Below are 144179 nucleotides of genomic sequence, written 5' to 3'. Positions count from 1 at the left end.
GCAGCCTATGTTGAGATGACATCATGTGTTTTTCCTCCTTTGATCTATTAATATGGAGAATTATATGAACAGATTATTTCCTGTTACTGAATCATCCTTGTATTTCTAGAATAAACCCAACTTGGCTATGGTATATTATGTGTTTAGTATGTTGCTGGATTCAATTTGCTCAGTTTATTTATTATTTTTATATCAGTATTCATAAGAAAAATAAGATTATGGCTTTCTTTTCTGGTGCTCTCTTGTCCTGGTTTTTGTACTAGGGCCTTTGTAAGGGCACTTTGTAAGGGGAGAAACAGCCGCAGTATCGTGCGATGTTGCAGCCACTGCAGTTTCACTGGCTTTGCGGCCACAGTTCCAGCAGTTCTCCGTTGACTCTTCTGCTCGTTTATGACGAGAAAGGCATCCTCTGCAGCCTGCCGTTTGACGTCCGCTATTGTCTGCTCCATTCTAGCTCTCTCGGTTGCAGTCACTTCAAAGGCTTTTTGCTCTGCCTCAGCAACAGCTTTCTGTACTTCTGACATGGCCTGAATTTTCACCTTATTCACAGCTTCAGTCTTTTTCCAAAACTCCACAGGTACATATCCTATTCCCTGCCTACTGTTGAATTCCCGGCGAGAATCATTGCTGAGAGAATCTGCGCTCCCAGGACTGTGCTGCCTGGAGACCAACTCACTCCCTGTTTTCCTCATTTCTGTGTTTTTGTTGAATTGTCTTTTCCAGTAGTTGAGTTCTTCATGGTCTGCTTCTTGACAGTGCCGCAGGACTGCCATGGAGCGCCTTGTTTTCTCTGCCATTTCCATAATGCAGTTGAGGGCACGGTCAAGATGTTTCCATTCATTAGCCCATTCCCTTTCTGTCAAACGGTGGTCTACCAACTCATCTTGATAGCCTCCATTTAGACTAAGAATGTGGTGTCTATCACGAACTTCTCGGTGTTCTATCATCTTGCTAGGCTCACGATATAGGTGGGAAGTTGCGATATCATCTAAGGTGTAGTGCTGAAGAGGCGGAGTAGGATGGAACTGGCCCCCAGCATTCATGAAGGGTACAGTGAGGGCAAGACTGTGCCGGGGAGCAGGGCTAATGGTACACGCTCTCTTGGCAGGAGGTTCAGGAGCAATTGCATCTCTTTCAAAACTGGTCTCTTCCCGCCTCTCTGGACTGGGCCTTTTTCCATTTCCATGCACTTCCATGAGCAGCTCAGAAGAGTCAGCAGGGGACGCAATACTTGTGTTGAGCAGACGGTGTTCGCATTGAGCCAGGTACTGGGATGGGGTCTGCTTGGCAGCCCGAGCGCAGTGTAGCAGTTCTTGCTGCAGCAGAGAAAGGTTGGCCTTGAGGAATGGAATAAAAAAAGGATGAAGAGGAAAGTTTGTAGCCTCCTGGAGCTTGCAATGGAATTCTTCAATTGTTACTGTTGAGTTGACCAGTGTTAGAACACGAGTCTGCACCTTCTCCCCAGTCTCAGGTGAGATGACATTGCCAAACTGCTGCAGAGTGGCGAGGAAGCGTTTCAACTTGCTGAGCTGCCGAGCACCACGAGTGGCTGGCAACTGTTGGTTAGTTAGTGCAGATGATGTGGAAGAGGCAGGACCATTGCTGAATCTTTGTGGTGGTGATGGGGCACTGCTAAGGGTAGGAGGAGAATTGTTGATGCCATTGCTCAATGCTGTAGGAGTGAATGACACGGGCCTGGGTCCTCCAGGATTTATTGGTGGAAGGGGTGGCATGGTGGGAGTTGAGGAGCTTGACTGTATCTTCACTTTCACAGGAGATCCAGGCATCGCTGGCACCCTTTTGTCAGCACCAAGCTGGAAGGCGGCCGCTCCAGGGACACCCACCATTGCCCAGGGCTGCTGCCGTGCACTTCCGCCTCCACTCATGGCCTGGGTTCCCTGCAGGCACTTTGTAAGTGCTTTCCCACATGCTACAGTCTTTATAATAATTTTAATTGATAAATACTTTTCATTGTGTGGCTGGACCATGGTCTAACACTTTCTTATCCTTGCACGGTTAGGATATTTCCTGTTGCTATAATAGTTTGTAAAATAATGCTACAATAAGTGCACTTTGCAAAGTTATATCCTAATTTTAGTTTTTTTTTTTTCCCACTAGGATAAATTTCCAGGAATGAGAGGGTAGAAAACTTTCTATGACTTTTAAGATCTATGAGCAAATTATTTTCCCAAAGATTTGTATCGATTTACAGCATCTCCATAATTTTGATGTATTATCTGTACAACATTCTTGTCAGCACTGGATGTCATTTAAATATATATTTTTTCTGTTGTCAGGTATGGAATAGCAACACAGACATCTAATCTCCAGGCTCAGGGGGAGAACTGTGAGGAGAGCACTTTTCCATTAAATGCTGACCCTCCCACTGAGGTTCCAGGGTTGATACAATCGCTGTTGTTTCTTGGGTGTAGAAAGTTAGTCTGAGACTGGGACCCCAGCTCTTGCCTGCATTGTATTGACTGGAGCCAAAGCCCAGTACTCAGATTTGGTCACCTTTTTGTTTTTATTTTGTTTTTAGGTAACATTGATCGGGCTCTTATGCCAAATACAAACTCTTAGCTGCATTTGTTTATTACCAAGAGGGCCCATGGCTGGGGATATGAGGACTTCTATGGGCAGATAGGGCAGGAGCCTGCCTCTGATGGCCTCTTTTCAAAGACAGATGCCTTCCAACTTGACTTTCTCTTCAGTTCAATTTAGTGACTATAAACACGTATCACTATCTTCTGAGCAGGCTGGCTCAGGGAGGGGAGAGAAATCTTGGCTCTTTAACACTGAACTTGTGGTTCTTCCCCAGTTAATCTGTATTAAACAAAACAGCACTTGCTACCTCAGCAGAGAAGACCTCTTATTTTTGTGAAATCAAAGTGCTCTGTAACCATGACGAACTTCCAGTGTCAGTAAACTATCCCCAGAGAGAGGTTCTGATTACAAAAGCCTCATAGAATAACCATGCTGCTGGAATTGTCACACAGGTGCCCGCCCCAGGAGGGGGTCTGATCTCCCTCTCCAAGCTGGGGCCTCAGACAAGGATTAACTGAAGAGCAGAAACCAATCAGGACCCTTTCTATGGTATTTAAATTTACTTGTAAAAGTGAGCACAACGAGAAGCTGCTGCATAGTTCAGGGAACCCTACTCAGTGCTCTTTAGTGACTGAAATGGGAATGAAATCCACAAAAGAAGGGTTATATGTATATGTTTATATGGGCTTCCCTGGTGGCTCAGCTATGTGTATAGCTATATGTATAGTTGATTCACTTTGCTATACAGTAGAAACAATACAATATTGTAAAGCAATTATGTGTGTGTGTGTGTGTGTGTGTGTGTGTGCGCTCAGTCATGTCTGACTCTTTGCAACCTCATGTACTGTAGCCCACCAGGCTCTTCGAGCCATGGAATTTTCGAGGCAAGAATACTGGAGCGGATTGCCATTTCCTACTCTAGGGGATCTTCCCCACCCAGGGATTGAACCCACATCTCTTAAACCTCGTGTACTGGCAGGTAGATTCTTTACCACTGTGTCACTTCGGAAGCCTACTATACTCCAAGAAAAATTAAAAAAAAATTTTTTTTAAAGTAACCACATGCAGTTCAAAGAAAGAATACCCTTGTTTTCATGATGATGGAGAAAAACAAGCGGCAGAATCTAGAAACCAAATTTCTGTTCTTAAGTGACTAAAGAGAAAGAGGGGGCACAGGGAAGAGGTGTGTTCCTAGATTAAAATTTATCTTGAGTGACATGCTAAAGCCTTATACCTCCCTGAATTTGAAACACATCAGACTTGCTGTTTTTGTCTCTTCCATGAACTATAAGTTTACAATCAATATTTAATAAACATGTGTTGAACATGTAGAATATTATAGAATATTCTGAATTGTGTATTTAATCCTACAGACGTGAATAAACTAAGATTTTGTCCTCACCTTCAAGCTCACTGTGTCTCAGGCAGGAAAAAACTGTATACAGACATAACGATGGATGTTAGGTCAATGTGCTGTGGGAACCCTAAGGAGATAAATACCTTGGTTCAATGAACTAAGTACTAAGCTCTGAGGCTCTTCATATGACTTCTTGCCTCTTCAGTTCAGTTCAGTTCAGTCACTCAGTTGTGTGACTCAGTTGTGTGACTCTTTGCGACCCCATGGACTGCATCATGGCAGACTTCCCTGTCCATCACCAACTCCCAGAGCTTACTCAAATTCACGTCCATTGAGTCGGCGATGCCGTCCAACTATCTCATCCTCTGTAATCCCCTTCTCTTCTCTCTTCCCACCTTCAGTCTTTCCCAACATCAGGGTCTTTTCCAATGAGTCAGTTCTTCACATCAGGTGGCCAAAGTATTGGAGTTTCAGTTTCAGCATCAGTCCTTCCAATGAATATTCTGGACTGACTTCCTTTAGGATTGACTAGTCTGATCTTGCAGTCCAAGGGACTCTCGAGAGTCTTCTCCAACACCACAGTTCAAAGGCATCAATTCTTTGGTGCTCAGCTTTCTTTATAGGCCACTATCACATCCATACATGACTACTGGAAAACCATAGCTTTGACTAGATGGACCTTTGTTGGCAAAGTAATGTCTCTGCTTTTTTTTTTAATTTAAATTTATTTATTTTAATTAGAGGCTAATTACTTTATAATATTGTATTGGTTTTGCCATACATCAACATGAATCCACCACGGGAGTACACGTGTCCCTAATCCTGAACCCCCCTCTCCCACCTCCCTCCCCATACTATCCCTCTGGGTCATCCCAGTGCACCAGCTCCAAGCATCCTGTATCCTGCATCAAACCTGGACTGGCGATTCATTTCTTATATGATATTATACATGTCTCTGCTTTTTAATATGCTGTCTAGGTTGTCAAGTATTTAGGACCAAGTAAATGACATTCTAATAGATCTTACAGAACTGACAGCAGAACTATTGCTGGTAAACTTTTACAAGTATGAAGGGTAGCAAGAGAGCCAAGAAATGGACAAACGTTGCCTACAAAAACTAAAGGTGAATTATTGAAATTAGACAGGTAAGACTGATAGCTGTACCAGCAATTTGGGAGGCAATACTTATGGGTGATCACCAAAACAGTCATGTCAAACTAGATAAAGAGCACATAGAGCACACTGATTTCAGAAAAATGCCTAAAATGTCTTATTTTTAATTTTTTGGGGGGCAAGATGAAGGAGAGGCAGACATGGGTGGTGGTCACTGGTGAAATTTCAGGGCCTGTGTTCATGGCCCCATCTGTTTTCCCCTCTTCCCTTGAACCTACTCAGGAAGATGGGACCATTCAGTTCAGTTCAGTTCAATCGCTCAGTCATGTCCGACTCTTTGCGACCCCATGAATCGCAGTACGCCAGGCCTCCATGTCCATCACCAACTCCGGGAGTTCACCCAGACACATGTCCATCGAGTCAGTGATGCCATCCAGCCATCTCATCCTCTGTCGTCCCCTTCTCCTCCTGCCCCCAATCCCTCCCAGCATCAGAGTTTTTTCCAATGAGTCAACTCTTCTCATGAGGTGGCCAACGTACTGGAGTATCAGTTTTAGCATCAGTCCTCCAATGAACACCCAGGGCTGATCTCCTTTAGAATAGACTGGTTGGATCTCCTTGCAGTCCAAGGGACTCTCAAGAGTCTTCTCCAACACCACAGCTCAAAAGCATCAATTCTTCGGCGCTCAGCTTTCTTCACAGTCCAACTCTCACATCCATACATGACCACAGGAAAAACCATAGTCTTGACTAGACAGACCTTTGTTGGCAAAGTAATATCTCTGCTTTTTCAATATGCTATCTAGGTTGATCATAAATTTCCTTCCAAAGAGTAAGCATCTTTTACTTTCATGGCTGCAGTCACCATCTGCAGTGATTTTGAAGCCCCCAAAAATGAAATCTGACACTGTTTCCACTGTTGCCCCATCTATTTGCCATGAAGTGATGGGACCGGATGCCATGATCTTCGTTTTCTGAACATTGAGCTTTAAGCCAACTTTTTCACTCTCCACTTTCACTTTCATCAAGAGGCTTTTGAGTTCCTCTTCACTTTCTGCCATAAGGGTGGTGTCATCTGCATATCTGAGGTTATTGATATTTCTCCCAGCAATCTTGATTCCAGCTTGTGCTTCTTCCAGACCAGTGTTTCTCATGATGTACTATGCATATAAGTTAAATAAGCAGGGTGACAATATACAGCCTTGATGTACTCCTTTTCCTATTTGGAACCAGTCTGTTGTTCCATGACCCATTCTGACTCTTGCTTCCTGACCTGCATATAGGTTTCTCAAGAGGCAGGTGAGGTGGTCTGGTATTCCCATCTCTTTCAGAATTTTCCACAGTTGATTGTGATCCACACAGTCAAAGGCTTTGGCATAGTCAATAAAGCAGAAATAGATATTTTTCTGAAACTCTCTTGCTTTCTCCATGATCCAGCGGATGTTAGCAATTTGATGGGACCATTGGCCAGTGTTTTTTTTTTTAAGAATTGAAAGAACTGGACGAAAGTGAAAATACTCTGTTTGGAGTTCAAACAAGATGTCATATTAATAAACATTTACCCTGTCTCATTCTTCCCTCTTTGACATTTGAGGCCATAATAAGGTCCGTGGGGGGGAGCTTTAGGTAGGATGAAGGAAAAAATTATGAAAACCTCTTTATCTCTTTTTCCTGTTTATTTAAAAAATATGTAAAATTTTAGCCAAGAATTACATTACGTGGTTAAATACTCAAATACTCTACCAAGAGCTAGAATGACAAATGGCATCCTCTGGCTGTATCCCACCCTATTTCCAAGTTCAGCTCACCCTACTTCCAAGTTCAACTATCCTAGAGCAACACTTTTCAACTCTTTTTAACTGTTCCATTTGTCATTTACTTCTCTGTTTCTAAGTAATACGCCTATATTGAAATTTCTAGATTTATAAATTTGTGATGTTGTTTATTGACTTTCTGTAATGAAGATGAGGGAGCAGGGTGGTATGTCATCCATTTATATACCAGCCCCCTTCCCTTTTCCCCATCTTCAAATGTGGCCCCCTTATACCCTTCTGGTCAAGTTTGGGTTTGTCGTTCTCTGGGCCATTTTTTGACTCTTCTGGATTCTCTTCAACTCTCTCCTGCCTTGGATTGCTCATTCCTGAATTTGATATTTTCTTCTTCCTTTATTGACTTCCTTGTTTATATTTCTTGGTTGCTTCCTGAGAACAGGCACATCTGAGATATTGCATGCCTGAACATTTCTTTATCCTACTTTTATGCTTGACTGAAAGTGTGTCTAGGTGTAGAATTTGCTAAGATGAAGATACTATTCAATAGAATTTTGAAGGTATTTTTCCATATTACTGTGAAGGAGCTCTGGTGAAAAGAATATTATGTGTTCATAAAATTTATTTCATCTTCTTTGTGGGCAAGACTGCCTCATTTCTCAGCCTTGTTTGCAGTTAGGTCAGAGCCATGAGATTGAGTTATGGTGGAGTGTGGTGGGGAATGATGTGCCTACTTCAGGCTCGCCCTGTCTTCCAGGCTGTCTCTTTCCCATCCATGGTGGTCTGGGCCACACCTCAAGATGATGTTGTCACAAGATGGACCCTCTGTCCCTTAATGATAGCAGAGCCCTGCCCTCAGCTTCTGCTGATGGTAAGTGATTTTATTATGTTCAGCCACTGAGACCTGGGGACTTTTGTTAGCTAATCTGATTAATATGCAAATCCTGTGTCATTCTGATTCTAGTTCCTTCTTATGTGACTTGTTTTCCATGTGACCTATTTTTCTCTTTGGAAGATGGATGGAAAGAACACAGCATGGATACAACATTTGAGCACATGCCTAAAGGATTAGTAGGAGTCTGCTGGGCAGAGGGAGCTGTATAAGGTGGGGCACAGCAGCGGGGTGGTGTAATAGAGTCTGTTTGAAGAACATTGAAAAGTCTGCACAGGAAGTCATTTGTTCATTCATTCATCCATTCTTCAAGTATTTATTGAGTGTCTATTTGCTGTCAGATATAATACTGCATGTGTGTGTGCTCAGTTGCTTCAGTCCAACTCTTTGTGACCCCATGGACTGTAGCCTGCCAGGTTCCTCTGTCTATGGGATTTTCTGGGCAAGAATGTTGGAGTGGGTTGCCATGCCCTCCTCCAGGATATTGTCCCAATGCAGGGATTGAACCCGTGTCATCGCAGGCAGATTCTTTACCACTAGCACCACCAGGGAAGCCCCAGATACAATACTGCTGCTGCTGCTGCTGCTGCTGCTAAGTCGCTTCAGTGGGTAGAAAAACAATGACCCCTATGGATTAGTGGTAGAAGTAGAAATGTAAAGAAAAGTTTAAAAAATATTTAGATACTGTCAGAGAAATATAACATAGTGGTTATGGGCATGGGCTCTGGACACAGACTGCCTAAATTCAAATCCTAACTCCATTACATTTCTCTGTGTGACCTTGGGCAAGTTACTTAACTCCAGTTTTTTCACATGTAAAATGGAGATATTAACATTATAGCAATATTCTTGTTGTGAGGGTTAAAGGAGACAATGACAAGAAAGTGTTTAATATGTATTGAACAGGGAGTAAGACTAAAAACATTAGCTGTTATTATTATGTGTGAATAGAGGCTGATGCTAGGAACTTCTATAAGCTAGGTCAAGCCTGTCAGGACCCAGGCTGTATCCTGTAGACTTAGAGATTATTTCAAAGCAGAGATGAACGAGAGACTCATTTTTAGTGCCTTGTCATTCTTCTTGTCTTACAAAACTCAGTTTCAAGCGAATAACAATGTTCCTAAACTCTTGTCAGCCCATTACGTGGCTACACTGAACAACAGGCTTGGGGCATATTCACAAGTTCCTATTTTTATTAAACTGACACTGGCATCAACGTTCATCCTTATTTACTAGTTTTGATTCCTCAAGGCCAGAGTAAGTCAACGTGAGTCAAATTGTTTCCTTTCATAATGTTTCTTAGGCTACTTGTGATTTGATTCACTGCATGGAGACATTTGAATGCATAGTCATAGAACCACAGAACATCAGGGCTGGAAGGGGCTTCAGAGACACTCATGCAAACCCCTCACTTTGCAGATAAAGACTGAGGGTACTGGTTTATTTTCCTACTGTCAACAGTGTTCCTGGCAGTAACTTTTAGTGTTTGAGGGTGATAATCGTGACTTTCTCCTTGCTCAGAGCTTTGGACTAACAGATAAGACACAGGAATCTGACAGGAGGAGGTACAGATGCTGACTTTCCTACTGAAAGGGGTTAAATTAGAGAGCAGGCCTTGACCTGGCCTTTGCTCTGACTCCAACCAACACATGGGACAGGCACTGATGGTTGTCTACTCGACACCAGTAGGTGCTCTGTCTCGTCAGCAGAGCTGGTCTTCCACTGTAGAGGCTGGAAATGCCAGGCACTCCCATTCCCAGCCTTCCTTACAGTAAGGACATGATCGTGTGGCCTGATTCTGGCCAATGCGATTAAAGAGGAAACTGGCAGGAAGTGCTGGTAAGACCTTTCCTCTCTTAAAAGAGAAATGCTGTGACAAGGTACTTTCTTCTTCTTATTCCTCCCCAGCCTGATGTTTTGTTTTTGGACACTGTTGCCTAAGGACACTAAGTTTGGAGTTGGGGCAGGTCATGAGGGCAGGCAGGTCAGCATGCTGGGGATGGCAGACCAGGCAGATGGGCAGCACCCAGGTCCTTGATGACAATGTTAAGCAGCAACACCAATGCTGGATCACCCTGACTCTGGGCTTCTTGTTACTTAAGCTCAAGTATGCTTATGACACCTTCAGTGTCTTGTTATTTGCAGCCAAAACCATCCCAATTGATAAATCTACCTGAACTCTAAACCTCCAAGATTTTGAGTCACCATATTTATTTTCCAATCTCATCAGTCGATCAGAAAAGAAACACAGGTGGGGTGTAGAGTAGAGAGACAGAGGCATGAAGCGTTCTACCCATCCTTTTCTGCCCACTGCAGACAAGTGAGAATGGGAGATAAGCATCTCTCCCCACCCTGATCTTACCATTGGAAATTAGAGTCTAAAAGACAAGGGTCTTCTAATTTTTGAAGAGTTAGATCCATGATTTTACATGATGAGCAGGGCTGAATTGAGAGTGAGTGTATTCTGATAGCAGTTCTGAGGCTTCACACTTTGGGCTCAGTCTTCTACAGGCCTCACCGGTCTTCAAGGCAGTGCAAAAAACAGCACCAACAGCAGTGTTAGACATGCCTGAAATACACATCTTGTTTCCAGAGCCTTGGACATGAATAATGCAGAAAGGATGAACCTAACGACCACATCTTTGAGGCACAGTAATTTCATTATGAAGTTTCCTTTTTTACTTTTGCCCCTGAGGGGAGAGGATTATTAAAATTATGTCATTACCCATCAGGCTGTCAGAAAAGCCCAAACTCCTTTGTCCAAAGAGAGCTGCTGAACAGCAGAAGTGATCGAAGCAAAGAGCTGGCTGCCAATCAAATCTGGTTTCCATAGTCTCCACATTTCTTTGATGAGACATTTCAAGCTGCAAAGAAGGAAAATGTTTTTTCCTTTCCAAGTAATTGAAGTTAGTTATAAAACTCAGTCAAACAGACCACAGTGCCAAGGAGTTCCAAGAAGCAGATATGTGTGCCCTGCCTGACCACTCACATGGAGGACTCTGTTCCGATTGTTGGGGGGTGGAAGCCATCAGGTTACTGTCCTGTTATGGGAAAGAAGATAATGGGAAGGGCCCTGCTCCCAGGGCCTAATCCTTCTAGAACTTCTTGTTGCCTGTGTAAGTTCACAGCCTCTCATGTGGGCCCCACTCTGCACTAACTCAAAGCATTTCATGGTGACACCTGCACTCGTCCACTGAGCTTTCATTTAGAAATTGAAAGGCAGATCTTATTGGATTGACTGTTTGCTTTTCCAGAGATACTTGCCAAACTTTAATGGAAGCTAAGTTTTGAGTTGGGAAAAAGTAGGAATAACTGATATTTGGTGTTCTCCACAAACATTCAGTTCTCATTCAGTTCAGCATTTATTGCTTACTCTGTAAGGCACTGGGGTTGGAAGATTGAACAGGAGAGTGATGGGGAACTATTAGTAGGGGTTGAAGACAAGTGAACTGTTCATGAAAGGAGCTGCAATAGGGGAGGCATGAGGAATGATGAAATCACATGTCTTGGGTGCCCATCTCAGACTTTGAGGCTCAGGGAAGGCTTCCTGAAAGAAGCTAGCAGTGAAGCCAAGTCCTAAAGGATGAACAGGGGGTGAGGCAGAGGTAGGGGTTGGGGAGAGGAAAGGGCAAATGTGATGACCAGATGGGAAAGAAGGTGGTCCTTGGCTCATGCAGAGAGACCTGAACTTGAAATGAGAATGGGGAGGGGCTAAGGAGAGAGCTTTGTTAAAGAGCTTGTATTTTGTCTTGGGTGGCATGAGAAGCAGTGATGAGTTTAAACCAGAATGAACAAGTCGTATTTAGACTGACATTTAGAAAAGATCTTCCCAGGTACAGTGAACAGAAAGTCAGAGGCATTAGTAAGAAGGGTCTTCAGGGGTTTTGAATTAGGAAACTGAGTCACAGGGTATTTAGGAGATAAAACTGATAGAACTGCACATGTTGGGGGGTAGGGGTGCAGGGGGTGGGATTGGGAGGTACTTAGAATGAATCTCAAAGGTTTCATTTCAGAGATGGGAAATGACAGACGAAGTGGGTGGGAAAGACCCTACGGAGAAAGATAAAGAACTTTGTTTGAAACATAATGAAGTTAGGATGTTTCTGTGACATCAAATGGGCTTCCCAAGTGGCGCCAGTGGTAAAGAATCCACCTGCCAATGCAGGAGACGTAAGAGATATGGGTTCCATCCCTGGGTTGTGAAGATCCCTTGGAGGAGGTCATGGCAACCCACTCCAGTATTCTTGCCTGGAGAATCCCATGGACAGAGGAACCTGGGGGGCTCTGGTTCACAGGGTCACAAAGAGTTGGACATAGCTAAAGTGACTTAGAACGCACTCATGCATGTGACATCAAATAGAGAGATCATGTAGATAGTAAGGAAATCAACAAATGGTATTAGATGTTAATGTACTTAATAATTTGAGCTTCCCTGATGGCTCAGACAGTAAAGAATCCACCTGCAGTGCAGGAGACCCAAGTGCGATGCCTGGGTTGGGAAGATTCCCTGGAGAAGGGAATACGCTTAATATTCAGGCTGCTTCAGCTTCATATTTGGGGCGTTAGTTTGCTTTATATCCATGGCTTGTTAACTCAGAATCATGGGTTTGAGACTCTTTATTCAGCTCTTAAAAATCTCAAACTGCTTCTCTAATCCTTGGTCAGCATTTTGCAAAGGTGGGTCCCTGGTTCCAAGAGACATCTAGGACCCAGGCCCACGGCTACAGAGCGAATTGGGTCTCAGGTGTGCCTTTGATATACTGCTGTTCACTCTACCATAGCCACCATGGCCTCAAGATCTTATATTGTACTTTCCTTCTCCTCAGGCTTTGCCTGTCCAGCTTATCTTTTAGACTGGTGATTTTGCTTTTTCAAAGCCCATTATTTATTATTAAATTCTTCTATTCCCTTGATAATTTTAGCTTCCCATCTCTGGACTTGATTGTTCACTAAATGTCAGGGCCATCTCTACTTAGAAAAAATTTCTCCCCATAATTTATTTTGATGTGAGCTCTTCAGCAAGGTTAAGGTAAGAAGCAGTGATTCAGTCAGGCAGATTAGTGCATTTCTAAAGACTGAGACTCTCAAATCAAGTAATTAGGCTCAGCAGATCAGAAATCGGGTTCTAGATAAATAAGTGTTTTGATAAATTCTGAAAAAAAAAAATCATCTCTTTAATGGACTCCTTGCTGCTTTAAGCTTTGAAATTTCACATGCATCAGCTGCACGGGCTCAGCTGGCAAGGCCTCGGATGTTGCCATAAAATTGATGTAATGATCCCTCACTGTAGGCCCAGGTTTCTCACTGGAACAGCCTAAAAAGGTGGCTAAAGCAGGCGGATATAGGAAAAGGTGGTCAGAGCTGAATTTGAATCCCAGCTCCATCACTGACTAGCTGGAAGGCCACGGTCAATTTAACTTCTTTGGGCCTCAGTTTCCTCATCATAAAGGTAGATAATAATACTTCACAGGATTGTTGTTGCTGTTGTGAGAATTAATAGTCATGCCATATGAAAAGGGTTTGGAAGGAGTTCAGATAATTTTTTCTTGCCACTGGGTATCACCATCTATGCTTTAGACCTGTGCCGTTCATTATGGTGTAAGTAATTCATCAGCACTTGAAACGTGGCTGCTTTGAATTGAATGTTCTGTCAGTTATGCATATCGATACAGATTAGACCAAAGACTTAGCATAAGAAAAGGATGTAAAAAGAGTATGGAGTATTTCATGAATAATGTTTTATAGTGTTTGACGTGAAGTGAAAGTTGCTCAGTCAGACTCTTTGCGACTCCATGGACTATACAATCCATGGAATTCTTCAGGCCAGAATTCTGGAGTCGATAGCCTTTCCCTTCTCCAGAGGATCTTCTCAACCTAGGGGCTGAACCCAGGTCTCCCACATTGCAGGCAGATTCTTTATAAGCTGAGCCACCAGAGAAGCTCTTCATGTTAATTATATGACAATATCTGGTTCAATTTTATTTCTAGCACTTAACACACTGGAATTAATTATTATAATTAATTTTACCTTTTCCTTTTGTTTTCTTAATATGGCTACTAGAAATTTAAAATTGCATATGTGGCTTGAATTCTCCTGCTATTGGACACCTCTGTTTTGGACATAGGACTTATCCTTAAAGGACTTCTAACATAGCAAAGCACTCACCAGCTGGTGTCTCTCTTCCAGTCTATCTCCTCACTATGCCCACAGGATCTTTCTGAAGCACAGAATGTTTCTTTCTGAAACTCCTCTTTTATGTTGGAAAAAAGATTGAGCCTTTCAGAATGCCTGATCTGCTACCATCCTCATTCCTGTCTATCCTCCTGAGCACTCTGCTCAACCATGATGACTCCTTGTAGCTTCTTGAACTCACCACATCCTCTTCCACATCTTTGTGATTCATTCAATGAATAGTTTTCAATAATTAGCTGTGAGCCAGGTAGTGTTTTAGGCCTTGGATAAATTGCAGTGAACAAGACAGATGAAAAGTCTGCTCTTTTAAAAAGTTTTTATTGAAATATAGTTGATTTACAATATGTTAATTTCTGATGTACAGCAAAGTGATTCAGTTATACATATACATGAATTCCTTTTGATATCCTTTTCTATTATGATTTTTCACAGGATATTGAATATGGTTCCCTGTGCTATACAGTGGGACCTTGTTGTTCATCATTTCTATGTTCACTACTTTGCATCTTCTGACCCCAAATTCCCACTCCATCTCTTCCCCCACCCCCTCGGGAGTCATACATCTGTTCTCTATATCTGTGAGTCTGTTCTGTTTCACAGATAATTTCATTTGTGTCATATTTTAGGTTCTACATGTAAGTGATACATGGTATTTGTCTTTCTCTTTCTTTGTATGATAATCTCTAGTTGAATCCATGTTGCTGCAAATGGCAATATTTCATTCTTTTTTATGGCTGAGTAACATTCCACTGAATATACGTACTATATTTTCTATTCATTTATCTGTTAATGGACACTTTGGTTGTTTCTGTTTCTTGGCTTTTATGAATACTGCCATCTATGAACATAGGGGTCCATGTATCTTTGTGAATTATAGTTTTGTTCCAATATCTGCCCAGGAGTGGGATGCTGGATCATATGGCAACTCTAGTTTTTTGAGGAAGCTCTATGTTGTTTTCCATAGTGGCTGTACCAGCTTACACACCTACCAACGGTGTAGAGGTTTCCTTTTCTCTATGCCCTCTCTGGTAGTTGTTATTTGTAGACTTAAATGATGGCCATTCTGATCAGTGTAAGGTGATATCTCATGGTAATTTTGATTTGCATTTCTTTAATTATTAGTGACGTTGAGAATCTCTTCATGTGCCCTTGGCTATCTGTATGTGTTCTTTGGAGAAATGTCTATTTAGGTCTTTTGTCCATTTTTTTGATTGGGTTGTTGTTGAGTTGTATGAGCTGTTTTTATATTTTAGAAATTATTATTTTTGAAATTGTTGGTCACATTGTTTGCAAATATTTTTTCCCATTCTGTAGGTTTTTTCATTTTGTCTATAGTTTCTTTTGCTGTGGAAAAGGTTATAAGTTTGATTAGGTCCCTTTTGTTTATTTTTGCTTTTATTTTGATTGCCTTGGGAGACTGACCTAAGAAAACATTGATACGATTTATGTTAGAGAATGTTTTGCCTATGTTCTCTTCTAGGAGTTTTATGGTGTTATGGCTTATATATATATGTCTTTAAGCCATTTTGAGTTTATTTTTGTGTATGGTGTGAGGGAGTATTCTAACTTCATTGATTTATATGTGGCTGTCCAACTTTCTCAACATCACTTGCTGAAGAGACGTTTTCCTATTGCATATTCTTGCCTCCTTTGTCAGATTAATTGGCTGAAAGTGTGTGGGTTTATTTCTGGATTCTATTCTGTTCCATTGATCCGTATGTCAGTTTTTATGCCAATACCATGCTGTTTTGATTACTGTAGCTTTGTAGTATTTGAAGTCTGGGAGAGTTATGTCTCCTGCTTTGTTCTGTTTCCTCAGGATTGCTTTGGCAGTTCTGGGTCTTTTTGGTTCTATAAACTATTAGAATTATGTTTTCTATTTCTGTGAAAAATGCTGTGAGTAATTTGATAGGGATTTCATTAAATCTTTAGATTGCTTTGGGTCATATGATCACTTGAACAAAATTAATTATTTCAATCCAAGAGCATGGGATATCTTTCTGTTTCTTTGACTCATCTTCAGTTTCCCTTATTAATCTTACATAGTTCTCAGCAAACTCTTCAGAATATTTCTGATATGTTTTTAAAAGGTACTTTAAAAAAACATTCTCTTTTTGATATTTCATTGTTAGTGTAAAGAAAATGCAATAGATTTCTGTATGTTCATCTTGTATCCTGCCTGCTACCTTTCTGAATTTGATTATCAGTTCTAGAAGTTTTTGTGTGAAATCTCTAGGTTTTTCTCTATATAATTTCATGTCAAAAGAGACTGCTGTTAACTCCAGTGGTTAACAGTCAGTGTGTGATTTCCTCTGCTGAAATGAATTCTCTCCCAACTCACTGGAGTCACCTCAACAGGAAGTCTAAGGTCACACAGGATCCTTTCTCCATTTTTATCACTGCACTTACCCCATTTAAATCGTATTTTGTAAGCTTCTGGTTCTTTTGATTTCCTAGCAATAATACTTAAAATTAACTTCTTTATTTTTTCTTGACGCAGAGTACTTTTTCATTAAAAAGTGGACATATAATTGACATATGCCTTGTATTTGTTTTAGTGGTATGTAATGATGGCCTGATATATATGTGTTTTGTGAAATGATTACCACATTAGGTTAGCATCCATCATTACACATAGTTACAAAATTTTTTTCTTGTGATTAGAACTTCAAACTTCTACTCTCACACCAACTTTCAAATATACAATAGTGTTGTTAACTATAGGTCATCATTATGAGCATTATAGCCACAGGATTCATTTATTCATCTTATAACTTGAAGTTTGTAACTTTTGACTACCTGCATCCATTTGCCCATCCCGTAAATAAAATGTTGATTTATTTTTTAATCAAACTTTTAATTTTTACATATTTGTAGATTCATTTGCAATTGTAAGAAATGATACAGAGATATTCTGTGTCCCATTCATCCAGTTTCCCTCAGTGTTTTTTATACTTAAAACTGTAGTACAATAGTATATTGTCAGGGTATTCAGTTCAGTTCAGTTCAGTTGCTTATTAACATTGATATAATTACCCATCTTGCTTACATTTACCCAGTTTTACTTAGATTTCCCAGGTGGTGGCAGTGGTAAAGAACCCTCCTGCCAATGCAGGAGGTGCAAGAGACAAGGGTTTGATCTCTGGATTGGCAAGATCCTCTGGAGTAGGAAATGATAACCCACTCCAGTATTATTGCCTGGAAAATTCCACAGGCAGAGGAGCCTAGTGGGATACAGTCCATGGAGTTGCAAAGAATTGGACATGACTGAGCACATGCCTCAACTTATATTTGTGTATATGGGTATATTGATATTTAGTTCTGTGCAATTTTATTACATGTTTTGTTCATTTATTTACCACCACAGTGAAGAGAGGAGAAGGCAATGGCACCCGACTCCAGTACTCTTGCCTGGAAAATCCCATGGACGGAGGAGCCTGGTGGGCTGCAGACCATGGGGTCATGAAGAGTCGGACACGACTTCACTTTCACTTTTCATTTTCTTTTTTTTTTTGCTGCATGCTTTCCCCACACATTAACATTTATTAGACATTTTGAGTTGATACATAAGTTGCTTCTTAGCAGTTTTTGGCATTTTTCAGTCATCCTTTTTTTTACTGCTGCAGATGTTACATTTTATAGACATATTAAATAGTTGTTATTAATCAACATTTGGGTTCTTTCCAGGTTTAAAACAAAATTTTGCAACAGATATTCTTGGACCCATCTCTTTGTTCAGGAATAATTTTTAGAAGTGGAAGCTCTGGGTCCAAACCCAGAATATTTTGAACTTTAATTGATATTGCTAACTTACACACTAAAAAGGTTGTACCAATTTATAATTCGGAAAATGCTATTTTTTTATATTAGTAATCTAAATCTTTGCTAATAAGATGGGTAAAACATGGTTTTGTTTCTAACTTACTAATTTTGGTTTCTAGCAATATTCATTCTCAATTTATTACCTTTTAAATTTTTAGCCATTATGCTTGATTTTAGATTATCCTTTTTTGTAAAGAGCAGCCAATTCTTGTTCTATCATTTTAACATCCTGTGAAATCTCACTGAAGGTCAGAAACAAAGTTTTTAAAGGTCTCAGATGTTCTCTTAACCATCAAAAGGTAGCCTTGTACCTGTTTATCACTATCCTTGTAGAATGGTCTGAGTGAACAGAATTTTTTTCCATAGTGCGATCTATATGGAGTAATTCTTAGTCCCTCTTTTGATCTAATTTAATAACTGATTGCTAGTTTTTCTGTTTATTGTCCATTTCTGACCTTTGAACTTACCCCCTAGCTCTACAGGCTCTGGTTTCAATTCTTGCCACCAGGGGACTCTCCCACTTTGGGCTGTCTTGATAGATATATTCTACCCTAGGTGGTGCTGGTAACCTATTCCTGGCCCTTAATGGGAATTCAGACAGTTATAGCAAGAAATGTTTAACAAATGTTATCTGATATAGTCTAGTTAAGATTAATGGGGAATACACAACTATGTGAAAAACAGATAAATCATGAGAACCTACTATATAACACAGAGAACTCTACTCAATGGTCTGTGGTGATCTAAGGTAAGGAAATCCAAAAAACAGGGGATATATGTATATGTATAGCTTATTCACTTTGTTCTACAGCAGAAACTAACACAACATTGTAAAGCAAGTATACTCCAATAATAATTAATAAAAAAGGTTAATAGGGAATAAAAGTACATTGCTTAGAGATAATCTAAAGTGAACAGAAGTCTCTACAACAAAAAATATATAGTTTTTTTGTGGGGGGAGAAAGGCTTGAAAAAGATCAGAAAACATTTTCACATTAATTGTTCTTTTCATATACTTCAAATTTGTACTTAATGCCTTTTTCCTCCTGGACATCCAAAGGAACACCTGGATATTCTGGAAGAAGTTTATATTTTTCAAAATCAATTTCTGGGAAAAACGCATCACTTTCAAAATTCTTGCTTGATCCTTGTCACAAATAGTCTAACATGGCCTGGCTTGTTCATGGCTTCCTTATAAACAGAACTGCCTCCCAGTATCCAAACCATGTCTACTTTATTTTTTAATTCTGGATCTTCAATAAGTTCAAAGGCATCATCCAGACTTCTGGCAAGAAAATGAGCTCCCTTTGGAGGTTCCTTGAGTTCTCTACTGAGAACTATATTAATTCTGTCCTTTAAAGGTCAATTCTTCTCTGGAATGGAGAACCAGGTCTTCCTACGCATAATCACCACATTCTGTTTACCTTCTACTGAAGAGACTGTAGTCATTCTTTGGAAATACTGGAATTCATTCCTGAGCAGTGGCCAGGTTCCCGTTCTTGCCGATGCCCATGTTCTGGGACACAGCGACGATGCAGTTTAGCAGACGAACTATGACAGCGGGCAGGAAATACTTTCTGACCCCGACCCCGGCACGGTCAGCAAGCTTGGCCTCACTTTTCACTTTCATGCATTGGAGAAGGAAATGGCAATCCACTCCAGTGTTCTTGCCTGGAGAATCCCAGGGACGGGGGAGCCTGGTGGGCTGCCATCTATGGGGTCGCACAGAGTTGGACACGACTGAAGGGACTTAGCAGCAACTTAGCAGCAACAGTGAAGAGAACATTTCCACCATCACAAAAAATCCTACATTTGCCCTTCGTAATCACATCCATCTCCTTCCTATCTCTGAGTCTCCTTAGTGAAAAGTGAAATTGTCAGTTGCTCAGTAATGTATGACTCTTTGCAACCTCATAGACCGTAGCCTGCCAAACTCCTCTGTCCATGGGATTCTCCAGGCAAGAATACTAGAGAGGGTTTTCATTCCCTTCTCCAGGGGATCTTCCCAATCCAGGAATTGAACCTCAGTCTCCCACATTGCCAGCAGATTCTCTACCATCTGAGCCACCAGGGAAGCCTTGACCACTGGCAACTCAGTCTGTTCTCTGTCTCTAGAATCTTATCATTTCAGGAATGGTATATAGATGGAACCATATGATAAATATCTCTTTAGGACTGGCTTTTTTCACTCAGCATGATTCTCCAGAGATTCATGAATTGTGGTGTGTTTGTTCCCTTTTATTGAGATATGATTCCATGACATGGATAGACCATAATTTGTTTAACTATTCACCTAGTGAAGGAAACCTGAGCTGTTTCCAATTTGGGGCTATTATAGATTAAGCTGCCATGAACATGTATGAAAGGTTTTTTTTGTGTGAATATAAATGTCCATGACTCTGGGATAAATGCCCTAAAGTACAACTTCTGGATCATATATCTGTTGGTTTATTTATTGCCCTTGCTAGATTTTGACTCTTTGGGGCAGGTTCTTAGCTCTGTTCATATTTGCATCACATTTACTTAGCATGTGTTTGACACATGGTAACAGTCAATAAAATATGGAAGGACAGAAAGAAGGAAAGAAGGGATAAAGTAAAGAAAGGGAAGGAAGAAGGAAATCTACCACTCTTAGCTGTTAGCTATTCCACTTTCCCAACATCATCTTTTTATTTTTAAATGAACCCAGTGACTCCAGTGCTGGACAGTGCCTGGCACATAGTAGTTGCTTGATAAATATGTGTAAAGTTATGTAACGAGAACTCTGGAGAGTAGACCAGCTCTCCACGTCTTCACTCTCCCATCACCCTGCTCCATCACTCAGGCACGAGCATGGGTGCACACAGACATATGCCCGTACTCTGGGGCTGTGATCCTAGGAACCTTTTTCTGGAACAAAGCCAAATAGCTAACAAATGAGGTGCTGTTGCTTCGAAACTTAACTAACAACAACCTTGGCCCTGTGCGACGGCCTAGGGAATCACAAATGAAGGATTTGGGGACCCAGCCGCTTTGTGGACTCATTCCAATGAGAATACAGGATACACTTGAAATAAAGAATGCTTCTTTGTGACTCATTAAGCTCCTCTCTGTTCCTTTCTATTAGGCATGTGTCTGCCATGCCCTGCAAAGCTATGACATTCAAAAGTGGAAGAGTCAGGCGGAAATAAAAACATTCCGCTTCAGCGCCTAAACCATGTGCCCCTTAATCTGAAATAAATCTGTGACAACTGACAGATACTTCTTTCAGACAGTTGTGGAGAAAGGCTTGACTTGTCCTAGTAAATCACACACAGGCTTCATTATTTTTAGTCTCGTTAAAAAAAATAGTTGCCATAGCAACTGCGCCATCATCTAGGGCAAATGTTATCTCTCTAAATCAATGAAACGAAGAGTCCCACAAATACCCAGTGCTTTGAAAGGAAGAAATGCCTTTTCAATAAGACTCATTTCTTCAAGACTTTGCCATTCATCTACATTTGTAATCCAAGATCTTCTTCTCCATCTAAACAAGGGATATTAAAAGCAGCATCAAACTTTGAAAAGTCCAAGATCTTCTTCTCCATCTAAATAAGGGATATTAAAAGCAGCATCAAACTTTGAAAAGTCCAAGGCTGGCCTTGCTCGTATCTGTTTTTAGAAAATTGTGAATTCTATCACTTCCTTGAAACACAGAGCTTCATTTGTGGCCTTTTTTTTACCCATCCTCAGGAGGCATCATGCTAATTAATTTGGCCCTTGGACACAGCACTGTGTATTCTGAGAGGACAATGAGGAGAAACGTATCAGAGCTTGCATGTCTTTTCTCAACTCTTAACAGATCATTGTAATCGATGAAGCAGACAGCTGAGTTCCTGGGGGCTCTCACTGAGTTACCTGTGGGGATGCCGTATGCACTGCTTGGCTTAGTTACTTTGGCTCTATTCTTGGTCAGAACTGAAATTGTTTCAGAGTATTCATGAAGATTTCTTAATACATTAAAACTTGTTACTGTGGTACACATGAAGTATGAGATTTGAATCTTATAAATTAAATCTAATATGTCAGACTTTTTTCCCGCTTGCTCAGTCACTCAGTCGTGTCCAATTCTTTGTGACCCCCATGGACTATGGCCCGCCAGGCTCCTCTGCCCATAGAATTTTCCTGGCAAGAATACTGGAGTGGGGTGCCATTTCCTACTCCAGGGGATCTTCCCGACCCATGGGTTGAACCCACATCTCTTGCGTCTCCTACATTGGCAGGTGGATACTTTACCAGTAGTGCCAACTGGGAAGCCCTTTTCCTACTTAAAAAGTGTTAACTTTAACGTCAGATCACAGCACTATAGGCTGTGGGAAATCACAGTTGGTACCCACCTAAGTCTCCTGGTTTCAGGATGCTGAGAAGGTCTTCTAGCCCCCAAAGACTTTGCTTCCTCTATTTTCAGACTTGCATTTTTTCCACATTTGATACCTTTGAAATCAGGATATGCCTAATAATGAACAGAAATAATTTTTTACTGGCAGCTTCTTTTTTCTTAGGGGTACACACAATGACAATGTGAAAAAAAGAGTAAAACATTTATTTCCCGCTTATGAGGTGTCAAGCCCTGAGATAAACAATTTCTAGACATTATTTTGTAGAATGCTTACATAAACCCTTTGAAAAAGGCATTTTCAGTTTTGTGGAAAACTGAGATTCAGTGGGCTATGAGATTTTTCCAAGATCACAAGCTGGCAAGTATCAGAGTCCGATGAACACACACCTAGATGTCTTTATTATAATATGAACCTTCAGATTCTCTACCTGACTTGCCCTCAGCTTGTTATATTCATAAATAATTTGCAAATCTTTAAGTTCTGGTGCTAGAAAGTGCCTCATAAGTCATCAGGTCTGACCTATTCATGTTGAAGATGAGGAAGCTGAGGCTGAGAGAAGTGACCTGCCCAAGGCAGTCACAAAAGAAGTTGTGCCACTGAGAATCAGCTTGGCTGAACCAGGGAAGAGAGTTACCAGGCTCTTGCAGTGTTTCCATCTCCTGCACAGACTGTACACTGCTGGTCCTCCCTTGTCCGGGACTGCCCACTCTGGACCAGGCCTCAACCCTTCAAGATGCTGACACTCAGCTCCTCCCTCCTCTGTTGTCATGCTCCCCTAGACCTCAAGATGACTGCTCTCCAACCCCCCTGTTCCCTGCTCCTTACCCCCAGGAAACCTACATCTTGTGACTCATCCTCCAAGGTAACAATGAATGAAGTGAAGATAATGTGACAAGATGAGAGAAGATTCTCTTGGATCTGTGCTTGGAGACATTGCCCACATCTTTGCTGTATCAAAAGAATGACTTTAAAGGTGGGAACGTCAATGAAAATGGAAGGGAAGCCTGCAGATACAGATTCTGAGATGTTTTGTGGGTATCAGGGCCTTAAGTAACCCTTGAAATCACACAGCAACCCTCTCACTGCCTCTAGAGAGGCAGGTGGCATGGCACAGTGCATGGACGGCAAAAAAGTGGCAGCCATATGCCATCCCCTTTTCCTACACTCATGATTAAGTTGGTGGGCCACAGCTTTCTGTACTAGGAATGGATTCAGAGGCCTTTCTTTTCTTATTTATTTATTTAGTTTATTTTTTGGTGGTGGTGGGTCTTCGTTGCTGCAGGTGGGCTTTCTCTGGTTGCAGTGGGTAGGCTTCTCATTGCTGCGGCTTCTCTTGTTGTGGAGCACAGCAAGCCTCAGTAATTGCAGCGTGTGGGCTCAGAAGTTGCAGCTCGTGGGCTCTGGAGTGCAAGCTCGGTAGTTGTGGCACACGGGCTTAGTGGCCCAGTGGCATGTGGGATCCTCCCAGGGCAAGGATCAAACTGGTGTCCCTTGCATTGCAAGGCAAATTCTTATCCACTGGACCACCAGGGAAGCCTGAGGCCTTTCTTAACAGAGTGTTCCAGGTGGTACCTTCGATTGACTGCAGTTGATTACAGGGATGAAACAAACTGATTTGCCATCTCAGTGTTTCCGAAGGCTTTGGAGACCGGGAGATTACAAAATGACGGAGCCTCCATTTATCCCAATGGAAAAAGAAGACAATATAGTTTGATTTACATAACTGATATAAGATTTAGAGGTAACATATGCAAGAGCACTCAGTGACTATAAGTGGTCATTCTTATAAGGTCACTGCTGATGGGGTGCAAGCAGAACGCCACAGCCCAGCTGGAGAAGAAAGGCACTTCGTGGCCTCTCTTTGTTGTCTTTCCTCATCTTGTGACATCGCAGACCCAGGTATGTATGTTTCAGGTCTCCTCCAAAAGGACTGAACAGTCTCAGGTCAGGATGGCAGCTCACCACCCATTGGCTCAGCGAGTTAGGACAGTCACGTCAGGTCAGCAGTCTGTCCCTATAGTACCCCAGGTCTGCTTATGCTTCTCAGTCTGAAGGGCTGAAGAAAGTCCTTTGTTCCAAGCCTAGTTCGATTTCTATAAAATACATATGATAATCTGACTCTAGAGATAGGTATATTGATGATATAGTGATGGATTCACTAAGAGTTGTTATATATTTTGAAAAAAAATCAAACCCTTAATGAGTAGCAAGTCTATTTAAAGAACACCTTTCTTTGTTGAAAATAGAAATGTTTCAACTTTATTTGGAATCATATTTATTTAATGTGCACCTTAAATGTCTTGAAATATGTCATTATTAGCTATGATATATAAACTCCTAAAGGCTAGAAAGATGTCTGCTTCATTAATTTTTTTAGCGCACCCACAATAATGCCATGAACAATGAGATTTTTAATCCATTTACACACTACAATTGCAGATTGGAGTATAAACTGTGTCTCATACTCATAAAGAATGCTATTTCATTCTTAGTTTAAACTTTAAGAACCAGAAATCAAATGAAGCAGTTCTATTACAACAGCATTGAATATCCTTACATGCAGCACAAATGGATAATTATTGGTTTATTTTAATTTTTAAAGTATCAGTACTAACCAACTTTCTATGAGAGAAGCCTGCCCAAGTAGGAAATGTGAAAGATGCTGAAAACTACATGGAAAAAATAAAAAGTCATTTTAAGTCCCTTGCTGGAAGATAATCGTGTTGAATACCTTAATATTTGTTTCCTGTGTGATTCATTTTAAGGTGTTATTAATATGCTCTAATACTTAATGCATCTTAAGACATTCAAATGTTTCTTACCATGATTTCCATCCTTTCAGTTAGTGATCCCATGTTCTTCCCAGGAAGAATTATTGTTTTTTTATCTTTCAATGCATTGAAATGTGTTATGAGTTAAAGGAAAGAGTGCTGTGAGCAGCTGGTGACTGCCTCCTATTGAGAAGGAAAGTTGTGATTACTGCAAAGGAAAATCTAATCCATCTTGCCCCAGTGCACTTGGTCTTCCAGAGCCAGGTGAACTACCTTTGACTGTTTCCCCAGGATTATGTCACCCACCAAGGTAACTTTCTTTTTCAATAGGCGATGTTAAGAAACAAAACAACACCCTTTAAGTTAATCACTTTTGGAAAATAGAGAACGGCTTTATATTCCAAGGCTTTGATGTGTTTAGTGGTTCCTGTAAGGCTCTGCCTCCCTTTTCATTTTGATTGACAAGACCTTTCCTATATATTTGAGCAATCAAGCAGCCCAGTCACAGAGGGTAGAGGCATTTACCCAGAGCAAACTTGTACCACTCACTGCGACTTTCCAAAATCTTGAGTACAAGTTTCAGCTTTACAGGCGAGTCAGCTCCAGTAAGATCAGGTAAGTGCTTCTCCATACAGGAACTTCATTCTGCCTGAGGGTAAGTCCAGAGAGCCTTGCTAAGGTGACAGGTCAGAAGTAGGAACTGGGAGATAAGTTTGGGAATAAATAACTCTGCAGTCTAAATCATAATGAATTGAGGGTGTTCTGCAAGTGGAGAGTCCACCCTCATTTCAGCATTCAGGTATGTCTGTCTGGTGGGCCAACCATGAAAGAAGTGATTCTGGCTCCTGAAAAAGCACAGGAAATGATCAAGACCCAGGAAAGACCCCGATGCTGGGAAAGGTTGAGGGCAGGAGGAGAAGGGGGCAACAGAGGATGAGATGGTTGGATGGCATCATCAACTCAGTGGACATGAGTTTGAGCAAACTCAGGTGGATAGTGAAGGACAGGGAAGCCTGGCATACTGCAGTCAACGGGGTCCCCGATTGAGTCACTGAACAACAATAACAGACAGGATAGATAGTGGATTGGTATTTGAGTGGGGTTGTGTTTTAAATACCCCTGATGCTTGCCATCATTCAGATTTAAATTTAGTCACAAGATGCCTATTACAGTGGAGGCTTAGATCAAAGGGAATTTGTAGCAACTAGGACACATTTTTATCAATGGCCACCAAGTCGGATGTGAGGGCTGTTCTGCATATCCAAGTTTTATGGTTTTGTGCTGGGTTGGGTTAGTAACAATACATATGGGGCATGCCATTATTATTTGTCTACCTCTCTCCATTTCTCATCCATGACACTGGAAATATAATTTCGAGTGAAGCATGTAGCATGATACCGAATACCTTGGATCTGAATAAAAATAATTCGTGTGTGTTCATGTATCATGTTAGGATATGCATTACTTTCGGTGTTAGTCATATTCTGTATTCATTCTGAAGAGGTTATTGGAACAAACTTCTTTAATGCACAAATCCAGCAGTTGGGATACCATAAGGAAAAGCCTTAGGATACCCTTGGAGGGTTGGGTGTTTAGTGACCTGAAATTCTAAGGGCAATGTCCCTTTGATAGTGACCAACACATTATCCATGGAGGTTGTTGTTATTGTTCAGTTGCCTGGTCGTGTCCGACTATTCGAGACCCATGGACTGCAGCACACCAGGGCTCCCTGTTCCTCACCATCTCCTGAAGTTTGCCCAAGTTCATGTCCATTGCATTGATAGAGGTAGCTAGATCTATTAATAAATTCTCCTTCCTTTCCCTCTCGGAGGAACAGCATGAGGCTGGTGTACCTTTTTCTTGGCCCCATGACCCTCCTGCTCCTGGCTGGCTGTGGCTGTGTCATCAGCACCTCCAGTGAGAACCTGCGCACATTTGTGGGCTGTGCAGTGAGGGAGTTTACTTTTCTGGCCAAGAAGCCGGGCTGCAGGGGCCTTCGGATCACCACGGATGCCTGCTGGGGCCGCTGTGAAACCTGGGAGGTGAGTCCCAAAAGAGGCTTTGGTGGCAATGCCTTCATGTCGCTTGGACTGATTCTAAAGTACTCACTTAAAAAAAAAATTATTTCTTTATTTTTATTTTTGGTTGTGCTGAGTCTTCATTGCTGTATGCGGGCTCTCCCTGCTTGTGGAGAGAGGGGACCACTCTAGTTGTGGTGCGGGGGCTTCTCTTGTTGAGGATGAGGGGCCCTACGGTGTATGCTGAGTAGCTGTGGCACTTCAGGGCTCAGTTGCCTTGAAGCATGTGGGATCTTTCCAGACCTGAGATAAAACCTGTGTCCCATGCATTGCAAGGCAGATTCTTAACCACTGCACCATGAGGGAAGCCAAAGTATTAAAGTTCTTAATGAAATGAGATAGAGCTGGGATATCTATACTTTGTTATGGGTTAAACAAACAAAAAACAACTACTTGGAATCTTCCAAAAATAATCTGAAAGAAATATGATATCGCCCTTCTAACGAAGCATTGATAAAATTAATAATTTGATTGACATGCGTCTGTCTATTTGGGAATCATCTCTGGGAGGCCAAGATGTGCTGTTTTTCTGCCCATTTTACAGATGACATGCAAGAATTCAATTGGTAGCTGACTGCAGAGTCATGCAAGGAGTCACTGGAAAGTTCAGAATAAACTCTTGGTTCACGCTTATAACCCAAACTCTTCCCTGTGTTCCTCCCCCTTTAAAATGCCAGCCAGTTACCAAGTAAGGCCCTAAGCTAAGCAGCAGGTGAGGACGTGTCCTCAGCCCCTCCTTCAGTGCCTTACCTTCAGCCCTGCTCTCTTCTGTTCCCCTAGAGTCATTCCTGGGTCCCTCAGGGATCATCATTGACAGATCTATTAAGGTTCTTCATATACAATTATATGCAGCTTTTTAAGAGACTGTACATTTAAAATGGGATAAAAATCTCAATCAAAGTTAGAATGCTTTAAGGTTGAGAGGAGATGTTTGAGGGGTGAGGAGATAGAGCGCCTTTCAGTACCCCGTAGGATCACACCATACAGTGACTGCTGCCTCTGCCCACTAGGGCCTGAATTGGTTCCTAATGAAGTACTAGCTCTGATTTTGTCACCCTGGCTCCAAAAACCTTTAATGATCACCCACTGCTGCAAATTCAGTAACTACCTTTTAAGGTCCTCAGCAATATGCCATCTGCCTATTTTCCCAGGCACTGTGCATATTATTAGCTCTGCCTGAGAGACTAGATTTTAAAGGTTTTAGTCAGTATTCCTCATGAAATTTTACTTTTGGTCCTTTTCTTATATTCCTGCTCACATTTATTCCTTGGTGCCTGTCTCCAGAACCAACTCCTCTAAGCCTTTTCTGACTCTTTGGTCAGCCCATGACCATCATCTACCTTTTTTGTCTTATTTCCTTCTCCACCACACATTAGGTTTTAAGTTTTTTGAGTGGAGAGGTTCATTCTTATGCTTTTCATGGCTCTTGTCAAAAGACGTGTATAAGCAAGGCATTCAATAAATGTTGAATTAAAAGGGATGAATCCCTTCCTGGAGTTATACATCTTCTCATCAAATTGAGCCCATTTAGAAGCCTGGTGGCTCAGATGGAAGAGTCTACCTGTAATGCAGGAGACCTGGGTTCCAGCCCTGTGTTGGGAAGATCCCCTGGAGAACAGAATGGCTACTGACTCCAATATTCTTGCCTGGAGAATTCCATGGACAAAGGAGTCTGGTGGGCTACAGTCCATGGGGTCATAAAGAATTGGACACAATTGAGTGATGAACACTAAACTAGAAGCCCATGAGCACTATGAAAGGACACTGCTATTAGGAAAAATATCCTTCTATTCAGGGACTCAGAGAGCAACCTGTTATCATTGGGATAAAATTATGGCCCTATGATTGGAATTGGATTATGGTAATGAAACCTGTAACTTAAATGAAACAACTCCACCAAGTTAGCTTCATTTCCCCATCATTTGGGGGCTTGAGACATAATAACAAATGAAAATTCAGTTGTTGCAGATACTGTGGCTGTCACATGACATAAAAGTTATGTGAGAAACTTCCTTGTGTTCAGGGCGTGGCCTGGCAGTGCCTTCCCCTGCTCACAGCCTTATCGAGGCTATTTGGAGCTCTTTCTGGGCTAAAATCTCAAACTACAATTTCCCTTTAATTGAACGCATCTTCTTTTCCCTTTATAAATCAACAAATGGCTTTAACTGGGTAGCGGTCACCCACAGAAGGTCAGGGACTATGCTCTCACTGGAGAAATGAGACTATTAAAGAGCAGGACTCTCCTTAATGTCAGTCAGCTTTTATGTATGCCTTTATTGTGGTATGAAAATGGAGGCTATGTCTAGAAAGTAGATAAAAGAATGAGGTTTATTTTCCCCACAATCTGAAAGTTTCTGATTGATAAAGCACTTATTTTTGGTAACTTAACTGGGGAGCATGTCTGAAAATAAGGATATTCATGATGACACAGTGGCTGGATTTACTTTGAAGGTGGAACTATTGATGAAATTAGCCTTTGTTCTGGCCTAGGTTTAGGGTAGCTAGAGTTAGCAAATAACCAAACCAATCAAGCCAGGATGCCAGTTACATTTGAATGTCACATAAACAACCTTTTTTTTTTTCCCCCATTTTGGTATAAGTCTATCCCATGCAATATTTGGGACATACTTATACTAAAAATTGCTGTTTATTTGAAATTCAGATTTTACTGGGTATCCTGTATTTTATTTGGCAATGTTGCCTGGGATTCCAGATTACTGAAGATAAGAGGACATGAAGCAAACTGAGAAAGGATAAAACATTATCTGAGAAATAGTAGGAAGAAGTTGATATTGAATTTAACTCTTCTACATGGTCCTCAATGAAGGCAAAGCCATATTCCCATGACATGCATGTAAGATCTGCATCCTGGACCTCCATTAAACATATTTCACTTGCCTGGGACAAATGAAAGTGCTGTCCTCTGAAGGCTTGCTAGTTATTATTTTTATATTACTTTCTTACTCTTGTAACTGCTCTGATAAGTACGATAGACTACACTTACTGAACGCTGACTTGGTGCTGGTCATCTACCGTCTTACCTTATTTCCACAACTATGCTGGGAAGTAGGTATTTTGTTTTACAGATGAGGAAACTGATTTTCCAAGGTCTCCAACAAGTGGCAGATCAGGGATTCAAGCCTACTAGGTCTGACTGCAGGGTTTGAGATGCACGTAGGGCACTAAGGAATCTGCCTTGCTCTGTTTTCTTTTATTGATTCAACAGGTGGTTGTTGAATTTGCTTTCTACTGGAAGGGAAACAAGTAAAGAAATTAACAAGTAAAGAAATGAATAACAAGCTAATCTCTTATAGTGATGAGTGGTACCGAGAAAAGGAAACAGGACGGTATGTTCTAACGGGTTTTCTGTTTTCTGCCTGTGGGGACAGAAGCCCATTTTGGAACCCCCCTACATCGAAGCCCATCATCGGGTCTGTACCTACAATGAGACCAAACAGGTGACGGTCAAGCTGCCCAACTGTGCCCCTGGAGTCGACCCCTTCTACAGCTACCCTGTGGCGGTCCGCTGTGACTGCGGGGCCTGCTCTACCGCCACCACGGAGTGTGAGACCATCTGAAGCTGGTGTGACCTGCAGACACAGCCGGAGGGCGCCAGGCTCACGGACACACCTGCATGGGCAGCATGAGCAGCTACACCCCCTGAATTCAAGGACTGTTTAATTTTGACCCCACCTATGCAGGAGGCTATACATCTTCCTTCTGCCCAGCTCAGGCACAAGGCTGAGGCAGCATACTTACGCTAAAAATGCAAAACAGCATTTGTGCCTTCCCTGACAAAATTTCTCTGGTTCACCCACTACAAATTAAATTTTCTTCACCTTGAGTCTCAGAACATAACTTGTATATCATAACCTGCCTCCAACATGGATTTATAGTAAGCCAATATTTTAAATGCTTTGGGCATAATTAGGAAATGGGGCTAGAAAAGCCTTTAAATTCTCATGTCTTATTTAATGACTGGTCTCCAACTAGATTTATGATCAAAGTGCCAAGAATTAATAAAAACCAACGCTTTAGTCCTCATGCCCTCCAAGAAAATCCAATTGCAGGCTCCCTTAGAACTTACTTTTCCTTTTAACTGAGGGATTACCAACACAAGATATAGAGACTGCTCAGATTAAAAAAGGGAGGGCAACAGTAGCTCAAATTGAAAGGTGTCTGGATTTAGGGAATTCTTTTCCCAAGAAAAATTCCTGAAGTCCCTTTTAGATCCTTGATAAAGAGACTACTTTGTGGTTAAAAACAAACAAACAACTCAGAAAAAATATGTAATCAGAGCTATCACTTGATCTTAAAAATTTATGAAATTAAACTTATGCATTTAGACTCAAATGATACTCCCCCAAAGATATGTCCCAGATTATCCAAGTCACAAATATTCTTTACCACTGAGCATATTTTAAATTGTAGTTTTTTAAACTCAAAAGTGTTCTGTGTTTGTAGGGGTAAAACTGCACTGCTGACTCAGAGGAAAAAGTCTGTGATTGTCTAGCTCTTTCCCTCTCTAAAATCTTACAGCAGCTGATTCTCTGTGACTTTTTTTTTTTTAAAACACTCTAATGTTATGCAGGTGTCTTTAGTTCTGACATTTTGGGGGTTGAAATTAACCTCGTTCTTTTTTCACATTGCACCAGGAAAATCTATGTTAATGACAATAAAGCATTTCCTCTGTCTTTTGAATTCACGAAAACTTTCAAAAGTCTCTTTTGTCTTTCATACACTTGGAATTATAACAACAATCACACTTAAAATGAATTGCAAGGTTATTTTTATTTGCACATTTAGGATGTCATATTCAGTAAGGAATACAGACAGATGACAGGGTACCATGAGTCCCAAAGGTGGCTCAATCTGTATTCTCATCCCTGGCATTTCATCACTAGAACCAGGGGCCCTCCTTGAATGAGGAATCAATGAGTCTCCATGAAAACAGGAAAGCAAATGTTAGGATTGATGATCTAGGATTGGGATGCTGAGGTGGACATCCCAGAACAAAGGGCATGAGCAAAATCCACCCAGCCTTCAGATCTGTTGGTAGATAAGAGGGTCACTCTAAGGTGAAAAGTATGTGAGTGCCTGCCGTTGCCACTGGGGTGGAGGAAGAGGATTAGGGATAAGACTGGATGGCTCCACTCAGGTGTTTTCAACCAATCCCTCAGAACTTCCATCAGGAGTTTCTGGGAGAAAGAGTTGCTTCTAAAACAAACTTAGGGGAAAAAAGCGGAAGCAGTAAGGGCTTGCCAGAATTTGAGAAAAAGTGACTGTAGCAGGTGGCATAGTGGTAAAGAATCCATCTGCCAGTGCAGGAGATGCAAGATACTTGGGTTCAATCCCTGGGTCGGGAAGATCCCCTGGAGAAGGAAATGGCAACCCTTTCTTGCCTGGAAAATCCCATGGACAGAGGAGCCTGGTGGACTACACTCCATGGGGTGGCAGAGAGTTGGACATGACTGAACATGCAGCATCTGTAAGGGTCCTGGTGGGAAACAAATAATATACTGCAGTGGGATGTTGAGTATAATTAAACGAAGAGGCTGTTTACAAACATGAAGACAGAATTAAGGAAACCAACTAGGGGGTGGTGAGACACTCTCAAACACTTGTGTGAAGCTGTGGGCAGCGTAGGCTGAAGGACCAGGAGAAAGTGATTTTCAGATCTCAAAGAGAACTGTAGGAGAGGAATTCTTTGACAGGGGTTGTGGTTTTTCATAGGAGGATGTGGCCGCTACCAGTATGAGGCCTGGGAGGGAGGAAGGTGGTTAGCAAATACTCCAACCTCACTCTGCTCCTGTGCCCTGATCTGCAAATGGGAAGGCAGAGAATTGGGGAGCCCATTGGTTCAGCTCATAAATGTTGGCCACCCAATAAGCAGGTTGGAGAAAGGTGGGGAGTGAACCTAAGGGGGCCAATGGATAAAATCCCCAGAGGTATCTTTGGGAAACTTAGCCAGAATGCCATAGGTAGTAATACTGGCCTCGAGAGCCATAGGAGGTGCTATAGCAACATGATTACTAAGACTCTGCTGTGATGAATTGGGATGGGGTGCGTGTGGAAAGGTATGTATGGGTTAATACAACATCGACAACATCTGAGAGATGTGGGAAGCATGGTAATCATCAGGACTGTAGGGACTGATTGGTTGTTAAGTGCAATCAAAGTACTTGGGGCTTGGCATGAAAGACACATTTGAGGAGATTCTCTTCTCCTGAAGGTGGAGGGCAGAAGGTGCTGAAAACCAGGCCTCAGGCCTAATCGGATAAGTTGAACTGAGGAGTTGAATCATCAGAAAGGCTGAGTCTCTCACCCTGGCAATCTCCTGTCCTTAAGTTCCTCACAGGGAAGTAGTGGGTCACAGAGACTGCAGTGGGGACCACCCCTGGGTGAGCTTGAGGTTCCCTCACCAAAAAGGCTGTTCCTTCTTCCTAGAGGAGGCCAACCTCCTGGTGCTCGGAGACCAGGCTGAGGCCCCGTCCAAGGAGGCTGCTTTACACACCACCCACAACCCCTCATTTATTCTACGTGGCTGATTAGGGTCAAGACTCAGGGTGATCCGGCTGGGGAAGGACATTCCTTCTGGTGGGAGGAATGAGATTTTCCATTGAAGGAACCTCGGGACTTGACTAAAGCAGACAGGGATCAGGGAAATGTGCTTGGGAATGGATCTTGAGAATGTGAGATGGGATGAAGGAGAGGGTGGCAGAATATAAACCTGTATATATCCCTGGTGACTCAGTGGTAAATAGTCCACCTGCAATGCAGGAGACCTGGGTTCAATCCTTGGGTCAGGAAGATCCCCTGGAGAAGGGAATGACTGCCCACTCCAGTGCTCCTGCTGGGGGAATTCCATGGACAGAAGAGCCTGGTGGGCTAAAGTCCATGGGGTCACAAAGATTTGGACACAACTGAGTGACTAACATTTTCTCACTTCAAGAAGAGCTTCTTGGGCATTCTCCCATGACTCAGGACTAGCATCCTCACAAGGGCATCTGGATTTCATTCCAGTGTGTGTTTGGGCTGGCTCCCTAAATCTTGTGGGAAATGGTGGCATACATGAATGAAGAGAAGATGCCAGACTGTCCTGGCAGAGTATTTGAGGACTAAAGCCTCAGAGAGGGGCCCTGATATGTTCACCTGGAGAGTTCAGAGGAACGTCCCTTCATTAAGGCGATGAGGAAGGCACTAGTGAGGGGCTTCTGAGACACAGAAAAGCTCAATAGTGGCTGTCTTTGTAGATCAGGGTTGATGGGCAGGAGAAACTGGGCTTCCTGGTCTCAGCAGAGGTGAGAGGGGTCTGGAACAGCAGAGACCTGGTGGTGACATGTAGCTGCCAGAGGCGAGGTGGACGTGGTTGCCATAACAGGAGGAGGGTTCTGATCTGCAGGATCTGCGGTGCTGGAGAGGAGTCCACCGTGTTCCTAGTCCGTGGTGTTCCAATAGCTTCTGCGGTAAATATTTATTATAATCAGAAATGTTATTAATGAAAAGGAGGAAAATGTCTGTCTGTGGTAAACTTAATTTTTTTTTCAAATCTCCTCTTCCCTTTTCCTGTGTGCCTCTTTGTCATTCTCTTTTTCTCCCTCCTTTGCTTCCACAGTATTTATGAATTCTAATTTTGTGCAAAACATTATGTTTGGAAGTGCAGATATAAATATTGCTACCATTTATGGATTTCTTATTATAAACAGGACCCTTTATATATATATTTGAACTTTTAATTTTTATTGGGATATAGCTGATAAGGAAACAATGTAATAGTTTCAGATGAACAGTGAAGGAACTTCGCCATGCATACACATGTATCTATTCTCCTCCAAACTCCTCTTCCATTTAGCCTTCCACATAACATTGAGCAGAGTTCCACACGCTATACAGTGGGACAGGACCCTTTATATTAATTCTTTGTAATCTTGTGTCAACTGTGCTCATAGGCATTGTTACTGCCGAAGCATTGTTAATGCCATCACCATTTTACAGATGATGAAACCAAAGCTCAGAGAGGTCAAGTAACCTCCCCAAGCTCAGACAGCTGATTGGCAGCACATGCCAGGTTTCTCTGACCCAGAACCAAATTCTTTCCATTGGAGCACGATGGGCTTTTTGGAATGTTCCTTCTGAGTTGTTCTTGCCTGGAGAAGTCTTTGAATTTATCGATGTCAGACTCTCTCTCACCATTGATTAGCATGTCTGCTGCCTGTCCTGGAGGTAGCTCAGTGCAAGCTTGGGTTGTTTTATGGAGACTGTAGTTTTTCTCTAGTTTCCTTTATTAACCTCTAGCAAGATAGTGCTTTGCTATAACTCAAACCAAAGTTTATAACAGGAGGGATTGAAAGAGAAAAGGAGCAGAGCCTCAAAGGGAAATTCAAACAGACTGCTGTAGAGGTGAAGGTGGTATGCCCTCGGCTGATCTCCCGGGCAGCGTGAATGGTGCAGAGATGGTGGTCCATGCCTATTGGTGGGGGAGGGGCTCTAGACAAAACTGACTCCCAGCAACTCCTTACTCTTGGAGACATGCTTATTTTGCAACTAACAAAAGGTAAGGAGAAGGGGAATTTCCTAGATTTTCCCCCCCCATAAGAGTGTTTTTCAATGGAGAATGTAAATACACACATTCTACTTCTGGGCTTATTAGTTGTGCTGATTGAATTCACGTTTTCCTTCTTCCCCTGATCAGGAAATGAATGAGCCACCACAAAAGCACCAAATTCTGCTGTAGTGACTCAACTCTTCAAATTAATTAGGTTTTTAATATAATAAAAACATTTCTGAGATAGTAAATAAACTGTACATCTAATCAAAAATAATGTGGCATTGATAAAAAATAAATTGCATTTCATCAACTTTTCCAAGAGGACTGATTATCTTTTTCATTCAGGAGACATTTTCTTAAAAATAATATGTACCTTTTTGGTTTTCTCCAACGTGTTAAAGCAACTTATGAAGAAGTAACTTTAAAAGGATTCTTTGGAAAAATCTAAAAATTGTATTTGCTGCTGAAAATTTCTACTAGAGAAACAGTTTGCTTCTTATTGGTGAAATGAATCTTCTGGCATTTTCTTTTATAATGATCTCCCTTTGTTTTAACGAACAGGGTTGTTTGGAATTGTGTACAGGGAGATCTAAAAGGCTCAGTGGCTGGTTGTTGTGGTTCTGGAGTATCTGAAGGGGATGTTAAAGACCTCTGAGGAGGTAGGTGATGTCTAACAACAGAGGAAAGAAATAGAAAAAGGATGAGAGAAAGCAGAGCAGGTGTGCAGCATTATAACCGGTGTTGTAAGTAGAGACTTGTTCCAATGTTAAGGGGTTTAGAGGGATTATTCCAGTCTCTGTTCCAGGTCCTCATTAGCAGGAGAAAAGTAAACATTTCCTAAGCTCTTTGGCTTTATTTTTGACTCTAAGTTCCTCTGACTGTAGTTCTTTAGCATACTGAATAATCGAGTTAAAAAAAAAAAAGGCTTCCTGATACACAAGATTAATTATATGCTTTGACCTTGACTGTGGGCCATCAGGGTTTCTGGAAAGTCATTCAAACCCCCAAAGACACACACACCCTTCTTCAAAAGAGAAAAAAACATTTTGCTTTAACAAAGAATATCAATGAGGGCTTGATCTCTGGGTCGGAAGATCCCCTGGAGGAGGGCATGGCAACCCACTTCAGTATTCTTGCCTGGAGAATCCCAGGGACAGAGGAGCCTTGTGGGCTACAGTTCATAGGGTCACAAAGAGTCGGACACCACTGAAGGCGACTTAGCATGCACTCACACATCAATATATTACCAAGACGATAATTGTAATTTTTTTTGGTGATGCTCAAGGTATGATTACCAGCAAGGAATAAATATAATATCCCTAAGTCATAAATAATGAATGACTTAACTTGAAAGAACATTTATTCACAAACTCTTGTTGTTTAGTTACTAAGTTGTGTCCAACTCTTTTCTAATTCCAAGGACTGTAGCTTGCCAGGCTCCTCTGTCCAAGGGATTTTCCAGGCAAGAATACTGGCATTGGTTGTTATTTCCTCCTTCAGGAGATCTTCCTGACCCAGGGATCAAGTTTGCATCCCCTGCTTGGGAGGTGGATTCTTCACCCCAGGGCTTACCTGGGAAGCCTACAATAAACTCCCTATATATACAATAAAGGATACTGATGAATTATTAATAGTCATTATCTCTGTGAAGTACACATACAGAATTATACAATTGAAGTGGAAATTTAATCCTGTGAGGTTCCCAGTTCTTTGCATAGGAAATGCATGAACAGATCCCACTTCCTTGACCTCACTTTGTTGCTCATGCAGAGGTTATCAATACATGGAGAGGTGCACCCTTGAAGGAAGGTGCTCTAAGCTTCTAGGCTGTTCTGAACCCCCATCTTCCATTACCCTCTTGGCATCTGCATATCAAAACTAACATATTTGGAGGGACCGATTTTACTGAGTGGAATGATGACATACAGCATTTTCAACTATGTTGGAAATGGTTTTAAAAGGAAGATTTTGCTCAGCTTTTAGCTCCTGTTTGAGCAAGCTGAGGATGCTAATGCTAAAATATCTCCCCACTGAAACATAAACATTAGTTAATGAGAAAGTCCAGCTGAAATCAGTGGCAAATTTCAGCATGAACAAAATCTGAGCCACCTTCGAGACGAACCAAAAGGAACTAATGTACCGTAATTTCACTCAGGCCTCTACGCTGCAGGCTGCTGGCCAGCGGAGTAGAAGCAAGTAGGTTGTGACCAGAGGCTTCTCTCCTTCAGCACTTGATTATTTCAATGTGCTTAATTCAGTAGAGGACTTTCCAATTTCTTGGACTGGGATTTTGTTTTGCAGTTGCAATAAAGGGAGTGAGAATCAGACATTTAAAAATTATGATAAGTAAATGGATTCTTAAAGAGAGATTGATTGTTGTTGCCAGTGTCCTTGCCCTATTAGTTTCTTATGAGGAAGAGAAAACAGGCTCTATTTTGTGGCCTGGGGAAGGGAGTGAATGGGTGGGGGTGCGGGGCCTTAGGAGGATACACAGCCCGTTTTGTAAGAAGTGCTTTTTGGCAGCTTGCACCAGTGGTTATGAGTAAGAGGCTGCAATAATGAAAATCATCTTTAGTAAGATTCTGTTTTTGGATTTGGCTAAACTCTTCCAAGAATGCTAGCTGCTTTGGGTAGCCAAGCTGCTTCCAGATGTAAAAACTGTCCCAATTTAAAAGCTGTGCCCAATTTAAGGATATCTTGGGACACAGGTGGTTCTTGCAGCCTTGAACGTGAAGGAATAGATGACTGACAGGACCAGAATCAGAGCCGCAGGGGGCAGAAGATGGTCCTTTCCAGAGGAGATGGTCCCTTAGCGATGGGATCTGCATAATAGCATCAGTTGCTTATTCTGGGATAGAATCACTGATATTATAGCTGGGAAATTAGTAGGCCATTTGTAGGTACAAAAGACGTGATCCTTGTGCACTTTCTTTGTTTGAAAGTAGGTATGACTTGCCTTCAGGTCTTCTGGAGCAACAATGGAATGTGAATAAGATAAGAGGCTTAAGCATGTGTGTGTACAATTTTGAATTTTTAAAGGGCTCTTGTACACGAGGTGGGATATGGGCGGAGTTACAAAGCATGGTCCCCTGTGACGTTTAGTAAAAATGTGTTGAATAAGTGATGACAATTCTGGTCTGTGCTTAGAGCAATAAACATCTAAATCAGGGGGATGCCCTTCATAGAGGTCAAGTTGTAGTCAATCCTTATTCTGGCCTCTAGAGAACTGTCTAAAATATTATCTTAAACAGTGAAGAATGAAATTTTATGCCTCAGAAACTTGTTTTATCTTCATTTTATAAGTTTATAATGTTACATGATATAAATCTTTCTTATTTCTTGATGGAAAATCATTTTGGAGGTTTTTTCCTCTCCCTTATAAATGCCAGAAAGACTTTCGGAAAAGAAGTTCTTGAGATTTATCAGATCTTTCAAACCAGATGCTGCTTTTCTGCTCTGGATTCCAAAACATGCTGTTTCTTTTACTGCAGCTGGGAAGCACATGAAAAGCAAAAGAAAGGACTTCTGAAAGTCTTTTTTTTTTCCATCAAGTAAATGTGGACAACTCAAATATTAGCCTAAGATAGCATCAGAGAGACAGGTGAAGCCGATGGTTTCATCATCTGGCAGCTATATGTTTGAGTGTAAAGACTAATGATAAACTTGGTTGTCTCATAGGCCAGTCTTCTCAAATTTCAAAGTGCACATAAGTCACCTGGGGTCTTATTAAAATACAGCTTCCGATTCAGTAGGTCTGGCCCAGGACTGCGCTTCTTTAGTCCTAACTAGCTCACAGGTTGTGCCCATTCTGTTAGTCCCTGGACCACACTTTGAGTACCAAATTTCCCATTCTAACAGAGGCTAGAGAAGGCAGTTTTCTTGAGTGGCTGGCGAGGTCACCCTCAGATAACCCAGAAATGAGAGTAGGAAAAAAGACTGTATAATGAATTAAAGTCAAAATACAGCACAAGATAAACTTCAAGGTTATAGTACAGGAAATGGCATTTTGTTAATTACCAAAAGTGTACACAGGATAGCCATTACAAAGAAGCAGATGGTAAGAAAGCCAGTCTGCAAGCAGCTCAGCCATGCTTCCCGTGTCTATCATTTTCTCTGTTGAGATTACCTGAGGAGGAATGTGGACTGTTTCCATCGGGATAAAATGCTCCTGAGATGTACTTACACAGCAATTACTGTGTACTCAGAGCAAACAAAACATTTAAACCAGGTAATGAGAAGAATGCAGAATTCATTAACCGTCTGCCCATAGCCCCTCTGTGAGAAAAAAATCCGATTGCTTACAAAAATTGATTTAAAAAAATAGCAGGTGGTGGCACTTTCGGGTGTGTCCCAAACATACCACCTGCTATGAAAGAGTTTCTGTTTTTTCTTTAAAGAATTAACATGTTGATGTAGGGCAAAACCAATACAATATTGTAAAGTAATTAACCTCCAATTAAAATAAATAGATTTATATTAAAAAAATAAAGAGGCTTCTGGAAAAAAAACATAAAATATTCAGCAGGATATTACTTTTAAATAAACAAATCTTTTAAAAGGTTTTTTAAAAAAAGAATTAACATAAAATAAAAAAGACTGATTTGTTCAGGGTCTCTGGGAGGCGAAACATGCTTCCAGGTGAGACTTGGCTCTGGGTCTTAGGGACCCTCTCCTCAAATTACTCCAGACATCATATCCCTAAAACACTGATCAGCCCCTGTTCATCCATGATAACTGCATATACCGAGAGTCTTGGAGGACATGGCTGAAAATACAACAAAATTATACCAGCTACATATCATAAAGTTTTTGAGTCATTGCAGAACTCAGAACAAAATGAAATTTCCATGGTAGAACATGTTTAAAACATGCACAAAATGACTCTAGATTTTACCAGAATATTCCCTAAGGAGGGAAAAAAAAAACATAGATTGTGACTGAGATTAATCATGCAGCTTTTCCTCTAATTTCTTGTAGTGGAAGTTAAAAGCCAAGAACTTTTACTGAACTTGCATCCCACAAATTCACAGATGAACCAATCCCAAGGAGGAAAAAAAAAAAGCATAGATTGTGACCAAGATTAATCATGCAGCTTTTCCTCTAATTTCTTGTAGTGGAAGTTAAAAGCCAAGAACTGTTACTGAACTTGCATCCCACAGATTCACAGATGAACACATCCCTCCTTGACTCATTCCTGTCCTAACCCCAAGAGATCTCCCAAGAGCAGCGCTGAGCCTCTAATGCTCAATGAGCTTGTGTGTAGAGCTTGATGCTTTAATTTCCTTTTTGCTCTTTGTTGACTATGGAAGCACCATGAATTGTTGCCTTGCCTCATATTTTTGTACTCTGTCATTGCTGTTGTGCATTTTATTTTTTAATTTTGGAGTTTAGAAATGTTTTATTTTAGAAAGGTAACACCATTGTCCATTTTAAATGCATTCTTTCTATTTAGAGTTATTCCTGCCAAGATAAATAAATATTCTTCATACAAGTAACTGTCTTTCCAGATATCCCACAGTCATCCTTTTCAGGTTTTAAGTCGTGTTCATTTTCAACGAAACTTTCAAACTGATTTATTCACTCATATTTCTTGGTAAGTTTCCTTTGCCTGCCCGCTCCATGTTAGAAGGTTTGAGGAGGATGAATAAGAAGGTTTGAAGGGAAATGACCTCAGAGGAGGTTTGAGAGAGATGACCTGCTTGGCTAGTAAAGACCCAGAGAGCGCTGTCCAGCACTTCATCCATTTTTAATGAATCACGAGGTGGTATTATCTAGGATTATTACACAATTAATTCTGTTGGCTGATTCTGCTTTGAGACCCAGAAACATAGAATGCTCTTGATGAGAATGGCCCTGCTTTCTTCCCCATGGCTCTGGAGACCAGGCAGAAGTTGGTGATTCTCCAGGAGGATTGTCAGATATGTGTTTTTGCCTCGTGTTTGGTTTTAGGTTTTCCTCCCTTCTCTAAATGTTTCCTTTTTAAGAGTACCTAACTTTCTTCGCAAGAAGTTTGGTTTCCCTGACCTCTCTCACTCTCTCTTTTTCTGTTTCTAATGGTCCTTGAAATGAAATGTTTTCTTGAGTTTTCCTTTGTACTTGGGCAGCCTACGCAATGACTCTTAAGAGAATAGCTAGTGACCTGTGGTTTTCTCTGCAGAAGAGAATGCACATTTTGTATTCTGGCCTCTAAACATAGGGGTAGATTTAAAAATGAAGACATAAGATCATCTCCAGCACGGTGTCAAACATTCCTTTAAAGCTAAACCTTGATTTTTAATCTTCCATCACTTTGGTCTTATGGATGAATCTGCGTTTATGAAAGCAATCAGTTCAGTCAGTTCAGTTGCTCGGTCGTGTCCGACTCTTTGCGACCCCATGAATCACAGCACGCCAGGCCTCCCTGTCCATCACCAACTCCCGGAACACTGCCTCTTTAAAGGCTGACCTCAAGTTATATTGGAGAAGGAAATGGCAATCCACTCCAGTATTCTTGCCTGGAAAACCCCATGGATGGAAGAGCCTGGCAGGCTACAGTCCATAGGGTCACAAAGAGTTGGACACAACTGAGCGACTTCACTCAGGTTATATATTTCTTCTTGAAGACCCTCTACTTCGTGAGGTTATAGGAACCAGCACTCTTAATGATGATATTTATGTTATTTTCACATTCTGGGTTTTATGAAAGCTGTGTGTATGGCTACATGCACTTCATCTGGTACTTCTCTTCTCTTACAGACCAGAAATCTTCCAAAAGGTTCTTTGTATGTCATGATCAGACATATTGAAATCTCAGTACCAAATCTCTCTTCCTGTCATATGTGTGTGACAATTTTTGATTTCCCAGTTTAGTGCTTTCTTGTTGAAAGTGCTGCAGTTACTGCATTCAGCAATTGCTCTTTGGGTATAAATTTTCTTGGCAGAAAGCAGCCCAGAGTTCTACTGTTAACATGGTTCTGACTTGGGTCTTCCAAATAAGTCCATTAATTCTACCAAACAACCAACCATCTGATTGAAAAAAAAAATCTGTCAAACTAGCTACCTGATCAAGCCATGAAATTGAGATTATATTACACTGTACATATATATCTTATTATAGTGGCCCACGTTATATATTTGAAATATGGTTAGGATCTATAGGATAAACAGATGCAACTCAGGTAATATACCTACAAAACTCCAACTTAATATGTTGATAATGAGTAGATTCTAGTATGAAAGTGAAGTGTTAGTCACTTAGTGGTATCCAACTCTGCAACCCCAGGGACTGTAGCCCGCCAGACTCGTCTGTCCATGGAATTCTCCAGGCAAGAATACTGAAATGGGGGACTTCCCTGCTGGTCCAGTGGTTAAGACTCTCAGCTCCCAATGCAGGGGGCCCAGGTTTGTTTCCTGGTCCAGGAACTAGATCCCACATCTGCAACTAAGGCTTGGTGCAGCCAAATAAGTGAATAAATATTAAAAAAAAAAAAAAAAAAAGAATACTGAAATAGGTTGCCATTCCTTTTTCTAGGGGATCTTCCTGACCCAGGGATTGAATCCAGATCTCCCGCATTGCAGGCAGATTCTTTACCATCTGAGCCACCAGTATAGATTACAGTATGGAGATGAAAGGCACTGGATGGGAAGCAGAACAGCTGACATCTGTCCAGCTTTGTCACAACATATCTCTTTTAACTCATCTGGGCTTGTATTTTCTCATCTGTACAATGAGGAAATTGGATTATAGCTTCTTCTATCTCAGAAAAGTCAAGACTACACCTTCAATAGCGATCTGTTGCCCCTTCTTGACTTTGAAGATGGTGTAGACCTTTAAAGGGTCCTTGTTGAGATTTCTATGTCTTTCAATCTTTGGTTTCAGAATATAGTTTTATTCAATTTTATGGCAGAAAACTTTTTTTTTTTTTAGAGACATAAACTACCTATTGCCATGAAACAGGGAATACGTGATTAATTTGGTGGAATGACATGAACTCTTTTAGATTGCTTTGTTCTTCATTATTTTATTCAACAAGTAGCTCCTAAAACCTCTAAGCGCCTGGGCTCCACACAGACACTGTCTCTCCAGGTTCTGGTTCTAGGCAAGAGAGAGATCTCCCACTATGAAAAAGTTAATCTCTGTGGCCCATTAGGGAGGTGATGACCTGGGGAACCATTTGCCTGTTGAGTGCACACATCTGGAAAATTCTCCTTGGCAGAGCAAACACACTGTTCTCAATTTTTCATCCACATCAGTGAGGAGTGGCTCTTTAGCAAGACATAAGGAGAAGGCAATGGCACCCCACTCCAGTACTCTTGCCTGGAAAATCCCATGGACGGAGGAGCCTGGTAGGCTGCAGTCCATGGGGTCGCTAAGAGTCAGACACGACTGAGCGACTTCACTTTCACTTTTCACTTTCATACATTGGAGAAGGAAATGGCAACTCGCTCCAGTGTTCTTGCCTGGAGAATCCCAGGGACAGGGGAGCCTGATGGGCTGCTGTCTATGGGGTCGCACAGAGTTGGACATGACTGAAGCGACTTAGCAGCAGCAGCAACCACACAATAATGTAACAAAACCAGGTAACGGCACTTCATTTATTATAGGGCTAAATGCTCATTATTGTTTGTAAAGGATGAACTCAAAGTCTGCAGAGTTACAGTTTATACATGGTTGATTTCCATTTACAAAGAGAGAATGTCCTTGTTTTCTCTAAATGTCAAGCTTTGACTTACAAAACTCCCGTTTTCTTTTAGGTGGGGTGTGTGTGTATTCAAGAAAATGTTCAGCAACTAGACGGGGGAGAAGAGAAATAAAACTTGAAATATAGAAGAGAGGAAAGCACATTTCAAAAATTTCAAACAAACAAAACCCAAAAAACTAGGGGGGGTGTCACGGAAGGTCTTCACAGAAAAGACCAATACTGTATGCTCCTTTTTAAATGTGCTTCCTCCAGGAGCATAAAGAACTAGAAAGACTGGATTTTTCCAACAGGAGTGTGAATCTAGAAATTCTTAAACTAAAATTCGTGTAATTTCATGCTGCAAAGAGGCACTTTGCTTATGCAGTTGAAATAAAGTGCCTACCTGGGTGTTTCCAGGGTAACTGTAAGCAAATAAGACTAATTAGAAGCCTTCACAGTCTCTAATTAAAAGCTAGGAAATAAATCACTCTGAGATACAAGAATCCCTGGATGTTTGGAAGAGTCTCTTCCCCAGGGCCAAAGTCCCTGTTCCATAGAGCACATCATTTTGGAAGCAGGGCATAGATGGATCCAGAGCTTGGTATTCATGGATATAGACCAAAATACACATTTGGGACAATGAATACAGGAAATAGGGAGGGGCAATATTTTAGTACCAGTTATACTTGGAAAATATCCTTTAAAGAGAATGAATGAGAACTCCCATGGGACAAGCTGAGAAGTACTTTCAGTTGAAGTGAGAGGGAAAATTGAGGCACTTTGGCTTAACCTTTGCAACTTTTTTACATCCTATGATCAGATCCTTCTTTGGAATCAAGTTATTATTGGGCATGGGAAAGAGTGTGAAATCAAGAGAGGAAAGAGGCATACAGTGGGGAAGGGAGGGAGCAGGAAATTTCACTTTATCGAATAATAATTTTTTAAAAAGATAGGTCTGCCATATTCTCTTCCTAATCAGTTTGATTGAAAAGCAGAAATTCTACCTTCTTAAAAGCACAGTTCATTTGTAATTTTAAAGAGCCAACTCATTGGAAAAGACCCTGATGCTGGGAAAGATTGAAGGCAAGAGGAGAAGGGGGAGACAGAGGATGCAACGGTTGAATGACATCACTGACTCAATGGACATGAGTTTGAGGAAACTCTGGGAGATAATGAAGGACAGGGAAGTCTGGTGTGCTGCAGTCCAAAGAATTGCAAAGAGTCAGACCTGACTTATCAACTAAACAACAACAATGACAATATAACGTGGAAAAAATAAAGTGACCAGAAATGTAAGCATTTCTGGGGGTGAATTTTAGGCAACAAACGTGGACCTGCAACAGTTCAGGTGGTGTCTCTTTCAATCAGGTTCAGAAATTATGGCTTCACATATTTCCAAAAGTTTCAACATTTCCTTGTATCTTCTTACAGTCAGGCATTCAGAGGTACATGTTGGTTTTAATAGCTTTGGTAGAAACATGCTGAAAATAGGAATGAACATCAAAACCTTTTTCTTTAAGATAGTTTGGCATGGTTTTATAAGGCCTGAGTAAACTGGTAAATTAGTAATTTTTTAAAATAATACAAATTAACATAAGACACATAGGAGAACAGCAGATTCAAGAAAAAAAGGTTAGTATCATATTCCCATGTTTTGTAAAAGACATCACGTAAGGCCACCAATACAAGAACCAAGTTCTTTTTTTTTTGGTTTTCCTATGATGATTTCCTATCAGCTTCATGCCCTTGGAGGGGATGATGGAAAACTCAAGATGGCCTTGACTTTGTTTCCCACGTGGTCAGGGTGGCACTGGCTGGGATCTGGGCTCAGCATTCTCGTGGAGTGTGCAACGTGGATGCTGCTGGCTGGTATGGAGGATGTGGCAGTTGGCTGATAGTGTGCTGTGCTTGGGAGGGCTCACAGGGCGGAGGGGCAAGCCTCTGGGTCAGGGACTTCCTCTCTGGTCATGCCCTCCTTTTGGCTTGAGCTGGGTCACAGAGATTGGCTGCCATTCTTACCCTTTGTGGGGTGGAGGTGGGTCTCAAGCCACCTCAGATAATTGAACAGCAGCTGTGACACTGGGAGCAGTGTTTCTTCTTTTTCTTGGGATGGAAAATGGTGAGGATTGCTTCATCAAAAACTGCTTTGAGACCTTTCTGGGTCAGGGCCGAGCATTCCAGGTAGCACTGTGCTCCGATCTAAAACACAAAGAGAGGCGTGAGAGGAGGAGAGAGAGAAAAGCACAGTGGTGTCTGCCCTCTGCCCAGCCAAGAGCTACTGCTGCTTATCTCACAAACAGCCCAGGGATAGTTTGGATCACGTCTTTTCCTTCTGTGTTTCAACTCGCATCTGCTTTTCTTTTTGGTATTTTTACATATTTTGCTTTCTGACATTAACATTAAATGACTGTGGATTGCTTCTGATGAACAACAAATTTATTATAAGTATAAGAATATAAAACATAAAAATTAAGAGAGGATTCAAAACCAGTGATATGGTTTAAGTATTTTTTGTGAACACCAGGGTATGTGATGTTGTTTTTAGTGCCTTCTCATTTGTATGCAGAACATGTGAATGTGGTACAAGTGAAATGAATTCCCTTCTGTGCATAGTAGGGCAGGGTGTCAACTTTCTTAATAAAGCTCATAGAAAGAGAGTGGTTTTATAGAGAGTGATATGGTTTTATAGGTCATTTTTGATTAAAATGCACTTCTGACAAGGTATCTCTCAGCAAAGTAATATCTGATTGGTTATATTATTCAGTTTTAAGATACATTAAAAGGCATATTTTAAGCAGTTAAAAAACTCCCAAAACACAGAAAAATAAAGGTCATAAACCCTCTTTGTCAATATACAGTCTACGTGTATTTAAATGACAAAATATCTTGTGCTTGCCTAGGGCTTTATTTCAAAGCTTTTGATGATTTCATATTATGACATATTTGATAATCACAGATCCCTATGAGAAATATAAAAATTCAGGCCAGAGCTACAGATTCTCATTTTTAAAAAATTGCAGGTAGAGCAGACCATGTTTGGCAGTCAAGTTCATGAGAGAATTCATGTGAGCAAGACCTGGGGTTTTAATTGCTCCCAAGCTCAGTTCAGTTCAGTTCAGTTCAGTCGATCAGTCGTGTCTGACTCTTTGAGACCCCATGAATCGCAGCATGCCAGGCCTCCCTTTCCATCACCAACTCCCGGAGGTCACTCAGACTCATGTCCAGTATGAGCTAACAATTTAATGTGGACGTTTTAATATTAAGGACATCTGGAGAAATGCTTCTATTATATGCTTCACATTATAAGAATAACTGAAAAATTAAAGTGTATCCAGGAGAGGGTGGATGGATGGAGGGCTCCCAGAAACCAACAGATAAATGACTAAAACAGGGTAGCAAAATCACATGCTGATTAGAGCCAGTAGCTTAGGTAATTAAGTAAAGCAGAGCTGGTGCCAGACAACAGGGAGAGGTGGAGACTGTGGCGTCCTGGGGGTGCACACCTCTCTAAGGCTGTCGGTCTACTTGGCTTTGGACAACCGTTGTCATGCAGGAATGTTGGTTCGTTGTTGCCATCTTTGTGTTTTTGAAGAGGACGTGGGCATTTTGATTTTAATTAATATTTACCAATTAAAAAACATTCTATTGGCCAAGCAAGACACGAATGTGGGGTGTCTTGGGCAGCAACCAGCCAATTTGTATTGCTTAAGGACATCCAGCTAGAAAGTGAACGAGCTAGACCTAGAATCTGGGTCACTTGATGACTGTTCTTTCCCTGGTTTCATGATGGAAATTCTGACCCTCATCACTCAACTCTGGTCAAGTTGACAATGAAATGAAGCTGCCCACTTGTTTGAAAGTCCACAGATAAGAAAACTAAGCATGAGGTAAAATTGTTCTGGTGGGGTCCAGATATGCACTTTTTTCCTATATGGTTATTGGTTACTGTATGAGCCAAAAAAATTCTCAAAGGAAGGATGTTACATATTGAAAATTTATTTTATGGTTTCACTTTGACCATGGTCTGGATTAGAAAATAGCTTTTTGTATAATTAAAAACAATTGAATTTAAGAGAGGGATAGTGAAGTGAAGAAAGCTGAGCGTGGAAGAATTGATGCTTTTGAACTGTGGTGTTGCAGAAGACTCTTGAGAGTCCCTTGGACTGCAAGGAGATCCAATCAGTCCATTCTAAAGGAGATCTGCCCTGGGTGTTCTTTGGAAGGAATGATGCTAAAGCTGAAACTCCAGTACTTTGGCTACCTCATGCGAAGAGTTGACTCCTTGGAAAAGACTCTGATGCTGGGAGGAATTAGGGGCAGGAGGAGAAGAGGATGACAGAGGATGAGATGGCTGGATGGCATTACCGACTCGATGGACGTGAGTTTGAGTGAACTCTGGGAGTTGATGATGGACAGGGAGGCCTGTCATGGGGTTGCAAAGAGTCAGACACGACTGAGCGACTGAACTGAACTGAGTGAAGTGAAAGTCACTCAGTTGTGTCCGACTCGTTGCGAACCCATGGACTATACAGTCCATGGAATTCTCCAGGCCAGAATACTGGAGTGGGTAGCCTTTCCCTTCTCCAGGGGATCTTTCCAACCCAGGGATTGAACCCAGGTCTCCCACATTGCAGGTGGATTCTTTACCAGCTGAGCCACAAGGGAAGTGAGGGATAAGGATTATAAGGATAAGGATCAGAAAAATTTTTCCTAATAATATCCTGAAATGTCATCTCTTACAGTTTGGGATTGTATTCAGGACTCAATATTAACACATGTGAAAGGCACACTGATTTTTAATGAATGTGTCTACTGAATGGTTCTTGTCAGTCATCCTGAAAAAAAGACCCAGAACATGCCATGGGCTGTTGTATCTAGAATACCTCCCCACTAAGATCACAAGCCTCGACTGACTCTGGAAATTACAGGACAGCTGGACAGATCTGGGTTCACACGTGGAATTCTGGACCATCTGGTCCTGCAAGATGGGAGACTGCACATTTCATCCTTCTCTTGTCTCTACCCACCCCCGCCACAGTGCTGCTGACAACTTATTAGAGTTTGCCTTTTGATGGTGCAAGAGGAGTCCAAACTTGTCGTTCCCAATTCAGACATTTCTGAAGATAATCAAACAGTAGATCAAGGCATTATTGTGTAACTGGGTTAATATAGCATTATTTTGTACTGATAGTTACAGGAAAAGTAGCAAACAGATTTTGGGTGTGATCTGGGAGATATGTGTGAGAACCAGAACCTAGTTGTGAGGTCAGTATTACTAACCAAGGATCAGGTGCTCTAATGATCAGAGGAAAGAATTCATCCTGATGCAGCCAAGACTTATTCCCTAAAACACAGCCATGTTATAGGGACTGCTGGAAAAAAAAAGTGTGCCCTCCAAGATGCAAAATGCAAAACCATCCCAGGGAAATATAGCCTCTTTTACAGCAGCAACTTCATCTGCCTCTTGGAGCAAAGGGACCTACACTGTCAAATATTTAGAATCCATCTGCAAGTGCTCAGGATTCACAGATCTTTATTTAGATACACATGTTAGCAATCTGGGACATGCTTTACCAAAATGATGTGTTTTCAGGAACAAAACAGAGACTGAGGAATGTAAACTGAGAGAACATTTTCCTGATAACTTGATAATGGCTGTAACATTGTTTCAGAAGCTGGGAAATTTATCAGAGGTATACAGAACATAAAAGAGTCTGACAAGAAGGAAAAACCAGGCAAACAAACTCAGTGACCGATCAAGTGAAAGAAAACCTAGTGTTTCTTCCAGGTGGTCCTTGTGGAGGTGGGACATGTTCTAGAATAAGATAAGGCATAACTGGAAGGAATGAAACGGAAGGTCTGCCCAGCTGCAGACGTATCTGAGAGGACACAGTGTCTACAACAATGCTAGCTAGGTGAGCTAGACCCTGCGGTAGGTACACTGGCTCACTTAGTTGAGAGGTATGTCTCTCACCATTCTCCATCAGCTTAGAAAACTGATGTCCAGAGAGGTAAGGTAACCTCCCCAAAGCCATACAACTAAGAAAATGGCAGAGATTTGAATGTGTCTGTCTCCTGAGCCTGAGTCTTAATCATTCTGTTGAGGTCTCTCTAGCAAATGTAAAGAAATGTGATGAAAGAGCAAAACAAAGAGATGGAGATTTTGTTATGACTGAGTGACGATGAGAGAAGAAGGGAAGGAAAAGGAAGCTTGGTACTGTATGTAAATAGGAAGAAGAGATTTAGTGCAATAAACAGAGTAAGCTGGTAGCTAAAGAAATGGCTAGTAGCGGAAAAGCTCCTTATTCCTTATTTAAAATTTAGGAAAGTTATGCAGAGAGAAAGTTCAACTTGAGAGCCATATGACAGAAAGAGAACCAAAGGACTTATGAGAGAGATTCCATCTCAGTAAATTAGCATGATGACCAAACTGCTGAAAGAGGAAGTGTTTCTAGGCTGGATGCATTGGCTGCTGATTTTTTTTTCAAGAATTGGTAGAAACTGCCAACTCAAGGATGGATAATGTGAGTGCACTGCTTGAGTGTAGGTTATTATGAGGTGGTGGGGATTGTGGCTTACTGAACAGTATATATTGGTTCAGGTTTTTCTGTACCATCTTATGGGAAAACCTGAATGAACTTTCAGGCCAACCCAATACCTTATTTAAAAAACTGTTTAAAAGTTTCAACTGATGAGGAAATGCTGGATTGTGCTGCCAGATGTACTGATTTTTTTTTTAAAGAAGTTAGAAATGTGTATATTTACATGAAGTTTCCAAATTGATCAATGTTGGCCACTAAATCACATCAAAAATACCCATGTTGGTTGATCAAAACATTTGTGGGTGAAATTTGGGCCATTACTTGCACGTATTAGTCTCCCTATTTGGAATTTGATCTCCCCAGTCTTCTAATTTTGTCCACCTGACAAACTTATTATCCTGGCTCAGTTGTTGGCTGCTCCAAGAACTGGCTCTGAGCCCTTCTCCCCACACGTGTCCATCACTGTCTCCTCTCTGCTACTCCAGTCTGTGCACGTATCTGTTCTATTTGTTCAGCTGGTATGCTTTAGCTTGCCTGTCTCTCTCGTCTTCTGGGCTGTGGGTCTCCTGAGGGCAGGGCTGTCTCACTCTGATCTCTGTAGCCCAGCTCCCAGCAGTGAAGTGACTGATTTCCCATGACCACAGGACTAAGTGGAAATGGCCGGCACACAAAACAAGGAGGGTAACCGTGACCCTCACAGTCAGCGGGAGGGTATTAAGGACTCCATGAACATTGATGACAGGGTTTTTGCTGCAGTCTTGCTGCTTTAAACCCCACTGGTGCAAGTTAAAAACCCAAGAAACGGGTGCTAAGATAAAGAGTGAGAGTAGCAATAAAAAATGCACAGGGTGAAGAAGATGACAGGCGAGGCCAAAGATTGAAAAAAGGAAAATGGTCCAGTGTTTTATTCAGAAATACCTTAGGAAGACTGAGCTTAGAAAACCATGTTTAGATTGTATTCAGTGGACTTGGGAAAGAGAATGCACAAAGCATCATCATCTTAGAGCTAACGTGGCACAGATTAGGTATTCGTTATTGCCAAATAAGTCCAGTTGCAGTACAGACATACACAAATGAGGAAGGGTAAAGCAAGGGATAACAATAACTATTTATTATAAATTGATATAAAACATTTACACAAATGTAGTTGACTCTAGAGTGTAAATAATAGGAAATACGTACGACATGAAAATGTCTCATAAATAAAATGTCCTCTCAGATGAAAAACATTTTGGAAATTGACAAGTACTGAACAAAAGAATATAAAAAATCTGAACTTGCAAAGCATCTAAGTCATGGGGACAGTATACACATTACAATAGGGGCCTTCAGGGGCTTCCCTGGTGGTCCAGCGGCTGAGACTTCACCCTGCAGGGGGTGCAGGTTCGATCCCTCACTGGGGAGCTGACATCCAACATGTCTCACGGCCAAAAAACCAAAACATTAAACAGAAACAATATTGTAACATATTCAATCAAGACTTTAAAAATGATCCACATCAAAAAAAGTCTTTAAAAAAGATACGGGGCTTCAGTCTATAAACAAAGAAGCCCCAAACCTAAGGGTTTCTTTTCAGATTAGAGGGGGGAAGTAGAAGAGCATGGTGGTTAAGCGCAGTTTTCATATCCTGGCCCTGCCACTTTCTAGGGGGGCGATCTTAGCTTCTCTGAGCCTCAGTTTCCACTAGGAGAGTGGAGGTAATGATATGGACACCTTGGGGGGTAGCTGGGAGGATTAATTAAGACAAGGTGTGTAAAGCGCTTGGCATGAAGCCCAGTGCATTGCAAACACTCCATAAATGTTAGCTGTTATTATAAACTACTTGACAGGAAAGTCAGGGTGCAGAGAAACCTAAAGCATCTCTATAATTACATGAATTGTGATGAAACAAGTTAAACTCTTGCTTGGTTTTCTTCTAAATTGGATTTTGTAAGCTAAACATGATTTTCGATGTATCTGAGAGCAGTTGCTAGGAGAAACTGGCAAAAGGCAATGAAGTGGTGAACTCAGCCATTGTTCCTAAAATAAGTATGAAATGAGATGGGAGGCTTTGGAACGACTTCGTCTCAGAGGGAAAAAACAACTTCCCAAATGAGAAGTCAGCCTAGGACGTTGACAGGATGGTGGTGGGAGAGACTCCAGAAGCAAGAGACACAGGAAACAAGTTTCTGTGCAGAGCTGGTGCTGAGCCTTTGGAGCCTCCTCACTGTGAAAGGTATCTAGCTGGGAATTGCATACAATCATCTGTGGAACTGTACGTTTAAGTACCGGAGAAGGCAATGGCACCCCACTCCAGTTCTCTTGCCTGGAAAATCCCATGGATGGAGGAGCCTGGTAGGCTGCAGTCCATGGGGTCACGAAGAGTCGGACACGACTGAGCAACTTCACTTTCACTTTTCACTTTCATGCATTGGAGAAGGAAATGGCAACCCACTCCAGTGTTCTTGCCTGGAGAATCCCAGGGACGGGGGAGCCTGGTGGGCTGCCTTCTATGGGGTCGCACAGAGTCAGACATGACTGAAGTGACTTAGCATAGCATAGCATGTTTAAGTACTTTAGGGAGAGAATGGAAGCTGGATGTTTGAGGAAAAGGAAGAAGAACCTGTAGAAATGTGCCCATTTCTTAAAAAAATTTTGGCTGTGTCACATGGCATATGAAATCGTAGTTCCCAAACGAGAAATTGAACCTGTGTCCTCTGTGTGGAAGTGCAGAGTCTTAATCGTTGGACCACCAGGGAAGTCTGACATGTGCCCATTTTATAGGTGGGAAAAGAAATGGTTTGAGGAGATGGTTTACAAAAGGTCAGGTGCATGGGGGTGGGGAGGTCAGAAAGATCCTCTGGAGTAGGAAATGGCAGCCCACTCCAGTATTCTTGCCTGGAAAATTTCATGGACAGAGGAGCCTGGCAGGTTACAGTCCAAAGGGTTGCAAAGAGTCAGACATAACTGAGCGATTGAACACACACACACCCCTATTATCAGCTGTGTGACTCAAACCTGTTCATCTCCCTAAGACTCTGGGTCCTCAACTGTAAGAGAAGACCACTGCTCTCTACCTAAGAGGGGAGCAAGAGGCTGAAATGAGATGGAGCTTATAAAGTGCTTAGTGAGAACAGGATGGGTGGCTCCCACCGCTGGTTCTAACATTACCATCCCTAGAAGCATAGTGCTAAGTTGCTTCAGTCGTGTCCGACTCTTTGTGACCCCCCTGGACTGTAGCCTGCCAGGCTCCTCGTCCATGGGATTTTCAGGGCAAGAATACTGGAGTGTGTTGCCATTTCCTTCTCCAGAGTATGTTCCCAACCTAGGGATTGAACCTGCGTCTTCTACATTGGCGGGCAGGTTCTTTACCACTAACGCCACCTGGGAAGCCCCCTAGAAGCATTCAGTTTCTCAAATATTTGTGAGATGTTCTCATGTATTAATCCATAGAAACAGAATTTTATTTAATTCATTTCTATTCAAATGCATCACTTAATTTTGTTGCCTATAAGAAAGGTTTAATAAGAGAAATGCATGCATTTTTATTTACCAAAAATTGGTAATTAATGTGACTCTTGACCTATTTAAAAGCAGGGGACCCTAACTCTGCCCTAGGGCATGCGTTTGCACAGTTAGTTAAATAAAGTAAAAGAGAAATTTCTGAGACCTTTGGCTTGGCTTGATGGGTTTGGGACTAAACCAACGAGGAGGTTATGGAATATGATTTATAAACCTCCTTTTGTATCTGGTACCTCATTCTCTCATGGACATGTTAGTGTCTGCTTTTGTGCACATCTTGGCAGTAAATGGGAGACAGATTTGGTCTAAATTGTTTCCCCAACAAAATCATTCTTTAGCTCTTAAGAATGAAGAAAGGACCATGGAAAGGATCATGGAAACTGTTCCAGCTGTGAGCAAGTAGTTATTATCTGTGAATAGCCTCTTGGATTCTTCAGCTAGTTACCTTTCAGTCCATGTTACTCTTTTAAGATGCTGTTGGTGACATAATCCAGCTCCTCTAAGTGGCTACTCATTATAGGGTGAGAAAGACTAAACAAATACAACCCTGCCAGATGCAAATCTAAGTTTCTCTCAGGAAAATCACAAAATGCCTTTTATGGAGTCATTTAAACGAGTTACATGGATAATAAGCAGTGAGGTTTACAAATATCTATCTAATGATTCCCTTTATTCATACTCAATATGGCAAATGGATATTCTAAAGGTTGCTAAATCAAATGATAAGTGCTTCAGCTGTTTAAATTCATCAAGTTTCTTTCTTAATGAAAACCAGACAGTGCTGGCTGACAAGAATGCCAACCACATGGTCCCTTCCAGCCTGACTTGAACAGAGGAAATGAATAAAGCAGAGAGATGATTTTGAACACTTTGCATTTTAAAGCAAAAGCCTATGTAGCTCTTCCATTCTAAAGCATACAGCAAACTTGTCTCTCAGAAACCATTGAAAATGAAATTCAAAATCGGTACCGCTTTTGCAAGCTTCACACCATGCTCGTAAGTGAGAGGTTTCTCCTTCATATACAGCAAACGGGCCAAGGTTTTGGGGTCATCTCGGAGATCAATCTGGCAAAAAACACATATGTGATACATTTATTCATTTTTTCAGGCCTTACCAGATATTTCAAACTGTGACATAATAGAGATGTTTTCCCACTTGACACCCGTGAAATTGCTGAATTTTCTTTAAGGAAGTACATACACATGGCCATATTATGTCTAGAATTAAAGTGAGTTCTTTGTATATGTATACCCCAGGCTTTCCTTATAGTTTAGCCTTCAAAACTATTATCCTGGGAAAGTGAAAGTGAAAGTTGTTCAGTCTTGTCCAACTCTTTGCAACCCCATGGACTATCAGTCCATGGAATTCTCTAGGCCAGAATACTGGAGTGGGTAGCCTTTCCTTCTCCAGTGGATCTTCCCAACCCAGAGATGGAACCCAGGTCCTCCACATTGCAGGTGGATTCTTTACCAGCTGAGCCACAAAGGAAGCCCAAGAATACTGGAGTGGGTAGCCTATCCCTTCTCCAGCAGATCTTCCTGACCCAGGAATCGAACTGGGGTCTCCTGCATTGCAGGAGGATTTTTTACCAACTGAGCTATCAGGGAAATTTCACTACTACCCTGGGAGCTGAGGACTTATTCAAATGATTCTGTGGCTGTTTCAAATGCTTTAGAAGTTTCCTACACTACTTATAGGATATGCAAAATAATCAGTCTTATTACTGTGCAGTGACACCTCATTTGGTCTCTAGTTATATTACCAATTCTCTAATAGTTTATTTCCTGGCTCTGATTATATGTATATTATATACATAGACTTTTCCAAACCAAATCTTCATACTCAAAGGGATGAAGATTTGTCACTTGTGAGGATATTCTAAAGAATGTGCTGTAGGCTCTGAAGGCAAGTTCTAAAGAGGAATTTCCAAGGGGCTTGCTCAAGGAATAAACATTAATCTTTTCAAACATAGAACTACTTCAAAAATAGCGTCCATGTGTGGATGAGGGTTGAAAATTTAAATATTTAAGTTGCTTTAATCTCTCTGTGTGTGAACCCATGCATACATGCATGCGTGTCAATATGGGCACATCAAAGCTTGTGTTTTAAAGAAAAAATGACTTTAGGGCTCCCTTTGAAAGCCCATTTCTCAGCTTTACTACTTTGTGGGTGGGTTTTATTTTTTTGCCTTAATTGTTTAACTTAGTGCCCACGGGTTATAAAAAGGATTTGGATCATACAAAGATGTTGGCATGTCCCATCATATGTTTCCTTACCAAATCGTCAAACGTTATCATCTAGAGTTGAGGCAAAAGATTTTATTTAAACAAACAAATAATTATCTTTCAGAACAGAAGTGTTAATTATATTTATGGATCTGTTAGTCCACATATTCTCTTGGAAATATTTTCCTTTCTCTTACTTGAAAATTTCTCTTGGTCAAGCAGAATGTAAAATGAGAAGTAGAAAGCAGCTGCATATGAAACAGACAACAATAAAGCTCTTCAGTATCATTACATTTCTGTGTCTTTGGGATAGTAATTTGGGTTTTAACATAGCAAAGAACAATCTATTTAAAACTATAAAGAGCTAGAACAATCTCTAATGTGTTTGGGAACTGGCTTACTGTTGGAAATTCAAACTATGGAATTTTATTAGCTTTCAAAACACTTTAAAGTCTTTTACAATTGCAGCTTTGTGTTATATATATCTGTTTTAATATCATTTCTAAGATCTGAAAGACCGAGGGCCTTCAAGGGAATAGGGAACAGTGACTTTCTGTCCTCCTTTTCAAGGACTGTTATTGAGGAGTTTCTGTCATAATGAGCCTATTCTGATTGCTGCGGTCATTTTGACATTCACACCTATTTTGTGACTTTCAAACAATTGTGGATTTTAGATATTAAAAAAATTAGGTAATAAGTGTAATTGACATCTACACCTCATTCCTCTGACTCAGAACTGGAGAAGAGTGTTTAAAAAATGACTTTGTTTTTTAAAGACAAAAAGTGGAGAGAAGAATTTTTAAAGGCCCCACGGAAACTTCCTGTTACATATGCAACAGTTCTATTGTCTTTTCAACCCTGGGCTGAATAACCACGTGGTTCATGATAAAGGCTGTTCATAGGACTGTTGTACCTGAGACCCTCTATTCACCAGTGTTTGGTAGAACAGGATGTCCAGGAGACGCCCACAGGGTCTTTCCATTTTGATAAGCCCCCACTGCCGCCCTCCCCGGCCACGCCGCCTTCTAACCTGGGTCCCTATGAGGACGTAAGGCACGTGAGGCATGCAGCCCTTCAGCTCCGGGACCCACTCCTCCTGGACGTTGTGATACGAGGCAGGGTTTACGACAGAGAAGCAGATCAAAAACACATCCGTGTTGGGGTAGGAGAGCGGCCTCAGCTGGTTGTAATCCTCCTGTGGGAAGAGCGAAGAGTCTGTGTGTTTGTATTGATGCAACAGGGTGAGGTGTGGCCCGGGTGGTTCCAGGAGTGACGCAGACTTCAGGTTCCCCCGCAGCGCCCTCTGACGCCGTTCCTTCCCCGACCCTGGAATCTGGTGATTCCCTGTATGACCAGAAGGAAAGGAGCCATTGGCCAGGAAAACACTTTGTTGTGTACAGAGCAATTATGAATTGCCCTCTTTTAAGATGAACTAAAAAAACAAGACAAAATGAAACAAAACCCTTAAAAACATTTAAAAATAGCTTTAGTGGGATAATTTACATACTATAAGGTTCATCCTTTTAATGACTATAACTCAAGAAGAATTATTGCGATTCTTGTGTCTATGGGAATTGTGTTGTATTGAATATGGATTTAAAGTAGTAGGCCAATGGCCAAAGCACAGAAATTCTCTCCTTATGTAATTTAAAAAAATTTGCATTGAAATTCAATTTAGAATAAGCTAACTAAAATGCAAAGCAACGAGTTGTTGCCAAAGCATACACCACAATATTTGAAGAAATATATTGTGTGAGGGGTTAGAGCTAAGAATTTGGGATTTATTTCTAAATCTACCTAAAAGCCATATTGTGACCTAATAAATAAGATACCAGATTAATGATTTTTCCCCAAAGACTTTTCAGACCAGAATATGCTTTGGTTGAAGAGCTTGTGGTTGCATAAGATGTTTATGTATATGCTATTTTAGTGGGAGATGATAGAGACAAAGGAAAACGTTGAATCATCTCAACTGAATCATCTCAAAAGTCAGCAAGTACCTTTTAGTGTATATAAAATATTTTGGGAGGTTCCAAGGTAAAATCTGCTATTTTATTAGGTTTTATCTTTTTTCATAGAATTTGGTAACAAGTGCACAGTAACTTTATGTGTGTGTGTATATTTTATTTGTATATACTATATACACATATTAATAATACATGTTCTCACATACCCCAGTATGACACCAGTGTTCATACACACTACAGTATACTTCATATACATATACATACTACATACAAGCACACATTATATATACATAGGTGCAACCAAATCTGTATGTTCACACTTACACATATATACATAGAAATGGACAATGTATCAGTTCATTTATTAGGGTCTGTCCTTACCACTCTTTATAACATTAAAAAAATTATAAAACATATATGCTCACTGTAAATATTCAAACATTATGTAAGGACATAGAATTAGAAGTAAAAGTTTGTTTCTATCCAGCGCTTTATCTCTAATAGTTTTTCCTTTCTTCCCAGATGGAGCCATTTTGTAACAGTATCCTTCTAAACTTTTAACATTTATTTACATGTATAACATATACATGTTTATTTAAAAATTATTTGATTATATAGCTTAAATTGTATGATTCTTGCTTTTTTAAAAAAAATTATTTATTTGGCTGTATCAGGTCTTAGGGAGGCATGCAGGATCTTTATTGCATCATGTGAAAACTTTCATTGCAGTGTGTGGACTCTCTAGTTGTGGCCTAGTTACTTGCTCCACAGCATGTGGGATCTTAGTTCCCCGACCAGGGACTGAACCCACATCCCCTGCATTGCAGAATAGATTCTTAACCACTGGATTACCAGGAAAGTCCTGATACTTGCTATTTTAAACTTAATATGTACGGATATTTAAAAATATCGACCTCACTTTCTATTGACTCTAATTACATCTTTATTAAAAGGGGGCGCACATGGCCATGTACACATATGCCTGGGAGGAAACCCTTTGGAATGTCAGGCATGGTCATCTCTGGTTGGTCAGTATGCGTGTATCTGTCATTTAGTGCCCAGCACGTGGGCTCAGTACACTATTACTGCTTCTAATTCTATCACAGCCTAAGCAAAATGCAATGCAGGCTGGCAAGGATGCTGAATAATCCTAAAATCCTAAAAAAAGTGAACTAGAAACACAAGAAGTCAGTTATTGTGGCTCATTTACCACATTTCTATTAAAGCAGTTAATTGGGAGTTGAATATGTTGCTTAAAAACTGATTGGGGCCAGGCCTACGACTGCATCTCAGTCAAGTTGTGCCCATGTCTGTGTGTGTATCTGCATGCTGAGGCTGGTAGTGGTGGGAGGGCACAACATCTTTTATAAGTACCGCCTCCTCTGTACACAACTAGCCCTAAAAGCCAAACCTCTCCCAGGGTCTCTCTTCCCTCTCCCTTCTCTCTCACAGTAGCTGTGAAGTCCACAAGCTAAGAACTCTCCTTCCCAGCCCATAATCTATAGCTGTTCCTGACACCACCTGCTTCTTGTCACTTCATCCTCTCATCTGCATTGTCATAAATGGAGTAGGGGCTGTGTTGTTTTTTTCTCGTGCCCCACTTATATTCCATCCATAGCAAATATTCCATAAGTGCTATTGACTGACTGGATGACACGGGGTCTGCTATGACCTGCAAATGAATACGTGGCTTTTCTATGGATCATTTATTGTAGTTTTCATAAGAATCACCTGGGGAGATTTAAAAACCTCCCGATGCCCTGCTAGCCAACTACCTACCTCTTCCTTCCCTACCCTGGGATCAGTGAAATCAGAATCTCTTGAGAGTGGGTTTGGGTATCTGGGTATTCTAATTTCACTGGCCTAAGGTTGGCATGGAGTCGAGAACAACTGAGTTACATCTCCTTGACTACCAACTGAAGACATATCAAGGGCTTATTACTAAGGGCCAGGCACTGTTTCAAGCTTTCATGCATGATCTAGTGGAATCCTCTCACTAGCCCTGAAAACATGGTACATCAACGTCTGAATTTCATAGAAGAGGAAATTAAGGGGTAGAGAAATTCAGCACTGGACCAAAATTGCAGAGCTTAAACACCAGGATAGTGTATTTGGCCTGAATCCAGCTCTAGCTCTTAATTGTGAACATGTAATTTGTTTCAGCCCAGAATTTTAAGTGACAGATTAAGCATTTTCTTTAAAATTCACTTCTCTAGGAATCTTAATATGGATTGATGCTTTACCCAAGGATCTAGGAAAAGAAATGTTAGACCATGGTGTGGGTGTAGTATCTATAGATCTAAAGAAAGGCCTGTCTCTAGGTCTGCATCTACCAGAAAGTACCACCAGATGGCAGCAGACACTGTATATTTAAAACCTCAAAGCCTAAAAAAACAACAGAATTGGGAGAAATGTCACAACTGGACAAATCGGGTCACAACTAGATAAGCAAATAACTGGTAGTCTGAAAGGATCATGTTTACTTGATTCTTTACCCAGAAACTCTCAAAGGAATTCTATTTACATTATGGGAAAGTTAGGAAGACCCTGGGTTGCTGATAGGTGGGAAGGTGACAGGAGTTTGGTTTTTTGATAATTTTCTCTCCTAGTAGGTCCAACTGGGTGACTTCTGACTGTGTCCTTCATTGGGCTTTATCCTGCTCTGTATTCTGGATCTCTCTTCTGTGGAAATTTTAGTGCTGCTGTATGTCCTGTGCTGTGCTTAGTTGCTTGGTGGTGCCCGACTCTTTGCGACCCCATGTACTATAGCCCACCAGGCTCCTCTGTCCATGAGGATTCTCAGGCAAGGATACTGGCGTGGGTTGCCGTGCCCTCCTCCAGGGGATCTTCCCCACCCAGGCATTGAACACAGGTGTCCTGCATTGCAGGCGAACTCTTTACCACCTGAGCCACCAGGGAAGCTCAGTCCTGCTGTATAATTCCAATTAAAAAGATTAATTAATTTCCTACTGAATGCCTAGCATATAGCATTAAGGATGCTATAAAAACTATATAAGGTAAATAAGAACTGGAAATCTGGTGGGGGAAAAAATGAAAATATGGGAAACAATTCGATTTATGTGAAAGTGAGAGGTGAAATTTCTCTTGTCTTGTGTTAGTTTCTCAGTCATGTCCAACTCTTGTGACCCCATGGACTGTAGCCCACCAGGCTCCTCTGTCCATGGGATCCTCCAGGCAAGAATGCTGGAGTGGGGAGCTATTCCCTTCTCCAGGGGATCTTCCCAACCCAGGGATCAAACCCAGGTCTCCTGCATGGCAGGCAGATTCTTTACCACTGAGCCACCAGGGAAGCCTTGCTTTTAGTTAACTCTCCGATAATAGAATACTATAGAATAGTTTTTGACGGAATTGGGAAAATACAATTCCAAGGCTGGAAGAGGGCTTAGAGATCATTAGTGCAGTGGCTCCCAAAGGAGCATGGGCATCACCTGGGAGCTCGTGAGGGATGCACATTTCCAGGTGCTGGCCAGCCTTCTGACGCTGAGGTTCTGGGAGCAGGGCTGCCTGCTCTGTGACCTAACGGGTCTTCTAGGTGACTCCATTGTAGACACTGAATGATTGAATCGGGGCCATAGAACAAGCGCACCATTAAAGAAGGCTCACACCTGGGCTGGCCTGACCCATTTCAGCTCCTCTTCCCCACGGACTGCAGCTATAAAACACAGCAGGGGATTCAGGCTTAATATAAGTAAGTGTTCCCTCAGACTGAGGGCTGGGGACTGGGAGGTTGGGGGACTTAAATTTGTACAGCTGATAATTTGATTCCTTTTTTTTTTTTTTGCAATGGAGCACGTTTTGAGTGGGAATCCTTGGTGGCTCAGCAGTAAAGAATCTGCCTACTGGTGCAGGAGATGCAGGTTCAATCCCTGAGTCAGGAAGATTCCCTGGAGAAGAAAATGGCAGCCCACTCCAGTATTCTTGCCTGGAGAATCCCATGGACATAGGAACCTGGTGGGCTATAGTCCCTGGGGTCACAGAGTCAGACACGATTGAGCGACTAAACCACCACGACCACGTTTTGAGTCTTGGTTGGATGCACACATGTTGAGATGATATAAAGGGTCAGTGGTCTATCTGGTATTTGAGTCCCCTTCCAATGTTGAAACTGAGAATGGAAGACTGCAACAGTGACTTGAATGGGGCTTCAAGGGCTAAAGTAGACAAAGAGGCTGGGGTTGGGGTAGAGAGAAGGGTGGGATGTTGTAAAGGTAGGCTTTTGAGTGCTTTTTACCCAACTTCATTCTGAGGGCAGGAGAGTGTTTGCTTTGAAGGCAAATCTCGTGTTCTGGGGGTAACTATGGGTGATTATCAAACAAGAAAAGCTCAGGAACAGCCTCAGCCTCAGCCTTTAGACAGCCTTTAGACAGCCTTTAGACAGACGGACTAAACACTTGTGTTTGAAATGTGTCTGCATCAGCCACACTGTGATGGCACAGATGGTGAGTAAGTGAAACCATTAGGCCAGCTCTCTTCAGACTTCGCATGTGTTTAAATTACCTGGGGATCTTGTCAGGATGCAGATTCTTATTCAGCAGCAGGTCTGGGATGAAGTCTGAAAAGTTGCATTTCTAATGGGTTTCCTGGTGGTGCTGGTCCTGGGACCACACTTTGGGGAGGAGAGGAGAGTTGCACTGAGCAGTCCCTTCACCCCTCCTCACCCCCATACCCACGTCAAATTGGAAATAGAAATTTGCTTCCAAGTCCTCTTGGTTTAATGACATTTACCCCAGATTTTCAGCATGGTCTCTCTTTTATATTCTCCCATAAGTACATTTGGATCTGTCAGGCTTGGTTTGGAAAATGTGGGCAGCACACATTGGGCAGGAGTGCAGTTCAGTGCTTAAGAACGCGGGCTAGACAGACCTATTCACAGGGTTCAAATTCCAGCCCTGCCTGTGGCTACTGTGGGACCTTGGGTAAGTTCTCTCTGCCTCAGTTTTCGTATCTGTAAAATAGGTTGATAATAGTATTGGCCTTAGAGGGTTGCTCTGAGAATAGAATGTGTCAGTGTTTGTAGACTGCAGACCTGTGTCTTAAACACAGCAGATTCTTTAGTGGTTGGGAGGTCATCCTCCCTGCTGCTGCTGCTGCTAAGTCGCTTCAGTCGTGTCCGACTCTGTGCGACCCCAGAGACGGCAGCCCACCAGGCTTCCCCGTCCCGGGGATTCTCCAGGCAAGAACACTGGAGTGGGTTGCCATTTCCTTCTCCAATGCATGAAAGTGAAAAGTGAAAGTGAAGTCGCTCAGTCGTGTCCGACTCTAGCGACCCCATGGACTGCAGCCTACCAGGCTCCTCTGTCCATGGGATTTTCTAGGCAAAAGTACTGGAGTGGGGTGCCATTGCCTTCTCCATCATCCTCCCTACAGCTCCATTTTTCATGATGAGAAAAATATGATTGTGTCCTAGGATTATTCTTAAGCAATAACTTGTCACATGGGTCAACTTCCTCACCCCCTGCCCCCGAGTTTGAACACTTCTAAAACCATATTAAGAGGCACATGAGCAAGAAAGTTTGAGTCGCTCATTGAGGAAGAACATTTGTTCTGAGGTTTTAGGCAGACAACATAGAGAGTTGAAGTTGGATTCTGGGCTCCAGAGGGCCCTTGGGTCAGCTAATAACAAACGGGAAGGCTCCTGTCCTTTCAAGTGGGCCCTGGGTTGCTGCCATTAATGAACCCCTGGTGTACTTGCCTCCCTACCTGGTCATATGTCTCCCTTTCCAGCCCCTGTGGAGGTATGGGCGGTATGGGGATTCAGGGAGAGGGTAGGAGAAGGGTTTCAGGATTTAGGGCATTGAAGATGTGCCCTGACTGAGTGAGTGGTATGACTGATGGCTTTCCTACTCTCATATAGTAATGGTCACTGGGGACAGCTGAGCTGCTGTGGTTTCTCCGTGACAGACACCAATCTGTACTTGCCCACAAGAGGACAGCCCTAATCCAGTGGTACTCATGTGCTGAGAACTCAGGGGTTTATCCTGCTGAGAAGCCAGGCTCCTGACACCAGGAGAGTCTCATTTCTCCCTGCAGCACAGCTAACTGCCACTTTTGCAAATGCTGTCTTTGAGATACGTCTGTCCTGGAGTTTGCCCTAAGAGGCTGCAATTGCAGCAGGGTTTTACTCACGTTGTTCCTGCAGGCCAGGGCCCATGAGAGGCAGAGATGAGGTGACTTAGTACCAGGACTGGTCCCACTCTAGGGGGCCGGGTTGGGGTGGGGCGGGGGTTGCCTGGTTCTGGGCCGTGACCTGGGAGAGACCCCTCTCCCATTTCGGCCTTTCTCAGCTAGCAAATGCCCAGGCTTGCGGCAGCATCCCCCACCCTGCTTCCTCTCTCCCCTAGTCTCTCATGCAGTTGTTTAGTCACCAAATTGTGTTGGACTTTTTTGCGACCCTCTGGACTGTAGCCTGCCAGGCTCATCCATCCATGGGATTTCCCAGGCAAGAATACTGGAGAGGGTTGCCATTCCCTTCTCCAGGGGATCTCCCTGATCCAGGGGTTGAACCCTCATCTCCTGCATTGCAGGTGGATTCTTTACCACTGAGCCACTGGGGAAGCCCAAGTCTCTCATGAACATGCTTTAAAATTGGCCTGTAAGCATGTTGTGAAAAAGTCAGCTCCAGACTCTGTAGTCAAGCGAAAGACCTGGGCTCTAGAAATCCCTCTCAGAAAGCCTCTCAGCCACACGCTACTGGGACATGTGTTGTGCAGGCTGGGTGAAAGTGAAAGTGAAGTTGCTCAGTCGTGTCCGACTCTTTGCGACCCTGTAGACTGTAGCCTACCAGGCTTCTCTGTCCATGGGATTCTCCAGGCAAGAATACTGTAGTGGGTTACGATTTCCTTCTCCAGGGGACTTTCCCGACCCAGGGATGGAACCCAGGTCTCCCTCATTGGAGGCAGACGCTTTAACCTCTGGGCTACCAGGGAAGCCCTGGTGGGTAGGCAGGACCTAAATAGATTCGGCTTATATACCTGGGCCTTATCAGCCTCCCTGGTGTGAGCTGGGGCGTAACATGTAGAGTGACCCTGTGAAAAAGCCCCTCACTTCATTTCCTAACTGAATGTTTGGAATTCTGTGGAACAGATGAACCAGAGTTCTGAAGACTCTTTGTCTACAAAGAGCTCCACTCACAGCTCAAGTATCCATTTGTTTCAGGGGTTTGGGAAGAGAGCTAATGTTTGCCAGTAGCTGCCTCATGCTGGCAGTGTATGCATGCAGTTTGTTACAAACTGTCTTGAGCAGATGCTGGGCTGGCTGTGCAGTGCCGGAAGGTGTCTCAGGCAAGTCTAGTGGGACTGCGGTGGTGCCCGAGGTGACGAGGTGTGGCAAAGTGGAGGGAACCAGGTCAGATGGTTTTGTCCAGGGCTGACTTTGAGGGTAGAGGTAATATTTTCTTGCACTTTATCTTTCTGAACACGTGTGCTTCTTGAGGTTGTTTTTAACTGTTAGCCCTGGTTAACTCAAGACAAAGATGAGGGGGCCCTGTTCCTAAGTTTGTTCGTGTATGAAAATCTAATTATTCACAGCCAGATGGAACCCTATAGCCAGGTTCGGAGGCTTGTTTCTTTTTTTGCAGCTCAGGGAACAATCAATTGGTTCTGAGATTACCTTTCTTTCTTGTTAGTAACTCTGATCAAATGAGTAATTTTGAATTAGTTCTAGATCTTCCTTAGTCATGTGACCTCAGCAACATTTGTGAGAATATAACTGAGGAGGTTATCTTCCCTGAAGCTGGGAATGGAAATTTTGGGACAATGCTTCTAAATTAAATTTGTCACAAAGCCTTACTGGCAGAGTTGTGAAGCCATGGGAATCAACTTGGGTAATGGTTATTTTCCACTGCATCCTCCTAACATTAGGAACAATGTTTCAACCAACAAAGACTCCAGTTTTAATGTGTGTATGAATCACCAGGAGATCTTCTTAAAATGCATTTTCAGATTCAGTAGGTGGGGGATGGGGCCTGAGATTCTGCCTTTCTAATAAGGTCCCTGGTGATGCTGCTGGTTGGCTGTCCAGACTCTGAGTCCCAAGGTTCTAGAACAGTGGTTCTCAAAGTTATCTGTCAGAAATTTATTCACAATCTTTTCTTTTTACTAAATGCCACTGAATTGTATACTTTTAACATGGTTAATTGTATGTTATGTGAATTTCACCTCAATTTTTAAAGTATCAGTAAAAAAAAAAAAAAAAAAAAGAAATTTAAGTGTGTGGGCACCATCCCAGAACCGTAGAGTCAGCAGCTCTGAGAGGGGGCGCCCAGGGACTGGGTTTTAACCAGCCCTATATGTGATTCTCATTTCTCTGCTCAAGTTGGAGAACCACTGTTCCACGTAATGAATTAAGTGAATCCTTCAGTGGAATGCATTCCGACACTTCACAGCCCTTTACTGCTCAAAGGTCTCCCTTAGGTCTAGCCTGCAATTGTTTTGCTTAATTACTCTGGTTCTTTACGGCACTATTTAAATCATTTTCAAAGGTCCTAATCTTGGAATTTCAGTTCTATAACCGACTTTAAGATATGTTCTGATTTCTTTTCCCCACATTTTATGTTCCCCCACCTTGTCTACCTCTAGGCTTTCAAAGCAGCTGGTGGAAAGCATTAAAGTGAAAGTTAAGTTGAAGAATTATCTGTAACCCATTTGTTGTTATATTCTATCAGCAATTATCACTTTCTCCTGTGTCAGAATTTTGGGTCAGTTTGGAGTCTAAACATGTCTTTTCCACTGCTTTAGAGTCTCTACTCCGATATTAGTATTATTTTAAAATTTTTCTAAAAAGATGGAGCAGTGGGAAAGAATACCTAAACTGCTTTTATGCAGTTTTGTTGGATTTGAAATTAAATAGAAGCCAGGGAGAGGCTGTTCTGAGGACAGTTAATGCACAGAAGCTGACAATTGTAGTGGATTGCTATAGAATTAGGGAGAACTGGCTGGGCACAGGGCAGGGGGCATAGGGAGCTTTTTTAGAAGGCAAGGGAAACAGGTTTCAGAGTCAGGCAATAATCCTTGCTGTGTTGAACTCTTCAAACTGGATTATATTCATAAGATATGATTATGTATGAGAAGGGTGTACACTTTCTTTTTCAGGCTGTGAGTCCTGATGAATGGGGGTACCCCAGTGACTGTGTGATTGAATGAGAATAGGCAACTCCAGCCCAAAGAGCAGCCTCCTTCCATTGCTGGAATGCTTTCTGGTGGAGGGGAGTCAAGCAGGAGCTGCACTGAAGTCTGGTACCTTAGCACAGAGGAGCCACTCACTATTCCAATCTGCGTGTCTGTGGGCATCCTTTCCTAGTTGTGTGTCTTGGTATTGATGTGAGAGGTCTCTTCCACTTTCTGGTTCCTGAGGGTGGCTAAAGCACCCATCTGCCAGTGAGGGGAAACTAGATGCTTTTAGAAGCTTTGAGTCTGCTGCTAGATTTTTCAAGTTCTCCACTGCCTGGTTCTGCCTGTCTGTGGAACACCTGCTTTTGATGTTCCATAGACATTTATATTGTCTGAGCCACCATCATCTGATGTGAACAGCCAACTCATTGGAAAAGTCCCTGATGCTGGGAAAGATTGAGGGCAGAAGGAGAAGAGGGCATCAGAGGATGAGATGGCTAGATGGCATCACTGATGCAATGGACATGAACTTGGGCAAACTTTGGGAGATGGTGAGGGACAGAGAGGCCTGGCGTGCTGCAGTCCATGGGGTCACAAAGAGTCAGACATGACTGGGCGACTGAACAACAACAGCAAGACATTTATACAGTGGTTCTTGCCAATGCATACAGAAATCCCAAGGAGAATTTTATTTATTATGACTTTTTTTTTGTTTTTGTTTCCAAGTTGAGCAAAAAGACGTATCTCTGGATAATTGTGAAAAAAATCTAGATAAATGCATAACTACATATAACAATTACCAGGAGACTCACAGTGGGAATAAGCAGGGTCAAATGTTTACTCCAAAGGACTTAAGATGTATGAATTTGGACAGACTGAACAACCCACTGTTTTTGACTTAAATAAATGAAACAGGATGTATGGTAACAAAAGCTCTGTCAAAGAAATTGGGTCATAGCCATCAATTACTTAACCACTGCCCCTCTGGCCCATGAACTTATAACTAGAAACTTTTTGTAATGACATGTGAGATACAAGGGAAAAAAAGATAAGGTGACATTTTCACCCTAGCAGAGAATGTGTTAACTGGTTTAAGAATTGAGGGTTCTATTGCTTTACATATTGGTTGGCCAAGATCTCTGACTTGAAGAAATATTTCTGACAGAATGAGCATATTTCAAGAATAGAGAATTTAGATTCAACTCCAGTTGTTCAGGGGTTGACCCTCACTTTGGGAAACCATCCAGGATCCTGATTTTTTCTCCTTCTGATACTAAATCCATCTTTTTTCTATTCCCTGACCCCCATTCCCTATCTCTTTTTGTACCTTTCCACAGCTCATTAGGCTTTTTAAATAAAGAGTGGGTAAAGAATACAACATGGAAAAAAGATAGTGGATGAAACTAAAATTTATGAAATTGACTCAGTAACCCTCAATCTGGAATTGGCATGGGTTAGAAGAAATTGGAACTCTTCACGAAATATGTGATTTTGATTAGGGATAGTCATCAATCAATAAATGAATGGGTATTTGCTTATTAATACCTTGAATCTCATAATGATTTAGTTTCCTGTTATTACAGATATTTTTAAGATATTAAAAATATTTTGGTTGTCATTTGGGTATATGATAAATTCGCCCCAGGTCATCAGAGGAGGTAATGTCTACACCATCAGTCCCCATAAACTTAGTCAAATGGATCATTCTCTGCCCTCCCAAACCCTTCATGAATCAAGATAAGAAAAACGTACCTGTCCTGCGGTGTCATACAGTCCGAGCAAGTGTTGCTTGCCTCCCACTGTCACAGTAACTAGGGGAGAAGAGAAAAGGAGAGTCTGTAAATGTGAGCTTCAATCAGGATCCTTCACATTTCTCTATGCCAGCATCTCCCTGGGCAGCAAGGCCAAGCATATGCCTCACCCATGTATATTCTAAACCAAGTTGACAGCATGATCAGCAAATGAAAGCCAACCTTGGGCTGCAGTGAGAGCAGATGGGCTGAGTCAAGTCCAAATTTCTCAACCGAGGCAAATACTGTTGGTGCCACTAGGGCACTTTGCAGGCTGTTCATTAATCCTGATTAGGCCCTATAATATCAAGCCCCTAAAGGAAAAGGATGCTGGACTCGTTCTCAGGTTATTTTCTTCTTTCGTTTGGTTTGAGCCACCTTTCAGGATATAGACTCATGTAACCAAAAATCTCGGCTTTTATTTGTTGTCAAAATGCTAAGAAGCCCTGAAAACAAAGGATGTTAACCCACCTGCCTATTTCATAATTTATAGCAAAGCTGGGGCTTCCCAGGTGGCGCAGTGGTAAAGAATCCACCTGCCAGTGCAGGAGATATAAGAGTCACAGTTTCGATCCAGGGGTTGGGAAGAGCCCCTGCAATAGGAAATGGCAACCCACTTCAGTGTTCTTGCCTGAAAAATTCCATGGAAAGAGGAGCCTGGTGGGCTACCATCCATGGGAATCGCAGAGTCGGACATGACTAATCACAGCAGGATCAGCAGGAAACCAAAGCTAATAGTGAAATGAGAAGGGCTTAACATTAATTGCAAAAAGTGTTTTCGTTCAATATCTCTCTGCTTTCGCTCAACTGATTCGTGACAGTTTGAAACTTAGTTGCAGAAGGAAGTGTTGTATATGGGTTTCTTCTAACATAACTGAAGCATATGTATAGAGTGAAAAGTAGAGAGTTTGATTTACCCAGTAGGCTTATTGCCTCACCAAGCAATTATGTCCAAAAGTAAGAGGTAATAGAGGAATACCAGCCACTCTTTACATGGCTGGAAATGAAATAAAGTCTCAACTTGAAACTAAACTGAGATAGAACAGATTGAAAACAAGAGTAATACCATTTTCTTGGTAAATGGAAGGAACAAATTTAAATTTCCACAAAAACTTAATTCCTTTTTGGAAAAGGAAAGTAAAATATGAAGGAGAATGTGATTTTTTCCCTAGTTGATTAGGAAGAATGTACAAATGCTACAAATGCAGGATTTATATTCAATATACTGTAATAATCTATAGTGGAATATAATCAGAAAAAAATAAATGAATTGCTATATGGTACACCTAAAACTAACACAATACTGTAAATCAACTATATTTTAATAAAAAATGTGCAGGTCCAACATAAAAATGATTTTTGATTCCCCCGTCATTAAGTGTTCAGGAAATGAAAAATAAATGGAATAGCAACCTTTTATAATTGCATCTCTAAAATAAGCCAGCCAGATTCTCTAGTCTACTGCTCAGAGTTACTGATTGGGTACTGATGTGAGTTTTATTTGTTTTCAGGTTCAGGGGCTACATGTGTGCAAAGTGCTTCTTAATGGCTTATTCTTTGAAAAGCACTTGTTTAAAAGCACTGCCTCCCCAGACACTGGGAACAATTTTTCTAATCTTCTCAGATCAACATGTGTTCAGCTTGATAACATGGTGGCAGCCACTCAGATGAGCTTTTAAATGTGTGTTTTTAAGTGGTGAACTCAGCTCCATCCAGTGCTAGTGACAACACAGAAGACAGGCGTTTAAACATTTTCCCTTCAAAAGCCAGGCTAGCGATGGAAATGAAGGCGAGATGGCGCAGCCCCCAGCTCTTTGTCCTGTTATATTTTCCTCTTCCTGCAGACTTGGAGCCTAGTCAGATGTTCCTAAAATCTGGCTAAATGATTTCTTTAATGGCTCATCCGCCACCTAGTCATGGATCAGGAATGAAAGGAAGAAAGCCAGCCATTACAACATGGAATTTCCTGCCTCTAGTGAGCCCAGTACACACAGGTTAGGGCAGCTGCTCGGAGACCCCCTGGGATAGCCCCCCGACCTACAGACCCAGGGCCATCTGTGGAGTGAGCACTGGAAGTTGCCTCATCCTCCTGGCCCCCCTGGGCACTGCAGATGTTCCAAAGTGATGGCTCTGACCTTCCTCACTGGAGCCCTGAGGATCATGCTTGAGTTTTCTCAGGGAACAAACGTTCCTTCCAGCCTGCTTTTCCTCAGACCTCACCCTCTTCTCCCTTGGCAGCTCTGACCGCAGGGAACTGTACCAGGCCCGAGGCAAGGGCCAGCCTGGGAAGGAAGCCTTTGGGCTGAGAGTCTGAGCCCAGTCTTTCCTTTCCTCTGTCCTTCCCTTCCTCTAGGGTTTATTGGGCTCCAGGACTGTGCTCAAGAGTTGGGAGTGTTTATGCTCCTGGGAGATACATCGTCTGCTGTCACAGAGCGTGGAGAGGAGGGTCCAAGGCAGTGTGGTGGACACTCTGCGGGGGCAGTAGAGATGAGTGTGGGAGCAGGCAGAATGAGCATTACCACATGTGCACACACACACAGCTGAAGTGTGGTTCAAGAAAGCTTTCTGGTCTGAGCTGGGTCTCAAGATTGTCGAGAGTTACCCATGGTGCCCTGGGAGTGCTTCAGGAGCTACCCAGCATGCACTGGAGGAGATGGGGCTGAGGAGGTGAGCATGTGGGCTCAGGCCCTCCTAAGTCACTAATACAGGCTTTATGCTGAAGGCATTGTTAAGCTGTGAAAGTCCTGACTTCTTCTCTTCCCCAAAGGCAGTGAAAGAGAAGGAATTAAAATAGTTTTCTTGGGTTTAGGCAAAATGGCAAGAGGAGGGAAGATGAGGTTTTTGGGATGGAAGCCAGGTTGGTTCTGAGCTTGCTATGCAGTGGCTGGCTGCTCTGTTGGGTCAGCTCTGCTGGAGGAATCCTGAGGGGACAGGGCGGTGCTTGTGCCCCCATCTCTGGAAACCACGTTTATCTCTCTTCTCTGCCCTTTGATTCTTCCATTTTATCAGAAGGGAGATGAGGGGATCACAGGGTTGATGATGGCAGACATCACGGGACAGACAGCCAGAGACAGAGCCAAGCAGTACTCAGACATTGTGGGATATGCAGATGGCTTTGTGAGTCCTTATCTTGGATTAGCAATGGATGCCTTATCGCTTGTCAACCTGGCTCTGTGATGCTCCTCAACTTGGAAATGAATTAGATCAGCACAGAAGGAAGGTGTGCTCTAAAATGATCAGAGGAAATGCAGAGAGGTTGAGACAGCAGGATCTTGTAAGTCAGATGGTTCTGCTTTTGAATCCTATCTTTCTATTCACCATCTACGTGACTCTGGGAAAGTGACCTAACATCTCTGAGCCCCTCTTTCCCTATTTGTTAAGAGAGAGCATCACCCATCGAAGAGAATACTTGTGAGGAGGAAGTTAAAGGAGAAGATGCCTGGCACATAGCCTGGCCCATAGTACGTGCTGAACAACTGTTGCTTTCTCTCCTTGAACAATGGAGAAGGGAGTGACAACCCACTCCAGTATTCTTGCCTGGGAAATCCCATGGACAGAGGACACTGGTGAGTTATAGTTCATGGGTTACAAAGAGTCAGACATGACTGAATGACTAACATTCCTTCAAAAATGCTTATTGAATCTCTTCTAAGTCCAGGGCCAGTCTGACTTTCCCCTCCCTGTGTATGTGTACTCAATGCACATATATACGCAATGTACATGACATGGCACAACAACTTTATAATATGTATGAACTGCCAGTCACTTTCTACCCTAAATGGTTGCTATTTAGATCAATGTCTTGTGTTTCTGATCGGACAGGAAGACCCTTGAGGAGACAGTCTCCATAACCCATGCCCTACACAGTACAGAGCACAGTTTCTGACATTTGTAGTAGATGCTGAGTCCACAGAATGGAAGTGAAGCCTCAGGGGCAACACAGGCAGAAGGAGGCCCTTCAAAACCAGCAGAGCTGCAGCTTTGCAGCCTCAAGCTCCCTGGCAAGACACTAACTGCTGGGAATTGCCTGTAGCCGGTAAACCTGCCTGGCAGACAGTGGTCAGGCTAAAATCCCAGACCACCTTCTATTCTCAGAGCTTTTAGAATTGCCTTTTTTTTTTTTTTTTTTAGAGCTTAGAGAGGTTTTAAAGAGAGTGGGTCATGTGACCTGCTAATGGCTCAGATGATTGTCTCAATGAAGTGTGAAAAACTGTCAGTGACCTGTTAAGTATGTAAAATGAAGGCCTTCCTCTCCAAATCCATTAAGTTCTTTGATTCCTTGTGTTTGCTCTTGGTGCAGCTTGGATGGTTAAATTTCTGAGTTGGAGTGAGTGAGGTGCTGATGAAGTTGAAGTCACGTTTGCTCTCCTGAGGGTTAGTTGGTTTCCCCCAGAGAGTAAATGTCCTGGCAGGATGTAAGCCCACCCCTGCCCCTCAGCCATTTCTGTCTCCTCATGAAACCGCATGTCATTTGCAAACCTAGATGAGGAAGGGTTGGTCATTCCCTGCAAGCCAGCTCTGACCATCAGTCCAGCTCATCAGCAGTGCTAGGAACCTGGTTCATAGCCCCTGCCCTGTTGGGTGGTGGACTAGTCATCTCATCTGCCAGAGAAATCTTTCGGGGTCAATGTGATGAATATATGATGAATCTGAGAACTGGCACAATGGAAATGCCAGATCAGTCATGAGAAAATCTCCCAGTGCCCTTCCATTCCTATCACAAGGCCAGCTGTCTGCATCAATCAGTTCGAATGTACTCTATTTGGTGGGTAAGATAAGGCAGACCTGACTAGGTGTGTGGACATAATTCCATAGAGGTCCTAGGACTTCCTTGGTAGTTCAGATGGTAAATAATCCACTTGCAATTCAGGAGATCCAGGTTTGATCTCTGGGTCAGGAAGATCCCCTGGAGGAGGGCATGGCAACCCACCCCATTATTCCTACCTGGAGAATCCTATGGACAGAGGAGCCTGGGGGGCTACAGTTCACAGGGTCACAAAGTGTTGAACACGACTGAAGTGACTAACATTTTCCCTTTCATTTTCACTATTTTGGAGGAAGAAACCCTCAATTTATAAACATAGCAGTAAACAGAATTTTAAGAAAGCTTGAAATATGCCCTCATGCAAATATAGACTGATACTATATCAAAGATTTATTAACTCTTTATGAGAGAATTAGATAAGAAATCTTGCTTGAAGAGCATTTTGAAGAACTGGGCATTTATAGGTACTAAAAAGCAAAATGTAATAATAAAATGGCTAGGTTCAATGGAAAACTGGTTGTTATCCTATGGAAAGATAACCTTTGTGTTCTGTTCTCTTACTAAATGAATTATTTGCATCTTGACCCAACAAGATTTACAAGGTAACATGCAACTTTAGAAAATCTAAACTTTTAGTTAGTAGCAGCATCAGACAAAGGTGAATTCCCCTAGATTGCCAAGCCTTGAGGGAAGGGTGTTGAACAGTGCCCCAGCATGATGTTGAGAGGAGAGGTGCAGGCTCTTGGCTTTATGTCCAAGTTTCTGATAATTTTTCTTTATGTCTGAATTCAAGTCCATACTTAGCCTTCCACTCACTTGGTGAGATGTCAGGCAGGTCAGTAGGTTTCTCCCTCACCTGGAAAATAAACACATTGCTTTTACCCTAAAAGGGTCTGTGTGTGCTAAGTCACTTAGGTCATGTCTGACTCTATTGTCTGCAGCCTGCCAGGCTCCTCTGTCCATGGAATTCTCCAGGCAAGAATACTGGAGTGGGTTGCTGTGCTCCCCTCCAGGGGATCTTCCCGACTCAGGGATCGAACCTGCATCTCTTACGTCTACCTACACTGGCAGGCAGGTTCTTTACCTCTAGTGTCACCTGGGAAGCTAACGGGGTGTAGAAATCTTTATAAGCTGTTCCAAAGTCAGGGGTAATCATCACTATAATTTCTCTACCTCTGGCGGCTGCAAAAAACAGAGTTTAAATGAAAAATCTCAATTCTGACCCTTGTCATGCTTGCTGACAGGATATTTTCACTGAGGTTTTCCCTCTCTGACCTGACTGTTGCCTCTTGTGCTTCCTCCTTTCTAGAAGATCCCATCTGGGACTGTGACTCACCTAACCCCAGGGTCTGCTCTGAGGAGTTGCTTGTCTGTATGTGTTACGTGGTGTCCGCCTCACAAATGAACATGTTCATTCTTTAAGGAAGAAACTCAGAGGCATCTGGGATGAAATTCCCCTCAAATTAAAATAAGTTAGAAAATAGAATGAAACTAGAAACAGACGCTATGTTTTTATGAATATGAATGGTGGTGAATTTCTCCCTGGTGGGGTTTTATCCTTCCAACTTATGTGTTCCTCTTAAGGTGGCTTGAAAACCTTCTCATCTGCCTGCCAGCAGAGAATGCCTCTTGTTTCCTGAGGAGCAGCCTGTGTGTGAGTGCGCATGCATGTGTGTGTATGTGTATATGTGAGAAATGAAAGTTGTTCAGGCAAGTCTCTTATTTGCTGTGTTGGCGTGAGTTCCTGTTTCTGAAGAAGACTGAGGAGAAAACCAAACAGGTTCCCTGAGAATCCAGTAGGATTCTGAGCTGAGGATTTTCTTTGGTTAGGTCCTTATATTTGTCCTACAGTAATGAAAGTTCCATTTGTAAAGGGTAAAATACATCTGCTGTGCATCTTCCATCACTAGTCATGTTTCCTTTTTCCCTTAGACACACCTATGTGACAGGGGATTTGGTTTGTAGTCATTTGGGATGGTAATCACCCCAGAGTTTAAGGGAGAAGAACAGGTTGGAGGCCTGAACTCACTGTGAACAAACTGGGACCCTGAGCAAGTTTCCACTTCCATAAGTCTCAATTTTCTTGCTGGAAGTTTGAGGAGAAAAGGAGATCGTGAGCATAAACACGGTGTACAAGAAAGCTACTACAGATATAAAGTGGCGTCACTAAGCAGATGGCTTCTTAACAATACTTTGGGAAACAGAACTTGCTGGAATGAAGCTGGGTGTGGGCTGGGTGTTCAGGAAAGGTCTGCCCTTCTCAGTCCTTATTTGATGATGGATGAGGAGGCAGATGAAAGGCAAGAGGAAGGGGAGGAGCTTGTGCAGTTCCAGGGCTCTTGGAACTGACTGGGGATGAGGCCAAACCAAAGACAGAGCTATGATTCCATGACATCCACATCCTGGGATTTTAGAGTCTTAGTACTTGGCCTCGCCCTTCCTCAGTATTCATTTGGTGTCTCCATCCTGCCGGTTCTCCCTGCTAAGTATCTCGAGACTCAACTCTTCTTTACCATCCATGTAGCTATCTCCACGCAGCCCCTTACCCGCAACCTTGTCAGTTGCAAAAGGCTCCTAATCTACATTCATTTCTTCAGGCTCCATCTCCTGTTCTCCTTTTCCTCACTGCCACCAGAGTAAATGCAACTATGGCTCCCAGTCATTTCAGATAAAATTCAAATACTTTTCTTGAGTGTGCAACCTCCTTGTAATCTGGCTTGTGGTTTACCTTTCCAGATCTTTTATTTTTTATCCTCCTGCAACCCAAACATTCTGCAATCGGTTATACTCACAATGCCTTTGCTTAAGTTGTTCCCCCTGGAGATCTGGAAAAGAAATTTTGGAATGCTTTCTCCACACCCATCAACCTGGAAAGCTTCCATAAGCTGGAAAACTCACTTCCATAACTCCTCCTTGATGCCCCTCCTCCCCCCAAGTACCTTAAGCATCTTTCCATGTTTACTTGCCCATTGGCCTTAAAGTGCTCTGTGCTATTTATCCTCATGCACCAACATCTAGCATGGGCCTGGCATGTGATGCCGTAAATATTGGTTGAGTAACCGTGAGTTAAACTCCAACCAAAATGGGCATTATCTCTGAGGCATTTATTTTCTCTAGATGAGTCCTTGGCCTTTCCCCAAGCGTCATCATAAGCTTTCCTAGACATGAAGTGGCAGGATGGGGTCAACAGCAGTGGTGGTCTGTCCTAGAGTTGGCCTACCTGTTAGGAGGGGATGCCATGGAAATGTGGTTCCGCTGGGTGGGATCAGTGCTGGGGGCCCTCTGTCACTTTTCCAGGCAACTTTCACCATCTATAGGGCTGCTGGACTCCACCTGTGGGGCAGGACCACTGCCAACATAACACTGTGGCCATGTAAACCACTGTAGCCAGTCTCCCTGGCATCAGCAACAGAGTACAGGGGCGCTGTCTTTTGAGTAAGGCTTTGGTGAGAAGTGACTGAATGATAAATGAAGCCTGCATATGGAGATGTGTGGTCTGCAAATCAGGCTGTGCTTTGTGCAGGACCCCTGTTCAAAGAGATACTTAAAAAAAGAAAGCCAGCTCTTTCAGTCACATTCATACATCACTGCTGCTGCTGCTACTGCTAAGTTGCTTCAGTCATGTCCGACCCTGTGCGACCCCATAGACGGCAGCCCACCAGTCTCCCCTGTCCCTGGGATTCTCTAGGTGAGAATACTGGAGTGGGTTGCCATTTCCTTTTCCAATGCATGAAAGTGAAAAGTCAAAGTGAAGTCGCTCAGTCATGTCCAACTCTTAGCGACCCCATGGACTGCAGCCTACCAGGCTCCTCGTCCATGGGATTTTCCAGGCAACAGTACAGGAGTGGGGTTCCATTGCCCTCTCTAGACTACATCACTAGAAATTTATAATAATTAAGCTGACATCGAGGTATGGTAGAATAAATACCTAACTTAGAGGCAGAACCTTTCAGCCTTCATCTTGACTTGGTTGAAATCAATGTTTCATGGCAGCCACCAAGGGAAGCTGGTTTAAAAACACACATTCTCTGGTTTCACACCCCATACCTAAGGTTCCAGGAAGTAGGGCTGGGATGGGGCCCAGAAGTCTGCATTTTTATCAAACTCTCTGAGTGACTAAAGTCTGAACCTCAGTTTTCTCATCTTTAAGATGAGAATAATAATAAGTGTTACCCTAGAGCATCCAGTCCACTTTAGACAGTTTTGTGAATATCAGATGTATGGAAAGGAAACAAGTTACAGTTTATAAAATGCTACATGGATATTCTCTTTTTTGATCCTATCTGACACACAATACAGGCGCAAGGTGGTATGTTTGTAGCAGTCCTCTCCCCTCCTTGTCTAGAAGTAGTCACTAAGGAAATTCAAACACCTAGGTGAGGATAAAATAGAATAATGTGTTCCTGTGAGGAGTGTTCAAAGAATTATTAGGTTCATAAAAATTCTATCAGGTGCCAGCTATAACTACTTAGAAAATATGATGGAAAATATCCTTCTCACAATAACAACAAAAACTATAAAATGTCTCATAATGGGAAGACCTTTATGAAAAAAAGCATAAAAAACACTTTGCTGAGATACGTAAAAGAATAAAAATGGGGGAACAGCTCATGGTCTCGGGTGGAAAGCACTGTATTGTAAAGATGTTAGATCTCCTCAGTTTAATATGTTTATAGTAATTCCAATAGAATTTTTGAATTGGGCACATGGCAGGGTAATTATAGCAGTTATATTCAAAATTTAGTTGGGGAGAATACCTAATAACTTAAAAAGAATGACAGGTTAATTGTGCTAATATGTTAACATGTAATATGAAGTTATTAAAGCAGAATAGTATCAGCATAAGAATCAATGAACCAGAACAAGAATCTCAGCCACTGAACCTATGCTACATGGTGTGTGAGGATTTCGTATGTGATAAGTGGCAATGGGGAAAGATGAAGTAGTCAATATATGGCATTTAGAAAATTGGTTACTATTTGGAAATAAAAAAAGGACTCTGAAAATATAAAAACAAATGAAGAAAACCATAAAGAAAATGATTGATATGTTGACCTAAAAAAAGTCACGTATGATATAGCACCGGGAACTCTACTTAATGCTCTGTGGGGGCCTGGTGGGAAGGAAGTCCAAAAGGGAGGGGATCTGTGTGTATGTGTGGCTGATTCATTGTTGCACAGTAGAAACGAACACAACATTGTAAAGCAACTAAATTAAATATTAATTTAAAAAGTCACATATGTTCACAGGTATTGTGAAAAATGGTCACAGTGTACGAGGGTCAAGAAGTTTATTATCTTTGGTGCATAAGGGTGCTCTCTGATTAATAAGAATAATAATCCAAAAGAAAATATATAAAGAATATGGAAAATTTACAAATAAATAAAGGGCCAATGAATATTGGAGTAAAAAAAAAAAATCAAACCAGGTGCAACTTTTGGCTTGTCAAATTGGCAAAGATGAGGAGAATGACACCAGGACTGGTGAGGATGTGGCACCTACATGCCACTGGGGTGTGAAATGCAAATTGGTTCATGTTTTCTGTTTTCTGGTTCATGTTCATGTTTTCTGGCAACATGGATCTAAAAAAAGTCTAACCAGGGGTCTACCTTTGACTCCTATTTCTGCAGTGTACCCCCAGGAATAATCATTCAAGTGCACAAGAATATATATGTATAAGACTATCAACAAAAGGTTTATAATAGTAAAAGTTGGACACAACATACACTTTCAATAATTGGGGGTTGGCCCTCAACAGTTAATGAGCAACCATACAATGGAAACTTTAAAGAACAGGTAAAATAACTAGGATATAAAGTCTAGGGTGGAGAGGGCAATGGCACCCCACTCCAGTACTCTTGCCTGGAAAATCCCAGGGATGGGGGAGCCTGGTGGGCTGCCGTCTATGGGGTCACACAGGGTTGGACACGACTGAAGCGACTTAGCAGCAACAGCAAAGTCTAGGGAGTAAGAGATAAAATTCTATATTGAACACGCAAAAATACTTATGGAAAACACTTTTTATTTTTCCATACTTGGTTACCATGAACATGTAACTCAGAAAAAAAGGTATTTGGGTGCTCAACAGTTGTAGTTACTTTGTCATTGTTATTGCTGTTATATGTAGATTGGATTCAATGTTAACTAAGTTGTCTCCCATCATGTAAGTTCTACCACTTCTTCTTGGTTCCCTCTGTAATTCTGTTTCAGGCTTACCCAGATTTATTTTAGGCTGTAGGACCAAGTTTATGTTTTTACAAGGAGGACCACGTGATGAATCGGTCTACCGCAGTGAAGGTTTATGAACTGTGTATTGCAGAGCAACTCATCTTTTTCAGAGAATTATGAGGAACCACTAATGCTCTACCTGTATTTGCATTTCCAAGGTACCAAGAAAATATTGTGCATTTGAGGATGGTGGAATCTGCTAAATGTATTAGTTGTAAACCAAAAGGAGTATATGAACGGTAAAGACAACAGCAGTAAATTGGTTTTAAATATAGAACAATGTCTAGGCAGAGTGAAATAAATTAGCCATGTAAATATTTACAGTGTGCATTTCTGCTCTCAATAATTTCTTTTCCTAAGTGTTACAAGATAATTTGGAGAAAATTAAGTGATTTTTCTGTTGTCTGCTTTTGTGCATGGTTGTTGTTCTGCATTATATTTACTCATCTGCCTCTTTGTTATTCAGGGTCTTTGTTATGTATTTGTAGTTTTCTCCCTTTATTTATTTCATTTACTTTAGTCTAATATAGGGTTCTTTTCAGGTAGCAACTTTATTTTCTAGTTCTTAAGAACTGTCAAGAAATATTAATAGTTGCTGGTTAATTTATGATCAAAGGAGGATGTGTGACAATTTGAGATAAAACAGTCCTTGGATCTTTTCTGCAATGAATATCTAAGAGACTGTCTTGTATAACTTTATTATTTTCTCAGAATTTCTGTAAGGTAACATCTACCATTTCTATATCCTTATTCACCTATTTTTTCCCCAGTTGTTTTTCTTCAAACCATCCTAAAAGAAAAGTATAATTTTGGGGATGCTTATCATCAATGTGAAGTTCATTGCTAGCCAGTCCTATTAAGGAGAGGCTCATAGCCAGTAAAGGAATGCTCTGAATGACAGCTACTCTCACAGCCTGTGGTATGCATTCATTGTCACCCAAAGCTGGAGGAAGGTTTCATGAAATGCTTGGTATCTGAGTTCAACTGGGTCAGAGGATTAACAATATGAGGCTTTGAATTCTTGTTCATGGTTTTGCTGATACTCTTTTGTCAGGTTTTAGATGAGAGACCATTAATTTAGTAGAGTTTCTGTACATTTTCAAGTATTTAAAAAATGTAGCAAAAGTGGAGAACCATGTGGTATGGTGTCAGTGTGGTTTCACGTTCAAGGACACATGACACTAACCCCCCAAAGTCCTCATAAACCATTCTGACCTTAAGTAAAAGATAAAGGGACCAAAGGGGGATTCAAACCGTCAACCACAGCATGCGTGCATACTCAGTCATGTCCAACTCTTTTGCAACCCCATGGACTGTAGCACGCCAGGCTCCTCTGTCCGTGGAGTTTTCCAGGCAAGGATACTGGAGTAGGTTGCCATTTCCTCCTCCAGGGGATCTTTGCCACCCAGGGATCCAACTTGTGTTTCCTGTATTGGCAGGCTGATCCTTTACCACTGAGCCATCTGAGAAGCCCATAAACCACAGCACTGCCTCTTAAAAATTATTGTTTTGTCAGTATTTTTCCTAGTCTACCACAGCCGTGAAGTTTTGCCCCTCCCCTTCATTCATCACCAGCACACCTTCCTAAATAGATGGCTCCTTTGGCCAACGCAGGAAAGCCAAGGCTTGATTGGTGCTCTCCTTTGGGCTTTGGAGGAGAGGAAATCAGTACCCAAAGGCACTTTCCCTCCTCAGGAGAAGGGGGCAGGGAGTGAGGACTAGGGGAAAGGGAAGGATAATAAACATTTATAATTTAACTTTTGCATCCTGATGCATTTATAATGCAGGTATTTGTTTTATAAGTTAAGGGGTTGTTTGCCAAACTCTTAGGATAATAACACCATGTCTTTCTGCTGGAACCCACAATCAGCAGTTTAAACAACCACATGGTCATAAACACCATAGGAAGATGGAACTGCAGACTCTGCTAGACAAGAAGGTGAAAGGCTGAAGGGTAAAAAGGGGATACAGATTAGACGATGGTCCTCTTGAATCATCACTAATTTGTTGGAAGCAAGGCGGTTGTGCCAGGGGCAGCCACGTGGACATGGGGTCAGGGCTGTATGTGTGAAGGGGTGTGAATACTGTAGTACTGTGTCCTAGAGAATGTGAAGTTAGGCATTAAGGACCTGGTAAAACAGTGGAGCTGGGGAGGCTTTGCCATTAAACACAAAGAAATAATATCAAAGAAGGAAAAAGGAAGTCATATTTGCTGGGGACAAAAATTGGAGGTGGGAGTGAGAGATAAGATGGAAAGGGTAGAAAGAAGACTTGGGAAAGGGGTGAAAGTGGAACTATTAGTTGCTCAGTCATGTCTGACTCTTTACAACCCCATGGATGATAGCCCACCAGACTTCTGTGTCCATGGGATTTTTTTCCAGGCAAGAATACTGGAGTGGTTAGCCCTTCCCTTCTCTAGAGGATTGTCCCGACCCAGGGATCAAACCCAGGTCTCCTGAATTGCAGGCAGATTCTTTACTGTCTGAGCCAGCAGGGAAGCCCAATATATGGAGTATTTGAAGACCGGACATTTAGTTTGGCATTAGTGTCTCATAGTTCATGTTACAAAAGGATGAGAAATAGTGGCTGAAACCCGGGATTGAACCAGGGCCCTTTAGCTCTTCAGTCTACATTCTCTGAACTATTTCAGCCACCTGTAGGGAAGGGGGTGGATTATTCTAGTTGGCATCAATCTTCAGAAGTCCAGTGTGGGCACCATCCCAGCCACCCCAGGGCAATTCAGTATCTACACTGAGCTGGTTCAGTCGAGATACTTAGGCAGAAGTTCAGATTCTCCAGAGTTGCTCTAAACTGATCTGGTCACCCAGGGAGCTCTCTGACTTGTGGCTTCTCTGTCCTGCCGATGGTCTTGACCTGTGACTCTCCCACTGGGAAAACCCAAGCCTATTCTGAAGGATTAGCAAACTCCTGATTTGAGCTGGCTGTGTCAGGAGTGGCATATGGACTTGGGCTCGGTTCTTGAGTGGCTAGCTGTCAGCATGCCTGTGACTGGGGGGAGAGAGGGCAGGTAAAGAAACCCCTGTGACTTCTGTCTGGCCTGTTCTCTTCTGGATGGAATCACATGCTACTGAGTCCTGACTTCACGAGGGCACTGATAAATGGACAAAGGCAGATGAAGGATGTTGTAGAAGACTAGAGTGTTGGTGTGGTCAGGAAAGCCATACCCACTCATGTCATGACCCTTGCTGCAGTTTTGCTGTCCCAACTTGTGATGCTTGAGCTTCTCCCTCTCCTCTTATTATGAATTCCTAATAAGGGCTTCAATGATTAATTTTATGTGTCAAATTGGCTGGGGCTTTCCCAGATGGCTCAGTGGTAAAGAATCTGCCTGCTGATGCAGGAGACACAGGAAACACAGATTCAATCCCTGGGTTGGGAAGATCCCTTGGAGAAGGAAGTGGCAACCCACTCTAGTATTCTTGCCTGGAAAACCCCATGGACAGGGGAGCTTGGTGGGTTGTGGCCCATGGGGTTGCAGAGTTCAAAGAGTTGGACATGATTGAACGACTGAGCATGCACACAACTTGGCTGGGCCGTATTTTGTGTGTTTCTGTGGGGATATTTTTGAATAAGTTTAATGTTTTAATCAGTAAAACAAGTTGTCCTCCACAATGTGGGTGGGCCTCATCTAATCACTTGAAAGCCTGAATAGAAAAGACCAACCCTCCTTGAGTCATAATGACTTCTCCTAGACTGCCTTTGGACTCCATCTGTACCACTGGCTCTCCTGGGTCTTAAACCTACTTGTCCACACTGTAGATCTTCTCCCAGCTTCTATAATCACCTGAGCCAATCCCTAATAATACATCTCTTTGTCTATATATCCACATCTTATTGTTTCTGTTTCTCTGGAGAACTCTGACTAATACAAGGGCTCTTGTAGGACTGCACAGTCTGATCTACAAGCTCTCAGCTAGAGGACGAGTATATAGTATAATGTTTGGACTAACACAGAGATTCAACAAGTGGATATAAATAAAAGGATATTTTTCATGACAGAGTTGGTTAGGTGAGGACTGATACCAGTGCCAGTTGGCGTATAGTAGGGCAAGTAAGGGACCCAGGGCATGAGGTTGGTAAATAAAGGTGCCGACTTGCAGATGGCTTGGTCACCAGTGACCCAGAGCATCCTTGTCTGAATGGTGCAGGAGGCATCCTCAGTAAAGTCAAGGCGAGAGCTCCTTCTTTAGGCTCCGAGAAATGTGGCTCCAAAATGGAGATAGAAAAGGCAGTGCATGTAGGAGGTGGCCCTCATCGGAATGTGAGATGGGGAGAGACCAAAGTGGGAGCTGTCTTTATCCCCTGCTATTATCAAGAGGCACACCTGAATGATGAGGATGTTGAGGGAAGGATGGGGAGGCAGGGTTGCGTGGTAATGGTTGTTATTACTGTGCAGATTCTGAATCAGTTGGTCTGGGTGAGGCTTGAGAATTTACATTTCTAATAAGCTTCTGGCTGGTACCATTGCTACTGCTCTGCAGGCCACACTTCAAGTGACAAGGTTCTTATTCTCCCCTTAAATATGGCATATATGCATTGTAGGCGGATTCTTTACCTACTGAGCCACCAGGGAAGCCTATATATATATAAAAATATATATGTGGACACACCACAAAGGCATGTAGAAAGGAAACTGGATCTGGTCTGCAACTGGCGTACACATTCTTACCTACTCCCTCACTGGGCTTCAGAAATTAAAAAGGTGTTGCATGGTCACCTTGGTGGTTTAGTTGCTAAGTCGTGTCTGATTCTTGTGACCCATGGACTGTAGCCTGCCAGGGTCCTCTGTCCATGGGATTCTCCAGGCAAGACTACTTCTCCAGGGGATCTTCCTGACCCAGGAATTAAACCCAGGTCTCCTGCATTACGGGCAGATTCTTTACAAACTGAGCTACCAGGAAAGCCCCAAAGTGAAGGTCTTTCAGTTGTATCGGACTCTATGCGACCCATGGACTGTCACCTTATCAGTCCTACAAAAAGCCAAAGCACCTGCCATGAGGGAAGCCTCCTGATGGGGCTGCCAGTTTCTGTGGTGGGGATCTGAGGCATGGAAGGGACTGCAGCCAAAAAAGAGGACTGTGAAAAATGGAATTATAAACAAGTAATCTTGAGGCTTGGAAAATTTTGTCTCACTCCCCTGGGTCATTACTGAGGGGAAATTGACCTCAAAATGTGAGAGGCAAGCGATTTGGGCAAATTGAGACCATGAAAAGGCCCGATTTTCTCAGTCATTTATTTCAATATTTCAGTAGATTATACCCAGCAGCTTGGAGTATAATAAAAACCAAATGTGCTTGCTTCTATGTGGGGGATTTCTGAATGTCTTTTTGAAGTTCTGTGACCTAATTTACAAAAGTGTGTTTCTGGACCTGTTTGTGGAAGTACCTACTATTGCTATCTGTCTACTCTAAGGGTCTTTGTGGACAAGGCTAAAGCCCCATTTGGGGGCAGTTGGTGAAGTCAGACAACTTATCTTCTCTGGTGAGCTCCCTTCACCCCACTTCCTCTTCCCTGGCCTAGTAATTGGTATCTTTCTTTCCTCTTCTTATCAAAATCTATCCTATTTTCTCTCCTCCCCCCAACACACTGAGGTTCTACAAATGATTAATAACTGAATAGACTGTGAACTCCTTACATAGTGTCTTGAAAGTAATGGGTGTTAAATAAATGCATTTGTTGAATAAATGGATAACTTCGCATCTGCCCCCTCCCCAACAAGAGCATATACGTTTTAGAGGGGATCCCGTCAAACTGATACCTCTCTAATAGGGATGTCAGGAGCATCTGGTGTAGAGGGCAGGGGAGTTTGTATGAGACTTGTAGCTTTTCTAGCACTCGGGAAATCACAACAGGAGGTCCTGGGAATACTTTCTGGTGTGGGTGACAGAGACACAGTTGTTGAATTGAAACTGATCAATTCTAGGAAACAAGGAACCTATTGAACCCATGGCTTGGGCACACTCCAAGATAGACAGTGATCAAGTGTTTGGCTAGCTCCCAGCACTGACAGTTGAAACAACCCCGATCCAGGCTTGTGTGACATAAGGCAGCCTTTGAGGTTGTCAATTTCATAGTCTTGGGGGAGCAGCCCAAACCTTTGACCCTGATCTCTGCTGGGACTGGTTCTACGATCACTCTAAGCACCATGCTTCCCAGGGGCACTGTGGGGGGTGGTGCTAGAGTGGCAAATTCTGCTCCCAAATCTGACTTCCAGTTAGGAGGTGGAGAGAAAAATGGCCAAGCACACTTGCTAAATACGTTACAGATTTTTTAAAAATATAGAATTAATGACAGTAAATGAACATTAGCTTTCATTAATTATACCTCCTGGGATAAATTCAAACGGTTGAAAAAAATCATCACAATGGCTGATCCTTCAACTGTCTGCAAAATGTTTTCTCTTATAGACATTGTCTAAGGATCAGTTCTTCTGGCTGTCTGTGAGGTATAGCATTTGTAACTAATTGTTTTTATATACAATCTCAAGAAGGTTGAGAAGGGAACAGCCTTACCAATCAATAAATGCTGACTTGCCTAAAACTAGAAATGCCTGGAGGAAAACAAAGATAGGCAAGAGGGCAGCAGTAGCTTAGACCTGTGAAAGAAAATGATTAAAAGTATTATTGGAAACCTACATACTTTTGAAGGAATTAGGAACTGGCACTCATAGGCATCTATTAACAAATATGTATCTGTTGAATGTCCCTTAGCGTGGTACTACCTTGGCTTCTAAAGGGATTTCACCTTGAGAATTACAGATCTATTGATCTTTTGGGGCTTATAAGTAAGTATAAGTGTAAGAGAGTAAGGAAAGGCAAGAAAAATAAAAATATGTATGTATGTATGTATATAACCTAGACTTAGCAGTCCGGCTAGAAAAATTGTATAAACATATAGGCAAATTCTTCTTGAACAATTATGGAGAATTTCCTTATTTCTCTGTTAAATATCATTTCATCTTCACATTACGGTTCTTAAGAGATGCTTCTCTTCCCATCTTTATGACACTGTTGCATTTCTGGGAGTGAAAGGAGGTTGGGTGATTCTAGGGGGTGGAGGGGACAGGGAGGGTTTGGGAATGGTGAATTCCAGGAAGGAGGACTAACAGAATAGCTTCTTTCATCACAGTTGCATACTAGAGAGCTATTAATTGGGAAGGAGTGATGCTTTTCTTAGAGTTTAGGAATATCCTTGAACTACTTTTCCATAGTGAAAAAACATTTTATGAACTGTTGGACTACATGAACTGATTTGAATGGATGGTACCAGATATTGGAGACAGTCCATTGATATGGTTTTAAGCAAACTCTGGATTCATACCTTGGGGCACCCATAGGTATCTAACTATTTAGTATAGCAATTGTAGGCAGAATAATGGTCCCCCAAAGGTGCCTACCTCCACATTCCCAAAATCTGTGAATATGTTACCTTATGATGAATGCAAAAGGGACTTTGCTGATGTGATTAAGTTCAGGATTTTGAGTTGCGGAGACTATCCTGGATTACCTGGTGGATTCCATGTAATCACAAGGATCCTTAGGAGGGAGGGAAGGAGAGAGGGAGGGAGAGAGAGAGACAAAGAGAGCGAGCGAGCAGGAGAGTCAGTCTGAGATGAGAGGATGGAAGCAGTAGTTGGAACCCTGAGTCAAGAAATGAGGGCGACCTCTAGAGGCCGGAAGAGGTAAGGAACGGATTGTTCATGTAGCCTGCAGAAATGCAGTTCTGCTGAGACCTTGATTGTAGCTTGTTGTGTGCGTGCTATGTTGCTTCAGTAGTGTTTGACTCTTTGCAACCCTGTGGACTGTAGCCCTCCAGGCTCCTCTGTCCATGGGATTCTCCAGGCAAGAATACTGGAATGGGTTGTCCATGTCCTCCTCCAGGGGATGGAACCCACGTCTGTTATGTCTCCCGCATTGGCAGGTGGGTTCTTTACCACTAGCGCCCCCTGGGAAGCCCCGATTGCAACGTTATTTCCGGAGATCAGAAAGAAGATAATAAGATGATGAGCATTTGATAATTTATTACAGCAGCAATAGGAATCTAATACAGTAACTTTATGTTATAAAATATCTACTAGCCGAAATAAATGTTATAAAGTCAATAATGTTTGTGGAGAGGGAGCACCCTTTCCATTGGCTTAATGCTTTCACGTGAAGGCATCACTCAGTATTAACATTTTTGGCTTGACTGCGCCCATGACAGTGGCGACAATGGTTTGGCTGGCAAATCTGAGAACAGTATCTGGGCATGCACCACTCAGCCATTCTTTCTCTCTGAGATCTGTCTGCCACAGGCGTAAAAGCTCTGTTTCTTTTCTCTCTCTCTTCCTCCCCCCACCCTTCCCTTCATAAGCCTTTATTTTCCAATACTGTTTGTGATGGTTATGTGCTTAAAGCCATTCTGTTCTTTTTCTGTTTGACTCTTTTTCTCTTTCTCTAAAGCAGGGGAAAGAGGTGTTATTTATCTGAATCCCTGAAACACAACTCATCACATAACTATTTTTCTCTTTTAATTGAATAAGTTATTCTTTGTTTTTTAATTTATTTACTATTTCTTGCTTAGTTCCAGTGGAGAAGGCAATGGCACCCCACTCCAGTACTCTTGCCTGGAAAATCCCATGGATGGAGGAGCCTGGTGGGCTGCAGTCCATGGGGTCGCTAAGAGTCGGACACGACTGAGCGACTTCATTTTCACTTTCATGCATTGGAGAAGGAAATGGCAACCCACTCTAGTGTTCTTGCCTGGAGAATCCCAGGGACGGGGGAGCCTGGTGGGCTGCCGTCTATGGGGTCGCACAGAGTCGGACACGACTGAAGCGACTTAGCAGTAGCAGCCTGACTAATCACCTTTAGAGAAAAATAAGTTTTCTGAAAAAAGGGTCTTAAAATGTTAACAGGCCTCCAGGCCAGAAGATGATGCAAATCACCTAAACTTTTGCATATGATAAGTTTGCAGGAAGAAAGCCTGGCTTACTGCATGACTCTACCCCTTCCCCCATTATCTTCTATGCATAACTTAAGGTATAAAAACTACTTTGGAAAATAAAGTGTGGGCCTTGTTCACCAAAACTTGGTCTCCCCATGTCGTTCTTTCTCTCACCTTCTGGCTGAATTATTCAGCCTCTTTTCTCCACTGAGCTATCCTTATTTAACCACTCTTTATATCCTTAATTAACGTTTAATTAAGCAATTGTTTCCTGATCCTCGCTGTCGCTGTCCCCGCTTTGAATTCCCTTGATCCACTGGGGCTGGACCCCGGCATAAAACATTTCTTTCTTTTACACTGAATATTTATTGGGTATCTACTCAATGAGTTGGGGTGATGCTTAGTACTGGGACATGCATGGGAGAGCAAAACAGAACCACCCTTGTTCAGGCAGCTTACAGTCTAGAAGAAGAGCCAGATATTATACAAGTAACCCCATTCTAGGAAGATAGAAAATCGGGAACTCAGAGAATATAAAACAGAGGAGTCACTTTATATTAGGGATCAGGGACAACCTCTTTGAGGAAGTGACACATAAGCTGAGACTTTAACTATAAGTAAAACAAAGAATGTGGGTGTAGTGGGAAGAGATCAGGTATGTGTGTGTGTGTGTGTGTAGAGCATTCTAGGCAGAACAATAACACAGAAGCCCCAAGATGGAAAAGATAAGGAAGAAATGGAAGGTTAATGTGGCCATTGTATAATGAATGAGGGGGGTTAGCAGACAATGGTCTGGAGAACTTGTGTATTTTTTAGCTTAAGCAATGGGAATCCTTTGAAGGTTTTTGAGGAAGGAAGTGACATGTTCTAGTTTATATTTTAAGAAGCTCACTCTGGCTGCCATGTGACAGCAGGCAAGAAAGAATGGGGAGCCTCCTGCAGTGGCCCCGGAAGATGCTGGTGGCTGAGACCAGGGGTGGCAGTATAGAGGTGGAGATGTGTCTATGGTGATGGGGGCAAAAGCAGGCGCAGATAGGGGCTTTGCTGTTGATCAAGGGAACGCTTCTCCCTATTTCTGATTTGATTTAATCCAAAATCAACTTCAACTCTTTCTTAACTGATTGGCTCTAGCATCTAAATTAGTTGCATATGCAAATTGGGCAGATTTCCTAGGAGACATTATTATCATCCCTAACAAGATTCTACTTAGAGCCATGGTTCTTAACCTTGGCCACACCCTGGACCAATGATCAAAGAATTTCTGGGGCTGAGACTTAGGCACAGACATATTCTAAAGTCCTCCAACTGCTTCCATTGTGTGGCTAAGATTAAGAACCTCTATTATAGAACATAAGATTAATGATGAGATGTAACATGAAATTAGAATTAAGTCCAATACTTAAGGTTGTAAACAAGGTAGAGAAGGAATTTTTTTTTGCTAATATGAGATTTGAATGGAGCCAGCTATGTGGTTTTCTTTAACCAGCACTACATGTAGAAAATTAAATCATGATGAACTGAGGAAAAAAAATCCTCATAAATAGTTTAAATTATAGCATCTCTTGTCAAATTCATCTGAAACCTTGAACTTTATAAATAAAGATAAATTCTTAGGCACTGCAGGAACCAAAGTATAGGCTAATTGGACGTGAAACGTTTCACCTCTAAATCAGTGTCAGAGGCCAGCAGTTCTGAGCATATGGTGGCTGCTTTGTGGGGGTTTTTAACAGAACAACGGCCTGCATCCTGTTGCTATGGGAAAATTCCCAGGCTACATACTTGTTAGTCCTCAGGTATGAGAAATGATTCATGAACACACTGAGTTGGTGAGTTCATCCTGCTGCTTCTGCAGAGGCCATCAGCTCTGTAAGGACCAAGAATGCAGTGAATGTATCTAGTTCCTTCCAGCATCCATTTCATACCTTCCTCTGTCTTCTGAAAGTGCTCTGAGCTTCTCAGCATCACACAAGGAACTCTGACTGGTTCTAAGAGTGAGCTGTGATTACCATAAGCATGTCATAGATCCCATATAACAGATCACTTTGTTTGGTTGGGAGTTGGCACATGACCCAGGTCAGACCAACTGGGACCAATGAGATTCACTTCCAGGTTCTTTATTTGAGGTATAAGGGAATGGACCCTCTTTCTGATTGAAAGTGAAAGGATAAGGAGGTAGCTGCTGTAGCTCATTTTGGAACTGTGGAAAGAAATCTCTTTGAGAATCAAGCCAATCCTAAGAAAGCAGGGCTGACAGATGTTGTGTAAGTCATGGATAAAGCTTCATCCGAAGCCAGGATGACCCCCTGTAACTTGCAATGATATAAGGACTGTGCCTGCCTTGTTCATTGTGGCTCTAGCATAACAGTAAACATTTGTCGAATGAATGAATGGTAAAAAGAGGAAAGACAGCAGTGTTAGGAAATAGAAATCAATATTGAGTTTATGTAATTACAGAAGAAAAGACCATTATCCGGGAGGCCAAACTCCCATCATTTTTCTGATTCTGACATCAACTTGAAATAGCAAAATAGGGAATTTCCTTTCTGATCACCTTACAATGACAGAGGAAGCTTAGATGGAAAAAAGTAGTAATAAAAAATAAATTGAGCTGGATGGGAGGGAGAAAATTCTTTTTCCATAACACTGGTATCAGGGGAAATCTGACTCAGATTTAAGGCATGTATGTCAATGATTTCCCAAACTCAAGTATTTTATTTATTATTTCTTTAGCTTTACAAATGGTTCACTTAATTTAATCACACTTACCTTGACATAGATTATTAAAATTTTGCCCATATTTGAATTTGTAGAATTACTGTATCATGAAAGAAAACACATTCACGTGTTTCAATATATCAAGCAAAAGAGAAACATATCTAGTCAATGATCTAAATCATAATTTTTATGTGATACTTTCCTGGGGCTACATGCATATTTTATATAGTCACGGTCCCCAACCTTTTTTGCACCAAGAACCAGTTTCAGGGATACAGGGGGAATGGTTTTGGGGTGAATCAAGAACAATACATTTACCGTGTACTATATTTCTATTATTATTTATTATTATTACATCAGTTCCACTTTAGATCATCAGGCATTAGATCCTGGAGTTTGCAGACCCTTGTTATATAGGAAATCTATCTTATTTCAGATATAACACATAGGTGAGAAGAGGCAAAAGAAAGATTTAGCAGTGAATCTGTGATGATTTTACTCAAGGGCATATTCAAATATGAAGAGACAATTCACTTTTGTAAATGGAAAAAATATAGTTTGCATTTATTATAGAAGTTTATATAGTTTCCTCCCAGACAAAAAGCAATGAAATTTTCAATCATTTCTTTCCTTCTTGATTTTTTCTCCATTTCTTTCTTTCTTTCTTTTTTTTTTTTTTTTTACCAACTTATTAGAATATACTAGATTCTAGCCCTACAGGCAAGAGGGAGGTAGACGAGTGATGAAAAGAGGGTAGAGTCAGCGTAGAGGAAAGATTTTCATATCAAATTTCATGTTTTGGAAAATTCAGATACATTTGGTGAGCAAGTAACAGCCATTGGAGATGCTGCTCTAGAGCTGTGTACTAGCTATAGGATGTACCCTTTCAAGTCCACTGCTCGAGATCTGTTAAGGGTCTGCAGAGCCAATACATGCCAAGTGTGTCCACTGAGAAAGCCTCAGTGTATTATTTCAATACAATACAGACTAAGTTTGCTTAGTCTCGTTGCTTAGTCTTTGATTTGGTTACTCCATTCTTCACTACATCTTACAATAACAAGATCCTTAGGCCTCTGAGGAGCCTCCCTGATGAGTACTTCTGATTCCAGCCTTGTTCTGCATCCCTTTCCAATTTTATCTCCAGACTTGTGACATGGAGCTGGGTAGGAACCCAGGGAATAGTTAAAAGGAATTAATGAGTTCATTTTCACCAAGGGCTGACTGTAAGGTCTTCTCTTATAACCTGCAAACAGACTGTGATCTGAAGTTTGTCAAGTTAAATTCACAATCTACTCTCTCTCCCTCAGTTCAGTTCAGTTGCTCAGTTGAGTCTGACTCTTTGCAACCCCATGGACTGCAGCATACCACGCTTTCCTGTCCATCACCTACTCCCAGAGCTTACTCAAACTCAAGTCCATTGAGTTGGTGATGCCATCTGACCATCTCGTCCTCTGTCATCCCCTTCTCCTCCCGCCTTCAATCTTTCCCAGCATCAGGGTCTTTTCCAATGAGTCAGTTCTTCACAGCAGGTGGCCAAAGTATTGGAGTTTCAGCTTCAACATCAGCCCTTCCAATGAATATTCAGGACTGATTTCCTTCAGGATGGATTGGTTGGATCTCCTTGCAGTCCAAGGGCCTCTCAAGACTCTTCTCCAACACCACAGTTCAAAAGCATCAATTCTTCAGCGCTCAGCTTTCTTTATAGTCCAACTCGTACATCCATACATGACTACTGGAAAATCCATAGCTTTGACTAGACAAACCTTTGTTGGCAAAGTAATGCCTTTGCTTTTCAATATGCTATCTAGGTTGGTCATAACTTTTCTTCCAAGGAGCAAGCATCTTTTAATTTCATGGCTGCAGTGATTTTGGAGCCCCCCAAAATAAAGTCTGTCACTGTTTCCACTGTTTCCCCATCTATTTGCCATGAAGTGATGGGACTGGATGCCATGATCCTAGTTTCCTGACTGTTGAGTTTTAAGCCAACTTTTCATTTTCCTCTTTCATCAAGAGGATCTTTAGTTCTCTCTTTCCCTAACTCCCCTGAATGTTTAGGTTTCTAGGCTAGCCCATGATAGCATATAATAAAGCTGAATTCTTATAAATATATATGTATATATATAACAGTAGAAAATTTTATTATTCTATACACCATTACAGAAAAAAATTGTTAAAATTTTATCTTTAATCCTAGTCATCAAAGAAAAGCTTAGTTCAAGAAATAGCTGGAGGGTGATAACAGGATTAATAATAGTTAAGATTCCCTGCATACTTGCCATGTAGACACTGTGCTAAGTGCTTTATGTGAATTATCTTATTTAACTTTTTCTTAATAGTTAAGGCATAAGGAGTCTCAGGTTATACTATTTTTCCAAGAGCAGCTGAGTAGTAAGACTTAGAGTTGGGAGTAGAATATAAATTTGTCTGATTTCAAAGCCCAGGCTTTATCCACTATGTGGTTTCTGTAGAGATCCTGAAGACAACTTCTGGAAACTTACAAGGCTCTTGATGTCACTGGCTTATCCTTAAGCCCAATTGTCTTAAGCACTCAAGACTTCCTTTAATTTTTCATTTCATGTTGTGCTTTTAGCTTACACATGAAATGGGAAAGGAGACACTGAAAGAGAAATATTTTGAAGACAGAGACAAAAGGCAGGGACTAGAGATGAGTGGTAAGCAGTAAGAACAAGAGGAGAAGGGAGGAGGGGCAAGTGAGTACTTGAGAAGGTGATGGGAAACAGACTTGGGGTTGGGCCTTGCCTGGATTCTGGCCCAGTCCCCTGGGTGGTTGCCAGGAGAGAGCTAGGGGTGGGGGAAGGAAGCGTGAGACACTCCTAAACTGGCTCTTCGAAATGGCAGGAATCCCTGCACTATGCAATCTCCTTTGGATTTGTAAAAAGGTCATACACCATCTCACAGTAGCATTAGCTACACAGGTAACAGGTGGCAAAACCAGGATTAGAGTCCTGTCTCTTGGAATGCAAAGCCAGGGCTCTAGCCGCCCTGTTCTTTTGTTTCTGATGATTTGAATTGCTGTGTGTGATTGTGAATGTCTCCTATGAGGTCCTTGCCGTTGGTAGGTATGGATTTTAGAAGTTTTCTAGACCCTTCAGTTTGTAAGCGTTTGCCTACAAAGAGATCATAGTCCTAGATTTTGGTTTACACTTAGGTCAGGTTCGTATAGTTTAAAAAATACATAGTTTTCTAAATAATATACACTGTGTACTAGTGTAGCCAGTCGTGTCTTTTGCCTTTGTTCTCAATGAGCAAGATAACCTTGAACAAGTTTGCACTGTTGGGTTTGCACTGTGATGACTCGGAGGTAAGGCAAAGTCATGGTCAGAAGCACCAGCACTGTAAGAGTTTTGTTTCGTTTAGTTTCCTGACGCACAGAGCATTCTATGGAACTGGATGGGAACACTTCAGGTTTACTATTTCCATACACGTGATTGGGGTGATAAGGAAATGTTTGATTGTTTAGTTATTCAGTAACTTGATGTTACATTGTACTGGATCCATTATTTATCAATAATTGGTAAAGTATTTGATTTTGTTCTTTATGTGTCAATTTTATGCTTTTACTGAAAGGGTTTAAAGGTTTGCAAAAAAAATATAAGATTTTTGTAAGGTGAAGCAACCAGGGTGAAAAGAAAATTAATGAAGGAAAAATTAAGTGAAGGCAAAGATGTTATTATACAAAACGCACAGCGTAGGCTCCTGTATACTGACCCGTGAGAAAGAAAACCCAAATTTGGTCCTGCGGTTTCTGCAGCCACTGTGAAGAGGGCTGAAGGATGAGTCACAGTGTCCATGAAGCAGAAACCTCCATTTTACCGTTAAGAATACTGACGGACAGAAAAGGTCACACAACTAGTAAACCCTGGACACTGTATTTAAATTCACAACTATCTGACTCTAAGGCTCACACCATTCTCAATAAACTCTGTTGCTTTTAAATGCCCAGGTGTGAGTGAAGTCAATCAGAGACAAGAGTAAGGACATCAAAGTGAAGGCTTTGCTTACCTGAAAACTTCTTTATTTGTTGAAAATTAATTTTTGCACAGTTTTGTGATCTTGGGCAAATTTTCTTATTGTTGTGGAGGATGCAGAACAGCTAGTAGTCTAGGCTGATAATTGGCAGAGTCACTACGGCCACATTTTATCTGCTGAAGCAAGTCACAAGGCTGGACCAGATTCATGGGTGAGGATTCTACCTCTTGAGAGCAGTTACTGCAAATCACATTGTGCAGGGTGTGGACACAGGGGCACATGAACAATTGTGATTTTTGTACCTCATCTACTACAACTTCAGTCTGTGAAATAGAGATAGTAATAATACTTTCTACTCTATAGGTAGATTGTGAAAATTATATGAGATAATATGGATGTTACCTGGCACTTAAGGAATGTTAGAAGTGATAATTATTATATCACTTATCCTCACAACCAGCCATATGGAGATTTTGTAATCCTCTTTTTACAAATGAAGAAACTCAGAGTTGAAGTAAACTTGTTGCTGATCACGTTGTCAGTCAATTGTGGAGCCAGGATTCAAACCAAGGTTTGTTTGATTTCAAAGCTTGTAGCGGAGACTTCCTAACTGTTCACCACATCTGTTTTTATTTTTTTCTGGACATGTAAGTAGACTACATTTACCAGCTTCCTTTGCTGTAGGACTGACTGAGTGATCTAGTCCATAAAAGATGATCAGTGCTGCTCAGAAGGGAAAGAATCTGGATCTCTGAATCTCCACATGAAAGAGAAATGCCTGCAGATTAGAAACACTGATTTTGGATTTTAGTGAGCTAGAAATAAGCTTTTGTGAATAGCCAATAAAGTGTTGCAGTTTCTTACAGTAATTACAAGCAACTACTGAAGTTTTTCTTTTTTTGGCCGCTCCACACAGCCAGTGGGATATTAGTTCCTCAACCAGAGATCAAACCTGTGCCACCGGCAGAGGAAGCTTGGAGTCTTAACCAATGGACCACCAGTGAAGTCCCTGAGAACTATTGCAGTTAATTGTCAAATAGTTAGCTCTACAAATTGACTTATACTAGCTGTAACAAACTAATACTAACAATAACATATTAGCTAATGATATTATTACTATACTAGCTGTAAAATCGAATGTATTTGAGTTTTAATTTCCTTGCTTTTGAAATTGGAATCTTTGTGGTATTGTTGTAAGGATTAAAGATAATGTGTATCTACCTATCTCACTAATACATTACTTGAGATTTGACAACTCTTCCAAAAAAGAAGCCATTATCAATTTTCAAAGCTGCACATTTTCAATCAGGCATACCTTGGTTTGATAACATCCCTAATGGTTTCAGAAGCAACAATAATAACAGCAATCATAGCTTAGATTTATTGCCTTCTTGCCATGTATGAACTGCTGAGTACTTTTTATGAGCCTGTCTATCTCACATATTCTTCCCTCAGAGCCTGTGAAATCAGAGTTCTACCATCTCTATCTTAGGGATAATGACACTGAGGATGAGAAATTCACAGATGCATCTGTTTTGGAAAAGGATGTTGTACATGTTCTGAGTAGGAATAGGTGCTGTTACTCAATTGATATTAGTCAGTTGTAGGAGTTTGTCTGTAAAATGTGCTGGTTGTGATGCTACTCTTTCAGCATCACATCAGAAATGGTGCCCTTTGCACAGCTGTGGAAATGACTGCAATTTGTCTTGGGGAAGATTTCTGGCTCTCATAGCCCAATGTAAAAGAAGATCAGCTTTCCAGAGTGCTTACTGTTGTGTTCCCCATGTCATGTTTAAAGGAGCCATGAGTTAAGCCTTCCTTAAATTGCTGGAGGCGCTGTTTCATGGCAATACTCTTCAGGCTATCCTTACATTTTAGGCAAAATATAATGTGGGTCATTGGGTCAAATCCTTTGCTGGTGCTTCAGAAATGCCAAGTTTCATGCTAGTGTGTCACTGAACAGGGCAGGGGGGTAGGAGGAGCTAGCCTTTGTGCTTATGGGTGGATCAGTCCCATTGAGAGACCAGTTAGTTAAACCATGTGGGTAACCTTGAGACATACAGGGTACAAATACTTTTCTTTCTTTGCTTTTAGGGAGGCTTGTTCAGATTGGAAATTGAGAGAGCCTGAAGGTGTATTTTATCACTTTTTTCCCTTAAGAGTTTTTCTTTGTTTACATATACAATGAAAAAAAGAAGGAGGTACAAGTACTATAGTTATCCATTTGGCCACCCTACAATTTTGAATATATCGATGTCCACAATATACATCACCTGGAGTCTGGTGGGTTCCTTGTATTTGGTGACGAGGTCAATACAGCTTATACCCACTATGATTTGAACTGCAATACTCAATAGAGAAATGAGCATTTTATTTATTTAGTTTTGAATTGTCTGTTAGAGTATTATATAAAAATACTGCATGTGGTAAATAATTGTGGTAATTTCATTTTGTATCTCTGAGTTATCTCCTTTGTATAACTGTATGACATAACCGCTTATGTAGGTCTGTTGATAGCTGTGTTTAGTTTGGATAAGAGCTTATGGATTTTCCCCAGAAAATAGGAGTGAGGACTGGCTTATTTAAAGAGAATGATGTCTTCTGCATTGGTAGGCGGGTTCTTTACCACTAATGCCACCTGGGATGCCCTGAATTATGGCAAAAAACTCATGGTGATTGCTAATGTGTGCCTTTCCATCAGAACCAGGCTTCTCAAACTGGATTTGAGTAACAAAACACAGGGAAAAAGGAAGCTTTTTCCTGCAACATCAACTGCCCACAATCAAATAATAACACTTCATTTTCATATTAAAACAAAGAAGGATATATTATAAATGCCAAATTCATAATGAGATTAAAGATAAAACATAGAGCTTTAAAGAAAATTTCCACTTGCCTTTTTTGAGTATATTCCCCTACTTCCCCCTCCCCCAATGTTTCCAGCCTGTGCTTTGCTTCTTCTGCTCTCAACAGCATAACTAACTACTCTGCAAAGTTAACTGGATATTGATGTTCCTGTCATCTACAAAGCTGCAGAAAGCACATAAAGGTAGTTAATGTGAGTGTCTTTGGCTTGTACTTGCTTTCCGTCATGTCAATAAATCCTAAATCCTCCCTTGAAGTCACCAAAGTCTACTGGCAAGTCATTCTGAATGTGTGCCCAGAGACAGGAGGGACAAGCATTTGTTTAAAATATAAAACTAACCAGGCATGTGCAGCCAAGCTGGCAGGGCTCTCTTTTCATCTTGTTCCCCATCTAGGGATGTGGTTTCACTCTAGGAAGGGCAGGCCACCAGCGCTTCTCATCACCAGCCCCCAGTTCCGTATTGCACAAGCACTGTTCCAGACAGACATGGCCAAGAGAACCTGTCTCCTCTTCTGACACATCTCCCAGTCAGAAAAGCAGCTCTCATCCAGGCACAATAGGATGAGCATACTGAGTCTTAAATATTTCTGCCCAAGCTCACCTATAGAGCAAAGGTTCCATGCCAGGAGGAGCAAATCAAGAAGACGAGGGCCCACTGTTCCCACTCAGAGACCAGGGTTATCTGGGAGAAGTGGGCCATCGTCTTGGCTGCAATTTCAGTGCAGAAGCACAGAAGCTTTGCTTGGAAGGAGGGAAATATTGAACAGCACTGCTCTGTGTAAGGTGATTGACTTGATTTGGGAATAGAGTATGGGGATATTCATGCCTAAGGGTGTGGTGGAAAACAGGATCTTGGCAGTGAGTAATTCAGAGAAGGCAGTAGCTCCATGAGGGAAACAAGCTATATAGTAGATGACTGAGAAGTTTAACAGGGAGACCAGAAAAAGAGACAGTTGAGGACTAGAGGGTTGAATCAAACCTCAGAGTCTCCCCAAAGACAGCCCCTGAAAAGAGGATCATGACATTTATTGGATCAGGCTGTTGAGAAATTTGGTTACCAAGGCGTCGTCAAAAACGATCTAGAAAAAATGGTACTGATGAACCTATTTGCAGGGCAGGAATAGAGACACAGACAGAGAGAGTGGACCTGGACTAGGGATGGTGGCCGGGACAAACTGTGAGACTAGGATTGACATATATACATTACCATACCACATGTGAAATAGATGGCTAGTGGGAACATGCTGTACAGCAAAAGAAGCTCGTCTGCACTCTGTGATGGCCTAGAGGAGTGGGATGGGGGTGGGTGCTGGAGGGTGGTTCAAGAGGGAGGGGATATATGTGTATTTATAGCTGATTCATTTTGTTGTACAGTAGAAATTAATACAACACTGTAAAGTAATTATACTCCAGTAAAACAACAACAACAAAAAACCCCAATAATACAACCAGTCATCGGTGAGTGGAGGCTAGCAGCAACTTGTGGTATCAACAGGAGCAGTCAGGTAACAGAAATCAGGATAAGAAAGCCCTTCAAAATCCAGTCTCATCCAAGGATGATCATACCAGGCCAATGCCTTGCCCTCAGCAGAGTGACAGCAGAGGCCTCTCACAGAAGGGGAAATAAACTTCACTAAAATAATCCACCAAGTTACAAAATAGACAACAAAAATATCAAGCCCTGAAGTGGGGGAGGGGAATCAGTACTTACAGTTGCTGTATCATCTAAAATGTTCATTTTTTTTTTTTCAAGGGGGAAGGAGGGGAAGGCATGGACTTGGAGTTTGGGCTTGGTAGATGCAAACTATTAGATTTAGAATGAATAAACAACAAAGTCCACATGCATAGCACAGGAAACTATATTCAGTATCCTGTGATTAACCATATGGAAAAGAATATAAAATGTCCATTTTTCTTTTCTTTCTTTTTACTGATTTGAGCTTTTTTATTGAAGTATAGTTAGTGTACAATCATATATAAGGTGTACAATATAGTGATTTGCAATTTTTAAAGGCTATACTCCATTTATAGTTATTATTAAATATTGGGTATATTCCCTGACTTGAGTTTTGATTTTTGTTAAACTAGTAATATATTTTATTTTTTTAATTTAAATTTATTTATTTTAGTTAGAAGCTAATTACTTTACAATATTGTATTGGTTTTGCCATAGATCAACATGAATCCGCCATTTTCAACCAGATATTATGAGACATGCAAAGAAACAGACAAATGTGACACATGCACAGAGTAAGGGGAGGCAAGAAAAAAAGGAAAAAGAAAAGAAAGCTGGTAAGTCATTGATGGGATTAGAAATCTCTTCTTTCCCCTTTTCGCTTGTGTATTTATAGCCGTATCAAAGACCAGGGAGGATGCAAAATTTTTGGTCCTTGTTTTCCCAGAAAGCTCAGAAGATAGATGATTAGTACTATGAGGATGCATTTTTGACTCAGTGCTTCCAATTCATATTTTAAAAATGTAGATCTCCAATGACCATGGAACAAACACATTTATGGTGTTCCACCCCCAACCCCCGACTCGCAGTGCCTGTGCTCAACCTGTCCCTGAGTAGACTTCTGTGAGATACTCTAGACCTGATAATAGTTTCAAAGGAACTTTCTTGGGCAATGTCCTTGGTATCTGGAATTTACATTAGTCATGATTTCTCCTGAGGGCTCTGGGAAGAAAGCAAGTGAAATACTGGGAAAGGACTGGCTGTGGATTTGACCTTGAAATCACTGAATCTGAAATCAAAAGTTTGAGATGCTTAGTCTGCTGTTGAACACATTCTTAACAAAATATACTTGTCATCTCATGGAACCAGTATCACAGATGAGAAAATGAAAAAGTGGATTCTGGTTATAAATGTCTTAGTTACATTAAATGAGTTGAATAATTTTCCTTGACAAATTTATTACAAGGTGGAAAATCCTGACATAACTTGATTTCATTATGTTTTCACTTGTTCTGCAAAGCCAGGAGGTATTTGTGGAGTATCCACTGTGAAACGTTATAAGAAGATGATTATAAGGTGCTCCTATAGTTTGTGGGCTTGATTGTTTTTCTTGATAGCTTGTGCTGAGCATGCATCATCTCTTTTCTCTCTCACTGCTTCTGCTACATACTCAGTGTAAATATTCCAGTATCTTTCTATTTACTCACTATTTCTCTTCTGCTGCCTGGAGCCTTCTGCATCTTCATGCCTATCATTTTTTTTTCTCTCTGAGATCAATAAACCAGCAAGGATTTTTTTCTATATTGTTGTTGTAACAGGCTTTGCAGGAATTCAGCTATAATTCCTAAAGGCTAGGGGAAGATTTCTGTCCAAATTGCTCCACATAACCACCAATGTAGTAATGCTGCTAAGTCGCTTCAGTCGTGTCCGATTCTGTGTGACCCCATAGACGGCAGCCCACCAGGCTCCCCCATCCCTGGGATTCTCTAGGCAAGAACACTGGAGTGGGTTGCCATTTCCTTCTCCAATGCATGAAAGTGAAAAGTAAGTGAAAGTGAAGTTGCTCAGTCCTGTCCGACTCTTAGCAACCTCATGGACTGCAGCCTACCAGGCTCCTCCGTCCATGGGATTTTCCAGGCAAGAGTACTGGAGTGGGGTGCCATTGCCTTCTCCGTAATATTTCATGCCAAAAAAGTACTTAATGGTTTGGATGATGATAATAAATATATACCTTGGAAAATAATGGGATCTTTAGTTTCTTTCTTCTAAACACAGCTCTGCTTAGACTTTTCCAGAAAGAGTGTTCATATACTCTTTTCCTTTTTTGAAAAAAGGGACTCTATTGATTTTTATTTATTTAAATATTTATGCATAATTGACATTCAACATTAGATTGGTTTCAAGTCTGCAACATGATTAGATATTTATATATATGCTGAAGTGATCATCACAATAAATCTAGATAACATCTGTCACCATACATAGTTACAAAAAACTTTTTTTCTTATGATGAGGTCTTTTAAGATCTAGTCTCATAGGAACTTTAAAATATGCAAAACATTATTATTAACTATACTCACCATGCTGTACACAGCATCCCCAGGACTTTTTGTACCTTTTGACCCCCTCTCTTCTCCCTCCCCTCCAGCAACCACCAATCTGTTTTCTGTGTCCATGATTTTGGTTATTTTTAGATTTGACATATAAGTGATATCATATGATATTTGTCTTTCTCTGTATGACTTCTTTCACTTAGCATAATGCCTTCAAGGTCTAACCACGTTGTCACAAATGACAAGATTTCATTCACATGCTTTTATTATTAAAAGTTTCATTTTTGTCTAACCATGAATTCCCTCCCAGCCTTTCTTTGCTTCTTTCTATTAAGCAAACCCAACTCCTTTAGGGTTTCCTCAAAGGCTCTATTTTCAACATCATAAATTATTCATTTTTGTCATTCTGCCATATTTACAGAGTATTTACCATACATAAAATTCTGTGACACTTTATAAAGGAAATACAAGTCAGAACCATTGCCCCCAAAGATTAGAAATAGGGAGATTAAGATAGCCACAAAAATATCTATCTTAGTTCTTTAGAATTTCATCTCTGGTCTTTTAGCATAGAGTTGACTCAACTTGATAACCTCCTCTTTTGACTGGCCTTAATTCCAGAAAGTATCACACACACATTGTTAAAGAATCTTCTCTTTCTCTTCCTCTACTCATCTTGAGAGAGGTCTGTATTGCTATCTTGCAAGTAGACAGCAGTGACCATCACAAAATTACAGCCAAGGCACTCTAACCTATGTCTCTTCACCCTGAAATAGAGGAGGAGCACTGTCTGACAACCGCAGTAGGTTAGTCAGGTCAGATTCTGACAACTAAATTTGTAGTTCTGTTCAAAGCAACGTTCAGAAACAACTTGAAGCCATTTAAATTTCCCCAAAGAGGCAGTGAAAGTACTCGGACTTGCTGACTTCTAATGTTCTTGGGATGACACGGGAACCCTGGAAAGTCTATGAGGCTTGCCCCCAATTTTTCTGGTAACAGAGTCAACTTTGTTGAAGAAGTTGTCATTTTTATTTCCACTTTAAAATGATTTGTTATTCATTTGAAAAAATTATGCTCAGCAGTAGGTAAAGACCCAGAAAGATCATGAACTGAATTTAGGTCCCTGATTTCCCCAGTACCCAACATAGGGTGTGACCAGGTGGTGTAGATTTATGGTTATGAGTATGGGAAGCAATATCAAGTCTGTTGCTTATGTGTGATATGACTATGGGCACATTTTTTAATTGTGTTACACTGTCCTCATCTCCAGAAATGGAGAAATCACAGTTACCTCACAGGATCACCATGAAAATGTACTGATATATATATCAGTTCATATACAACTGATATATATATATATATATATACATACACATAGAGACATTTATACACACTGAAAATGTAGTGATATATGCTGCTGTGCTATGCTTAGTTACTCAGTAATGTATGATTCTTTATGACCCCATGAACTGTAGCCTGTTAGGCTCCTCTGTCCATGGGGATTCTACTGGAGTGGGTGGCCATGCCCTTCTCCAGGAGATCTTCCCAACCCAGGGATCAAACCCAGGTCTCCTGCATTGCAGGCGGATTCTTAACCATCTGAGCCACCAGGCTCAGGTGATAGCTAGCATCTATCACCAGTAGTGATAGATATATCAGTACACACACACACACACACATATATCACATGTAAGAAAGTCCTCATCACATTTCCTGAAGCATGAGCAGTGTTCCATGAACTCTATGCTGACTGTAACATTATGCTAAGCATAACAAAAAGTACACAGCTTAAGACTTTCCCTGACTCTGATTTTTGAAAAGTTAGTTTTATACTATGCTGTGGATGACTTTTGCTTTAACAATTTCCACAGCTTCCTAAAAGTGTTCTGGTCTGAACTATATTATTTTTGCTATGCCTGAGGGAAACAATGAAATAAGCAAGCAAGCAACAAATTGGAGTTACCTTTAACTCCAATAACACTTCTAAGATGGATTTGACTTAGCTTTCTAAATATACTAGAAATCTACAATTCCTCCCTCCATCGTTCACTTGTGAGTTATCAAGGAAAATTTTTTCTCTACAAGAAAAATTTGCCATGTTAGGCCATGATCCACTGGTGGTAGGAACCAAGGCCAAGAGGTGAATGCATTAGAGTAAATCTTAAGTGTGTTGAATGTGGTCTGAAGCTTGCTGATTCTTGACAGCTGCAGGACCAGCAGGACAGAGCAGGGTGGGAGAACAGCCAGGCTGAAGTGGCAAGGAAAATTCCTTTCACACCTAAGTTGTACTTGCTAAAGAATGAGAAGCATGTGAAAAATCCCTTGATTTCACTGAGCTGTGATAACAAGGACAGGTGTGATGGAGATGGTCTGATGATACACATCAATTAATTCAGTCTAACTTTCAAATACGGTAGAAGTTTGCAATAAAACTGAACATACAAAATGTATACATGTTCCTCAGCATTTCTCAGTTATATTTCTTGGTTCTACCATATTTACATACTCTTTGGAAAATGGAACAAGGAATTACCCCTTGAAGCCATAATTAAACTGCAACTTAACAAGTGTGTAATTGGAGTTTTTGATGACTAGCTAACAGAATACCACGTTACATACCACTCTCCTGCTATTGGCTTAAGAGAGAAACGAGGAAGATTTAAGAAACAACAATGACTCTCAAGAGAAGATGTGTTTTAAAGCTTAAAATTAAAATTTTCCAGAGACTGATACTGATCTGACATTCAAACTGTTTCAATGGGAAACAAAAGAAAATGATTCTTTTGAAGTTTTAAAATTTTTTTCTCATGAGATTAAAAGGAGCCGGTCAATGTTTTGACAGATCATGCTTTCTAGGTTATGTCATCTTGTTTCCTGCTAGGGCCAAGCTATTTAATAATAGAGAAGCTGATTTTTTTTTTCTCCTGCTCATATTTTCTCTTATTGTTATCGGCAAAGTATATCTCACAAAACATCTTCTCTTGTCTCCTCAAAGTCTGTTGAAACACTTTCCCACTGTATGAGTGTGTGCATGTGTGTGTTTGTGTGTGTGTGAGTGAGTGCACATGTATGGCTTTCTGGAATCAGAGTAAGAAGAAAGGATGCAGAAAGGGAGATTTGATCCAGAGATCTGTAGAAAAATGCAAAGGCAATTTAAACTCCTTGTGAGTGCTGTGTTCAGCTTTTAGAACACCGAAAAAATGAAGAAATGAATTTATGAAGAAGAGTTTCTTCCATGTGTCCCATATACACATTTTTCTCTTGGGGAAATATTTCTCCAAGTGAAAAAGTAAATTATTAAAGAAAGTCATCTATTTGCATTTTGATATTTCCTCTCTGGGAGAAAATAATTCTAACCTCAAGTTTTTTGGTAGGTTCTAAAGCAGGATTAGAGAATTTAACCTTCTTGTTTAAACACAATTCAGAAGTTAATAATCAGAAAAAGCACTGCCATCTCTGTAGCATCAAGTCCAATAAAAGACTTGCTACTGCTGCTAAGTTGCTTCAGTCGTGTCCGCCTCTGTGCGACCTCATAGATGGCAGCCCACCAGGCTCCCCCGTCCCTGGGATTCTCCAGGCAAGAATACTGGAGTGGGTTGCCATTTCCTTCTCCAGTGCATGAAAGTGAAAAGTCAAAGTGAAGTTGTTCAGTCGTGTCCAACTCTTAGCAACCTCATGGACTGCAGCCTACCAGGGTCCTCTGTCCATGGGATTTTCCAGACAAGAGTACTGGAGTGGGGTGCCATTGCCTCTCTGAACAAAAGACTTACTTATCTCTAAAACCAAATGACCATCTCAGTTTGAAAAAGTGTATGTTATAGCATGGGGCACAATTATCATTAAAAATTTTTTTTTCTATAAAGAGAATTTTATTTCAATTTTTATTTCAAAAGAATTTAAAACATACTAAAAAGTCGAAAGAACAATGTGAATACCTTCTATCCTCTACCTAGATTTAACAGTGTTAACATTTTGCTACTGTGCTTTCTCTCTCTCTCTACACATATATTTTTTCCCCCCTGAACCATTTGAAAATGAATTACAGACATATTTTATCTGTAATTACTTTAGCAGCATTTCTTAAGGACATTTTGTTACAGAGCCACAATACTGTTATTATACCCAAGAATACTGACATTAATTTCCTAATGTAATCTAAATTTCATATTAAAATTTCCTTAACTGTCCACAAATGTCTTCAATAGCTTTTCTTTTTCTGAAATTATGATCCAGTTTGCATTTAGTCTAGAGTGGTCTGTTCATCCTTCCCCCACCCCCAGCCCCTTGCTATGTTATTGATGCTTTTAAAAGTCCCGACCAGTTTTCTTATGGAATAGATTACATTCTGGAATAGTTTTGATATGCTTTTTGATAATTTATAATCACAAAAGAAGCAGCCTAAGAACTTAGTTTAGTATATTAGTAAAGAGATAGTTACCAAAGTGGCGAATACTTTCATATTAATATAGGAACCCCAAGAGATTTAGATCAGACAGAATGAATTTGGCAGGAAACATAATAGTATTTTGGGAGCAGAGTGTGTCTGAGTTTACTGGTTTTTATATTTTCTAAAATTAAAAGAAAGGGAATGGATTTCTTTAACATGTCATCATTCTACCATGGATATGTTTAGCAAATGGCTGGGGATACTGGTTTGGGGCTTATAAGAGAAACTATGGTTAAAGAAAGACAAACTATCTTTTCCAAAAAATATAAGAGGAGAGAACTCTTCCAAACTCATTTGATTTTAGTACCATTATCCTGATACCAAAACCAGACAAGGACAACATAAGAAAAGAAAATCACAGGCCAATATCCCTGAAGAACATAGATGAAAAAAAATCCTCACCAAAATATTAACAAACTGAATTGAACAATACATATAAAGGATTATACACCATGATCAGGTGAAATTTATCCCAGGGATGCAAGGATGGTTCAATATCTACAGATCAATCAACTTGATATACCACATTAACAAAATAAAGTATAAAAATCATAAGATTATCTCAATAGATGCAGAAAAAGCATTTGACAAAATTCAACATTCATTTATGATAAAAGCTCTCAACAAAGTGGGTATAGAGGGAGTGTTGTTGCTTAGTCGCCAAGTTGTGTCTGACTCTTTTGTGACCCCATGTAGGGGTAGCCCACCAGGTTCCTCTGTCCATGGGATTTCCCAGGTAAGAGTACTCGAGTGGGTTGCTATTTCCTTCTCCAGGGGAACTTCCCGACCCAGGGATGGAATCTGCATCTCTTGCATTGGCAGGTGGATTCTTTACCACTGAGCCACCAGGGAAACCCATAGAGGGAATGTAACTCAATATGATAAAGGTCATAAATGACAAACCCATGTCCAACATAATGCTCAGTGGTGAAGAGCTGGAAGCTTTTCCTCTAAGATAAGGAATAAGACACTTTCAGAACTTTTATTCAACATAGTATTGGTAGTCCTAGCCAGAACAATGAAGCAAGAAAAAGAAATCCTTTGAGAATATCTTCCTCTCCAGTCTATAGAGTTCTAAAGAAGGAAAAATTGCTTAAATCTGTATAAGAGGTCAGATAGATAAATACTTTTTCAGTAATCATGCTACTTTTAAATTATCACAGCAATATGTAATAATATTTTCATGCATTGAACACTTGGTAGATGCTTTAAGTACTTCAGTTTATTTATTCCTTACAATATATCCATGAGGTAGGTACTTAACTCCTTTACAAGTGAGAAAATTAAAGATTAGGCAAGAAGTTACTTATTTAGTATTTCACTTTGTACAAGCTCAAAAGTCATGCTCTTGACTACTGTTTGAGAATACAAAGCACTGTAGTCTTTAAAAATTCTGGGTAACTTTCCCGTTTCTCTTTTACATACCACTTTTCATGACCTTCACATTTTCCTCAACTTTTAATAGCTTACCTAGTCTTTGGTTACTGGCTTCATCTTTTGAAATATTAAGAAAATTCATGAAAATATGTATTTATTAGAGATGGCAGGTCCAAGAATTTCATTGGTTCCCCATTCTTCAGCTGAGGTGGGGAGTAAACTTTGTTGAGAAAATGGGTCAAGATGGTAACTGTTTTATTACTTAAGCAAACGGTAAAGACTCACTCATGGAAACATATAGGTATTTATATAATTGCTGTATTTATAGGAGTCATGTTTGTTTATTATTTCTTCTCTGTGTTGTATGAGAACCATGATGATCTGACTTAATGTTAATCCAACTATGGTTTAGTGTGTTTGAATACAGACTGCACGGTGAAGAGCTTCCCGCAGGGGGCCAACTCTGCACTAGCTATATTCCCGTATTCCGGCAAGCCTCCTTAAGTGAAGTGCCTCTCAGAAATAGGCTGTGTTTGTTTTCTTACTGCCTACTTCCCAGGCACCCTAATGTATCTTTCTCCTTAGTGCTGTTGTCCAAACCCTATTTGAGATTATTGTATCAGCAAAGTATAGTTTTGGGGAAGGAAGATGGCTTTTCTGGCCCTCAATTTAAATTCAATAGGACCTGTGAAAATTAATCTCTTCAAGTGTCAGAAAGGAAGAAAGTATGCCTGACTACCTAAGAATTAAGTTATGATTCTCTAGTTGAAAATTATCTGATGAAACCCACAGTGGAGGGAGGCTTTACTAAAAAAAATAAACCTAGAAGTAAACCTAGAAGGGACCCCAGAAAGTCATTTCACAACTGTCTCTGATATATTTGTGTCTTAACCACATCAGTACCATGACTGTCTGCTCTCTTTATGAAGAGATCTTCATATATGTACACTCCATAACTCACTTGATCATTTCAATATCTTAGGAACCAAACCAACTAACATTATGCCTTGTTGGATTAGTCTATGGGCTTTTGTGTTAACTCATTCGTGGATGTTGGAAACTGACAGTGGACATGGAAAACACAGTCTCTGAGGTCAGACGTGATGTAAGGACGAAGAAGTTGGATTAGATAGCTCTCTCACATGAACAGAAACAATAGAAAAGTCACTAACATTTTCTCAATACTGATACATATATTGATGCATTGGCTCACTTAATCCTCAAATGTCCTAGATGAAATGTCTTATTATATTCTCATTTTACAAATGAAGAAACTGGCTTAGGGAGTTTAAGTGACTTGATCAAGATCAAACTACTACTGAGTTACACAGTTGAGAGTCTAATGTTAGGGCTATTTGATCCAAAGTACATCCTCTTGACTACTCTACATGTGTATGTCTATTCCTAACATGACTGTGTGACATAATTATAGGATGGAATTTTGCAAAAGCATCACTAGTTCTTTGCCCACATAACCAGGAAAAATAATAGTTCAAGCACAGCTGCTACAAATTTTGATTTACTTGACTAGCTGTTATATTACCCAGCAAGATAGTTAAGTTCCCTAAATTATGTTGTTGTTGTTCTTTATTCGCTAAGTCATGTCTGACTCTTTTGTGACCCTATGGACTGTAGCCCACTATGTCCATGGGGTTTTCCAGGCAAGAATACTGGAGTGGGTTGTCATTTGCCTCTTCAGGGGATCTTCTCAACCCCAGGATTGAACCTGTATCTCTGCATTGGCAGGTGGATTCTTTGTTGCTGAGCCATCAGGGAAAATCTAGAACTGGTTAATTTTTCTCTGCTTATGCATAAATATGATCTAATATCTTCTATAATGGACTCATAAGATCAGAGGGAAAAAGTAAAGATGGATACAAATACTTTTTGGAATTAGGGAAGAATCAACATATAAAACAAACTAGAGAGACTTCCCTAGTGGTCCAGTGGTTAAGATTCTTTGCTTCTGCTGCAGGAGGCGCAGGTTTCCCTAGCTGGGGAACGAAGATCCTATCTGCCTCACAGCGAAGCCAAAAACAAACAAAAATCCCCCAAACAACAAAAAAGCCCTACAAAGTGAAGACATTGTATTCATGTAAACTTACATTTGTTCACTCAAAAGATATTTATTGAGTGCTATGCATACTTCTAAATATCAGAGATATGGCCTATCACCTTAATAGCAAGATGATAAAGAATTGTAGTGTATGGGTACGTGTATATATGCATGAAATATATTAGGTGGTAATAAGTTCTACAGAAGAATAAAGCAGGATAAGTGGTGAGTAGTTCATTACTATCTAGTGTGACTGGGAAAGACCTTGCTGATAAAGAACACTTGAGTGGATCCCTGAGGAAAGTGAGCAAGCCAGTAGTGACTTCTGGGAGCATAAGTGCTAGTAGTGGGAACAGCAAAAGCAAAATCTCTAAAGGGGAGCCTTGCTTTCAAGGAAGAGCATAGAGAGTAGAACGAATGGAGGGGAGAGAGTAAATTATGAAAAAATACCCCCAACAATGTTCTCTTATCCAAGTGCATCATCTTGTACTTTCTATGAAATGTTAGATGATAATGTTAGTAAGGGAACCTTTGCCTTAGTCCTGACTTTGCTGGAACTATTTCTTGTCTTTCCTCACCATTCATTATCCTGGCTTTTGGATTCAGATAGATGTATAAACAAAATACCCATGTGTTAAATTGTCTATGGCTATATAAGCAGCTATAAAAAATTCAGTGACTTAAAACATTAATTATTTTATTATCTCATGTTTCTGTTGACTGGACTTGATTCAGCATTTTTCTGCTTAATAATATGTCATTTGGGGCTACAGCTGTCTTGGGGCTTGACTAGGTTGGAGCTTCTAAGATGGCTCACCCATACGTGTGCCATTTGGTGTCGATTTGTCTGGGAGCTCAGTTGGGGTTGTAGACCAGAATATCTTAGCCCTCATTTTGGTCTTTCTGTATAGCTTGAGCTTCATAGCATCGACAGAGAGGTTCTAAGAGGAAGAAAATCCGGGGCTCTGATGTACCAGAAAACCATCACTTTACTCTCTTGGTCAAGACAGTCATAGGACCAGTTCAGATTCAAGGGTTGAGAAATAACTCTACCTCTGGATGGTGGAGTGACGTATTTATACAGGAAGGGAGGGATTGACCATGGCCATTTTTGGAAGCTATTGTATCATCAATTCCCTATTTTATTGTTTTTATTATTTAAATAAAATTTTAATTATGAAATTTTATAATGTTTTTCAATCTCCACGAAGGTGATCATATTGTTTTCCTCCTTAGACATATTAATGTGATAAATTTTATTAATGTATTTTCTAATCTTGAACTATTCTTAAATACTTGGAATAAACCTCTCTGTACATGGCTTTATCTGTATGACTCTTTGTGAGGTCCTTAGCTTCTGTGATCTGAATCAGATGTATGGAGTCTTCTAAAGCCTTCAGATTATTCTTTTCTGCACTGTTGTGTATTTATGGGATAAAGTTCTTTTCCTTTTTAGATGTATCCCTCATCTTCAAAAATTATGTTTTTGTTGGCAGTTTTTGAGACCCGTCATAACTGGGCTCTGTCTTCTCAGCTTCTAAATATTTCCTTCCTTTGTTTCTTCTGTGAATTCTGCTCTTTTTTGGCATCCTTTTCAAAATATTTTGAAATCTATGCTCTTGTTTTACTGAAAATACAGTTTGTATTTTTGTTTTCCATTTTTTTCTTTTGGATGGTTTTCAGAAAGAGAATAAAATTGAATTTATGCAATAACAATCATATCAGAAGTCCCAATGAAATACTTTTATTTTTACAGAGCTAAATATCAAGATATTAAATTGATTTTCACAGACTCAATAGGCATTTTAGAGTTGAAATTGCTTGAGAAGTAAAAGATTTGAATATTTTCGGGGACAGGGATAAGATTATTACAAGTTAATTATTTATCTTTTTTTCTATCCTGGAAAGCTAGAGGTAATTTATATTGTTCCAAGGGGAAACTTTCCTCCAACTATAGTTTAAAAAATCAACCTCCAACTATAGTTTAAAAAATATCAATGATAGTTTTACAAGTGAAAGAGGTTAAGTGATAACTGGATGCAATTGGGAAAAAATGCTTTTCCTTGGAGATTGATCCCAATTACTTTCAAAATTGTGATGGGGTTGAGGGGCTGAGGAACAAGCCTGGGAGTTAGTGAGAGGTCCCAGGGTGGGGGTATGGGATAAGGGTGAGCTAACTTCAGAAGTCAGAGAATGCTAGGGAAATCAGGAAGAATACAAACAAAATCTTCTAAACAGCAAACTTGTGGGTCTATCTCAGTAGGGACTAACTGCGCTTATGAACTGTTCTGTGAATTTGGTATGGAGCAGGCCCTGAATTTTCACTAGGCAGCAAATTGTTTGAGGTATATTATCAACAGTAAACAGTACAATTACAATTATGTCTTTAGAATAGAGTGTTTTAATATCCAAATGTTTTTGTGGTGAGTCTTTTTAAGGTCATAAAAATGGATTTACATGCTTGGTTAGAAACAATTCTTCTGGTGCTGCAGCTGGGTGATCTGGACTCTGGAGACCACCCCCCTGCTCCCCACACCTGCTGCTGAAATAGCGCCAACAGTTCTGAGGCATTTCCACCCGTAAAAGGAATGAGCAGGCCAGTGCACAGGCTGCAGGACACAGAGCAGAGACCTCTGCTCATGCATGTGTGAAGGAACAAATTAGGATTAACCGCCTTCTTAGGGGTGCGGTCCGGGGGAAGGGGATGTGTCAGTTTTGTGTGCTGTCGTTGTGCTGTGTGTCTCGTTACATTTTACGTCATTCTGCACTTGAGGAGCATTTAATGAATCAAGTGATTTATACTAATAAGAAACAATAACTTTTGATAGTGCTTTCCAACACAAAATGCTTTCATGTACATTATATAATTTATAATTTCTTAAGGATGTTTGGCTAATACAGATTAGTTGCCTGGGGATCTCTATAATATTAATGCTATCAAGAAGACAAATTACTTCCTAGATACCTGGTTTCAAGGTAAAATTACATGTTGGAGAGGGTTGTGGTGGTCATAATTTGCTTAACAAGTATTTTTAGAGACTCTCAGGGTAGAGTAAAATTGGACTATGAAATGAGACTGTATACCTGTGGTGGATTCATTTTGATATTTGGCAAAACTAATACAATTATGTAAAGTTTAAAAAAAAAAAGAAACAAAAGGCTTTGTGGATAAGACTATCTTTTCTTAAAAACAAATAAAACATGTTGAAGTCATTTTGTAGGAATGAGACTGAGTATTAATCTGGAAAAGCAGAGTTGTGTAAGAGCAATACCTGAGGAGTATGTCAATACAGATCCTTCCTTTTTTTTTCTCCTATAGTAGAGTTGGGGTTTTTCTGTTTCTGTGTCTCTGTAACTCTTTTTACACACACACACAGAAACACACACACCCCAGTCAAGATTAGTAATGAACTGGATTGCACTTATTTTAGTCTTTCAGAGGTGTCCGTGAAATTAGAGATTGGAATGTTCATATTGTAAACACTGCTTCCAGCACTGAGCTGATAAAATAGGTACAGAAGTTAGCTTCTGTGAATATTTCACAACTTTGCTACAAAACTCAGCAGACAGTAACCTCCTTGTGAGGAAAACACTGATCTGGGGGTGATAGTCTGGGGCTTTTGGGCAATAAGCAACTCACTGAATGTGCCCCACCCTCCGCTCCCTTTTCTATGCACTTCTGTGGATCACCTAGGATGATGGCAGAATAGGGCAAGTGTTAAAACTTATGCGCAAATGCAGAACTTGGATGGAGATGATCTGTAACACTGAGGAAGAACATCTATCAATGCTGGGAGTTCTATGCAGGCAAGATGCAGTGGGACCTTAGAGACAGCAGGACCATAGGGTCTCTTTCTTAAACTAATAGGTCCTGCCTCTAGCAATAGTCTAGATGGCTGACCAAAATTTCCTATTTTTCACTATACCCAACAGCACTGACAAGACTTGGAGGAAGTACCTCCAAGATGGAATATCTTCACAAATGCCCTTTTAGCTGTGAAGAGCTTTCCTGGTGGCTCAGATGGTAAAGAATCCACCTGCAGTATAGGAGACCCAGCTTTGATCCCTAGGTTGGGAAGATCCCCTGGAGAAGGGAATGGCAAGCCACTCCAGCATTCTGTCCTAGAGAATCCCATGGACAGAGGAGCTGGGCAGGCTACAGTCCATGGGGTTGCAAAGAGTCAGACACAACTGAGTGACTAACACACTTTCTCCTTGAGAATCAGAACTAACCTCTACTCATCTACCCACAAGCCTTAAATTCTTTTCTTCAATCTTTTCACTTGTCATGCAACAATGATAGATGAGCTCAAAGCAGGAGGAGCTAGTCTATGCCCTTTCTTCTCCTTTTCTTACCTCCTTTGTGTTCTCCAGATACACAGAGGTGAAGTGAGCAAGAAATAACAGGACACCTTGTGAAGAAGTTGCATTCCTTTGTCTTTGTTCTCTTGACCTTCAGACCTAACACAACTGCAGGCTGCTCCCCGTATGAAGTGGGTTCATTCATAATGAAATAATCTCAGATTCTTTGAAGGGGAAGATGCCAAAATTGCTTTGGAAGTTGTACAGCAATGTCATATTTGAACCAGTCTAGTCTAAACCCCTTATTTTGTAGTTTAAGATGATCTATTTAGGCATGTCCACTAGGCATGTATAATGCAGTTTTTATCCCTGAGACATCCATTTGTGTTCTTGACACTGGAAAAGGTGCTACATCCTTTATCACCATTCTCTGGTGTTGGAAATATAATCAGCACTTATAATCTAGTGCTTACTATAAGCCCAGTTGTGATGGGGGATAGAGCGTTGCCTCACTAGGAGGAGTAGCCTGGCAGAAGGGGATAAAAGCAGTTATTTTAAAAATTAAACTTAATTGAAGTACAGTTGATTTACAATGTTGTGTTAATTTCCTGTAGAGCAAAATGATTCAGTTCCTTTCAGATTCCTTTCCCTTATAGATTATTGCAAGATATGGAGTACAGTTCCCTGTGCTGTGCAGTAGATTCTTATTTATTTTATATATAGTAATGTGTGTATGTTAATTCCAATTTCCTAATTTATCCCTGCTTCACCTCTTTCTTTTTTGGTAACTATACATTTGTTTTCTATATCTGTGAGTCTAATTCTGCTTTGTAAGTAAATTCATTTGTATCATTTTTTTTTTTCAGATTCCACATATAAGTGATATTATACGGTATTTTTCTTTCTCTTTCTGTCTTAGTATGATGATCTCTAGTTTCATCCATGTTTCATCACATGGCATTATTTCATTCTTTTTTATGGCTGAATAACATTCCACTGTATATATATACCACATCTTCTTTATCCATTCATCAATCAGTGGACATTTAGGTTGCTTCCACATCTTGGCTATCAGAAACTGAGAAGTAGCTGTTTTATAGGAGGCATTCACACAGTTAAGAGACAACAGATGAGGAGGAACAGGAAAGCTTTAGGGATCTTATTGCCTCAAGAAAACAAGTGTAACAGTATAGTCATTTAGAGATAGGACATAGTGCCAGACTCTTTAGTAAAAATATTTAGTTCTGTTTGAATTTCTATAGTTTCAGCCATTGAGTATGTGTATAAAGAAGGAAGGCATTTGGGAAGTCAAGTTAAAACCACAGTCTTTTATAATTCAGGAACATTTGGATTTTTGCTAAGATCTTCTCTCTCTCGTGCTACGTGCCTGCTCTGATCTAATGGACCAGGCCAGACTCCAGGCAGGTTCTGTTTTCAAACAGGACCTCTCTTGAGGAGTGAGAACGAGTTACCTAGTCAGAGGTTGGAGAGAAGAGGAATTTCCTGTGCTAATCTTCATCCCTAGAACTAAAGAATCTTCTTGTCTCTGTTGCTGCTGCTGCTACTGCTGCTAAGTTGCTTCAGTCGTGTCCGACTATGTGCAACCCATAGACGGCAGCCCACGAGGCTCCTCCGTCCCTGGGATTCTCCAGGCAAGAACACTGGAGTGGGTTGCCATTTCCTTCTCCATCTTGTCTCTGTTACTTGATGTTACAATGAGAAAAAAAGGAGAAATTTAGAAATTAATAGAAGAGGATCACTCTGCTGCTGCTGCTGCTGAGTCACTTCAGTCGTGTCTGACTCTGTGTGACCCCATAGACAGTAGCCCACCAGGCTCCCCCGTCCCTGGGATTCTCCAGGCAAGAACACTGGAGTGGGTTGCCATTTCCTTCTCCAATGCACGAAAGTGAAAAGTGAAAGGGAAGTTGCTCAGTCGTGTCTGACTCTTTGCGTCCCCATGGACTGCAGCCCACCAGGCTCTTCCGTCCATGGGATTTTCCAGGCAAGAGTACTGGAGTGGGGTGCCCTTGCCTTCTCTGAGGATCACTCTATGTACCCAAGAAAGGATCCTAATGGATCCTAGTGGAAAAATTACCAAGGATTTGGGACTAGAAGAACTTTGTCCTTGAAGAATCACAGAGAAAAATCTCACTTAATTTTCCTTTCCCATAGATTTGAAAGACATTGCTCAGGGGTAGACATGCATTATTCCTCCTGAATCACTGATTAATTCACCAAGGGGGAAATATGCAGCTCTTCCTTGTTCCTTTTGCATTATGGTGTAATTTTCATAACTGAATTTCTATGATTCTCACATATACCATTTAAATATCGCTAAAGTCTTTTTTCCTTAATAAAAGATGAAATTTAAATAATATTAACAACAAGTTTTGCCTATCAAATTAAAGCTGCTTGTCAAATTAATATGTCACTGCCAGTCTCTTAGAAGATATGCATTCCCTTTCCTGCAGAATTCACCAGATAGAGGTACTTTGGGGGTTGGGGGAAACTATTGGCACATGTCAAAGAAAGTGTAGAGTCCTTTAAAAAAAAAAGTAGGATATGGAAAGACTAAACAAAAACAAAACAATCTCTATGAGGCTCTTTCTTGAGTATGTCATGTATTTTTTCAATAGCTGATTATCGAGTTTAAGAATCATGAAAATAAAAATGTGCATTAAATCCTCTGAAGTCACCATTTTCAGTTAGTTTATTTAGAGGTGGTTGGTGCCCATGTACACAGTGCTAACAATTTTTAATGGACAAATGGATTATTCCGTGGGTTGATTCTTCTCTTTTGCAAAATGCTTTACCTGGTGCTCTTTCTCTTTGGGCTTTGAATGATTTTCAGGGTCTGTGGGAGTAACCAGATGTTGGCTGTAAAAGTAGAGCTAAGTGTCTCTGTCAGTGGAATAGAAATTCTCTTCCTCATTTCATGGGAACAGGCCTCGAAAATGTTGGTGACATGGCAAAAGATAGGGAAGCTGAAGTAGTGATTTTAGATATCAAAACAATGTAGGTTTACTGGCTCCCTGTGACACCGAACGCAAATAAAATGTATTTTTCCAAAGGTGTGCAAAAGTTAGTTTTTTGGGTTAGTTGCTCTGTTGTGTCCAACTCTTTGTGACCCCATGGATTGTAGCCCACCAGGCTCCTCTGTCTATGGAATTCTCCAAGAATGAATACTGGAGTGGGTTGCCATTCCCTTGTCCAGGGAATCTTCCCAACTCAGGGATCAAACCTGGGTCTCCCACATTTCAGGCAGGTTCTTTACCATCTAAGCCACCAGGGAAGCCCCCAAATGTTGTGTGTTTTGAAAGCTATGCATCTATTAATCTATATTCCTAACCCCCTTTCACTCCTTCCCTACCACCACAACCTCCCACATTTGCACATCAGTTGAAATTTTGGAACTCTCTTGAGGACCCACATATATAAATAAACACAAAGTGAAGTAATTTCTTTTACTGTGTAAATTATGAGACTTAAGGTTAATTGATGATGTGGGAGGGTCCACAATAACCCATGATCTCTTGAAGGTACACTTCAGGCTTTGTTCAAAGCTTGGAGCTTAAAATTTCTTCCTGTGTCCAGAAAAATCTAGATTACTCTGGAAAAGAATGTCTTTTGTGAAACTGGGGTTCAATCTGTGGTAATTGGTGAGGTCATTAAATAGGATGTTGGTCTGATGTACACTCTTCTAGAGAAGCTTTTAATGTACTCACTGGTAGGAAGCGAGTGCAGCCTAAAAAATGCTTCAGGATGATTTGTAATCTACTACATTCTAAATCCTAGTAAGACTAGCATATCTGTTACAATGATAGAGTGTTCAGTGCTATAAAATACAGTGATCTATGGTAACCACTGGGACCAATATATCTCCTATAATACCAAAGAATGTGTCAATCTAAGGACACATTAATTTCCCTAGTAACAAAGGAAAAAACCTCAAAGACAGAGGTGATCAAAAACAGTATTTAGTCTAGATTTCTACATGCTGTTAGGGTTGACTGCACCTAACCATGTTGATGAGATACCCTTTACTGCTAAAAAAATGACAAAAGCTACTTACTGGGTGCTGGCTAAAGATTTGAAATGAAAGTTGTTTGTGATTTCCTTGAAGTGAACTCATGAGAAGTGGCCTATTAAAAATGGGGAAAGAATAGTCAAATGTCTGTGAAAGGAGTTGAAAAGATATGGGAATATTGTCTGAGGACAAAAGGGATGAAAATTTCCTTGGTTTTCAAATATGTTAAAAGCCATTATTCTGAGGATGAAAATGAAGGTTGATCCATCTTTTATAACTTGAGAGGAAATGGCTTTCATCTACAGCCTAAAAGATTCCGTTTATCTAAGGGGAGGACTTGGTAGGGAGAGTTATTAGGAGGGTAAGTGAACGAAATGAAGGGAACAACTTCTACGGCAAAGTTTATGCCTGATATTGACACTTAAGATTTAACATTCACTCTGTCTCTTGTGGGCTTCCCTAGTGGCTGAGTTTAAAGATTCTGCCTGCCAATGCAGGAGATGTGGGTTTGATCCCTGGGTCAGGAAGATCCCCTGGAAAAGGAAATGAAAACGTACGCTAGTATGCTTGCCTGGAAAATCCATGGACAGAGGAGCCTGGTGGGCTACAGTCCATGGGGTCTCAAAAGAGGTGGATGTGGTTCAGCAACTAGACAACAACATCAACTCTGTTTCTTGTGAAAAGTTTGGTTAAAAACATGCTTACTATTGAAAATTCTTAATGCTAGTATTTACTAGCTTGAACTACTATAAATTTCATATGAAATTCATTTTAATTGAAGAAAGAAGCACTTAAGCCTCAGAGTGCAAGTTTATCCAATAAGAGCAGAGAGGAGACTTGAGAAAGAGCATAACTATTTTTTTCCAAATAACTTTTCTTACAGCCGAATTATCAGCCGAAAATTAGTATACTTTCTACTGAATGGTGACATTTTATAAACATCATTCACAATTTTTAGGAAGTTTACACCTGGTATGCATTAAGGAGATTATTGACTTATTGCTTTTCTCTTTATTAATCTAATTACTTGAAAAAAGTTTTACAGTACATATTTTAGGGAATTAAATTTTTCTTTTTGCCTCTAGGATATAGCATCCAAAAAAACAAGAGACAGAACAGAAATCCTTAATATAATTAGGAAAAACAATTTTTGCCTAGTGAAATCACTCAACTCACAAGTTTGAAATTTGGCTTAAAGCAAAAGCTTTTGGATTTTTTCCCCTAGAAGAATAAAATTGTTTTAGAAAGTTTTAAGCAAACCCAATCCATTACCTTTTTTTTTGGCCATGCCATGCAGCATGTGGGATCTTAAGATATCGAACCCGTGCCACCAGCATTTGAAGCAGAATCTCGACCAGTGGACCACAGGAGGAGTCCCCCAAGACACTATTTTTGAATGAATGATCATGATGTTTAGGATATATAGGATGAAGGAGGACCAAATTTTAACATAGAAAATTATCCTGACAGTTCACATGGGGTGCTGACTTCAGTATAATGCAGTGGTTAAAACTGTGGGATTTTTGGATGTCATTCATTCATTCAATCAGTCATTCAGTAGGCATTTCTGGTGTCCATTGTATTGTAGACTAATTCCAGGCACTGGGGACATAAGAAGAAATGAGGCAGAAAGAACCTTGCCTTCATGAAATATACATTCTACAGTGAGACAATGGATAAATGAATGATAAGCAATGGATAAATGAATAAACAAGTAAGATCATTACTATAGAGAAAATAAATAGGTGTCAAAATGGTGTCAATTAAATCAGGGTGCTCTGGTTTGGCCTCCTGAGGAGTTAATATTTGAGGTGACAGATTTTAACCCCAATTCTGCCACTTCCTGGTCCTGTGACATTGGACTGATTACTTCTCTGACTTCCAATTTTCTTCTCTATGAAATGAAGATATTACTACCAGAGAAAATATGAGGCTTAAAGAAGACAGCAAAGTACAGGGCTTGGTGCATATTAAATAATAGCTAACTAACATTAATTAATTACTGTTTTGGGCTTCCCAGGTGGCACAGTGGTAAAAAGCTGCCTGCTGATGCAAGAGACACAAGAGAGGTGGGTTCAATCCCTGGGTTGGGAAGATCTCCTGGAGGAGGAAATGGCAACCCACTCCAGTATCCTTGCCTGGAAAACTCCATGAACAGAGAAGCCTGGTGGGCTACAGTCCATGGGGTCTCAAAGAGTCAGACAAAACTGAGCAACTGAACACACACAGACACAATTACTATTTTATTAATAAACCATAAATATTCCAAGAGGATTATGAAGCAATTTTTTTTTTCATTATGCTACATTCTGCTCAGGCTACACAGAGAATTGTTTCTCTCTTGTTGGCAAGTTGAATTGCATTCTGAAGCCTGGCTGGCTGATTTATATATATTAAAACAGTGAGAGAGAGACTTGAAAGAGGTCCCTGCTGGCAGGACCGCTGGTCATTGTCCAGATAAGGGTGCCTAAGTCCCAGTTACCAAATTTCTGTCTCTCCCTGACTTTACATCCTATCTTTTGCAGAAACCAGATTCTAGCCCAAGTAAAAGCTTTTTTAGACTCCAAGAAATTGAATTTTAGGCAACTTTCCATTTTTGTTTTTTTTCCCCCTCGTTTTCTCCAAATATTAGGTCAAAGCACGAAGAAGAACAGAAAGATCTGCAGAGGGGAAACAGATGTTTATGTTCATTTCACAATCCCAGGGCTGGATTGATATGGAAGAGCAAGAACTGCATCCAGGACAGAGCTGTACCCAAACCTCCCCAAGGATCCCAGGCTCTTTCCTGTGTTTTAAAACTCCTTTGCTTCTTCCCATGACAGTAGGTGTTCTCTAAGCTTTCCTCAGTGCCCACTCTGAAGGTCTCACGGTCCTGCTGACTGTTGTTTTGCATACAGCAGGCTCAGTGAACGGCGATTCATGCTTCGCAGCTTTGCCAATCACGCCTGAGGCTTTGCTCTCAGCAGCTGGCGCTTGGTGCACCCAAATTTCCCTAATGAGTCTTCTTTCCGCTCCGTTTTACAACTCCCACTCTTCTCTGTTGTGAGTCTCTGAGGCTTTTCCCTTTCCTCACAGGCACCTCCCTCCTATCCTCCCTCGCTTTCTGATTTTCGTCCTTGTGAATTCTTTCTTCCAAGGTCTCTCTATGTCCCAGCCATGGGCACAGATCTTTTTTATAAAGGACTCTGTTTCCTCATTTAGGAATTTGCTAGCTGTTTCTGAAAGGCTCTAAAGACCTCTTCTGTCTTATATAATTTCTCCTGTTAGAAACTAAGTCAAGAAATGATATATACATGTACTTATTCTCAACTAGCTTTTTACTGATTGAAAGTGTGAAAGTGAAAGTGTTAGTCTCTCAGTCTTGTCTGACTCTTTGCAACCCCATGGACTGTAAGCCCACCAGGCTTCTCTGTCCATGGAATTCTCCAGGCAGGAATACTGGAGTGGGTTGCCATGCCCTTCTCCAGGAGATCTTCCTGACCCAGGGATCAAAACCTGGTCTCCTGCATTGCAGGCAAATTACTGTCTGAGCCACCAGGGAAGCCCTTTTAATGATTGATGGTTGGTTATAGAATTTTTCTCATAACTTGATTTTTAGGCATCTTTATAGCATAAAGAAGGATTTTCTGAATGTTCTAAATTATATTAGATTGAACTATATGAACTTAAGATACCCAAATGGTTTTGAACTATAAAATGATCATTTCATATGTTCACCTAATAAGAAATTCTTAGGATGCTTGTTGAAATTTATATTTACAGCTCTTTCTCAGGTATAGAAGTTCTGGCATGGACCAAAGAAATCTGCATTTTTTTCCTTTTTAAATTGAAGTATAGTTTTCCTTTTTAAAAATGGAAATATAATAGAAAATAATCTGTATATATATATCACAAGATCTTGAATATTATTCCCTGTGTTATACAGGTAATTCTTGTTGCTTTTCTATTTTATATATAGTAGTATATATCCATTAATCCTATACTTCTAATTTATCCCTCCCCCCCACTGCCTTTCCCCTTTGGTAACCATAAGTTTGTTTTTTATGTCTGTGAGTATGCTTCTGTTTTGTATACAGATTCATTTGTATTATTATTATTATTCATTTGTATTATTTCCCTGTATAAGTGATGTCATATAATGTTTGTCTTTGTCTGTCTGACTTACTTCACTTAGTATGTTATTCTCCAGATCCACCCACATTTGCTGCAAATGGCAATATTTCATTCTTTTTTAATGACTGAGTAATATTCCACTGTGTGTGTATGTATGTGTGTGTGTGTGTGTGCGCTCGCATATACATACATACTATCATTACATAGTACATCTTCTTAAACCGATCATCTGTAGATGGGCATTTGGGTTGTTTCCATGTTTTGGCTCTTGTAAATAGTGTTGCTATAGTCAAGGCTATGGTTTTTCCTGTGGTCATGTACGGATGTGAGAGTTGGACTGTGAAGAAAGCTGAACACTGAAGAATTGATGCTTTTGAACTGTGGTGTTGGAGAAGACTCTTGAGAGTCCCTTAGACTGCAGGGAGATCCAACCAGTCCATTCTGAAGGAGATCAGCCCTGGGATTTCTTTGGAAGGAATGATGCTAAAGCTGAAACTCCAGTACTTTGGCCACCTCATGTGAAGCATTGACTCATTGGAAAAGACTCTGATGCTGGGAGGGATTGGGGGCAGGAGGAGAAGGGGACGACAGAGGATGAGATGGCTGGATGGCATCACTGACTTGATGGACATGAGTCTGGGTGAACTCCGGGAGTTGGTGATAGACAGGGAGGCCTGGCGTGCTGCAATTCGTGGGGTCGCAAAGAGTCAGACATGACTGAGTGACTGAACTGAACTGAACTTAAACATTGAGGAACATGTATCTTTTTGAATTGGACTTCATCTTTTCTGGATATATGCCAATGAGTGGGATTGCTGGATCACATGGTAGCTCTTTTTGTCCTTTTATTAAAAAAAAAAAACAAAAAGAGCTACCATATGATCCAGCTACCATATGAAGACCACTGATCTTCCCAGTGGTCACGTACGGTTGTGAGAGCTGGACCGTAAAGAAGGTGGAGCACGAAAGAGTTGATGCCTTTGAACTGTGGTGCTGGAGAAGACCCCTGAGCGTCCCTTGAACAGCAAGGGGATCAAACCAGTCAATCTTAAGGGAAGTTAACCCTGAATACTCATTGGAAGGACTGATGCTGAAGCTGAAACTCCAGTATTTCGGTCATCTGGTGCAAACAGCTGACTCATTGGAAAAGTCGCTGATGCTGGGGAAGATTGAGGGCAGAAGAAGAAGAGGGTGTCAGAGGATGAGATGGCTGGATGGCCATGCAATGGACATGAACTTGGGCAAACTTCAGGAAATGGTGAGGGATAGAGAGGCCTGGTGTGCTGCAGTCCTTGGGGTCTCAAAGAGATGGACAAGCTGGGCAACTGAACAATAGCAACATGATAGCTCTTTATTTAGTTTTTTAAGGAACCTCCATATTGTTTTCCATAGTGGCTGCACCAATTGGCAGAACCTGCATTTTTGACAAGCAGGCACTGGGAAAATTTGGGAAATACAGGTATTTCATTTGTAGTTGAATGAACATCTAAATATGATCCTTAGGGAAATTTATATTGTTTATGAGTTTATTGTATTTGATGTAAGAAATTTCAGCTTAGCAAGTGTGATGATGATTACTAAGTGTTCATTGAAATCTGTTCACTCTTTCTTTGGGCATATAGCGAACTTCTCTAAGTGTGGCCTAGGGTTTACCTTCTCTCCAAAGAAATATAAAGAGATGTCATGCCTGCCACTTGCAGACCTGGCCCAGATCATCACTCCTTGCCCTCCATATCCTCGCATATTTTGTCTAAATATAGAGCAACACAAAGTCCTACCCAACAGCAGAATCACATGAAGTCATACGAAGTCACATGAAGTCGTATGAAGTCACATAAAGTCTTTTGCTTCATATGTGCTCTACGTAGCTATTGTTAATTTGAGAGCAACAGGCATTGGCTAGATGAAGCAGACAAAGTATTTTTAAGAAGTATGTCTAGGAAAGACTCATTTCGGTCTTGGATGTGGTTACTGGGTACTGAGAAGCAACCAGAAACCTAATAAGTTCTTGCTGCTGCTGCTAAGTCGCTTCAGTCGTGTCCGACTCTGTGGGACCCCATAGACAGGAGCCCACCAGGCTCCCCCGTCCCTGGGATTCTCCAGGCAAGAACACTGAAGTGGGTTGCCATTTTCTTCTCCAATGCATGACAGTGAAAAGTGAAAGTGAAGTCGCTCAGTCGTGTCTGACTCTTAGCGACCCCATGGACTGCAGCCTGCCAGGCTCCTCCACTCATGAGATTTTCCAGGCAAGAGTACTGGAGTGGGTTGCCATTGCCTTCTCCGAATAAGTTCTTGAGAGAACTGCATTTCCAAAGAAACTCCAAACTTGGACTAAATGCTCTTATGACTATAAAAATAATACGTGAGCCATGAAATTGTACAAGCAAGAGGCAGGCTGTGAAAGTTGTGTGACTCTTAAGAAAGACAGAGTCCCTGAGGTCCAATTCAGATGTGTGTCATGAAGGATAATGAAAGAGGAAGAACTCCCCAGAGACCCAAGCTAGGGGAAGTTCAGAATAATGGACAAAGAAATTCCTCCTGGAGAACAACATAAGGGTCAGTTCAAGAAATGTCTCCCACTGCTAGGTCAGGGAGTCTTCCCAACATTTGCTATCTGGATTCTTTTATTGCTATGTCTCTCCTATTCTTTTCTTTTCTGAAAGGGGGTTTGAGTATTTTGGTTATCTCATCTCTTCTATCATTGGCTGAGAGGTGACCGTATATATGGGGGAGATAATGAGTCTTCTATTGACCACAGGAACCGTGTCTCCATCAAATGGAAAGGACCAGGCATCACTTGCAGATGCTAGATTTCAACCTTCTTCACTGAAATATTGGACTCTGTGATCCCTCTTGAGAAAAATTTTGTTTTACATGTAGGAAAAAATGTGCAGGAATATTTGATGGCTAGAGAGTTTGATGCAAACAGAGATGGCTAGATTCCATTAAAATTCATTCTTCCCCCTTCTGGGCACATAGGTGGGTTTGTTTTTATTTCCCAGCTTCCCTTAGACATAGGTGTGGCCTCATGACTAAGTTATCTGCTTTGGAGTTTGACTGGAAATGATGTCTGTCACTTCCAGGCCTGGTACATAAAACTTTCCATGCAAGCCTCTCCACCTTGCTCTTTCTCAGTAGTCTGGTTGGATGGGAGATCTTAAGGGATGGTGGGATCACAAGATGCAAAGAACCTGGGTCCCTAAATGACTGAATGAAGGAAAGTAGCCCAACTGACATGAATACCTATTCAGGACCATAAATTAGCAAGGTGTTAATCCCTTACATGTTTGGATCTATTTGTTAGAAAAGGTTAGCGTATCCTAACTAACAGTGAGTTTTTGATTAACGTGATTAGCTCTAAACCTACACATTGCTTACATTGTTTATTTACTGTTTCATGGCCTCCACTTACTTCATTACAAGTTATTTAACCTTAGCAAATTGGTTAATAACTTTGAAACTTGGTTTCCTCATCAGTCAAATTTAGGAACATTAATATCTCATAGGATCATTATAAGGATACAATGAATTGATGTATGAAAACATCTCAAAATATGCTCATAGCAAGGACTTTGTAAGTGTGTAGCTATTGTTGTTGTTGTTAGTACATATTCTAGTAGCATTTGGGTTTTGTAATTAAATAGTACCACACTGCTTGTAGGATTACACGTGGCCATAATGAAATTCAAACTGAGACTGTGAATGAGGAACATCATAAATAAAAGCTGTATTGTGAACCAATACAAAATGCTGAATGAATACACATGAATAGGTCCTTTTGTCTGGTGAGAATTAGGCACATCCAGAAAGTTGGTGGACTTCAGAGTATTCAGGAATGATGCCAGGCCACTCAATGATTCACAGTGGGTCCCTATTGAGTTCTCGGTGGAATTTATCTTGACTGAGTTATACCCGGAAAATTAACTGTTTGGATTCTGCTAACTAACCAAGGGATGGCATTGATTTCTGTTTGTGGGAAAGTAAATTTTCAGCCTTATTAGAACCTGTGTCTAAACACAGAGGGTAGGACCTCTGTAGATCCTTGTGATCTTGTGCTCAGAATTGGTGAGTGAGATGATTTCTGTTGAGCTTTCATACCTGTCCTTTCCTCAGAGGCCTCACGTGAGTTGCCCACCTTTCTGTTGCCTTTGTGGAATAGGCCAACTACATTACAAAACAAAGGTATTCAGTGTACTGGGCCATTCTGAGCCAAGTTTTCTCTTTGCCCCACAACAAGAGGGAGTGATGGCAGACTCTGAAAATGCCATCCTGGAAATGAAGTACTGATTACCTGAAGCCCAGCTTTGTTGGGCAATCAGTAGTAAACTTTATGAAGGGTTTCCTAGCTTGGGCAGTGAAAGGAGCCAGGCTGTGTGGAACTAAAGTCTTGGTCTCAGGGAGTCTGTGCACTGAAGCCTGAATTGGTCACAGGCCTTGGTGTGTTGCCAGCTAAATCTGGAATGCAGGAGGGTTATGAACTGCAGATGGAGTTTCTAATCCCAGGAGCATGACTTTTCTTGGGTCGCTATGGTCACAGATACTTAATTCTCTATTCCCCTCTTCTATTCTTTCTTAGTCCTAAGAGATGAAACTCACAGTTTACTCCTCTGCAGTATGCTTTGGCTTTCCGAGTATAATTTCCACCCCTGAGCCTCTGAATGTGCTTGTGCTCATAGGCATCACAGTGTAGACTGTGGAAGGAACTATCTGTACAATTCCTGTTACGGTACCTTTGATGTGGCCTCCAAGAGTCCAGAAAAACATCGGACACTCATCGCACTATCACACTGCCTCACGAAGAGATACTGGAGAGTGGAATACCTATAAGATATTGGGCTTTTGAGCATCATGTTGGATTTTTGAACAGAGAGATTTGACTGGCCCATTCTTATCTCCTCTTTCACATACTTCTTTTATATTTTTGCCTAAGGTTAAAAGCCTGGTGATTTATTTCATAGTCCCAGGAGAGGTGTTTTAGGTTTTCTTTTGGCTTACAAAAAATGAATCTCATCCATTCTCCAGAGACTCACAGGTATCTTTGGAAAGAACAAAAGAGAAACTCCTGAGTAAATATTCCCAAAGGGGCAGAACTGTGTCATAACACTGTGTAGGTCTGGGGCTTTGTTTTATTTACTCTTTATTATTTTTTTCCTTCTGGATTGGACATAGTTTCCTCCCAATGCTCTGGCCATTAGGGTTATGATGGAGTCTACCTTGGACCAAAATCATCATTTAATTAGGTGGAAAAAAGTTTAGAATTGACTTTCAGATCTCTGTGAAAACAACATCCTTTCACATCTCACTCAGCTGATAGAGCAACGAACTGCTTTTCCCTTTTCCACAAATTGTGTTAATTTCCTGCATAGGCAGCCTGGGTTTGCAAATAGTGATGACATAAATTTTTTAAACACAGGTGGTTTTCCTAGAGAGATGGGTGATAGGTGAAAGAGCCACAGACATGACTGATTCTCATACAGAGGATAAATGAAATGGTGAATGAGGTACATCAGGCAGAGGCTTTAACTTGAATGGGATTCTTTTATGCAGCCACACAGATCAACAGACAAACCACAAGCATGATCCAACTCAACATACAATCTAACTAAACTAGAAACGGAAGTGTTATCCTTATGACATATGTGGTGTGAAACATTAATTGATACTACTTTATCAGTGAGATATCTACCACAAAACTCAAAGCTGTAAATAAGATGAAGCCAGGATGGGGGAAGAAATATGGTTATTCTGTGGTAAGCTGTGAAATTTCTAAAGGTTGTTAGGACACCTCGAGTCATCATCAGGAGTAGGAAACAGTGCCCAGAGATGTTTCTTAGGCACATCTGCAGACTTTTTAACCTTCCTTTAACTGCCCCCATTTTTTAGACCTAGTTCTTAGTTGAACTTGGAGTTATTCTGGAACATGCTCTTTTATAAAGAACTATAAATGAGTGGGCCACTCAAAATTTATGTAAACTTTTAAATATAATATAAGTGGAGGAATCTGAGTACATCCTGTCTGTTTCCAAATGAAATTTATACATTGAATACATTGGGCTTCCCTGGTGGCTCAGTTGGTAAAGAATCTGCCTGCAATGTAGTAGACCCAGTTTTGATCTTTAGGTTGGGGAGACCCCCTGGAGAAGGAAATGAAAACCCACTCCAATATTCTTTCCTGGAGAATTCCATGGATAGGGAAGCCTGGCAGGCTACAGTTCATGCAGTTGCAAAGAGTCCGACACGACTGAGCAAGTAGACATGACATCGGCCCATTAGATCAAGAAAATTCAATGCTGTATTATAACTCCAGTAGAGATAAAATGATTGTTTAAAATGTGAAAAAATAGTTCAAAAATATAATATATTTAATAAATATTTTATATGTTTCCTTTCTAAAGAGACATCTATTGGACTGACAATTTGTTCATTTATTCATCAAAGTTTTAATGGACCAGGAATTTATCTAAGCACAGAAGGAATGAGATGATTAAGACATTCTAATTCATTGATTCAGTAACTGTCTATTGCGAGCACACTGGATTTTGAGTTCTATTTTAGAAGATGAAGATAGAGCAGAGAATAAGACAAAGCCCTTGCCCTCATGGAGTTTACATTCCAATGTAGGATAAAAATAGTAAGCAAACAAATATAAGAATAATGTCAAGTAGTGTTAAATCTTATGAAGAAAGACGAAGCAGGATAAAAAGTTAAAGAGTGACTCTGTGGCATGCGTGTTTGTGTTTGTGTGTGTGAACGCATTAAACAATGTGATCAGTTGAGACTGAGGGGTTCTGGAAGAAATAAGGTCAGGTTGGGGGAAGAGCAAGAGCATAACCTTCAAGGAAAGATGGAGTTTGGTGTGGCTGAAGAACATCAAGAAGGCTGGTGTGGCTCGAGCAAAAATACTGCAGAGCAGAGTGTTAGAACTGGACATTGGAGAGATAACAGGGCCCAAGTCTCGGAGTGCCTTGGAGACTGTGATAAATGATGGAGTCTTAGGGTGAAGGGAGGTGATTGGTAGATTTGGGGCTGTGGATAGTCCCTCTGTGAAAAACTGGCTGGAGGGGGCCAGACTGGAAGCAGGGAACTGGGAAGTGATGATAGCAGTTTGGATGAGAAATGATGGTGGTGTGGACCAGAATGAAAGCAGAGGAGTGGTGAGAAGCGATCAGGCTTGAGATGTATTTTGAATATTGACCTGATTTGTAGTAGGAAGGGGTAATAACTAGTGGTTTGGATAGAGCGATGTGGAGGGTACTGTCAAAGGGAGAAAGGAGTTAAGGATAATACCTAAGTTTTTGTTCTGAGCAACTGGTTGGAAAATAGTAGTCATATACTTCTATTGGGAACACTAGGGGAGGAGTAGATTGGGAGAATTAAAAAAATTCTGCTTTGGACAGGTTAAGTTTGAGATGTCTATTAGATATCCAAATTAACAGTTGGATATATGAATCTGAGTCAGGTATTTTTTTGTGTGTGTGTGTGTGGTAGAGATATACATTTTGGAGTTATCAGTGTATAAACAGTATTTAAGTCCATGAGACTAGATACAATCAACTTGGGCACAGATAGAGAAGACAAGGGAGAGACTGAATATTAAAGTATGCTGATGTATAGTGGTAGGGAAGAGATGGAGAAGGCAGCAGAGGAGATAGAGAATTGCCATTGAGGGGAATAAAAACTAGGAGAATGTTATATCTCAGGAACCAAGGAAGTGTTTCAAGAAGGAGAGTATAAGCCATAAGAAAAGCCCCCAAGAGACCAAGTAAGATGAAGACTGAGAGTTTTTTTGTTTTTTTTTTTTTTCCTTTTTGGCCACACTACAGCTTTTGGGATCTTAGTTCCCTGACCAGGGTTTGAACCTGGGTCCTTTGCAGTGAGCACTTGGAGTCATAATTCCTGGACCATCAAGAAAGTCCCAATAACATAGCATAGAACACTGGTTTTGATAAGACGTGACCCTTTCTTTCAGGAGTTTATAGTATAGTGGCAGTGGGGAAGTAAGGAAACACGCAAATCGCTCTCAACTGTGGAAGTTGTGTTCTAGCAATGTTGACACATTTCTGGACATGAGTTGAGGAAGGAGCAAGGAATTTTCCTTGGGGAGTCAAGGGAAGCTACGTTGAGCAGATGTACATTTTTTTTTTTGGCAGATGTACTTTTGGATTCTGGTAGGTAGGATGGAGGGAAAAAAACCAAGATTCATAAAACTTAAAAATATTTCTTTTCTAGTTGGTTGTTGATTTTTTTACAATCACTCGGGCAAAACTAATATTTCCTCTCAAGTGAATACCCAACTACATTTACTCCATGTAGACATATTTATCAATTATCAGTAAACATGATGACTATATTATAAGGACAATATACACATTCAATCATACCCTGTTCCATTTGGAGGACACTCTTGTAATAATATTCTTCCTAGTTGTAGCCTTTATCTTTTAATTATACTTTAATTCCTTTTCATAGCTGTGTTTAAGTGTAGAGACCCTATTCTTTTTTCTTATTGAAGTATAGTTGATTTAAAGCATTGTGTTAATTTCTGCTATACAGCAAAGTGATTTAGTTATACATGTATATATAATTTTTATATTCTTTTCCATTATGGTTTTTCACAGGATATTGAATGTAATTCCCTGTGCCATGCAGTAAGACCTAGTTTATTCATTGTATATATAAGATTTTGTTGTTTAGTTGCTAAGTTGTGTCCGACTCTTTGTGACCCCTTGGACTGACCCCATGCACGCCAGGCTTCTCCATCCTTCACTATCTCCCAGAGTTTGCTCAAATTCATGTCCATTGAATTGGTGATGCTATCTAACCATCTCATCCCTATGCTTAATCATAGTAGCTGCTATGTACCTAATACTTACCAATGTAAGACACTGTTCTAAGAGCTGCATGTATTTATTTTGTTCTCATGACCTTAATATCTCTACTGTCCCTTTAAAAGATTCATGACAACTGAGGCACAGAGAAGTTGAACGACGTACTTAAGGCCACACAGTAATTGCAGAGTCAATATTAGAATTGGGCTGTTTGGCTTCAGAGCACACTACTTTGAGAAGTATGCTGATGTGACCATACTATTATATCTTTACCTTTCTAAGATAGGTAGTTATTAGGGAAAAATCTGTGTAGCTCATGAAATTCTCCAGGCCAGAATACTGGAGTGGGTAGCCTTTCCCTTCTCCAGGGGATCTTCCCAACCCAGGGATTGAACACAGTCTCCCACATTGCAGGTGGATTCTTTACCAGCAGAACCAGAAGGGAAGCCCTTTCACTTATTTAAGGGATAGGCTCTCTTTGACTTGAATTTTTCTGAATTCCTTGACTTCAGTTTTCCAAAGATTCAGTAAACTAGTTGCAGGTTGTCACTGCAGAATGAGCCAGTAGGACCCAGGGACTAGATATTGAATACTTCTCCACATGGAGAAGAGATCATGAGCTCTTCTACAGTTGACTGTGGATTTTCATGTGACTGTGTCCGGGTTTACATTCAATCAGTTTGTACATGAAGAGGATGGTGGTAAAGAGAGTTAGGTAGGGTCTTTGTGGTGGCGAAGATCCCTCTACTGATGAAAATGTTCACTTCACTTGGCTTCTAGATGTATATGGCTCACATCTTTATTTCTCTTAAAGATGTGAGATACTGTGGATTTTAAAAAGGTACAAAGTGTAAGCTTGTGAGATACTGTGGACTTAAAAAATGTACAAAGTGTAAAAGCAACGATGTTTGGGAGTGCCTATTATGAGCAAAAGAACTGTACAGAACTGTACAAAAAAGATCTCCACGACCCAGATAATCACGATGGTGTGATCACTAACCTAGAGCCAGACATCCTGGAATGTGAAGTCAAGTGGGCCTTAGGAAGCATCACTACGAACAAAGCTAGTGGAGGTGATGGAATTCCAGTTGAATTCCAAATCCTAAAAGATAATGCTGTGAAAGTGCTGCAGCAATATGCCGGTAAATTTGGAAAACTCAGCAGTGGCCACAGGACTGGAAAAGGTCAGTTTTCATTCCAATCCCAAAGAAAGGCAATGCCAAAGAATGCTCAAACTACCGCACAATTGCACTCATCTCACACGCTAGTAAAGTAATGCTCAATATTCTCCAAACCAGCCTTCAGCAATACGTGAATGAACTTCCTGATGTTCATGCTGGTTTTAGAAAAGGCAGAGGAACCAGAGATCAAGTTGCCAACATCTGCTGGATCATCAAAAAAGCAAGAGAGTTCCAGAAAAACATCTATTTCTGCTTTATTGACTATGCCAAAGCCTTTGATTGTGTGAATCACAATCAACTGTGGAAAATTCTGAAAGAGATGGGAATACCAGACCACCTGACCTGCCTCTTGAGAAGCCTGTATGCAGGTCAGGAAGCAACAGTTAGAACTGGACATGGAGCAACAGACTGGTTCCAAACAGGAAAAGGAGTACGTCAAGGCTGTATATTGTCACCCTGTTTATTTAACTTATATGCAGAGTACATCATGAGAAACACTGGGCTAGAAGAAGCACAAGCTGGAATCAAGATTGCTGGGAGAAATATCAATAACCTCAGATATGCAGAGGACACTACCCTTATGGCAGAAAGTGAAGAGGAACTAAAAAGCCTCTTGATGAAAGAGAAAGAGGAGAGTGAAAAAGTTGGCTTAAAGCTCAACATTCAGAAATCTAAGATCATGGCATCTGGTCCCATCACTTCATGGCACATAGATGGGGAAACAGTGGAAACAGTGTCAGACTTTATTTTTTTGGGCTCCAAAATCACTGCAGATGGTGACTGCAGCCATGAAATTAAAAGACACTTACTCCTTGGAAGGAAAGTTATGACCAACCTAGACAGCATATTAAAAAGCAGAGATATTACTTTGTCAACAAAGGTCCCTCTAGTCAAGGCTATGATTTTTCCAGCAGTCATGTATGGATATGAGAGTTGGACTATAAAGAAAGCTGAGCACTGAAGAATTGATGCTTTTGAACTGTGGTGTTGGAGAAGACTCTTGAGAGAGTCCCTTGGACTGCAAGGAGATCCAACCAGTCCATCCTAAAGGAGATCTGTCCTGGGCGTTCATTGGAAGGACTGATGTTGAAGCTGAAACACCAATACTTTGGCCACCTGATATGAAGAGCTCACTCATTTGAAAAGACCCTGATGCTGGGAAAGATTGAGGGCAGGAGGAGAAGGGGACGACAAAGGCTGAGATGGTTGGATGGCATCACCGATTCAATGGACATGAGTTTGGATAAACTCCGGGAGTTGGTGATGGACAGGGAGGCCTGGAGTGCTGCGGTTCATGGGGTCACAAAGAGTCAGACATGACTGAGCGACTCAACTGAACTGAACTATGAGCAAAGTATTGCTTTGGTAATAGTGGCTGTGATATCTTGAGAGCTAAAGCAAGGAATAGCCAAAATCTAGGATCTTTAATGCTCAAATAACAGCAAGTATGTATACAACTGAAACAAAGTAATTTGTTCCTGGTGAAATCTAGAGGTGGTCCAGCCTTTGTTTCCTCTCTGATGTTTTTTATAGGCTGATTTTACCTCTAAAGACAGTTTTATCCTTTTTATTTCTGACACTGTGCTGTAATTGGTTCACCCAAAAGTTGGAGATGGGATATGTAATTTAAAATTATTTATTTACTTATTTTAAATTTGGCTGCATTGGCTCTTAGTTGCAGCAAGTTGGATCTTTCAGTGCAGCTTGCGGGCCCTCTGGTTGTGGCATATGGGCTTAGTTGGCCACGGCATGTGGGATCTTAGCTCCCCAACCTATGAGTCCCCTTCATTGCAAGGCAGATTCTTAACCACTGGACCACTAGGGAAGTCCCATGAACATGCAATTTTTAAAAGCACTCGAAACCTTGTGGGTTCTATTTTTTTTTGTTAGCAGTTTTTGAAACTAGGCAGTCTTTTGGACTGTAACGAGATCAAATCAGTCAATCCTAAAGGAAAGAACCCTGACTATTCATTGGAAGAACTGATGCTGAAGGTGAAACTTTGATACTCTGGCCACCTGATGCCAAGAACCAACTTATTGTAAAAGACCCTGGTATTGGGAAAGATTGAGGGCAGGAGGAGAAGGGGATGACAGAGGATGAGATGGTTGGATGGCATCACTGACTCAATGGACATGAATCTGAGCAAACTCCAGTAAATAGTGAAGGACAGGGAAGCCTGGCATGCTGCAGTCCAAGAGGTCACAAAGAGCTGGACAGGACTTAGTGACTGAATGATAACAACAATCTGCCAGTTCCCTAGCCTGGGAGAAAGCAAATGTAGAATAAATAACCTTTGCTAAGATGTTTAAGGCCAAGATCCTAATAATTTTCTTAAGTTGCAGACCCAATCTTACAATTAGATTTTTTTTTCTCCTCCGGGTGAAAGTCTATCTGCACTTCTCTTCTTTCTGTTCTCATTCAAAGGTTCTTCTCTGGGCATGTTATGTGTGTGTGCTTAGTTGCTCAGTCATGTCTGACTCTTTGTGACCCTATGGACTCTAGCCCACCAGGCTTGTCTGTCCATGGGATTTCCCAAGCAAGAATACTGGAGTGGGTTGCCATTCCCTTCTCCAGGGGATCTTCCCAATCCAGGGATCAAATTCAGGTCTCCCACATGCAAGCAGATTCTTTACCATCTGAGCCACCAGGGAAACCCTTCTTTGGGCACAGCCACTATAATTTCAGAAAAGCTTAAGGGAATTAGCATTCAACTTTGCTCCTAATTTCTACAAATATAGAAAAACCTGCTAGGGAGTGGATACTATTTTCACTGTGGTTTTCTCCCTGTCTGCTATGTAATAGTGTCATAAATCAGGTACATCTAGCAGGAGGAGGAGACGTAGGTGATTGTTTAGTTCTGGAAAAGAAGCTACTTTCTACAGAAAGGATTTCAAATAGCCCCACAGCAAAGCCAGCACTCAAACAGGTTTCCTGTGGGCTATTTCCCCTCCGCTGCTCTGGACCCAAAGCCAAAGTGAAGAAGAGAAACTTCCCTATCACAAAATCTCAAATCTCTGGTACCTCAAGCTGATCTTATAGTGATCAAGCAGTTTATCATGTTCCAAAAAGTTGTAAAATCTAGGCTATTGTAAATTAAAGCATTTTATGAATTTGCTTTTAAAAAGTTTAATCGGATTTACTTTAGAGATTAAGAGAAAAATAAGAGTCAAAGTGGAAAAAATTAGATAAGCGATCACATGAGAAACTTTGGAACACTCAATATAACCAAAAGAATTAAGTTGTAACTACACTATCTTAACTGTCAGACCTTAAAATATTTTATGCCATATTTTGTGCTTTCGGGACATACGTTGAAATAATTAAATTTTATATTAATCTTTATTTTTTACTTTTAAAACATATTGATTAAAAACCACTTTTAATTCAAAATACAGATTGCCTAACATATTTAAAATCTTTGAATACTTTTTCTTCAATCTACTTCCATAGGAAAATGAAAGTACATCAGGATAGCACCAATTGTTATGGAAAAATGAGTGTTCTAATGCTACTAATTTCAGCATTTCATTTATAAATGGCATGGGGTGAATATATGAGAAGTGGCAAGAACACTTCTTTCACCAGTTGTGCAACTAGTGGGTTTCTTTTTTTTTTTTGTAAAAGAGAATTGTGACGCACCACATTGTTAATCAGCTATACCCCAGTACAAAAAAAAAAGGTAAAAAGAACTGAGATGCAATTACACTACATTTTATAATGTTCACAGTAAAGAAAGTTGATGAATCTTCAGGCAAATATTAAGTAACATCTGTAGCCCCACAGTCTAGACGGCAATTCAGCGTATTTCCCCAGCATTATTCATTTGGTTAAAGCAGAGAAAAGGGTTACAATAGAAGTGATATACAGGTTGTTCTAACAACAGCAAAGACCTTGGTTGCTGTGACGCCCAGCTACCTGGCTTCCGCCGGGCCTGCACCCAGTACTGACAATGGAGATAAGCCAGGCCCCTCTGAAGCAGGGATGTTACCTCCCACACCTTGTGACCCGTTCGCAGGGGTGGGTTTCCCACTTTTCTTACCTGCGTAGTGATCGAACACAGTGGGCACGTATTCCTCAGGGAAGGCGTCGTTGGCGTAGCTCATCAGCAGGCAGGTCTTGCCCACGGCGCCGTCCCCCACCACCACACACTTGAGCATCTTTTTCTCCTCGTGGCCACCGCAGCCGCAGCTGCTGTCATTTCCCTCCTGGCAGTTCATGCTCGCGGCTCCAGCTGCTGTGACTGTGCTGTGGTTGTTGCTTCTCCCACTTCTTCCAAAGCCCATGAAGCCCGCGGCAGGCTTGAGATCACTCTGCCTTACTCGGAGTAACTGGGATCCTGCAGACTCGTCCAAGGTGGCTGGCACATGCCCTCTCACTTACCATACTGATCAGGACAGGTAACGCACTGGGGAGAGTGATTAAAAGCATCTGTCCCTTTCCCCCATCAGTTCAAGTTAAGAAATCCTCATCTTCACCGAATTCAAGGGCATTCCTGGGAGTCTAGAAATTTCAACAGCTCGAGGGTTTCTCTCTGGTCCCCTGTTCTCCAAGCCTGAGGGAACTCACTGGAATTTTGCTAAATCTTCCCCATTTTCCACTTCACATCTAACATGGAGGAAAGCTGGGCTTTTTTAATGGAGTTTTTCCTTGCTTCCTCCAGCTTGCCGAGTGTCAGGAAATCATGGGTTTCCTGCTGCATTCCATATTAGGATCAGTGGGCTGGAGAAGGCTGCAACAATGGGAGCTCTGTGTGTGTGTGTTTGTACTTCTGGGGAACGCTGCCAGGACATGGAGTGGGAAAACTCTAGGGGTCCCACTGCAGACTCAAGCTGTCAGACTTCCTGTTTCATCCAGGGCTGGAGAGCCTGTTTGCCTGTGGCTGGCTGGGAAGAGGCTGACGAAAGGATGAAAACCCCGGAGTACTGTCTGCCACAGAAACACAGGGAGCCACACCAGCCGTTCTAGGATAATATATGACATCATTCCTCACTGAGTCACCATTTAAAAGCTCTGCAAATTAAAACTGGACAGTTCTTCACATACTTAAATGAGAAACCGTAAGAAATTTGTTCTGGCAATAAAGAAGAAAACCTTCCAGAGTTTCACTGTTTCAAAGGGAAATGTTCTTGTAGATTGTAGGTTTAAGATGTGTGATCAGGTTTATAAGCTGCCACATTTGAGCTCAACACTCATACGTGTATTCCAGACACAAACATTTTTATGGTTGTAGCACATAAGAAATCAATCAGATGTGGGATGTTTGCATCTTCTTATTAGCGAATAAACACACATGTCTTGGCTCACCCTCACTTGTGGAAATGAGAGCATGTGGGACAGCTTTATTGGTTTGTTTCAGGTCTCCAAACACTGCTTTTTCCTGAACAGTTCCATTTTTGATTTAGTCTTCTCCCCTTGGTCAGCCTGGTCCTCTTCAATTACAAAGGAGCCATTGGCACCTAATTTATTTGTTATTGGGTCACTCAAAGCGAAGTCCCTTTGAAGCACTGAGTGTGATTAATGTACTCAATCTTAGAAAAGCAGTGGAAGTCTGCAAGTGTTTCTGACAAATGGGTCAGGTATGTTTTTGATGCGGGACCTGTGTGTTTCTTTGAGATTTTTGAGAATAGATTTTAAGAATTCAGATTATCCAATTATTATCCAATTGATTTGAGCAGGTTGTTTTTTTTTTTTTTTTTTCAGGAGACGGGTGAGAAGTCTGTTTTAATGAGTGGCTGTAAAGAATTCTCCTGCCAGTGCAGGAGATGCAAGAGATGTGGTTTGATTCTTGGGTCAGGAAGATCCCCTGGAGTAGGAAATGAAAAACCACTCCAGTATTCTTGCCTGGAAAATTCCTTGGACAGGGGAGCCTGGAGTACTATAGCCCATGGGGTTGCAAAGGGTCGAACACAACTGAGCACATGTGCGCTCACTCATGCATCAATAATGTATATATCCACATACATATGCTTCTGTAGAATCAATATATTCTCATATTTCTGTGTTGGATTGTAGTAACATTTCCCATAGTGTTTCGTGTCCCAATATTTCTTTTCTATAAGGAGATGATGTTTTGGTTAGGTTGTTGTGTTTCTACCAAATTATGGTGCTATAGCAACTCCCAATGCTCAGTAATTTAAAATAACATGCATTTCAATGAGGTATCACTTCACACCTGTTAGAATGGCTATCATAAAAAGTTTACAAGCAACAAGTGTTGGTAAGGCAGTGGAGAAAAAGGAACCTTTGTACAATGTTGGTGATGCCACTATGAAAAACAGTATAGAGTTTCCTCAAAAATGTAAAAGTAGAGCTACCATTGGAGAAGGCGATGGCACCCCACTCCAGTACTCTTGCCTGGAAAATCCCATGGGTGGAGGAGCCTGGTAGGCTGCAGTCCATGGGGTTGTGACAAGTTGGACACGACTGAGCGACTTCACTTTCACTTCTCACTTTCATGCATTGGAGAAGGAAATAGCAACCCACTCCAGTGTTCTTGCCTGGAGAATCCCAGGGCCTGGGGAACCTGGTGGGCTGCCATCTATGGGGTCACACAGAGTCGGACACGACTGAAGTGACTTAGCAGCAGCAGCAGCAGAGTTACCGTGGCTGTGGTGGTTTAGTTGCTAAGTCATGTCCGACTCTTGCGACCCCATAGATTGTAGCCCACCAGGCTCCTGTGTCTATAGGATTTTCCAGACAACCATACTGGAGTGGGTTGCCATTTCCTTTTCCAAGGGATCTTCCTGACCCGGAGATTGAACCTGGGTCTCCTGTACTGCAGCAGTTTCTTTACTGACTGAGCTACCAGGGAAGCCCAAAAAAGGCCAAAGAAATATGTATATACCTTATTTAAAAAGTAATGCTGTTGTAAAAATGGCATCAATAGACTTGTTTGACACAGAGTTACCATGTGATCTATCAATTCCATTCTTTGGTATATATCTGGAAAAAAATTAAAACACTAATTGGAAAAAATACAAGTACCCCATTGTTCATAATAGCATTGTTTATAATAGTCAACATGTGGAAGCAAACCAAGTGTCCATGACCAGGTGATTGGATTAAGAAGATGTGTTTATATATATGTATATACATATATATATGTAATGGAATATTGTTCAACCACAAAAAATGAAACTCAGCCATTTGCAGCAATGTGGATGGACCTAGAGAATATTATGCTTAGTGAAATAAGTCGAAGAAAGACAAATATTGTGTGTTCACAAATAGGGGAATCTTCAAAAAATCAAATGAATGCATGTGTAGAACAGAAACCTTGTTTGTTTTCTGTTTTGTATCTTTGTTTCCAATTCCACATATAAGCAATGTCAAATGATATTTGCGTGGCTTACTTCACCTAGTATGATAATCTCTAGGTCTACCCACATTGCTACAAATAGTATTGTCTCGTTCTTTTTATGGCTGAATAATAGTCTATTATACATTGACTCTTAAAGCTTCACTCTGGAAGTGACACTTCTGTTCATTCATTGGTCAAAGCAAGTCACATTCCCATGCTACCCAACATGAGGGTTAGAAGTATGATCCTACCATGTGCCAAGAAGGCGAGAACTAAATATTGATGAACAGCCTGAAGAGTTGAGATAGTTTAAACAACCAGAGATAGGTTAGTTGAGGTTAAGTAAGAAGTGTGAAAGTTGAATTGTTTCATGTTTAGTGCCAATCTGAAACATTTGAAGGCACCTACAACTGCATGTGATTTATAATTTTATTTTCATGAGTTTATGTGAAACATCTGGAATATGTAATAACATAAATTACAATTGTAATAATACATTTACAAAATAATACATTACAAAATACAATTGTAATAACATTACAAGTGGCCAAACAAAATCTGTGCAGGTAAAGGAGTGATTGATAGTGTCAACAACTCCATCCTGAAGATGAGTAAGATCACTTTGAGCACCATGTGATGATATGTCTGGCAGAACTTTGAGGAGGTTCTGCCTTTGACCTTGAACCTGAGATCAGCAGTAAATGTGGCATGGAGTAAATACTCAATTCAGATATGGAGTTCTCAAACGTGGCTGCCCAGTCTGTGTTCCTCCATTACAAATAACCCCTGGGAAAAGAATGGGAAATTAAATTGGATGAAATTTTGCTATATCTGTGTATAAACCTAAACAGTGTGCCAGCAGACACAGATATTTAAGTCCAAGCTGATTTCCACGTGGACTGCAGTTTAACAGACATTTAAGAGAGCTGAAGCAACCAGTTATGGGTCTTTTACCTTGAACTCAAAATCCAACCTGACGGATTGGATTACATGCAAAGATGGATCATGCCAATGCTGTATTTCTCAAGTTAAACTTGTTTCATTGCTATTTACTGTTCCTCGACCACATCCCCTCCCTGGCCAAAGTGAATATTTATAGGGGAGAATGTTTATGACATCCTAGTAAAAATGGTCAAAAAAGTTAGAATTTTATTAACCTGCTGATTATATGTTGTCCACATGAGAATAAATCTTTTCAAACATTAAAAACTTATCTGAATCAGAATATGCAGTTCAGTTCAGTTCAGTCGCTCAGTCGTGTCCGACTCTTTGCAACCCCATGAATCGCAGCACGCCAGGCCTCCTTGTCCATCACCAACTCCTGGAGTTCACTCAAACTCACGTCCATCGAGTCGGTGATGCCATCCAGCCATCTCATCCTCTGTCATCCCCTTCTCCTCCTGCCCCCAATCCCTCCCAGCATCAGAATCAGAATATTAGAATCTTAAAAAAATAATTTTTAAGTAAATAAAAAAGTAATAAAAGTAAATAAAAAAAGTAAATTCAGTATTGTTCTTATAGGTCCAGTAGTCAATGCAATTGTGACTACTTGTCTTGATAGAGTGGTTAAGAATATACTTTAATTTCAAAAGTTTATAGGTATGAGTTTAGAAGAAGTTTGAAGACCATTTGCTAAAATATTCTTTACCAGATGCCTGTACTTTAGGATCTTGGGCCATGTCAACAACTGAGTGGTGGTTTTATAGCCATTAATTATCTGGTTTACCTCAAGCACCAAGTTACACAAACTTAACAGTACATGGTGAAATCTTGCTGGGCGATATTTCCTGCTTTTTCCAAGAGACCTTAATTCCCTGACTTCCTCTTGTCCTGTGAGCTTTGGCTTCAGATTAGTTTTCCCAAATGCCGACAGAGTATTTTTGCATAAAATTCTGATTTCTCTGATTGATTCCAGTTTTAGTCTGACTTTAATAAAAGAGCCCAGACTTTCTCCCTTGCCTTTTTTTTTTTTTCCTTTTTTGTGCTTGAAACTAGAAATTATACAGGGAAATAATGCAATTGGGTCAGATACTCTGGTTCTGGACTAGCCTCTACATAGGAGACTGTTAAGACTCCAGGCCTAGGAAAGTGGGATATGTGTGGTTCCCATGATTCTGGCAAGCCCAGCCCAGCCACGAGTCACTCCCATTCCAGAGAAAGCCTGTATGTGCCTGCGTGCTATGTCGCTTCAGTCACGTCCAACTCTTTGTGACCCCATGGATTGTAGTGACCCTGTGAACTGTAGTTTGTCAGGCTCCTCTGTCCATGGGGATTCTCCAGGCAAGAAAACTATAGTGGGTTGCCATATCCTTCTTCAGGGGATCTTCCCCATCAAGGAATCAAACCCACATCTCTTATGTCTCTTGTGTTGGCAGGAGGATTCCTTACCACTAGCATCACCTAGGAAGCCCCAGAGAAAGCCCTCTGAGGGGCTAATATGGAAGTCAGGCCTCCAGAGGTGGAGGGTATGGTGTGAGGTAGGAAGGCTGCATAGTTTTAGGGGATCTGACCCAAATCCCCAACTGGGACCAAACCTCAAGATGAACTAGAGAACTACAAAAAGTTAACAGGCTGTCCTGGGATAAGTATGGACTGGAACTGCTCCTCCCCAAGTCCAGTGCCACCAGGGACACTTCTGGACTTGTGTTTTTCAATCTTTCAGGCTACCTGTACTTGGCCTCTGGCCAGTGTCTGTGTCATATCATATCATATATCATATCATAATCATATATCAGCCACATCTTCTTGGATATGATCTTTTTATAGTTCCAGAAGTGGCTTTCATTTTTCTTGCTTGGAGGAATTTTCTTTCTTTCCCAAATCTCCTAATTCTGATAGAAATAGATTACTTGCAGATCTAAGACAGATGGAAACTTTTTTCTGTCTTAGGAAAGAAGAGGCCAATTGAGGTGTGTGCATATGTGTGTGTATGTATCTTCTGTGTTTCACTATTCAGTTCAGTTCAGTCACTCAGTCGTGTCCAACTCTTTGCAACCCCATGAATCACAGCACACCAGGCCTCCCTGTCCATCACCAACTCCCAGAGTTCCCTCAGACTCACGTCCATCGAGTCAGTGATGCCATCCAGCCATCTCATCCTCTGTCGTCCCCTTCTCCTCCTGCCCCCAATCCCTCCCAGCATCAGAGTCTTTTCCAATGAGTCAACTCCTCACATGAGGTGGCCAAAGTACTGGAGTTTCAGCTTCAGCATCATTCCTTCCAAAGAAATCCCAGGGCTGATCTCCTTCAGAATGGACTGTGGATCTTCTTGCAGTCCAAGGGACTCTCAAGAGTCTTCTCCAACACCACAGTTCAAAAGCATCAATTCTTCGGCACTCAGCCTTCTTCACAGTCTGACTCTCACATCCATACATGACCACAGGAAAAGCCATAGCCTTGACTAGATGAACCTTTGTTGGCAAAGTAATGTCTCTGCTTTTGAATATGCTATCTAGGTTGGTCATAACTTTCCTTCCAAGGAGCGAGCGTCTTTTAATTTCATGGCTGCAGTCACCATCTGCAGTGATTTTGGAGCCTCCAAAAATAAAGTCTGACACTGTTTCCACTGTTTCCTTATCTATTTCCCATGAAGTGATGGGACCAGATGCCATGATCTTCGTTTTCTGAATGTTGAGCTTTAAGCCAACTTTTTCACTCTCCACTTTCACTTTCATCAAGAGGCTTTTTAGTTCCTCTTCACTTTCTGCCATAAGAGTGGTGTCATCTGCATATCTGAGGTTATTGATATTTCTCCCGGCAATCTTGATTCC

At 41.1% G+C, this 144179-nt stretch overlaps 2 protein-coding genes and 2 pseudogenes across 2 annotated transcripts; 1 reads left to right on the top strand and 3 right to left on the bottom strand.

The window, feature by feature from the left end:
• Positions 1-259: 259 nt before the first annotated feature.
• On the bottom strand, positions 260-1847 carry LOC113899655 (annotated as a pseudogene).
• Positions 1848-18666: 16819 nt separating this feature from the next.
• Positions 18667-19236, bottom strand: LOC113899534 (annotated as a pseudogene).
• A 7369-nt stretch (positions 19237-26605) lies between these two features.
• On the top strand, positions 26606-30794 carry GPHB5 (glycoprotein hormone beta 5). Its single transcript, XM_027552833.1, has 2 exons — positions 26606-26861; positions 30287-30794. The coding sequence occupies exons 1-2, from the start codon at positions 26658-26660 to the stop codon at positions 30473-30475; spliced, it is 393 nt and encodes a 130-aa protein (XP_027408634.1). The 5' UTR covers positions 26606-26657; the 3' UTR covers positions 30476-30794.
• Positions 30795-44005: 13211 nt separating this feature from the next.
• RHOJ (ras homolog family member J) lies at positions 44006-137954 on the bottom strand. The gene is made up of 5 exons (XM_027554271.1): positions 137149-137954; positions 69222-69280; positions 57405-57569; positions 55118-55213; positions 44006-46304 (listed from the first exon to the last, which is right to left on the bottom strand). Exons 1-5 carry the CDS (start codon positions 137390-137392, stop codon positions 46158-46160), a joined length of 711 nt encoding a protein of 236 aa, XP_027410072.1. The 5' UTR covers positions 137393-137954; the 3' UTR covers positions 44006-46157.
• Between the last annotated feature and the right edge of the window lie 6225 nt (positions 137955-144179).

Source organism: Bos indicus x Bos taurus, chromosome 10 (genome assembly GCF_003369695.1).
Source record: "Bos indicus x Bos taurus breed Angus x Brahman F1 hybrid chromosome 10, Bos_hybrid_MaternalHap_v2.0, whole genome shotgun sequence".
Lineage (NCBI taxonomy): Eukaryota > Metazoa > Chordata > Mammalia > Artiodactyla > Bovidae > Bos > Bos indicus x Bos taurus.
This window is presented reverse-complemented; position numbering and strand designations above follow the sequence as displayed.

What these genes read in the sequence shown, in the direction of transcription:
- GPHB5 (XM_027552833.1), top strand. Translation starts at nt 26,658, where the DNA reads ATGAGGCTGGTGTACCTTTTTCTTGGCCCCATGACCCTCCTGCTCCTG. An exon ending in GCCGCTGTGAAACCTGGGAG is followed by an intron (nt 26,862 to 30,286) that starts GTGAGTCCCAAA and finishes CTGTGGGGACAG; the next exon opens with AAGCCCATTTTGGAACCCCC.
- RHOJ (XM_027554271.1), bottom strand. Translation starts at nt 137,392, where the DNA reads ATGGGCTTTGGAAGAAGTGGGAGAAGCAACAACCACAGCACAGTCACA. An exon ending in TGTGTTCGATCACTACGCAG is followed by an intron (nt 69,281 to 137,148) that starts GTAAGAAAAGTG and finishes CTTCTCCCCTAG; the next exon opens with TTACTGTGACAGTGGGAGGC. An exon ending in TGTATGACACCGCAGGACAG is followed by an intron (nt 57,570 to 69,221) that starts GTACGTTTTTCT and finishes CTCTTCCCACAG; the next exon opens with GAGGATTACAACCAGCTGAG.